Genomic DNA, 144,179 nt, shown 5'->3' with positions numbered 1-144,179 from the left:
GGTGTGAGTCCATAGTAAATTTGATTGCCTGTTGAGTATACAACTGTGGACAAATGTTCTATTCATATCCCCAGCCAATCTCTCAGACTGATGTTACTTCACGGCCTTTTTTTATTTTATTTTTTATTTTTTATTTTTTATTCACCTTTTAAAATAAGAAAACCAGCTGTGTGAGCGTTTTTTGTAGTTGCTTGTATTGCATTGCCTATTTCACACACTTTTATTTATTTCTATCTTTATTTTAAATCAGCTGGTTGAGTGTGACAATTTAATTTATTTATTTATGTATTTACTTATTTTTGTGTGTGGCATTTTGACAGCTTGACTAATTCATGGCTTCTTTTGTTGATATTTGAATATGCTGGAAGAGAATGGCATTTCTGTTTGGTTTGCTGTCATTTTGACTGTTTACTAGGTTGCTATAGGGTGAATAAAAAAATAAATAAAAAAAATGTGCAAAAAAACTTGTACAACATCTATGTGGGAGCTACCACAGATCAGGAAGTAAAGCCTGGAATGTTTGTTGTGAGACCAGTAAGGGTCCTAAGGGGTTTGCTGTTTAGAGCAATATATGGGGATGGGTTGGAGTTAACTGGTTGTTTAGCTGATAAGCCATCATCTGCTGTATTGTCAGTCTTTTTATGTTTTCCTAGCCTGGCAAGCCAGACCTACATCAAGATGTTAGGTCTGGCAACTCACCATAGACACGGCTCAATCCGAGGGGCGGGATAAACGGCTGTCTTTCAAATTCCCTCTGCACGCAATAGGACAGCGCTTCAACCAACCAGAGCGTTTTCCCACCAGCGGAGCTAACGTTAGTTGATAAATTCAACTTTTGAATCTGGCCGGCAAAGCTACGAACACATCTTCCTTTTTAAGAATGACTTAAGTGCCGTTCTTTGCTCTTTTCTCAAAGAAAAACTTAACTCCAAGTCCTCCAGAGTCGCGGCCAAAGCCGATTCGAAAGACTGTTCGCCAGCAGCCATTCTTTGTTTTCAAGTAGCAGGGAACCGTCGCAACTCTGTCGTCATTATGGTAAGCCCGCCCTGCCTACTCTATACACAATGTGATTGGCCTGACCCAATTTAGGTTTTTACAGCTCCGAAAGTCAACGGAGAGTTGCTAGACTACCCTGGCTGCAAAATACATTTTGCTGCCGCTAGGGTGCGTCTAGATTTCTAGGCTACTGTTTTCCCCCTTTTTTTTCTTTTTTTTTTTCTCATTATTTCGCTACTCTGTTCAAGTGCCTTTCTTTTTCTCATTGTAGCAACTCTTTTGATTCTCACTATAACTGAGTTAGATGAAGGGCAATTTGAATTTAATTAGTTGGAATGTCAAGGGGCTAAATCACCAAGTGAAAAGGGGTAAAGTCTTCACCCACCTAAAGCAGCTCAGGGCTGGGATAGTTTTCCTTCAAGAAACCCACTTGCTTGACTCTGACCAATGGCGTTTAGGTAAATGCTGGCGTGGAAAACATTTCCATTCTGATTTCGGGGGTAGGGCTAGGGGCACAGCTATCCTCATTGATAGTAATATTCATTTTGAGTCCTCAAACACTATATCGAACAATAATGGACATTTTATTGTTTCAGGCAAACTTTACAATAAGTCAGTCACCTTGGCCAACGTCTACGCGCCTAACTTTGATGTACAATTCTTTAAGAGATTTTTTTCTCAACTCCCTGATCTCAATTCTCACTCTTATTCTTGGTGGGGATTGTAATTGTTATCTAGACCCAGTATTGGACCGCTCTTCCCCTAACCCTGCCACTCTTAGTAGAGCTGCTGATCATATCAAATCATTTCTTGCTGATTATAGCCTCTCCGATCCGTACAGGTTTTTATACCCCACAGGAAGAGAATATTCATTCTTTTCACATGTCCACCACACCTATACCCAAAGAGATTATTTTTTTGATAATTCATTAAGTCATGCAGTTATGAAAGTATTGTGATCTCAGATCACGCTCCTCTGCTCCTTCAATTGGCTTTCTCTGATGCTGAGTGTACAGGAAGACAGTATCCATTGTTGCTCTCAGATGAGAGTTTTCTTACACACATCTCCACACATATTAAAACTTTGAGTATAAATAAAACACCGGACGAGTCCAATGCAACGATTTATATAATTTGCAGCACACAAAAATAAGTGTTTAAAATAGAAACAAACTGAAATTGCTGACCAGATTCTGAACATAGACAGACTGTCACGGAATGGTGAAGCGAGGATTCAGGTGCAGAAAAATAAGGATCTTTATTAAGTAATAAAAATAAACAAAACAAAACAAAACTACAAACAAAAACTCCCCGTGGGGGAAAAGACAGGCATCTGGCAAAACTGGAAACACGAGGGAGCATAGACAACGAACAAGCACAAAACTGCAAACACAGGGAGACTAAATAGGAAGCAAACAAAAGAGGGTAAAGAGAAAAGCAGGTGAGGCAAATTAATCAATAATCAGGTAACAAGATGGGAGGGGCTAGACAATTGACAGGAGAGCACATGGCACAAGGAAAAACATGACAAGCCATGTGCTCACAACAAACCAGACTATACCCAACGCATGACCGACCGGGAATGCCAGAGCTCTGTCACCAACCCAAGATGTAACCCAAACAGAAGTGACAGAACTACCAAGATTGGTAAACTTCTGGCCAATCAATTGCGCGGATTTAGAGCGAAGCAACTTATCCCTGGAATACGGACAGACAGTGGGTGTACAACATCAAATCAGAAACTAATTAACGAAAAGTTCAAAATATTTAATTCAAATTTGTATAGTTCGGATTGTACAGCCTTTTTCAGTAACCTAAACATGCCTTCCCTTTCTCAAGACCTGAGCCATAGCCTTGAGGCACCTATTACTCAGAAGGAAATTATTGCAGCAATAACATCTATGCAATCAGATAAATCTCCTGGCCCAGACAGACTTTCTTCTGACTTTTTTAAGAAATTCTCAGTTGAATTATCGCCTTTTTTATGTTCAGTATTCTCAGACTCATTTGACTCAGGTAAACTCCCCCCTTTGTTCTATCAGGCCTGTATCTCTTCGTTGTTAAAAAAGGATAAAGATCCTCTAGATTGTGCATCATATAGACCAATTTCACTATTAAATACGGACGTAAAGATACTTGCCAAAATCCTCGCCCACAAATTGGAGGATGTTCTTCCCTTTATCATATCCCCCGACCAAACTGGGTTTATAAAGGGACGCCACTCATTCTATAATGTCCGCCGGTTAATGAACATTTTATATTCCCCCAAGAATACTGAACCAGAATGCCTCGCTTCTATGGATGCTGAAAAAGCATTTGATAGAGTAGAATGGAATTATTTATTTTATTTTTATTACCAAAAATTTGGTTAGGGTCCTGTTTTCACTTCTTGGGTTAAACTATTATATGCATGCCCTTCTGCCTCAGTATTAACAAACAGCCATTACTCGAGTAGTTTTGATTTGCATTGTGGGACCCGGCAGGGTTGTCCTTTGAGCCCACTCATTTTTTATATTGCAATTGAACCACTTGCGATTGCCATTCGCAGTAACGAACGGATACAGGGGATATGGAGAGGAGGAATCGAGCATAAGGTATCATTATACGCTGATGACTTACTTCTGTTTGTCTCAAAGCCAGCCACCTCCTTACCGGAGGCACTTTCTGTGCTGGAGGTCTTTAGTCAGTTTTCAGGCTATAAACTTAACTTGAGTAAGAGCGAACTCTTTCCGATTAATACAGAAGCACTTAAACTCAAGTATACTGCTCTTCCACTCAAGGTGGTGACAGATCATCTGAGTTACCTTGGGGTATGTTTTACCAGGAATTTTAAAAACCTATTCAAATCGAACTTCCTAAAATTATTGGATCAGGCGAAGTTATTTTAATTATATTTGGAATGGTAAACACCCTCGGTTACGGAAAGCTTTTCTTCAAAGACCCAGGGGGACTGGGGGAATGGCCCTCCCTAATTTCCAATACTATTACTGGGCTGCTAATATTCGTTCTTTAACGTACTGGGTGCATTTTCACCTCGACGACTCAGCCCCAGTCTGGGTAACAATGGAGTCCAGCGCTATTAGCCCATTGTCTCTATCTGCCCTCTTATGCGCCGCGCTCCCACTCTCTTCTGCTATTCCCAGCAGTAATCCTGTGATTAAGCACTCCCTTCGAATCTGGACCAAATTTAGGAAGAATTTTGGACTGCAGACTTTTTCACTTCTCAGCCCAATTGCAGCTAATCATTTGTTTGTTCCCTCGATGGTGGATGGTGCATTTAAGATCTGGCATAAAAAAAGGCTTAAAATGCATCAGCGATTTATTTATTAATGACCTATATGCTAGTTTTTCTCAATTGACAAAAAACTGGTTTCGTAAAGACTAATTTTTTCAGATTTCTACAAATCAGGCATTATATACAGAAGTTAATTCCCCAATTCCCTAATAAACCCCCAGCCAATCCTGTCGATATGTTTCTTTCTGTTAACCCCACATTAAAAGGCACAATTTCTGTCTTTTACAACCTTATTTCGAAGTTGCATAGCCCCTCATTAGCAGCTATAAGAACCATGTGGGAGCAGGACCTAGGTTCTGCCTTCACAGATCACATGTGGGATTCAGTCCTGGATCGGATACACTCTACCTCCATGTGCGCCCGACATGCTCTTGTGCAATTCAGAGTAGTACATCGTATCCACATATCTAAAACCAAACTAGCTTGTATGTTCCCTGATGTGGATCCGACCTGTAATAGCTGTAAGAGCGCACCTGCGTCACTCTTTCATATGTACTCGATGTGTCCCACCTTGAACGAGTTCTGGACATCAGTTTTTCCAAATGATTTCTGAAGTTCTTCACCATCATATTGAACCAAACCCTTTTACTGGCATTTTTGGCATGCTCCGAATTTGGGCTTGCCTAAAGTGAAGCTGAAAGTATTGGCCTTTACCTCCTTATTGGCTCGTCGGGCTATCTTACTCAAGTGGAAAGATCCTGCTCCTCCTTCCTACTCACATTGGATTAGGGACATTAGGTTCTGTATGAATTTAGAGAAAATACGTTACACCACCCAGGGATCTGAGAATACATTTTACAAAATTTGGTGCCCCTTCTTGACATTCTTTGAGAAACCAACTACAACAATATCAGAGTAGCTACCCCTTTCCCCTCTTTTATTTTATTTTACTCCTTTTTTTTTTCCTTCTTCTTTTTTTTTTTTCTTGTGTGTATTTAGTTTCTTCCATTTTTAACCCTTTCACCTTTATGTATTATAATTTAGACTGTGATTTAAATCATCTCTTGTAGGATTTCTTAATGCGGGTCTGTTTGTAATTGGGTGGGAGGGTGGGGTATGTTCATATGTGTATTCCAAAAGAAAAAAAAATGGGAAAAAATATGTATATTCCATTGTATAGTTGTCATTCAATAAAAAAAACTTTGAACGAGAATTAGAGTAAAATCAGGAATGCAGTTGCCAAGAAAACAACAGTATCCATTGAAACGTGAAGCAGTAGAGGGAATAAGAGTAACAATTGAAGGATTAGTAAAGGCTGGAGTATTGATTGAAACTACTTGTTATTGTAACACTCCCATCTTGCCAGTTGAAAAAGCCAACAAGTCAAAGTGGAGGTTAGTGCATGACTTAAGAGCAGTTAATGTAGTAGTTGAAGATTGGCCAGCAGAAGTCCCAAATCCACATAGGCTGTTGACAAATGTTCCACCTTATGCTAACTATTTCACTGTGATTGATCTTACCTCTGCTTTTTTCTCAGTCCCTCTAGCGGAAGAAAGCAGACACCTTTTTTCATTCACTTACAATATTGCCTGTCTCAAGTAGACTACTTGGGTTGAATTACTGCACATCAAACAAGGGCAATATCACCCAACCAATTGGAGGTAATCAGCAAAGCACCACAACCGCAAACTGTGGGACAGATGCTGATTGGATAGAGGACTATAATGTTAAAACAGCCCCACTGCGAGCCTTAACCCTTTAAGACCTAAGGGTATTTTTACAATTAATTTTCGTCTGGTTTTATTTACTAAAAAAGCTTGTAAAACATCAACCCTGTTGTGCACAGACAATTGACACACCTCTTTTTTTTCAAGACAAATAGCACTGTCAGCATATTTGTGTTGCATTGATGTCACCTGAATGTAAAATAAGTTATGGGACCATAAAGACAAATGAAAAAATAAAACGAAAATTGAATCACTCAAATATTTATTGAAATCACACCCAAATAAATAAAAGCTATGCATATTTCCTCTGGAAAACAGTTTGTTCATGTCTTTGGATTCCTGGAACTCAGGAACAAACATGAGAACTTATACAGAACCAAAACTATTTACATTTTTCCAAAAAAAGTCCAGGCGTTTTTGGCCTGATATTTACTGGTGCCAAGCCTCAAAACAGTTCCTATCAGCAATCACACAGAGGGACACATCACAGGCTTTGCATTTCCAGGGGGTGGCCTGTTTGACCTGCCTTGTCTGCTTACAGTTCACACATTGCCTTCTACCATAGGAGGCCTTCTTGCTGGTTTCAGTTTGGTCTGATGTTGGCACAGGTACATGGTCACTTTGTTGCTGGGTGGGGGGAACAGCAACTGTAACACCACAGAGTTGGGCTGTCAGCTCCTCCAGAAAAGCCCTGTGGGTCATGGGCTGTTGCTGCTTCTCTGCACAAACGTCCTTGTGAAGTAAGTAGCTGTTGGTCGCAGCAATGTCCAAAAAATGGTAAAACAATGTCCTGTACCATCTCATAGTTTTTTGGTGAACTGAGTAGTATTGGATGAGTTGATCAGAAAGATCAACACCTCCCATATACTTGTTGTACTCAGTGACAGGGGTTGGGCATGGAATAGATTTGGTGTTCCAGCCTCCATCCTGAGTTCTTACCCTTCTCTGAACTGTGTTGCCAGAGAAGGTCGGGTGAATTGTGGAGCAGACAGAGACTTCCCGAGTGTCCATCCACTTTACAAAAACCAGAGGGCCGTCACGGATCCACCTGATGGTGCCCCTAGGATCCTTTTTGGTCATGGCATTTGTGGTTGTGCGGGGGCATCCTCGTCTGTTGTCCCTGTAGGTGCCACATGCTCCAAAGTTCATGCTGTAGAGATCCATGAATAGCTTTGGACTTGTGTAGAAGTTGTCTACATACACATTGTAGCCACTCCCTAGGGATGATTTGTTCATGAGGGACATAACCGAGTCGTATGCCAGTCCTACACCAGAAGCAAACACAGACTTCCCCGTGTATACAGCAAAGTCTAAAGTGTACCCAATGCTGCTGTCTGCCAGCACAAAAAGTTTGAAGCCCCACTTAGTTGGCTTCGCCTTCATATATTGCGTCATGCCAGTGTGAGCCTTTGTTGCCACCATCCTCTCGTCCACTGAAAGGTTCTGCCGTGGGTGATAAAATGCTCTGCACGCATGTTTGATGTCATCTAAAAGGGGCTTCAGACGAAACAGCCGGTCATAAGCTGGTGTCCCTCTCTTCCGGTCGTTGTGGACATCTTCATCAGGGTCGCTCATGTGGATGTTCCAGGAAATGACCTGATACCTGTCACGTGTCATCACTGAGTGGGGAAACTGTTGGCTGAAAATGGCATTTGTCCTCCAGTAGTCTCGGATATTTGTCAGTCTCACCAGTGCAAAAAAGAAAGTTAGTCCTAAATATTTGAAAAATTCTTCAACAGTGAAGTTTGTCCAGGAATATTTTTTGCCATTAGCAATGTTTTTTGCAGCGTTTGTGTTTGTGTTATTACACAAAGTGGTTGCAGCACTGTCACTGACAAAAAGTTTGAAAAGGTCCAATGGTGTGTATATGGATGTGGGGCTGAGCTGATGTCCTGGCTTTCTTGTTGGGACGAACCTTTTGGGCACTGGAGGGATGTCTGGCTGACTCTCACTGTTCCATGATGGAGTTGGGGCTGCTGGCTGTGGTGATCTAGATCTCGACCTAGTGGATTCAGGACTCTGTCTACCCCTCAAGCTGCCGGATCTGGATCTTGACCGCGCTCTCCCTCGTGACCGCGCTCTCCCTCATGACCGTGACTGCAGCCGTCCATGACCTATTCCTGGCAGCTGCTGGGGTGCTGCAGCAGAAGTGGAAGGGCCCTCCACAGCGGAAGAATGGGAGCTTTCCTGTCTGGCTTGGGTGGGTGGGCTGGTGTCTTCTTCATTATCACGACTGTAAAATAAATAAATAAAGCAAAATATTAGATCATACATATCAGATCAATGAGTGTTTTTGTATTTTATTTCTCACATAAGATAACAATGGCTGAGATTGCTACTGTACCCCCAAACCACCACAGCTAAAAGGTGAGCAGTGTTGAAAGCCCTACCCCCACTACAACATCCTTGAGACATTTTCTCCACAGCTAAAAGGTGTGACCTACAACATCCTTTGTGTGTTGTAAACACACTAAACTCCTTTGTGTGTTGTAAACACCTAGGTAAACTCACTAAACCTCAGACAAAAAAATGTCTGAGACAAAGTGTAATCCACAACTCTTACTACTCTGTAACCAACAGAAAAACAAAATACTACGTTTACAGAATTTATTTTTACATATTTAGAAAATGCTACTGTGCACATTTCTATTTTATCATATTACTTTCTTTTTTTTAATACTTTTACAGTAAATAAATAAATGGCACTTACTCTTCAGCGGGGTCTAGACCATCCTGGTAATCTAGTTCCTCATCTGTCAAAAAGCTCTCTTCTCCTGAATATTCATCATCCTGCATGGCATCAAAAAAGGCCAGCGCTTGATTTGCGTCCATATATCTCCGACGATCCATTGTTCTCCATGTTTCTCTGTGTATCCTCAAACTCTCTCCTCAAAACTACTCAAAACTGCCGCGCATCTCTAAGAGAGATGCGCGGCAGTTTTGAGTGGAGAGAGAGAGTCTCTCAAAACTGCCGCGCGTCTCTCTCTCTCCACTCAAAACTGCCGCGCGTTTCTCTCTCTCCACAATAACAGAGCTGTGGTTCTTGCGTAATGACGCACACCAACGTGGATGACGGAACAGCCTGTCATTGGTCAAACCCTCACGCAAAGCATCATGGGATATCCAAAATGGCAGCTAGCATCGAGCTAGCGGCAAAAATGACGGAAAATTTATAAATTATGGACATCAAGTGGATAAATCTTGGATGTAAGCGTTTGGATTTATTGCTGAACAACTCCGAAAAGAGGCACATGTTTCAGGCTGGATAGAAAACCTTCTGTAAAGGCTACAAAGACACCAAAGACACCCCCGTGATGGCTAGCTTGTTAGCTTTCTGCTGGAAAAAACGGTAAGAAAATCGATAAAACTTTCATTAAATAATATAAATATTTATCAGAGGTGCCGTGTGACGTCGTGGACGATGCCGTCGGGCTCCGAGGGTTAATGAAACAAGCAGGACAGCAGAATCTTAGAGCGCACTTGACATGGGATTCTGAGGCACTGTTGCCGTTTGACCCTTTAATAAAAGGAATTGCAATCTGCCCCAGCATTAGCAACCCCTAATTATGATAAGGATTTTCATCTATACGTGGCAAATAGAAAAGAGGGGTTTGTTTCTGCTGTACTTATGCAAGAAACATGTAGCGGTAGGAAAAAACAACCTATCGCATACTATAGTAACAAATTGGATAGTGTTGCTCAAGGCTACCCACCATGTTATCAACAAGGCTTAGCTGCTGTATATTTTGCTTATGATAAAGCTTCTGCTATAACAATGGGCTATCCAGTCATAATTTACACCCATCATAAGATTGCTGAATTACTTGAGCAAGGACGATTTGTAACTCAAGCTAGATGCTTAGCATACTCCACCATACTAACTTATCCTGACATCACAATCAAAAGATGCACCACACAAACCCAGCAAATTTTGTCCTGTTAGAGGGAGAAGGAACACCTCATGAATGTGTTTCTGCCTCTCTGGCTTTTACTTGTCTGAGACCAGATTTGGAATCAACAGCAAATGTTGATGCAGACGTAGTCTACTTTTTAGATGGCCCCTGTCTCAGAGACCACTTAGGCAATCATGCTTGCTTTGCATTTGTGCAAAGGGATGGGGAAAATTTCAATCCTGTTGTGACGTAGCATGGTGAACAACCTTGCTCAGCACAACTGGCCAAACTAAAGGCACTTACTGAAGCTTGTATACTGGCCAAAAACAGATTCGACAACATGTCACAAAGAGGATTTAAAAAGAGTGATGGAACCCCAATCCAACATGGGGACCATATTGCTAAATTGATCACGGCTATGATGTTTCCTACTAAGTTAGCCTTCATCAAATGTCAGGCTCATAAAAAGGTAATGACTTTGTGATTAAAGGCAATAATGCAGCTGACATCCTGGCTAAAAAGGCATCAGGGTGTCAATTGGCAGTCATGGCCCTGTCTGTCCTCATCCAGCCCCTCCCCACTGTAGATAGCATTGCCCAAATGCAATCCAGAGCCTCTCCAGCTGAAATACACCTATGGCAGCAACGAGGGGCAACAAGAGACGCTCTCGTCTAACAATATCTGGAGATCCCATGAAGGCCATATGATAGCCCCAACCCCTTTGCTTAATATTCGAATTCCAGATGCGCATGGTTTTGACCATTGCGCAAGGGGGAGATTCTGAAAAAGATTAAAAGACAAGGATTCTGGTCACCATATCTGCAAGCAATTTCTAAGCGAATGTGAAATCTGTGCACAAAAAAAAACAATTCAGAAAAGGAACAGCGATAGAAACCCCAATACGCTCTATCCCACTTCCAGAAGGACCGTTCAAACACTTGGTGATGGGCTATGTGGACATGATAAAATCAGTAAGGGGAAAAAGATATATGTTGGTTATCATAGACAGATTTAGTAGATGGGTCGAAGCAGAACCCTCAGCAGAACAAGGAGCGCAAACAGTGATTAAGTTCTTAATCAGAGAAGTTATCCCAAGATTTGGTATTCCATCCCAGATTAGTTCTGACAATGGATTTGCATTTATCCAAAATACAGTAAAAGCAGTAATACAACAGTTAAGAATAAAACAAAGAATCGGTTGCATTTACAGGCCGCAAGCGTAAGGCCTGGTTGAATGCGTCAATGGGACGCTTAAGGCTAAAATCAACAAAATCTGTGCAGACACTAAACTCAACTGGGTATATGTGTTACCTCTTGGCCTGATGAGCTATTGTATGTAAACCAACAGAATCACCAACTTGACCCCACGTGAAATGTTAACAGGTAGGCCCATGCCTGTGCCCCACCTGAGAGGTCCATATGAAGGGCCGATTGCCCTTTAGAACAATTGCAGATGGAATTAAGGACATATATGAGACAATTGACTGCTATACATGAAGCTATTCATTCACAGGAACAAATCAGGGGGCCCAGGGAAGAAGAGGAAGCTCCATGTCCAGTAGTCCCTGGGGACCAAGTATATGTAAGAGTCTTTAGGAGGAGGTGGAAAGAGCCCAGAAGAGAAGGACCTTATACTGTAGTAAGAGCAACTCCAACAGCAGTGCAGGAAGAGGGCAGCACAACGTGGTGCCATTTGAACCACTGCACCAGAGACCCAAGACTGAGGCCTAGGAGGCAGGAGGAGGAAATAGATAGCTCAGAGGGAAGCCGTGAGGAAACAGAGCAAAATGCCCAGGAGGATCAAAGAGCTGAAGGAGAAGGTAATGCTGATGAATCTCATTCTAGGGAAACTGAGCACACTGGACCAAGAGATGAAATGCCAATACAGAATGATGCACTCCTTCCAGAGGATCCAGAGCATGAAGGTGAGAGAGCTCGTAACACTGATCCTAGTATTGAAACATCTGCTGCAGCAGTTGCCTCAAACTCAAGGCCTCCAGAGGAACAGTCACCTGAAGCCGGGCCCTCCACCAGAGAACCACACCAGCAGCAGGAGTTTGCTACACTCAACCTTCAGGACAGTGATTTCCCCGACATCGATCTCCCCGACATCGACTTCTCTGATGTCGAATGGGATGAGTTACCATAACATGACTGAACCAACTCAAGGTGACAAAACAAGCAGACACAATGTAAAAAGAACCTTGGAATGGGTTTGGGCCACTGATGAGAACTATACCAAAACTGAATATGACTTTGAATCAGAACTAAGAAAGGAGAAACTATTGGATACAGCTTATCACAATGAATGGTACATGCTCACCCTCACCTTTGAAAAAGTTAACAATAGTGCCAAACCAATATGAGAGCATACACTGTGCCAGATTCTATTCGCAGTATTGTGACAACCAAACTGGTCGAATAACTCCATATTGCCCAGCTGAATGTCTAGCCATGTTGGGGAGCCAATATTACCATACATTTTTGATCAGAAAGGGTGGGGGAGTGAATGCAAAAAGCGTGATGTAAGAATAGACCCAGCCAAACGAGAAACCCCCAAAAACTACGTACTAGATACATAATTCAAATATTAATGTTTTAACAAGACTAAGTGAGTCTAAGCAAGATATGGGGGTGTTCCCAGGCAAGTGTGCCATAATATGGCACCTAGACAAAAAAAAATATTATGACCCAAATGTGTATAAATCTTTCAGCATAATATATGCCACAGCAAATGTAAACAATAACATGACAATAACGACTGTTCAAGAGAATTGTGAAAACGCCACATTGACTTTTTCTCTGATAGAACCCGTTGAAAATCAAGCAATAGCATCGATTCAAGCAACCGATTATTTCTGGTTATGTGGAGGCAAGCGACTGAGGGTTACCATGACGGATTGGAAGGGACTCTATGTTCGAGTAAGACTGGCCAAGGAAGAAGGAATCATATAATCAGAGGTGGGTAGAGTATCCAAAAACTGTACTCAAGTAAAAGTACAAGTACTAATAGAAATATTTACTCAAAGTAAAAGTAAAAGTAATAATTTTAATAGTTACTTGAGTAAGAGTAAAAAGTATCCAATGAAAAAACTACTCAAGTAGCTAGTTACTAGTTACTTCGGATCATATATAGGCCTATATATATATATATATGATATTATTTTGATATTTTTAATTTAAATGACTATTATTATCATAATTAGATATGCTATCTTTGCAACAAAAACAGAAGAGACAAGCATTATTTCTGCCATCTGTAGCCCGGAAATCATTGACTGTCCTTTGGTTTGTATAATAGTAACTTATACAACTACATTTGGATTATTAGACAATGTTGAAATAAAGAGATTCTGCAGAGTTTTGCATTCACATTACTGAACACACATTACCGCGGGATGGCTGGCGTTCATTCCATAAACTGTGGACAATGGTAGCTTATTTAATGTATAAATTGATGTCATACTTTGTAGTAGTGCTATCATGGCGTAATAATCTGTTTGGTTGTAAAATGTATTACCTGAATGAAATCGAATGTATCGTCCTGTGGAATCATTCATTCACAGACAGCTTACGAAGATGTTAAACTAATAAAGATCTTCATCGCTGGCAAAAATATGATGCATTTGCAGATTTGCTTTCATTGACTGTACTGTAGGTCCACGGCCATTTCATCTAACGCTCTTGATGTCCTTAAATCTTCCTGTTACGACTCCGAGTCGAGTGTGAATTGAAAGTGCTTCAGACGATTCAGTGACTGCAGGAAACTGAACAGATCAGAGGTCTTTGTCAGTCTTTGAACAGAATCGACTCAAAAGAGTGATTCATTTGTGAATTGAGCATCGTTCATGCCCAGAAAAAAGATACAGTGCGCTTGGTATAAACTACTCATTTAACAACATGTATTGCATTAAAATAAAGTAACGAGAGTGTAACATGGTGCATTGGCAGGGAATCGGACCCAGGTCTCCCGCGTGGCAGGCGAGAATTCTACCACTGAACCACCAATGCATGGTTGCTCGGTTTTTGGGTCAATTTACTGACATAGCCAAAATCTTTGTTTGCAGTTAACTTTGAATAGTTTATTTATTTTTCTTTTGGATTTTCACTGTAAATATCATTTGCACTCTACTGGAAAATCTTTGTTTTTCACTTTTTGGGAATAAACACTGAACTTTTGACTTCATCAGCTCGTCACTTCTTTTTTACGCCTCCATCGGACGGTATATTCAGAGCAGTGGTGCTGCAACTGCTTGAACATCTTTGGGGCCTCTTTGTGGCAGTTGGTACACCCCTGTCTCTGTTACAGTTGGTGTCAGAAGTTTTGTGTACCGCTGAGGTGACGTGGACATTCTTGTTTTTTATGCAATGCCACCAAAGACAAGGAATCAGCCTGATGAAAGCACAAGGCCGGATGTGGACCAGAGTGAAGTGGAGGAGGATCCAGATGAAGGAGTGAAGTCTACAATGGTTTCTGGGGCTGGAGCTGATACTGCTGTTACTGCACTGGCACAGATGTTCAAGTCCTTTATGGAATATCAAAAAGATCGAGACGATCGACAAGAAAGAGAGATAGTCCGACGAGAACAAAATTTTAAAGTGCTCAGTCACCATGTCACACAGATGCAACTTGAAATGGAATGTATCAGTCATGGAGCAGTTTCTGACAAACCAGCACCAAGGGTGATAGACCGGGAGCCACGGCTTGCGAGACTGGAGGACTCCGATGATATTGAGCACTATTTGCTGACATTTGAGAGACTGGCAGAGGTGTACCAGTGGCCTAAAGAAGACTGGGCCATTCACCTTATACCGTTGCTATGCTGGTGAGAGCCATAGAGGGTGAAGAGGAAGTAGAAGAACAGTATTTACTGACCTGTCGCAGTGAAAGCAAATTGAATTTACAACACCTGAGTGAAGAGCACAGACATCAGTTATGGGAATGTATACCAGATCAGCTGTTCATGGATACCCCTGGCAGAACAGGTTTGGTCGACCATTCTATTATTCTTAAAGACCCTAAACCTGTCCGTCAGTCAGTGTATCGTGTGCCAGAGAAACTTCTATCTGTTATGAAAGAGGAATTACAGACCATGAAACAACTGGGAGTCATTGAGCCATCATCAAGTGAATGGAGCAGTCCCATAGTGCTGGTGCCGAAGAAAGATGGTACCCTGCGGTTCTGCTTAGACTTCAGAAAGCTGAACAGCATTAGTAAATTTGATCCTTATCCAATGCCTCGGGTGGATGAGCTGGTGGAGAGACTGGGAAGGGCGAAGTACCTGAGTACGCTGGATCTCTGCAAGGGATACTGGCAGGTACCGCTGAAGCCAGCATGTAAGGAGCTTACTGCCTTCAGAACCCCCTTTGGCCACTACCAGTTTTGAGTCCTTCCTTTTGGGCTCTATGGGGCCGCGGCCACTTTTCAAAGGATGATGGATAAAATCCTCCATGGTACAGAGGACTATGCTGCAGCTTACCTTGACGACATCATAATCTTCAGCCAAAGCTGGGAAGAGCATCTGCAGCACCTTAAGGAGGTGTTGAATCGCATCAAAGCTGCAGGACTAACCATCCGCCCTGATAAATGTGCCCTCGCCAAACCAGAAACCCAATATCTTGGATTCGTACTGGGTCACGGTGTGATCCGACCGCAGGTGGGGAAGGTGGAGGCCGTTAAAGGAGCAGGAATGCCTGTGACAAAGAAGCAGGTTAGAGCGTTTCTTGGACTTGTTGGCTGGTATATGAAATTTATTCCAAATTTCTCAGCCAGGGCAATAACCCTAACAAATTTGACAAAAAAGAGCCAGCCCAACAGTGTAGTATGGACTGAGGACTGTGAAAAGGCCTTTAAAGACTTAAAGGATGCACTATGTCAGGAACCAGTTCTGCAGAGTCCTGATTTTGGGAAACTGTTCACAGTGCAGACTGATGCCTCACAACATGGCATTGGTGCTGTACTCCTTCAAGAGGAAGAAGGTCAACTCAAGCCAGTTGTATACATCAGTAGGAAACTCCTGCCCAGAGAGGTAAACTATTCCACTGTTGAAAAGGAGTGCCTTGCTGTTAAGTGGGCCCTGGACTCTTTAAGGTATTATTTGATTGGATGAAAATTCCGGTTGGAAACTGACCACCGAGCATTGGCCTGGTTAGGCCGCATGAGAGACACAAATGCCCGCATTACTAGGTGGTTTCTGGCCATGCAGCCGTTTGACTTTGAGGTGCTATACAGATCAGGGTCACAGAATTACACTGCAGACTTTCTCTCGAGGACACCACAGGCGGTGTCTGGAGAGGGAGGGGGAAATGTCACAGTGGGGCTCTGTGACTAGAGACTCTTATTTTGTGAAAGGACTTTTATTATGACACTGGATTGAGAACATGTTATGCATACATACACTTTTCATACTAACATTACACATTATTTGTTTTGCGCAAATTTTAACATCAGTTAACGCAAATATGTGTGTCAATGATTGTGTATTGTTTAAGTGTTCTTCCTGTCCTCATCGTGTCCTTTTTTCTTTAGCTTAACATTTACTGAGGCATTCATTTCACTATGTTGATTTATGTATTGTATCAAGAACTCAGACAAGACCGGTTACCATGTTAAATGTTTATTGTTTTCAATTATCCACTTGCGTAATATAAATTGTCATACTTACGTAGGCCTACAGGAACATTTTCTCATACCAAACAGACGAAACCCGGTCACAGTAACTGCCACCATTTTTTAATTTCTGTTTCCCGCCAATAGAAGGCACAGTTAATTGTTCTCATGTCTGAGGGGGAGACTGATGTTCTGTTTGATTCTTTGTTAAACATTGTTAAACATTTAATTGAGTTTGTTTTGTTTCCAATATTTGTATATTTTAGTATTATTCTAACAGTTTGTCTTTGTTACTGTTAGATCTATTTTTTCTTTTTGTTTTCTTAAATGTCTTTATTACCTTTAATTACTAAATGGTTTAGTCCAAGTGGGAGGGGCTTATCCTTTTTAAGAGGGCCTCTCAGTGTTGAATGGGGCTCGTAGAGAGAGTTGGTTGCTCGGTTTTTGGGTCAATTTATTGACATAGCCAAAATCTTTGTTTGCAGTTAACTTTGAATAGTTTATTTATTTATTTTTCTTTTGGATTTTCACTGTAAATATCATTTGCACTCTACTGGAAAATCTTTGTTTTTCACTTTTTGGGAATAAACACTGAACTTTTGACTTCATCAGCACGTCACTTCTTTTTTACGCCTCCATCGGACGGTATATTCAGAGCAGTGGTGCTGCAACTGCTTGAACATCTTTGGGGCCTCTTTGTGGCAGTTGGTACACCCCTGTCTCTGTTACAGAGAGGAACGTCGCCCAACGTAATTTTTCATTAGAAATGTACTCGAGTTAAAGTAAAAGTACCCACATTTAAACCTTCTCTTAAAAGTAAAATTTTACCAAAACAATACTCAAGTAAATGTAACAAAGTAAATGTACTTTGTTACTACCCACCTCTGCATATAATGGGATCCTAATGCCACAGAAACATTGGATAAACTTAATAGACAGAAACGCAGAGTTAAAAGAGCGTATGCCCCAGACCCTAAAGTAACGATAAACTCCATAGGACAACCAAGAGGGATACTCCATGAATTTAAAGCCAGAGATGAGGTAGCAGCAGGTTTGGAATCCATATTTGTATGGATATTACCAAATAAGAATCAAGAATGGATTAACTACACGTATTATAACCAGCAGAGATTTATTAACTACACAGATCAAGCACTTGAGGCCTTAGGCCATCAGCTAAAATATACTAGTAAGATGACATGGCAAAACATGCAAGCTCTGGATTGGCTACTGGCAGAAAAAGGAGGAGTATGTGTGATGTTTGGAACTGACTGTTGTACCTTTATTCCACATAACACAGCCCCTGGTGGAGCTTTTACTAGAGCCATGAAGAAGCTGAAGGAACTAAGACAAGAGATTTTTGTTTTTTGATTTGGTACAAGGGCTCCTTTCAGAGTATATTCTTACATATATTCTTACATATAATCCTACTGAGTATGTTTTATATAATCACACTAACTGTTCACAAAATATGAATATGTGAATGAGTGGCGACGACACAAGGTTTGAAGCAGGTCATTGCCCGTGGTCGCCGATTGTCGGACCAGCAAGGGCAGAATCAACTGGTGGTTTAAAAACCGCTGTCTGCTCCAACACCAGATAGCGCCCTAGGCAGGACCGGAACACCTCTGGCAACGATGGAGCAACCCAGATAGCACTCCAGGCCACCAGAAGCGCCTGTGCAGTTCCTCTGGCACCATGGTACAACTCTACCCTCAAGTCTGTACATTGAGAAATGTTGATTAAAACTGGGTAACAGATATCTCTCCCTCAAGAATGATAATAGAAAAGGAAGGTGAGATCTTTTACTCCATTCCAGTCAAGGCGGTTGGAGATGTTTAGTCTCACTATTCCTCCAGAGTGTACCTTTGTGACAAAAGCCTATTGATAAGAAAGACGGATGGTCTATTTTTTCTTACTAGAATAAGTCCCATAGAGGGGATGTGTTGGAAATTTTCTTTTGCCTCATGTAAAAGTCTGTATTGCTATGTCTCAGACAGAAACCAGGTTAAACCAGGTTAAACCAGGTCAAAGGGTCTGTGAGGATGGAAAAGTACATAACAAGCCCAGAGAGAAGATGTGTATAGGTGGTTGATACAAGATGGTCCTAAAAACATTTCTGTCAGGACCACAATCGTCAAATACGATTGACAATTATCATACAGTTTGGATTGGCGGCATGGTTCCGTTCTGGGCGAGAGCAGCAATAACCCCCCTTGGGGTTAACAGAACCAATGTGAATGTATGCAAATATATTTAATTCAAGATTTTAAAGTACAACATCATTCGAGAATTTATTCTGATTAAAGGGGAATCAGAATGCCAGATCCTGACTGACGAGAGGAGGAGCTGGGGATGGAGGAGGGTAATTAGCTCCTGAGAAAAGTGATAGCTGCTGATAATACTGAAGGAGCTTATATATGTATACGGTGATAAGCGTCCTATTCCTATAGGTAGATGGATCAGCTGAGTCAGCTGATGCGAGCTAGACTAACGTGATCTGCCAGAACTGACGCTACGCTTGATGTTAATTAAGATGATGGACACTGCAGGTGCAGAGAATCATGTTACCTGGGATATAAAAAAAAAAAAAAGGGTGTTGCCAAAGATTTTTCCACCAATAAAAAGATGTCTCCGGGAAAGATGATTCTAACGTTAATGAAATTGTTAGGTGGAGCAAAAAAGAAAAAAATAGCTGATTGGCTACCTAGTGATAAGAAAAGGTATAAGACCTGAAGCTCGACTATTGCAAGTCAGATGGCCAGCAGGTATCTCACTTTGTTGAATTGTTCAATAAAGTTGATTCTTCTGAGACCTGGAACTTTGACTCTAGAGAAATTTCTTTGAGACCCGATCTGAGGACTTTGAATTTGCCACAAGACAAGTCACAATTTTCAACAGTTAGTAAAAAAAAAACAAAAAAAACAGGCTTGTGTCCTGCACTGGATTGCTTTTTTTTATAGCAATATCTGGGAGTCATGGCAGATTAAAGTGTCCATTTCACTCCACATTATCATCCCAACAGAAAATAAAACACACCAAAAAACAAACAAAAAAAACAACAGGGAGAGAGAAATAAAACAGTTCATTACATATACACAACCTTCTCAAAAGTTCCAAAGTTTGTCAAAGAAAAATATGCCCATCAGGCGATTTGCGAATGTATAGACGTGAATGTGTGTCAATAGCTGCGTGACTTTGCTGATGAGCGTGTGTGTGTTGGGAAAGTCTTCAGGAGAGATTGAGCGTGTCAAAGTACTAACATAACGAAGAAATACCTGAGCTTTTCAGCACTCTTTCGCAGGGAAAATGGCATTGCTCTGCAGCCAGTGTTAGGAGTAAGGTGCTGCATTGATCACCACTCACATTAACCCCACAGATACACTGCGAGCCGCGTCACGTAAGAGCTGGAACTAAGCTTTTTTTCAGGTAAGTCGTGATTCTCTCTTTCCTTCCTCGAAAACCTCTCTCCCTCTCTCCATGTTTTACTTCCCTTTTATAATTCCCACCTGATTGTTCCTTTCCAGATATGGGCATTGAAGGCTGGAAGCTTCACAAAACCTTTCCTCACACCGCCACAGGATAAACAGAGAGACTAATATTAGCGTAGAGATGCCATTCTTCTTATGATGGAACGAGTACATCAGGTGTTATGGGAAGTGTCCTCGGTTCTGGCTGACCTAATTTATGCAGCCTAATAATAATTTTACATTATTTGAATAATAGAAATTGATAATGTGCTATGTGTATGCCAGGTTAAAGAGATGACAGAACATCCATCAGTGTTAGACAGTATTCTAGGTTATTATGTGCAGGGTTTTTTTGGTCTAATAATTAGAATCTTTTTTTTTGTTTTGTTTTTTAATTAATTAGTAGGAAATTACTATTCATCCCATTTTTTATATTAGCTATGCATTCCGTTAATTTTATGAATTGGTAAGTTTTGTTGGGGCGCGAAGAAATATAGAGCTAAGTATCATCACCATAACAGTAAAAGCTAATGACATGCTTCCTAATGATATCTCCCAAGGGTAGCATGTACAGGGTGAAAAGCAACGATCCTAGTACTGAGCCTTGAGGTACTCCATACTGAACTTGTGATCGATATGACATCTCTTCATTTACTGCTAGAAACTGACAACGGTCAGATTAGTATGATTTGAACCATGCCAGTGCAATTCCACTAATGCCAACATCATTTTCCAGTCTATTCAAAAGAATGTTGTGGTCGACAGTATTTTAAATGCAGCACTAAAATCTAGTAACACTAAATTATGTTTTTTTAACAAAGTTCGGGAGGAGCACTTTCAGATAATTAACATGAGTGGAGAGCACTCAGCAATCAATGACAAGAGGTATATATAGATTCAGCAATCTCATCTCAATCCCTTGACAGTTTAGCAGCATCCCTCCACCACCCCTCCTCCACACTTCTAGTCCTAACCACTTACATACGGGGGGAGTACTCTGGGTTCGGGCCCACCTCCGAGCTTTAAACTTTACCCCCTCTAATTGTATGTAAGTGTGAACTCGTGAAAAGAGAGATACAACCATGATCGGATGATGAAAGAAAATAATTTGTAACTCTAATGAGAGAAGTCTCAATACTATGATACGGTCTAAATCCTGACTGGAAATCCTCGCAGCTACTTTTCTTTCTAAAAAGGAACATAGTTTTGTAACTTAGTAACATAGTAACTTAGAGCAGGGCTTGAAGTTAACTTTTTTGACCACCTGCCACAGTGACTTTTTACCAGCCAGTTTTTTTTTTTTTTTTTTGCCTCATAGAGGTGAAAAACAGGAATTGCACAAACATTGGTCTTTAACTTGTAAGAATACACATTTAAGTGCTGTGAAGTTATTAACAAAATCAATATAAGTAATAATAACTCTTAGAATATAATGAAAAAAAAAAAATCTTTTTATTCATTGATTTCCCGTGTCTAATCCACAAAAAAGGAGCAGATGCACTCCTCTTCCTCCACCTCTGCTGCAACTGCATCTTTCATGAGGTCTGGTCTCCTTGACCGTATGCTGCTGGCATGCCACATCTCAACTGCTGGGCTAGGGTGAAAGTCTTTGATTGAGGGGGAGGACAGATGGACAAAGAGCAGGTCAGACAGTGTCTCACACTTGAGACTGGACCGCCAATCAGACTTCACCATCTTCATTACATTAAACCCACGCTCACAGTCTGCTGTTGATCCACAAGGATCCACAAGGTCCAGGAAATCAGGGCATGTCTCCCTCAGCATCCTGTTAACCCTCTGGGGTCTAAGGTGTTTTTGGGGCCCTTGGGATGTTCTGACATGCTCTGACATTTGTGCTTTTTTCAGTTATTTATAAACATGTTAATGGCAAAGGTGTAAAAGATTCACTCTGTATAGCACAAACAGGGCTACCATAATATGTGAGCAACATGAATGTAGATGTTTGTATTTTTAAGAGAATAATGTTTATGCGTGGTTATTGAAAAAAATAAAAATGAAAGTTGCTGAAATAAGACCACAAAAAACATACTAAATATGTGTCAATAAGACTTTTGACTAATGGATGTTGTCGCTTCGAGTTCTGGCTTTAAAATTATGTGAAAATAGTCTTGCTTTATCGTTCACAATAAAACAATACATTGATTTAAATTGTGTAAGACAGGTTTTGCTTGGAAAGCCAATATGCGAGCGGGGCGTAAAGGGGGAGTAGTTTACACCTGAGAATACAATGTCCCACCCATTATGCGTAATGACTCTGCGTAATGTCTGTGGCTCCTTGTAGAGGCAGGACTTGATGATGGTCCACTGGTCTGCAATCAGATCTACATCAACTCCAGAAGAGATCAATATCGGCTTGAGGTGACTTTTGAGCCTGTCCAGCCTGAGTCAGAAATTAAAGTCTGAAATTATATAAAAAGATTATTTTAAAAGTTTGTAGTAGAAGTGTATGTTGTTTTGAGTTTAATATTGTGACAAATTTTAAAGTTGTGTTCTTTAATAATAGAAAATCACACTGCTCTCTGGCATTAGAAAAAAAATTGGACATTAAGTTATTGCAAGTTGCTTTGAGATGCTAACCTACACTGTTTTCTGGATCAGGCCATTGTTGGAAGCTCACTATCTTTGTATTGCTCAGGATTCCAGACCCCGCATCCCCAAATCTGTTGTCCATGCTGTTGGACAGCTTGTCCAGAAGTTTGTCTTTGTTAGCCATCATGTGGCTGGTGTCACTATGTCTCAGGTTAACACCCTGGTAGGTGTTGGAATCCAACACCTTCCTCAGCATCGGTCCAGGTATGTAGTCAAAAATGAATCCTTTTTTCAAAAGGATTTGCACATCAAGACTTTACAGTCCTAATCTGTCCTTTAGAACACAAGAACAAAATGAATTAGACTGGAAATGGAAGAACTGCATTTGACATGTTAAATCAAAATGTTGACAAAGACAAATAATATACAACAATACTTATCAGCTACTACTTACCTGCTCAAGGTGCTAGACAATCCCCTTAAACCCCCTTAGGAAATGGTCCAAGTCCCTCAATAGGTGAGAGACCCACCTTTCCAACACAGACTGTTGGTCTTCATTACATCTTTAAATGCCAACTCAAGGCGGTGTGCCATACAGTGGACTCCTAAAATGTACGTCCTTTCCCCACGAAGCCCTCTGACAATTCCTGTCTTGGATCCTGTCATAACGGCCGCTCCATCTGTCCCACAACCAACTAGCTTTTCCTTCCATTCCTCCTCACCGCCACTGACTGCAGACATCTGGGAGCATATTGCATCTGTTATATGTGCTGCACCTGCCCTTTTCAATGCTTGGATCCCCACAAACTGCACCTTGAATTTTCCTGCTCTGCTCATTCTAGTGTAGACCAACTCTTCTTCCATTACACTGCTGTCTGTGGATCCATCTGCCATTATGGAGATGAACTTGGTGGCAGATATCTCCTCCTTTACCTTCCTCCTTTCAACCTCTGCTATGTAGTGCATGAAGACTTGGGTCTGCTTTGCATTTCTGTACGTCTTCCCTATAGCCATAGGCGCCGATTTATGTTTTCCTCCGTGGGTGCTCATGGGCGCACGCCCTAAAAAAAAAAAAAAAAAAAAAAAGTAGTCAAAAAATGTTTGCATTTCAGAACCTTAGGAAATGGACAGCGGCCGACACGAACACGCACACCTATTTACTTGATAATAAAGCCGTAAAGTAGGCTATCTTTCAACTCAGGACAGCGCCACTTCTCACAAATACAGACAGGATTGGAGATGAAAAGTTTAACTGACACGTAACCGCGATCAGCTTCGTGGGAAATTAAGAATCAATGTCACACAACAGAGTCCTGCACGGGTCCGATTTTGTAAACCCGCAGTTCTTAAAACTGCATCCGACCCGTTTACCGACAGCAGCACTAATTTAAATCCGCACCCGACCCGACATAAAATCAGTTTATACTATCACATTATAGACACACTTACAAAAATGTTATTGTTTATTGCCAGATCATACAGAAGTTATCACACAGCCATTAACACAATGACAACTTCATCCGGTACATGAAGAACATGGCTAACATTACCACAAAACTGAGTAGCCTTATAACATTTTACCAGTCGAACAGACACGGCTGCAATACTATATCTGCCACGCAATTTCGTCTAGCCTACATCTGACAATGTTGGGTTCAAATACACGCCCTGCACACCACACATACTAAACAGTGTTAAATTTGACAAATACTGTTCGATAGAACGGTTTGGTTTGTTACCACAGTAACAGTTATCTGCGTGCTTCCTCAGCGATGAAGTTCCTGTTCCACATTTGCGGCTATCCGAAAATGCATGCAGCAAGCCTTTCATAACATTGTTTTCTTCAGTTTTGTCGACAACTTTACCATCTCCACTAGCTTTTCTTTTCTTCACCTCCTCAGCATCCATCTCGACGACTGCAAGCAGATCGCGCGCGCGGTTATGATGACTTTTTAAAAGTGAAAGTAGAGACTCCTGGGAGGGCGTGTCGCGTGGGCACAAATAAACTGATGTGGATTTTAAATTATTTTATTAACTTGAAATACAGGCATATTTTTGTAGATGTGTTCCTAAAAATGTGCATATATATTTTTTACGTTTGCACGTGATTGTTTTAAGCCCGTGTTTAGACCCGTGTTTCCCCCGTGTCCGACCCAACCCGCACCCGTTTGAGCAAAATTTGTGGGTCACCTGAACCCGTGCAGGACTCGTTCACACAAGTCCACACAGTAAAAAATATATTTGTTGACTCACCATTGCGGTTAATTCTTCAGGAGGAACGTGCGACATAACCAATCACAGTGTGACAGATGCTTCACATAGCACCAACTGCAATGTTTAATTTTAAATGAATGTAACTGGCAGTTTGGCACACGTGGGTGCTCGGTATTTTCCGTGGGTGCCACGTGGGGTCACCTTACAGGCAAAGAAGACCAGCCTGGTTGGCACCGTGGGGAAAACGAAATGTGAGTTGCCCCATTCCGCGAAAGAACAAGCGGAGCTGTTCAGCACAAAGGTGCTGAAATGTGCTGACGCAACGCTCACCATCTACCAGGGAAAGCCGCGGAAGAATGTGTGTATTTTGAGCTCCGTGCACACAAGCGTGGGCATCACCGATGGGCCGAAGGCAAAGCCCGAGTCGGTGACGTACTATAATAACACCAAGTACAGCGTGGACGTCCTAGACCAGATGGCAAGGGCATACTCGGTGAAAGGTGGTACACGTAGATGGCCAGTCGCTGTGTTTTATAACATCCTCGACCTGGCTGGGATCAATGCCCACATCCTCTTCAAGGAGTGCACCAGCAGCAAATTACCTCGGAGGAAGTTCATGCAGCAACTTGCAGAGGAGCTGAGAGCACAGTTCATGGAGGAGAAAAGAGCAGTATGGCAGTTGGCACAAGTTTCCAGTCAGCAGCAGAAGCAACCACCGCAGCAGACACCAAAGCGGAGGCAGTGCCAGGTTCGGAGAAGCTGCAGTCAAAACAAAACCCACGACACCTGCTGCAAATGCCGCAAACTTGTGTGTGGAAATTGTGCGAGGAGAAGAGAGGTCACTTGCCTTGACTGTGAAGCTTAAATAGCCAAGCAATATGGTAAATAGTGTTTCCAGCTTTTTCTATTAGCCTATTTTCTCTGTTATTATATTAAAATAAAATGTTTTATAATCAAATAAGATACTTTTAGTTGTTATTATCTTGTTCTGAGTGTTGAATGGATATGGAATATCTGTTGTGAATATACGATAATTACGGTACGCTACTAATGATATTATTATTTATAAATGTATAATTAAACTTGTTTAAATGTACAGTTTGGTGTTGTTTTGTGTTTAAAAGATATCCTAATACAATAAATGTATTAATCTCTCAATTGGGTATTTATCATTAAAGATATAGAGTTTGGAATCTAGCGGTCAAAATGACCGCTTGCGGCAGTTCTAGTAGTTATGGAATTCTGGCACTTCTAGTGTTAACGCATTATAGTCCTTCATGTCTATTGCGATCTCAAAATGCCGGCCAGTTGATAATACCTAGAATATCAAAATCGACTGCTGGCGGTAGATATTTTTCCTATTTAGCACCAAAACTTTGGAACAATCTTCCTAACATTGTCCAGGAAGCAGACAAACTCTGCCAGTTCAAATCTAGACTAAAAACACATCTCTTTGGCCTAGCATACACATAACACATTATAGACTTCTATAATTCAATGTTTGGCTGCATAGTTTAGGTCAGCCGGAACTGGGAACACTCCCCATAAATCCTGATGTACTAGTTACATCATAAAAAGGATGGTGTCTATGCTAATATTAGTCTCTCTGTTTATCCAAGGTTTACCACAGTCGGCCGGATCCAGGCCGTATCCAGATTTGATGAAGGACCTGCGCCTGGACACGATGATAACGCAGTCCTGAAGTGTCGACCAGTCCCTTCCCTGTTTACTGAAGTCAGATGGATCCCGGCCGTATCCAGATCAGATGGTGGACCTGCACCTGGACCCATATATGATGCATCCTGAAGTGCCAGCCTCATCGACACGACAGCCATCGGCACTGATCCTCAACAAACTCATCTCCATACGGGTGTGATGACTCCGACTTCCAACCAGATGGAACTGGATAAATATTCTGAATGTTCTGATCCAATCTAACTCCTGATCTGTAATGCTGCCTGGATCATAATCATTTACTGTTCGCTCGTTGGCCAGAGGAAAACTGGCCCCCAACTGAGCGTGGGTTCTCCCAAGGTTTTTTTCTCCATTCTGTCACCTGATGGAGTTTTGGTTCCTTGTCACTGTTGCCTAGGCTTTTGGCTTGCTTAGTTGGAGACATTTAATATTCAACAATATTATTGATCTGCCTTACTTAAGGTGGTCGATGACACAATTTTCTTCTAGAAACAAACCTTGTTGTATTATTTTCATGTTATCACTGTGAAGCTGCTTTGATACAATATGTATTACAAAAAGCGCTATATAAATAAAGGTGACTTGACTTTACTTTTCTTTGACTCATCCTCATCTTTTTGTTGGTTGTTCGTTTCAGCTAGCCTCTTTACCCCAGTAATGTGCCACCACATTTTTAGCTAAAATCCAAAGAAATGGCAGACTTCGATGAAATGTAAAAGAACAAAAGTTAATAAAAAAAAAAAAAATTCTCAAATTCTCAATGGCTACCTGCCAATGTGGCAGGTAGATTGACAGTGTTACACGCCAATTGCAAAATTCACCCGCATTCGACGCATGGTCGGGTGTTAATTTCAGGCACTGGTTGTGAGGATACCGCCTTTTCTAGTATATTCGACAGAAAGAAGTAGATTCGAGATTGGCCTGTAATTGATTAATTCTGTTTGATCAAGTTGTGTTTTTTAATAAGCGGTTTAATAATAGCCAGCTTAAAAGTTTTCGGTACGTATCCTAAAGACAAATAGGAATTAATGATATTAAGGAGAGGATCTATGACCTCTGGAAGCATCTCTTTCAATAGCTTAGTCAGTATGGGGCTAACATATATGTTGTTGATTTAGATTATTTAAAGAGTTTAGATAATTCATCCTCTCCTATAGCAATGAATGAATTAAAATTTACCTCAGGGACACTACAATGCATTATCTGATGCAATGCTGTAGTAGACGGTTACATGGTTATAATTTTTTCTCTAATATTATCAATCTTGCAAGCAAAGAAGTTCATAAAGTCATTACTGCTGTGCTGTTTGGAAACACCTGGGGTTGAAGCTTTATTTCTCATTAATTTAGCCACTGTATCAAATAAATACCTAGGGTTGTGTTTGCTATAGACTGCAGCAGCCTACCCCTACCAATGAGGGCGCTTGGCGCCCCCACGCGTCACAGCCCGCCAGAAGGGGCGTGGTTAAGCGTATAAAAGGAAGGCTCGGAGGCTGGTTCACTGATTTTCGTCTCTTCAGCGAAGCTCTCTGCATCGCTGGACTCTGAAAGAAGCCACCGTCGAATCAAGCGACCAGCAAGCCGAGGATAGAGTCTGAGGAAGCCGGTCGTCTTCGCCGCCTTCAGCCATCCGTGCCTGCTTCGCTATCCGGCGATAGTATCCTTTTATTACTGTGCTTCTCTGTGTGCTCGCCGCCGCGACACACTATTCTAAAAGAGCGCGAGGCGTTTGATTCAAAATGCCTCGCATTTCCTGCGGCTCGTGCAGAGCCCCGCTCAGCGACAGGGACCGCCATGTGATCTGCGCTCTCTGCCTGGGACGAGACCACGCAGCCCTCGCTCTCTCTTCGGGGGGCTGCGAATTCTGCGAAGAACTGTCGATGTCCACCCTGCGGGCACGACTCGCCTCGTTCGACGCTCCCGCTGTCTCTCCGCCTGCCTCCACCGGGCCGCGCAAGAAGAAGCGCCGCTCCCAGAGGCCACCGGAGCCCGATGCAGTAGCTGAGTGCTCGCCGGATCCCTTCCCGCGAGCCTCGCTCTCTCCTTCTCCGCCCCCCTTCTCCGACGCGCAGCTGCCTGCTCTCGCCCGCACTGCCGTCGCCTCAGGGGATGAAGCGGATGAGGCTGCTATCGGAGACAGCTGCTCTCTTCTAGCCTCGGACAGCGAAGAGTGGTCCGGATCCCACCGCTCCGCCTCCTCTTCGACACGGGAGTCTAGCAGGTCCCGCGCCAATGTCGACGCGGAGCTTCTCCGCCTCCTCACTAAGGCGGTCGACCAACTGGGCCTCGAGTGGTCTCCACCGAAGGCGCCCGCGCCCAACAGACTCAACGGGTGTTTTCTGCCTAGCCGCCGCCAAGCGCCTGCCTCTAGGTCAGCACCCTTCCTGCCTGAGCTTCACACCGAGCTCTCGAAGTCTTGGAGCGCCCCCTTGTCCAAAGTCTGCCTTGCCGTCCAAAGCCTGCAGGACCACATCAGCTCTCGTCGGCTGCGCCTTCGCTGCCGCCGGCCAGGCTGCTTCCGCCCTGCACTCGATGGCTGTTCTCCAGATCCTTCAAGCCGATCTCCTCCGCGAAATGGATGAGAAAGGCCCGGATCACGCTGTCCTGACGGATCTGCGCAGCGCAACGGACCTCTCGCTTCGCGCTACAAAGTCCGCGGCACAAGCCATCGGGAGATCCATGGCTTCGCTCACCGTCACCGAAAGACATCTTTGGTTGACGCTCGCGGATATGAGCGAATCTGAGCGCTCCGTGTTCCTCAACGCCCCGCTCTCCCCCACCGGTCTCTTCGGCCCAGCGGTAAGCGGGATTGTGGATCGTTTTTCGGAGGTACAAAAGGCGTCGCAGGCTATGAATCTGTTCCTGCCCCGCTGCTCGAGCTCAGCTGCAGGCCGCTCTCAGAATCAGCCTCCTGCACACAGCTCGTCACAGCGCTCTTCTCAGCCTCCGTCTTCGCAGCGATGACAGGGCGGCCGCCCTAGATCGCGCTCGACCAGCCGTCACAGACCGCCTCCCCCTCGGGGACCCCGGCCCAAGATAGTGCTGAAGCCCGAGCCCGCAAAGTCCTCCTAGCAACCGCAGGGAGGAAAAGATGGTTGAGTCCCGCCGCGGCCGGACCGCCATCAAAGCGCCCACCTCTGTCAGTCCCCTTAGAAAAGGCTACTGCAGCAGTGTACACCGCAGCCAACGAGTCAGTTATACAACTCGCTCGCCTGCACTGTAAAAAATAAAATCGTAAAAAAACGGTCAATGACTGTCAGCTACGGCTGCCAAACAAAAACCGTAAAAATAAAGTAAAATATCCTAATTTAAATGAAGTGTAAAAAACTTTTACAGAAATTTTCCTTCAATGTTTTACAGAAAAACACTGTTATTTTACAGCTATTTCCTGAATTATTACGATCAAACACCTTCATTGTAAACAAACCCCATAAAAAAAACAGTCAAATGACTGTCAGCAATGGCTGCCATACAAAACCCGTAAAATTAATATAAAATATCCTAATTTTAAATAAGTGCAAAATACTTTTAACAGAAACACAGTTATTTCACATTTATTTTCTGAAATTTTTACTGAAAAACATGCAGTTAACTACATGCATGACTTGCTGTGACTATATGTCACTGCATCAGCAACTACACAGTTACTGTCAGTTAAATAAAGCAACATGCAGCATATCATCAGTGTTTCTCTGCTCATCCTGGACTGAAGCTCAGGCTCTACTCTTCAACACAATGGTGACACACGAAACACACCATACAGAAACACTTTAAACCCCAACAGAACATTAAACACTACCAGATCTCTCAGGATCTCAGCATCTTCACTTATTACAATCCAGACTTTATTTCTTTCATACTAACATTCTTATTGAGAATTAACAGAGGTTTAGAAGTTGAAGTTTTATTGAAAATAATAAAGTTTGGTGTCACCATGATGGAGATCAGTGTTTGCTTTAGTTGGGCTCTTGACCTTTTAGTTATTAACATTAATTTTTCTCTGGCTGCTTTAACTGTGTCTCTAATGCATATTAGTTATGGTAGGAATCCAATAAAAACTCAGATAAGATGATGTTGGTCACTTTTTAGTGATAATAGACATCATGTGGTAGTTGCCTGCTTCATTGGTGCCATCTGAAGTGTAATATCTGATTAAATCATCAAATATTAGTTGTTAATTTTGTTTGACAAAACTGCTATACAAGATCCTGCAGTGCCGTGATTTTAGTACTCAGATTTTATGAAGTCATTATACAGAAAATGTTTTGACAGATTCATGTAGTCTCACTCAGACATCAAGAATCAGCGTATGAATCACAACAATGGTGACAATGAAAAAAAAATCTGAATTACTATATAGTCACAAAAATGCTTTGATGGTTGTCACCATTGTTGAGATTCATATGTTGATTCTTGATGTCTCTATTCTACTAAAAAAAATGAACCAGCTCAAAACTTTATCTGTATAATATATATATATTTTTTTTTTTCAGATTGTTATAATACTGATGCCACAATATTTCAAGGTGCATGTAAAAAATTATGACCTTTGTATAAAGCTAAATTCCATCTACATATTAAATAATCTAGGCTATGTAAGGAATATGACTTAGCTCAAATGATTATAGGGAATCAAAATTATGAATCGGGTTGATTCATCTATATTCTTACAATACTAATAAATTATTGAAGCTGAAATTTAGACCCATTCGTATACATCAATATTCAATTACAATGAATTATAATTTAATCATTAATATACCAAAAGGTCCCTCTTTCAGATCAATTAATCAGAATAATTTTAAGGGAAATTAATGTATTAATTAAACAGTTGTTTGTCCCGCAAACTGGTCGTAAAATTAATTCCATCAACTTCTCAACAAAATGATCTCTTTCTTATAATTCAAAGAAAGCTATTTTCTGGCCATGAAAACAACTCTCCTGTTCTTATAAAATTAGGTTACTTAAAAGTAACAAATCAGCTCTGTAGCTTAAGATCAACAAATCATTGACTTCGTAAATGAGCATTGAGACAATCAGGAATATATGGAATTTAATAATTGAACTAATGAATACATAACTACGATTCACACAGAGTAAATAGGTATGTATATACAGAACACGTAACAAATACAAGACTAAACGCATAACGAAAATGAGGGAGAGGATGAAAGAGAGTTCTGACAATGAGAGAGATGAGAGAAAGTGAAACTAAACATGTGCGATCAAAGAAAGATCACAGTTAGGCAAAATCACAGGCAGTGTAACCTTGAGAGACAACAAGAAATCACATCAATCAAATCAAAAATCATTACTTGCGTATGGTTCTCTTTGTATTTGCTGAAGAAGAGCTCTTTTTAGGGCCCTTTCACACCTACCTTGTTTGGTCCGGACTTTCGGACTTTTCAGTTTGGTCCGAATCAAAATTACAGGTGTGACACCTCCCCCGGACCACGGTCCGGACCAAACAGACTAAATTTGGTCCGACGAAAAGAGGTGGTCTCGGTCCGGATCAAACTGTTCAAAGGTTTGGTTCGTTTCTAGTGTGAGCGCACACACACACGCACACATTTGTCCTGCGTCCTACCGGCGATGATTTGTTTGCACAACGAGGACGTTCATTTGGCGAATTTGAACTAGCGTCGAGTATAGTTGGTGCTGGAGGGAGTAATGCCGTAATAATAACAGCATAGTGTCAACGATAATATGCGTCTGTTCATTCATTCTTGTCAAAGTTACCCGCCGAATTGACAACACGCTGACGTCAGACGCACGTCCGTTTACAAACCAATCAATGTCAATATGCAGCCATGTAGATGATGACGACAGGACGCAAGTACGTCATGAAAAGTTCTTTAGTGCGCTCGCATAATTGCAATGTGAAACCAAACCAAAACTAACCAAATGTATACAATGTATCAAAACATTAACTTTGGTTCGGACCTTGGTGCGGACTTTCAGGTGTGAAAGGGCCCTTAGAGTGGGGCGTGTTTCCTCGTGTCTTTTGGGCGAGCCCGACTCACGCGAAGTTTAAAGGTTCACCGAACGTGAAGTTGCCAGAAACATGATTCAGAGTTCATCTCCCTTTGTGGAGGGAGAAACGAATATGAAAATAAAACTTAGTAAAGAAAATAAAACGGAGATGATGACTCCTATAGGAGCCATGGAGCCAGGAATTCTTTCAGTGCTTGTGCACGTCCTTGAGGATGAGGAGTGCGCGCCGCGGGAGATTCAAGTCTCTTTAAAGTTGAAGCTTCACTGAACGAATGGTAGAGTCTAAACAAAGACGAAAATAAAGAAAAGACTTAAGAAAATAAAAGAGAAAACGGAGAATGAATGCTCCCTTAAAAGGGAGCCATATGGATCTTCTCGCTGACGAAGAGGGTTCGTAAAAGTGCTTTTTGAAGAACTTTCTGAGTTGGTCTTTTATGGAAAAAGATGGGTTCACGCCTCTGTGCATACGCCGACCAATAACCTTCAGAGATTTCAGAGCGGGAAAATTTATTTTGTCTCGTAAGCCACGCCTACTCGAATGAGTAATGAGGGATATCAAATTTGAGACGATTTGCTCAAGACATATGCAATGTATAAAACAATGTACATTACTGCATTCTGCTATTGAAATTCGACTCTGTTAGATTGAGAGAATTACAGAGATATGAAACTTGTCATAGGAAGATTGTAGGGACACCAAGTCACATAAGATATGCATAATTACAAACATTTTAAAGTTTTGATTAATACACGATAACATTGCAGATACACAAATTTGATATGGGAAAATCAAATCCTTGTTTATACATTTCTTAAGTGGTTACATAAATGTAGGATTAACACTTTATTCCCACTCCTCTCCTGGAATCTCAGTTTGCTTGACATTCCGTTAGGGCAATAAAAACAAAGTGGGGGGGGGGGGGAGCCAATTGCCAGAGAATGTTAGTGAACATTCTCTAATTAAAACACTATTGATTAAAGAATACATTTCGAAACCACACCTCTATTATAAAGCAAACTAATCACACATACATTTCGGAAGGTATACATTCTAGAGCCATATTTCTATATGAAGTTGCACCCAAAGGATGTTTGGTGTGTGTGTGTGTGTGTGTCACATAGAATGTTTCATTATCTCTCTGTGGTCCAGAGAGGGGAAGGGGGTTTGGAATGCAGAACTTTGCAAAGTTAAGGGAAGGTGTTGCCTGGTTATCCTCCAATGTGCAATAAAGTGTCGCGAAAGACCATTTGTTGCCGACTAGCTGGAGCCAAAGCATGATTTGCACTCACGAGTTCAAAGTGCACCAGCTTTTGTATTCAAAAAGCAATGTTTTTAGCAACACAGAGTATTTGAATGTGTTAATTCAAACCAACGACTAATGATTCAATAGCCAATGTTGTTACACTATTATATTCTGAGATTTGACTGTTATATCAGTGAATCAGATCATCATATGATGACTATAACATCACCAATGAATGACCAAAATCATCTGATATTTTCTCCTGCATTTATTGCTATAACAAATGTGTATCAATTACACAGTTAAAGCAGCCAGAGAAAAACAATGTTAAAAACTCAAGGGTCATGACCCCAACTAAAGCAGACACTGATCTCAATCATGGTGACATCAAATTTATTTTAAAGTTTTTTACACTTTATTTAAATTAGCATATTTTACTTTAATTTTATGGTTTTTGATTGGCAGCCGCAGCTGCCAGTCATTTGACCCTTTTTTTACGATTTTTTTACAATTAAGGTATTTGACCATAATAATGCAGGAAATACCTGTGAAATAACAGTGTTTTTTCGGTTTATTTAAATTAGAATATTTGACTTTAATTTTATGGTTTTTGTTTGGCAGCCGCAGCTGCCAGTCATTTGACCCTTTTTTTACGATTTTTTTTTACAATGAAGGTATTTGATTGTGATTATTCAAGAAATACCTGTAAAATAACAGTGTTTTTCAGTTTATTTAATTTAGGATGTTTTACAGTTTTTTGGGGGGCTAACAGTCATTTGACCATTTTATCATTTAACTGTTTTGTTACTGTTTAATTACAGATCATATTTGTAATTTTACATACATTTTTATGTAATTTAAGAAAACAGAAAAAATACTGTATTAAAAATACGATCAATTTTCTGTATAAAAAATGTGAATTACTAAAATTTGTCATTAATGTCACAATACCTAAAATAACAGCTGAATTTTTATTTTACAGATATTATTTGTAATTTTACAGTGTTTTGACTACAATTTAAAATTAAAGAAAATGATCGTCAAAAAATCACAGTTATTTTCTGTAAAATTAGGATTTTTTTTTACAGTGTGCACACAAACGCCGTTTTTACGGCGACCCAGAGAAATCTCAAAAAGAGTGTAATGTCTGGTTATCCGGCTCACGCCGAGGGTGTTATGAGTGTAGAAAATGTGCCCACATCCCTGTGTTCACCCCTACACACAAGCACGATCCTCCCGGTATCTCCCACAGAGCGCATTCTCATAAAGCGGGCACGCGCCGCTCGAGTGCTAAGTGTAGGAAATGTGCCCACGATCCCGTGCCCACACCTACCCACTGCCCGCTCTGTCACACAGTTGTCCCGGGGTTCAGATCCTCTAAAGCTCCCAAACACTGGCCGTGTTGCGTATGTAAGCCCTGTGCCCACTCACGAGCGCGCGCACTTACCAATAAACACGTTAACCCCATCGCCGCTCTTGCGCCACGGGTTTCTCGCCACAAAATGTTCTCCGTCCATAGCGACGGAGCCGTTGTGTGCTGTCCAGCCAGCCACCGCTGTCAGCGAGCCTCCGTATTCGTGCGCCGCCCCATCCTCTCTGATACAGGTTCCCCATCCCGCGCAGTGCGGCGATCTGAACCCAGAGACCATTCGACCCCTAGCTATGCGTGCGAAAGCATGGGAAGCGATTCCGGGCGTGTCAGAATGGGTGCTGAATACTATAAAGCAGGGCTATTCGCTACAATTCGCTCGCCGTCCCCCGCGCTTTCGAGCACGGACCGAGACGAGAGTGAATACAGAAGTAGCGCACCTAGTTCAGGCAGAAATAGCAAAGCTGCTGTGCAAGGGGGCTATAGAAAAGGTGCATCCTTCTCTGTGCGAGACGGGCTTTTACAGCCGTTATTTCCTCGTACCCAAGAAGGACGGAGCTCTAAGACCTATTTTAGATCTGAGATATTTGAACAAAGCTCTCATGAGACGGCCGTTCAAAATGATCGCAACCAGACAAATCCTCGCGCAAATTCGCCCGAGGGACTGGTTTATCTCTCTCGATCTGAAAGACGCATATTTTCAGATCCAGATTATACCCCATCACAGGCCATTCTTGAGATTCGCCTTCGACGGTCAGGTATATCAATACACCGTTCTGCCGTTAGGCCTGTCTTTAGCACCCCGTACATTCACGAAGTGCGGTGTCAGATCCAAAATTCTCTGCGCCCTGGCGGAAAGCCTCCTTGTTTGGGCTCAGCACTCACTGCGCTCGCTGAGAGCCGCGCATGTGCCCGGTCACCTGAACGATGGTCCAGACAGACTGTCCAGAGACAATGTTCCCCCGGGGGAATGGTCTTTGCATCCCCAGACAGTCCAGTTATTGTGGCGCCTTTTCGGCAAAGCGAAAGTCGACCTTTTTGCGTCAAAAGACAACGCTCACTGCCCAAGGTTCTTTTCGAAGAACGAGGATGCGCTGGCCCAAACCTGGCCCAGCGGCCCGCTGTACGCTTTCCCCCCGGTCTCACTGTTGCCACAGGTCATCGGGAGAATCAGGGAAGCGCCCCACTCTGTGCTCCTCATAGCCCCGCACTGGGAGAATCAAACGTGGTTCCCGGAGTTAATGCAGCTGGCAGACACAGCCCCATGGCCGATCCCGGTGAGGAGAGACCTTCTCTCGCAAGCCCGCGGCTCGATCTGGCATCCTCATCCAGAGCGCTGGTCTCTGCATGCATGGATAATCAACGAATACCCGTTGACCTGCCAAAAGGGGTTGTGAACACGATCACACAGTCTAGAGCTCCCTCTACGAGACGGCTCTACGCGTCAAAATGGTCTGTGTTCGATAAGTGGTGCACCGCCAAAGATTTGGACCCACATACGTGTGGGGTCTCGCGGGTGCTTTGCTTCCTTCAAGAGCTGTTGGACATGGGCAGGTCCCCCTCCACGCTCAAAGTGTATGTTGCGGCCATCTCAGCGTTCGCCGACTCGGCGCATGGCCACGCATTAGGAAGGAACGAGTTCATCATCCGCTTCCTTAGAGGAGCCAGGAGGATGAATCCCCCGTCGGTTCCTATTTGGGATCTTTCCCTGGTCCTAGAGGCCTTGAAAGCGCATCCCTTTGAACCGATAGAAACTGTGGATTTCAAATATCTCACGCTCAAAACCGTTTTTCTGATAGCTCTGTCATCAGTCAAACGTGTGGGTGACCTACACGCGTTATCAGTTAACGCCGCGTGCCTCGAGTTCGGACCTAATGACTCGAAAGTCATTCTCAAACCGAGGCACGGTTATGTCCCCAAAGTGATGGGCACTCCCTTCAGAGCGCAAGTCATTTCTCTCTCAGCTTTGCCGGCATCCGGCAGCGAGGTCGATAATAACCTCCTCTGCCCTGTCAGAGTACTGAGAAATCCGGGCCTCCGAGCCTTCCTTTTATACGCTTAACCTCGCCCCTTCTGGCGGGCTGTGACGCGTGAGGGCGCCAAGCGCCCCCATTGGGCGTGACGTCACGCCAGGCTCAGTGGTAGGTTGCTGCAGTTGCCGCAGGGCAGCCAATGAGCATGCTAGATAGCCTGCTCTAGGTCTGCCTGCTGCTGCACTGCGTTGACAAGATTATAAAAATTAAGGATAATTTTTTGGCTTCATATCTCGAGAAAAGATGACTTTACCCGTAGCGTAAGCAACTTACGCAATACTCGTTCCCTCTTCTAGAGAGAACAGAGGTTACGTTAGGTAACCGTTTACGTTTTCTTCCAGCTCTCTTGAGCAGAGATGTATAAAGTACTAGAGACCCAGACTTGAGTAAAAGTACAAGTGCTCTATTAAAAAAGTGACTTGAGTAGTACTTCTACTTAAGTGTTGTGCTTAAAGAACACTTCAACTTCTAAAGTATTCAACATTTTTTGTACTTAAGTATTGCAAGTAGTTTATTTTAAAATTTACTACTCAAGTACTGAAAGTAAAAGTACAAGTATTGTGTTATGAAGTTATTAAAGAAAACAGTCAAAAGTTTGAACATCATATTGTTTATATTATTTCAAATGTTTAGGACACTCACAATTAATTTGGCTGAAGCAGCAGTACAAGGACAGGAATGTACAAGAACACCTTAAAACACTGAGCTTAACTCTTTGTAAACAAAAACAGATCAAATATGTCTCTTCCCCGTTTAAAGCATCCCTCTCTTTTCTTCCCTGCTTGTGCCTTTTTTCTCCACAGCTTATTGGGTATTTATCAGCATGTAACAGCAATCTCTGGAAGCTTTTATTTATGTCAGGGAGTTCCTGGAAAAGGCTCTTCTTCATGTGTTCCATATATGCACTAAATGTAACATAACAGCACAGGAGTTTTTTTTTTTCTGAATGGGAGCGGCTGACGCTTATAATTCATATTAAAGGTATCGACAATTTTTTTTCTATTACATAACTCCTGACACAAATTAAGACATAACTGTCCCTATAAATTTCTCAGAATAAAATAGTGCTCAAATACTGAAACTTGAGTCTTATATTATTTTAATGATGTATAGTTTGTCAACATTACATCTAATAGTAACTTTAAACTATTTAAACAAAAAACGATTCAGTTCGTCGGCGTCCTCATGACGGCTAACAGTTACGCACTTCATTCTATATTCATGAATTGTCTTTCACTCCGACAAATCAAAACATGGACTCTGTTCTCCTTCCTCACCCTCGCCGCCACGATCACTCGAAGTTGAAGGTGGTGTTTCTGGTTCTTCCATCTCAAAACAAATTAAAGCTCAAATGTTCTCAATGAAGGCAGGCAGCAGAGCGGAAGGCAGGCAGCAGAGCGAAAGGCAGAACGAGAGCACGCGCGGTCTTCTTGATCGCTGGGCCAGCTTCATCAAACCTGGTGACAGAGCCATCTACCGCTCTGGCAGTGATAATGTGGGTTTGGAATGATTCGTAAAAAAAAAAATAGTAACGATGCAGCACATAAAAAAATGTATCTGAGTAAAAGTATTAAACTCATCGAAAATATGTACTGAAGTAAAAGTGGAAGTAGGAGAAAAAAATTATACTCTAGTAAAGAACAGATACAGCATTTTAGTACTTAAGTACAGTAGTGAAGTAGTTCTACTTCGTTACTATACATCTCTGCTCTTGAGGGCCTGAGTGTGCTACTTGTATCACTGCGTTGGACTATTTTCTTTAATCTTCTTTAAGCGCAATGAAGCAACTGTGTCTAAAGTGCTGGAAAAGAGATTGCCAGTAGTTTCGGTTGCAACATCATGTTCTTCTAAGCTACCTGGGATACTGAGGAGATGAAACTGATCAGGAAGATTATTTATAAAGCAATCTTTAGTGGTAGGAGTGATAGTTCTACCATATTTGTAACAGGGAGTCGGCTTTGCAGCCTTGGCTATGAAGTATACACAAGACTAGATAATGATCTGAGATGTCATCGCTCTGCTGCAGAATTTCAACGGCATCAACATTGATTTCATGTGACAATATTAGATCTAAAATATAGTTACGACAATGAGTGGGTCCTGACACATGTTGTTTAACTCCAATAGAGTTTAGAATGTCTCTAAATGCCAATCCCAATATGTCTCTTTCATTATCTACATGGATATTAAAATCACCAACACTTAGGACTTTATCTGCAGCCAGTACTAACTCTGATAGAAAATCAGCAAATTCTTTGATAAAGTCTGTATGGTGCCCTGGTTGCCTGTATACAGTAGCCAGCACAAATGTCAAACGGGATTTATCATTTACAATAGTGTTACATCAAGCACCAACACTTTGAGTATAAAGAATTATATTTGAAACCAGACATCTCAGTAATACTGAAGAAATTGCTATAAATTGCAGCAGCATCTCCCCCTTTGCCTTTCAGATGAGGCTCATGTTTATAACAATAATCTTGGGGGTAGACTCATTTAAAGTAATGTAATCTGGTTTCTGTCAAAGCACAGCACATCTAGGTTATAATCTGTAATCATATCATTAACAATAAGTGTTTTTGAAGTAAGGGATCGAATATTCAGCAACCCGAGCTTTACCAATTGGTCATCTGTATTATATCTGTTTTTTTTTATTTTGTGCTTTTTTAATAACTGTTATAAAATTGTGTGCCCTTTCATCATGATTTTTTTTCACACACGCAAGTCATTTCCCATATAGCTGTGCTTGTTTTTCTCCACACTCTCCTCTGTCTCACGTGAAATGAAATCATTTACTCTTAAATCAACATCCCATGTCCATTTGTTTATTGTTTATTTGGTAATCAGCCGATCGTCCTGGGATCGGGATCATACTGTTGGCTAAAGCTCGGATGATTGTACATTATCCCTTCGAAAGTCCTCAAGCACAACAACAGCAGTTCATTTCATGATTTTGTTTTGATGGGGTTGTGTTATATTTCAGTCACACGAGTAATGAGATTATGATCAGGGAATAAAAACTATTAAAAACGCAATTCAGAAGCTAAAATGAAAGGCATAGTGGGACGGTGGCATCCATAAAATCTCTTTATTTTGTTTCTATTTTTGAGAAATAATGGCATAAACAGAATAAAAGCTCTCTGTTTATGCTTTCAAACATCAAAGGGTATCACACATATTAGTGCAATCTGTCACTTCGGCGTTAAAGAATTCATAGCTTGTTTTTGTACTGGCTGTTTGTGGTGTTCCCGCCGTGAGGAAACATTTGTTTACTGAGGCGTTTGGATCCATCCCTCAGGGCCGAAGCCAACGTGGATCTGTGAATTTACGCACTGCCATTGCATCGGGTTGCTGTTTAAAACAAACGGCCTTTAAAATACATCTGAGTTCCAACCATTCACAATTTAATAGGTGCTTAGCCATCTGTAGACATATTAGCTGCTCTCACATGGTTTCTGTGGTATTTTCATGCACTGTGTGTGTGTGTGTGTGTGTGTGTGTGTGTGTGCAAGTTTATATATTACGTTGTGGGGACCAAATCCCCCCGGATAGTAAAACCAGAGATCACCTACATTGTGGGGACCAGCCAGCGGTCACCATGAGGGAAATGGATTCATAAACATACTAAATTATGTTTTTTTGAAAATGCAGAAAGTTTTCTGTGATGGGTAGGTTTAGGGGTAGGGTTAGTGTAAGGGGATGGAATATACAGTTTGTACAGTATACAAATAATTATGCCTATGGAGAATCCCTACAAAGATAGCGAAACCGAGTATGTGTGTGTGTGTGTGTGTGTGTGTGTGTGTGTGTGTGTGTGTTTATGCTTACTATGTAGTGAGCAAAGTATATGGCAGCTGTAATGCTTATGGCCGAGTGCATTAACTTTAATAACCCTTAAATTAATGATAATAGTGCTAGGATAAATTTAGTTAATAAAGTTTACTCAAGTGCTATTTAGGTTTATTTAAACTCTAAAAGCATGTAAGTGGCAATTTTGTTCATTAAAGACAACATACATTCATTTAAACAGTGGTGGCCCATCAGGGCCAGTAAGGCCTTCTCTTGGATCAGAATCACTGACTTGCGCCTTAATATATTTTTTTACATGAAGGAGTATTAAATTATTCCCAATAGCCCATTCTCTTAATTTCATAGCTTTTTTCTTGGTTGTGCTGCTTCCACTGTGTATGTTTATGTTAGAGCTTTTATCCAATCATATTTCAGCAATCATGTAGGCTATTGCCAGGGTCATAGAAATCTGCCTTGAGGGCTTCAGAATCAATAGTGTGGGCAGACTGGGCACCCGTCTTTTAAAAATAATTGGCAATGAAACTGTTGCTTTAACCAATCAGATAATCAGTCAGATTTAATCAGCCAATCAGATTTCGATTTGACTACACCTGGGCCATCTAGCAGGTGTACAATAATGTCTGCATTTTCACGTCCTTTGATTGGATGGTCAGAGCACGTACTATTACTAGTCAGAGCTAGTAAAACGCATCTGTAGCGAACTGCATAAACTAAAAATATATTCATGTAGATATAATCATTTTTCAACCCACAATTTAATGTTTCTCTACCTCCTCATCCCCCATCAAACCTACCGGAAAAAAATCCCGCAATCAACCTTACCCAGCTTAACGCAGTCACAGAACTCTATTCGATCTGTCCCGGGTAAAAACAGAACTGACTGTCCAGTGTCCACTGCTTCTGTTGAGCGGACATTCTCAGCCCTAAAGCGAATTAAAACTTAAGGCGGGCATACACTGTGCGATGTCTGTGCGATTTCAGCAAGGAACCTACTCACACTAAACGAGTATATCGCATGCGATGTAAAGCCAAAGCTCAGGATTTATGTGCTCACACTATACGGTCCGAACGTCGAGCTGCAACTTGACTGCTCACACTATACATGTGAAATATGCGCGAATCAGCACGATAAATCCTCGTGCCGGGTTACGCCTATGGACGATATCAGCCTATCCAGAGATATTGTCAAAACAAGCATCAGCTATCAATATCAAGAAGATTTAGCATTTCCAATTTATATATTAAATTATTAGTAGACTAGTATTATTGTATTATTATTATTATTATTATTATTATTAGGGAAGGCCTAGGCTACTTTTATTATTAAAGTGATAGGCTATTATAATTAAATTGCCACGCAACAATTTCATAGCGCATCACCGCATAACCAACGCGCTGTGAGGATAATAAAATATTACATACCCAGACAGCAAGCCAACATTGAATAAACATTGTTTTTCCATCTGAATCATCATTATGGTTGATATTGAATTTTCAATGCAAAATAAATGTTGAATCACCATTACCATATCGATGAAAACCTGATGTTATTATGTTGATGGCAACAATATTGAAACAACATTGATCTATAGTTATCTTTATGATTGATTAAGCATTGATATTTGGTTTACCGGGCGATCGCTGAATGTGTTGAAAAGTCATTGATTTATAGTTGACCGGGAAACGACGCTGTTGTTGAAAAGTCATCGATATATAGTTGACCGGCAAATATGATTGAAAAAGCATCGATATATAGTTGACCGGGAAATATGATTGAAAAACCATCGATTTTTGGTTGACCGGGAGATCAACGGGTGGTATACCAACGTACTGCATCGGACACAGCTCATTTCTGGACCTTGGCACAAGCGTACAGGTAAGCTTGCTTAATGTTCGATATTATGAATTGTAGCCTAATCAAATACTGTTAGGCTGATCGTTAACATGGTTAGTGTAGTAACCGGCGCAGTGCTGCAGTCACTGAAATAGATTTTTGTTTTACCAATGTGTCAAAATCTGCCAAAAGTACTTCGTGGTTCTCTTCTAGGTTATAAAGTTAGTAAAACCACCGAGTCCTACCTATTTTTGTGATAGCTAGCTCAAAATACATGTGTGTACCCATGGCTAGTATCGTGAAATCTATTAAAAGCACCGCTATTTCTTTCTTCTGACCGCCGGGGAACACAGGCGGAACCAATAACGCTAGCATAGTGCTCCACCTAGCGCTACCCACAGAAGTGACCACGGCGGGCCAGAATTACACAGAAGACATTACCTTTACTTTATTCAATGCAGAACTGTCTTGAGTGTAACTGGAAATGCCGATTAGACCATCTCGTCGTAATACAAATATGAATAATCCTCGAGCAGGGCTGCGATATGCGTGCTATACAGTTTTGTAAATCCGTGTTTGTTTTCAGAAATGATAACAGTGGTTTTATACGAGTGCTCGCGATATCACGATTTTTTATGATCTTCTCCAACATCTGCTTTTGAGGAAAACATTTCATTGGCATTCTGTTCTGACATTCACCTTTTCTGAGCGCGTGCACTTTACAACGCCTGACAACCAGGGCTTGGGGGGGCTAGCCCCACATACTTGAAACATCTCGCGGCACGATCAGCGGTGGTTTCTTCATTAGGGCGATCGGGCGACGCACCACCACCACCAAAGTGTGACTAACGTGCTTTCGTCATCATACGTAAACTTCACTTGTGCAGCGATTGGTGGAAACAAATATACCTCTAATAATATTTAGCCATAAGCTTAAGTGACATCCAATAATTTCCTCAGTGCATGACTTACATTTCACGGACATATTCTCCATCTGTAAATGTTAGAAAGTCAATATTTCCAGTTTTCTGTCATGAGTGAAGTGAACGAGCGCCGCCGCGTGCATGCGCGCCGAAGGAGCACAATATAGGAGCGCAATTATTCTGACTATTATATACATTAGCACTAAATTATAAATATATTTAGCTAAAATATTTGTTGTTGAATATTTGTTGTTGTTGGTGAACAAATGTGCTAGAGAATTTCAAACCTACATGTGTATTTTTATGAAATTAGCTTTGTTTTTAAGTTTAGTAAATTTAACTACTTAACTAATTTAACTTAACTACTTCTTTAAAAAGCATTATTTTGTTTTTACCACTGTTTATTTAATTTGTATATTATGTTTATTTGAAACTTTCTTTGTTATATTTTTAATAACAGATTAGTTACCTGAGTACATATGTATAAAGTACAGTCACACTGTGTGATTGTGATTGTGAATTTTAATTTCTGTTTTTAACACTGACTTTTGTCTTTTCTTTTCTTTTACAGATCACTCTATTGCATACCAAGTAAGCAAAACAACATTTTTTATTTCATTTTATTTCATTTCTCCAAACAACTTGCACCACTTGCACAATGACATCACGCTGGTCAAAGAGGCGGAAAATTAAATCAATGCTTAGAGCCACAGAGTCAGAAATCCTGCAGCAGTATGAGAAAACCTATACTGGTTCCGACATGCAAGGCAACTCTGTTGCAGAACTGGAACATGTTGAATTCCCAAGTGTAGCATTGGAGTCAGGTGTTTCAGAATCAAGCTCAGTTGTGGAGCAACCAAGTATAGGGGAACTTGAGCAGAGGTCAGCATTCAGTGAGTCCCATCTCTCATTGGACACAGTTTACGACTGTCCATCCTCTAGGCCTGTTGATTCAGAATCAGATGATTCTGATGCTGAAGCTCCAACATCAGAGTTAGTGACGAGTCTAAGATTTTGGGCCTCTTCCTTTTCTGTCTCATTAGCAGCATTGACTGCACTCTTGGGCATTTTGCGAGTGTTTCATCCAGAATTGCCAAGAGATGCTCGGACAATTCTCAAGACACAAGGTGAAATAAAAACTGAGAAAATGGAGGGTGGGGAATATTATCACTTTGGCCTAGCTACTGGACTGATGTCAAAACTGAAATCTTTGAAGCTGCCCGCTAATTTGACCACAATTAAGATGCAGTTCAGTATAGATGGTTTACCACTATTCCGAAGCAGCAGAACTCAGTTCTGGCCCATTCTAGCTACCATTAATGTTGATTACAGAAAATCACCATTCCTTGTCGGCCTCTTCTGTGGCTTTACCAAACCAAAGAGTGTCTTTGAGTTCTTGGGCCCATTTATTGAGGACCTTAGTGGCATTCTAAAAAATGGCATTGTTCACAATGGGCAGCAGATTATGGCAGAAGTGTGCTCATTTATATGCGACGCCCCAGCACGAGCTTTTATTAAAAATGTAAAAAGCCACAATGGTTATTCAGGCTGCGACAAGTGTTTTCAAGTGGGTGAATGGCACAACAAGATGACATATCCGGAAACAAATGTTAGATTGAGGACAGACACAGACTTCAACTCTATGACTGATGATGAACACCACTTAAAACAAACACTGTCCCCGCTAGCTGGTCTGGTCAAAATGGTGACAATGTTCCCATTAGATTACATGCACTTATGCTGTCTTGGGGTAACCAGGAAGTTGCTATATATTTGGATGAGGGGCAAATCACTGGCAACTAGGTTGTCAAGTAAATCAATCGAAGAGATATCCGTTAAATTTAAGGGACTAGGACCTTACACTCCTTCTGAGTTCAATCGAAAACCCAGGCACCTCTCTGAAATAGATCGGTGGAAGGCTACAGAGCTTCGATATTTCATGCTTTATGCCGGCCCAGTAGTCCTGAAAAATACCATTGCCCTTGAAATTTATGAAAACTTTATGTTACTTTCTGTGGCCATGCATCTGCTGTTGTCTCCTGGAACATCAGAGGAAATGATTGATTGCGCTCAGGGATTGTTGACTTCATTCGTAACTCACTTTGGGCAGCTATATGGGAAAGGTGAAATCACCTACAATGTCCATCAGCTGACACACTTGGCATCAGAATACCGCCTGTTTGGTCCCTTGGACAACATATCTGCATTTCCTTATGAGAATTATTTAGCGCAACTGAAGCACCTATTGCGCAAGCCTCACTTGCCTTTACAGCAAGTAGTAAAAAGGCTCTCAGAATCACCTGCACCGACCTTGGACACAGTGAAGAAAGGACAAAAATTCATGCATCCTCATTATGATGGTCCGTTGATTTCTTCATTAAGTTATGGGGACCAGTACCGTAAGCTTGTTACGGAAAAGTACACGTTATCATCTAGGTCTGGGGATAACTGTTTTCAAATTGTAGATGACATTGCCATTGTTGAAAACATTGTCAGGGTAGGTCAGGAAACTTACATAATTTTTCGAAAGTTTACCAAGAAAGAGTCCTACGGCCAGTATCCCTTTCCATCTGAAAGTATTGGGGTATATACAGTTTGGGGTTTGAGCAAGAATGTCGGTGTGACGAGGCTTCAGCACATCGGCAAAAAGTACATAATTTATCCTGACAAAACACAGTTCATCGCCATTCCCATCATTCATACCAATTAAAATTTCCAAAATGTCCAAATCAGTTCAGATAATCCGTTTATGTAGTCAGTTTATAAGTAAAGTTTGTCATGCTTTGTTTTCTATAGAGTCTTTGAAATCCCCTGCGTAAAAAAAAAATGAGCAAGTGGTGCGTTGTGCAGTTCAGCAGTGGTGCAACTGAAATTGTGCCAAACACATGGGTTGAGGGGGATAAAGTCTTCTGGCCCCCATACCCTCCTAAGGACTCTATTAGGCTGAATGCAGCCATCCTGAACCGGGAACAGCCTGGACAGGGATGGCACACATATCAACCAATTCGTCTCCTCATAACTCGTGGTGGGTGTTCTGGTATAAGAATCGTGGTATAAGAATCTGAACATACCCCTGTCTGACAATATTTCTCCTGACTCTGACTGTACTTGACTGTTATTCCATGTTTGTAGATAGTCATGATGAGGCAGCGAGGAGCCTGGACCGTTATGTCAATAAAGAGTGTGACACCACCGACATCCAGTCTGAGGAGGAGAGCCACCATGGCCTAAAAAGAAAAAGAAGGTAATAATGAATGTCCAATTTCCAGTTGCACACATTTGGCAGATGCCTTTGTCCAAAGCAAACATATAAAAGGTTTCAACCATTTGTTGTTGACGTGTAATTTAACAGTTTAACAATTTGTTGACATGCACAAGATGACAATTTAAGTGCTTTGCTCCCTTGTTTACTTTTAGACCGAATCCAGTTTATGATTCAGAGGAGGAGCCCCAGAATGTGCGCAGATTCGCCCAAGCCCCCAAAGTGCTATTTCCAGGTATAGTTAGCCACATTGTGGTGTGTGTGTTTTTGTGTACATAAAGAAAGCTTTTGCAAAAAATAGAGAATCTAATTGTGCATTACACACATCTGCCCCTAACCACCTCCCCACATTTTTTTTTTCTTTACACAAAGCAGCAACCCAACTAGACAGTCAGGACAGCCAACCATTACCACCTCCACGAATATATCAGACCCTCCAACGCCCCAATTCCCCCAATGTCCCAGCATCGTTCCCTGGAGATGAATTGGCGTTCTCTCCCATGAATTTTCTCCTCCAGAGGCCATCTCCTGAAGGTATGCTTTTAAAAAGAAGTAATTAAATTCAGTCAATTCAAACATTCAAACCAAATGCAGTAAAATGGTTTAATTTCTCTTTTCATAGTGGTTACAGATTCTTCAGAAACTGCCAGGCTGGCATTAAAAGGTAAGTACAGTTAAATCCTAGGGGCCCAGCCTTATCTTTCCTCAATGAATCATTGAAGGATTTACCACTTATCAACTGTTAGCTTAAAGGTTGTATCAGTGATTTTAGGCCCAAACATAAATGATCACATTTTCATCTAATCTTTCCCAACGATCCGCTAGCTGCCTGCCCCATAAGCAGGCCGTCAAAAAAGCGCGTCTCTGTAGGCAGCCTAGGCTCTGAGATCTGCACACAAAAACAGTTGGTTTCACCAACACTCAAAACCAAAATAAATAGCGTTCCGACCAATCACCGACAGTGGGTGGGTGTTGTGAGGTTTTGCGCTTGTGCATGGCTGCATGCGAAGTCGCATGTCGCACTTCGCATGCAGCCGTGCATGAGTGCAAAACCTCACAACACCCACCCCCTTGTTGGTTTTGAGTGTTGGTGAAACCAACTGTTTTTGTGTGCAGATCTCAGAGCCTAGGCTGCCTACAGAGACGCGCTTTTTTGACGACCTGCTTATGGCAGCTAGCGGATCGTTAGGAAAGATTAGATGAATGTGATCATTTATGTTTGGGCCTGGAATTGCTGATACAACCTTTAAACCAATGGAAAGAGACATTGCTAAAATAAACAACTGTTAAAAAGTTTGTTACCACCATTCATTTTTCTATTTGGATTCATTATAACCAGCCTCATGAAATAATGGCTTTACAGCAGTCCAAGAGTTGTCCCATACGAAAAAATGTGTGGTGATCCCAAACCTTTGAACATTAGTGTATGACAATGATAAAAGAATATTAAAAAAAACACTGAAATGTGTCTTCTGAAATTTGTTTGTACAATTTTCTTTGTCAATAGATGTGGCTATGCAAAAACTACTAACTGCAGTGACGGAATTGTCCAAGGAGGTGAAGGACCTGCGGGAGGAGTTCAGGCAATTCCGCCAGTCCTGCAGGTGTGGACAGTCGGTGTCTGTGGGACGGCCACTGGCGGAGCCCTTGGAGCTGCCCTTCCACACCATGGAGGCCCTGGACCGTGCAGAAGAGACACTGCTAAATGTCACAAACCGCCAGGCAATGGTAGTTTAATAGTTAAATCTTTCTTCTGTCAGAAAACTTCACTGATATGCACAACTTCCTTAAACTGCCTGACAGTTATGACAGTAGACTCATGGGTTAATTTGTATTGAACCTTAGTCTCAGTCATTAAACGTTTCACATTTCAATATCTCCTAAAAACTGCTGTTGTTGCAGTACACCTTTATCAATCCAAGTTGGTCAACCCAGACTGAAAAAAATAATTCTGCACAGACCGAATTGGCTGAAAATGATGTTCGATCTTGAAGCACTGTACAGAGGGGTATTTCACAAAAGCAGAGTCAAGAAATCCTAGACCCTGAGCTGTTTTTACTCTGGAGTTACATAAGGTCACTGTAGCTTTGCACTGTCGGTGCCCACACCATTCATTTCCTATGGCTGTGCTACATGATTAGAGGAAAGGGAAAGTCACACAAGCAGATTGTGCATTAGCCTACATCTGGGATATTATGTGCTGTTGACTGTAATAGCAATACATATTTGCCGTGATCAAAGAAATACTTTTTGTCTCCTATTGCCGTATTTTTGCATGCTTTACCCATCTAGCTACAGTCTGTTTACGATGGGAGAGTACGCTGTGGCAGGGGAGGGGCAGACATTAAGGGACAAATACATTGTGTTTACTGCTAAAATATACGAGATTGGTGAGGAATATGGCGGCGCTCTCCTGAAAGTAACGTCGTTGGATCTAGGAATATGTTGGCATGATCAAATGTGAATCCAGTGTGCAAGTGTTAACACTGCAAATTTGTTATACTTTTCCAGACTGCTCGTCTCGCCAGTATTGGAGGGACTACCCTAGAGGTGAGGGTCCGCCGTATGATGGCACACCTGTTGTCAAATGAACTGGCTTCAGGACTGAACTGGGCTGGAAAAAAGAACAAGGAGCCTACAAAACAAAAACGTCCCTATAAAGAGTTGGCACTCTGTCGATCCATGTTTGGTAAGTCCTGCTCCATTTTCAATCACTATTATATTATCAATCCTGGGCTGCAAGTCAAAGTCACCCCAACTCCCCCCATGCAGCACCAGGAATTTTAGCACAAAGTTAACACAATAATATAATAGAAACCTCAGCATTCAGTGACTTGTAACAGTGATCTATAATTGTTAAAGGATTAGTTCACCTCAAAATGAAAATTTCCTGATAATTTACAATGCCATCCAAGATGGTCATGTCTGTCTTTCTTCAGTGTAAAAGAAATTAAGTTTTGATGAAAACATGTCAGGATTTTTCTCCACACAATGAACTTCAAATCAATGCACTTTGAAGTGCTTCAAATGAATCAAATGAATCTACATGATCCCAGCTGATGATCAGTCTTATCTAGCGAAAGTCATTTTCTAAAAAAAATAAACATTTATATACTTGTTAACCAAAATTGTTCATCTTGTGCTCGTCTGCGACGTGCCAGGCATTACATCATCACGTTGGAGACGTCACGCATCACGTCATCTAAGGTATTTGTATGTGTACTCCCGTTCAAAAAGCCAGGGAAGGGCAAAAAATTCCATCTCAAATTCAAAATCGTCCGACATATTTGTTTTAATTTATTATTATTATTATTATTATTTAAAATAAAATCTTTCATGACGTTTCCAACGTGATGACGTCGCAGACCAGCACAAAACTAACAAATGTGGTTAAAAAGTATATAAATGTTTATTTTTTTGTTTCGCTGAATAAGATCCTATTCCTCAGCTGTGATCGTGCAAAGCCCTTTGAAACTGCGTTGATTCGGACTTCAACATTTTGGTTGCCGTTGAAGTCCATTGTGTTGTGAAAAATCCTGAAATGTTTTCCTCAAAAAAAAATTCATTTCTTTTCCACTGAATAAAGAAAGACATGAACATCTTGGATGGCATTAATGGCATCTTGGAGTAAAGTATTAGGAAATGTTCTTTTTGAGGTGAACTAATCCTTTAACATTTACAAAATTAGAAGAAAACATGTTTCTACATTGATACGCTAGTTTACTCAAATGTTTTTCTTCAAATAATTTGAGTATTGAATTCTCAAAATTTCAACTAGCCCACATCTCACAATCCATAGTATATTGTTTATAGAATTGTTATTTCCCTGTCGACTGGTGATATATAACGGATTGCACTTTATGGACTTTTTATTGCACTTATATTGTAAGATTCTCTGATGTTATTTCGTTGTTATTTATAACAATGACAAAAAATAAAGAAAAAATAAAGAACAAACAATATTTACAAGACGCTTTTATCGAAAAAAGGAACAAAGCAATTCGTCATATGTCAGTCATAATACAGGTTAGACAATAATAATACAGGGTTTTATTTGATTATCACAAATCAACACAAGATTTTGACGCATATCCAATGGTTTGTGCGGAGTGGAGCGCGCACTGCGTGGCACGGAGGCGCGGGCGCGAACACTTGTATTTTCCTATCAACAGTGGAAACAACTTAAAATGCTCATAATTTATGGTCATATAGAAAATAATAATACATAATTTGCAACTACTTTTATTTGAGTAAACTCACAATAACAAGAAAACGTTTTGATTTCGTAAAATAAAAGAAAACAATCAGGCGCGTTTTCATGATCTCCGTGAACTGGAGCGCATCTCAAAAATGAACTGAAACAAAATAAAGATTAAAATGTCCAATTTTAAACGAACAAATTCGAATCGAAAGCAAATACTGTCTGATAATCCGCATGAACGGTGCATTTCTATCTAAAGCCGCATCCACTTTATACAGCGGAGATGGAGATATGTTTGCAGCCGACACTGATTAGAAAATACTAGTTTATTAATACAAACAATTAAAATGCCTCGTTATTTTTTCAGACACATTTATTATCATTAGCCTATAAACCACCTATAGCCTAAATCAGCTCTCTGTATGGTTCCAGAGATGGCTCTTCTCATTCAGCACTGCGGGAAAATAATTTGGCCTTAGAAAACCAGTAAAATCTAAAAAGAAAATCCATATTAATTTGTGAATATTTTAAATGTTTAATAAAGGGGCTAAACGTCATAAACAAAAAGTCAAATAATAGTTTACAAACTATTTAAAAAAAAGTTTACAGTCGGTTTTTTTTTTTTCACCAGGTGACTTATATATAAAAAATATAGCCTATTTTTCAATTCTATTCTTCTATTTAAAGGATCTACAGAAACAGTGTTTGCGCGATCGAGTTGTCTGTTTTCTAGTTTACCAAAGTGCTGTAGCCTAGGCCTTTTAAAACTATAAAAAATTAAAAACACAATAACAACCCTAACAATAAGCTATAAAAATGCAATAGCCTACAAGTTTGTTTCTTCATATTTCTATCTTTGTGGGGGCATTTGGCCCTCAAAATGTGGGTTAAACAACACATTCCACACACTCATTCTTTATTATTTTTTCCCAATGATCTTCAGTTGTATTTTATTAGCAATTAAGTGATTTTACCTTGCTTATGTATAGCTTTTATTCCAAATGTTCATGTTAAAATATTTGTTTACCATTGTTTCTTGTCAACATATCCTGATATTCATTCATGCACTGTAACTAAAAGAGATAATCGATCAGTTCATGTCCTGCTTGGACAGTAAAGAGTCATAAAACGGTGTGTCTATTAATTATTTGAATTTCTTAAACATTTCCAAAACTGTAAAAGTAAAACTGTAAAACTGTAAAAGGTTATATAAAAATAAAACATTCATAAATTATTTCATGAAAAACATTAGCCTACTGAACTCATTTATAGTTAGGTAAAAACGCAAATAATAATAATTCATTATTAATATCAGGCTAGTCTAGGCTACATATTTAGAAGACGCTTTTATCCTAAATGGGAACAAAGCAATTCGTCAAATGTCAGTCATAATATAAGATTATCACATATATATAAACACAAGATTTTGACGCATATCCAGTGTTTGTGCGAAGTGTGGAGCGCGCTTGCTGCATGCCACGGAGGCGCGGGCGCGAACACTTTCCTATCAACAGTGGGAGCAACTTAAAATAGCCTGTAATAGCTGTAAACTCACAATAACAAGAAAACATTGTGCTTTTGTAAAATAAAATAAAACAATCAGCCGCATGATCTCCGTGAACTGGAGCGCGTCTCAAAAATGAACTGAAACAGTGTAGGCCCTACTGTCTCACAGTCAGACTTGAGGAATATACATAGCTTGAAATGGCTACTTTTAAATGAACAAGTTCAAATCGAAAGTGTCTTTCTCTCTAAGGCGCATCCGCAGCGGAGGAGATATGTTTGCAGACACGAATAAAAAATAAAAAAAACACTTTAAACAATTAAAATGCCTCTTTATTTTTTTCAGACACATTTATTATAATTAGCCTATTTTTGCTGGTGCTTTGCAGCAAGATTTATGCGTGCGCTTGAGCTATAGCCTACCATGCATGCATGCACCCAGTATTTAATTAATATAAACGTGCGATTAGTCGACTAATTGCTTAAATAAATTACTACTAGTTGACTACAAAAATCTTTAGTCTATGGCAACTCTAATCAATACATTTATTTGATATTTTTTACTTATTTATTGGATAGTAATTATCCAGTTATTTACATTACATTAGTTGAGTTAACATATATAGCCTAATTAGTAAATGAACGAAAAAAAGAGATTAAATTAATATGCTAACCATGTATTTCTGCATTGCTTGTTCCTACACGAAAAGGACTGTTTTAAAGGTGGCAATATACGTGAAGATTATACTGTATCTTGAAGATTGTTGTATTGTATCTTCTGTTATAAAGATGAAGAACGACATTTCGTTAATTAAAAATAATAAGCACATAATATTGTAAAAAAAAAAAAAAAAAAAGAAAAGAAAGTTATGTTCTGTTATGCGTTTTGACTACTTTTTGTATTTTGTATACCCTAATTTTATCTCTAGGTAATGAAGATATATAACTTTTTTTAAAGGGCCTCGTTTTTCCTGGACCCGCTACAATTGAGAATCACTTTAAGCATGCACACTTAGACAATTTGAAGTATTCCACTTAATAGTCTAGATGGGATGTACCCAAAAAGTTTATCTTGATTGCCTACTTACAAAAAAACTAGGGGAAAATGGTCCAACGACTGAGCAAGATAGGCAATTTGGCGGCCATTTTGATATGCAAATTAGAAGGTAAAAAACTCAAAATTTCGCTTGGGAACCAGTTTTTTTGGACTCAGCACTCTTGAAATATGTAAGGTAGGCCGGTTCCCGACCCATAAATGCTCCTCACTTCTTATAGAAGCAAGGCCATTTTTCTAAAATCCGTCTAGTCTATAATACACAATACAATAATTAACAACGTACCGCTTGCTGTTCTAGTGAGAACGGGCCGAAAAAAATATTCCTCCAATTTATACCCACCCCACACACCAAAATTCTCTCTCTACACAACTTTAATAGTTGGGAATGCATTGCTGTACTATTTACTACATCTCACAATCCATAGTATATTGTTTATAGAATTGTTAACAGCTGCCAATATTATAGGCAACGTGCTATTTGCTGACAGGAATTGGAGTATGCGTTGCCTACCTGACCATCTGGGTTTTTATTATTATTTAGAAAATTTGGGAACTAGACCACAGCAAAATGTTCTATCTTACAGTCCAAGTGATGTTAGCAATATAATTTGTATATATATAACAGTAACTTACCTTTGGTTGGTAGCCAGAGAGGTGTGTCAATCATGAGGTGATGTCAGCTGTCGACCGGTTGGGTTGCCGGATGCCATCAAGGTTTTCCAGCCCAAAACCGCGAGAATGCACACAAAAACTGCACACCATTCTTTTGGCTTGCTTGTCGTTTTAAACGCATTGAAATCATTAACCAGATTTAAAATTAGCCATTTGTAATCATTCAAACAGTCAGGAATGTTAATATAAAGATGCACCAACTTCTCTGCTACCGTCTCGCCTCGCCTCGTCTCTTGTCACGGCCTTGACGGTCTTTCCCAGCAAACACGTGACGTAACGGCGACCACCAAAAGTGACGTCAGTATTGGTCGTGGGTTCGTCACGTCACCAAAAGACTATAGGCTTGTTTGAGATGCGCCTTGCCTCGCCTGAAATGTAGCCGAGAGTAGGCGGCTGCAGTGAGGGGAGGAGTGAAAAAAGCGCAGGCAAGCCGGACACTTCTCTCTTCTCGCAGTGGATCAGACACCTGTGAGATCAAAGATGGATATCGCGGGATTCACGCTCGTGCACAGTGTTGCTAATAAACTGGATGTAATTCGAGTTCTGTTGCTTTTATATGAAAATAAATAAAATGAACAAGACACCCAAAGTACTTGTTATTTAATTCAATTCGAAATACATGGTTATCAATATTTTTTTCTTTAATACAGACATCCCAGCTAACACACGACGTCGCAGTTACGTAATTTATTCGTACTTTTTGGTAATTTCATGACTTACCAACTGACAACGTAACTACAACGTCGTATGCTCGGAATTTCATTACCATCATATTACCAAACCACAACGTCGTCAGTACGTCGTCCTAACGTTATAAGATAACCAACTACGTTCCAGATACGTACTCTATTCGTAATAACTTGGTAATTTCATGACTTACTGGCAACGGAACTGCAACGTAACAGGACCGTAATTTCATTACCATTATATTACCAACCCACAACGTCGTCAGTACGTCCTCCTAAGGTTATAAGATAACCAACTACGTTCCAGATACGTACTCTATTCGTAATAACTTGGTAATTTCATGACTTACTGGCAACGGAACTGCAACGTCACGGGCCCGTAATTTCATTACCATCTTATCAGACTGCATTTCTATGAAATATTTTATTTGTTTCAATTGTTTGTTTAGTATTCTGTACGTTGAAATACGTTCATTCTATTCAAGTAAGGTTATAATTCTAGATGTTTATGTTTGTAAATGTTGCGTGGCTTTGACGTTTTAATGGGCGTGCGCGTGAACCTTCGAGTCGCCCTCAAACACTGGAGCGGAGATGAGTTGCCATGGAAACGGCGCGTCACCGACCGCCCCACTGACTGCAACTGACAAAGCGGCAGAACTCCGTCTCTCGCTGTTGTTTTCACTGCTTTCAGGTGAGTTTAGTCTCTAAAATCACACAAATAATACACACAACTGTTCTTGACACTTCTCGTACTTGTAAGTGACACGCTTCTGTTGAATATTTGCTTTATAGAAATGGTTTAGTGTCTTCGGAAAAAGTCCGTTAGCATCTCAACCGTTTTCAGAAGAGATAACGATATGCTAACTTCATAGCTTCATTAGCTTGAGCTTTTGATATGAAAGTTTAGGATTTTAATCACATTTTATGGGTAGATGAGAGGTTTTGATAGTTTTGTAAAAAATAAGTTAGTTTGGAAGTGAGCTAATTTATTAAATGTACTCGATGACGTCACTTAACGTTACAACTTACATGGAGTGTGAAAATTGGCTGAAACTTAGCTCAATGGTAAACACAAATTGATAAAACTAGTTCTGATATTTCAGGAGCAACAAAATAATCCTTCTACAACAGAGGGGAAGCTTCACGACTTCAACATTTCTGAAGGAAGCTGCTGCCAGAGAAGTTGGAAACAGGTGAAGTGAGGAAGCTCATTAAATAACTTCATATCCATTTTCTCACAATATTTTGTCACCTACTGTATATCACCATGCATCTGTTATTTTAAATTCTCATATTTACATTTACATTTATTTGTTTAATTTATTTTAAGAAAGTTTTGACAACCAAACTTAAGTGACACTGTATGAGCAACATGAATAAGTGAATAAGTAAAACTAAAACCATAGATGAAACATTTAAGATTATTATCAGTGTTGAAAACAGCAGTGCTGCTTCATATTGTTGTGTTTTTCAGGGTTATTTGATGAATGAAAGAAAAAAAAAGCATAATTTATTTGAAACAGAAATCTTTACTCTCTCTTCTGGTCAATTTAATGCATCCTTGCTGAATAAAATATGATTTTTTTTTTTTTACTCTATTGAACCCAAACTTTTGAACAGTAGTGTATATGTTGGGTCTATTTAAGGGGTTAGTTCACCCAAAAATTAAAATTCTGTCAGTAATTACTCACCCTCATGTTGTTCCAACCGCGTAAGACCTTCGTTCATCTTCGGAACACAAATTAAGATATTTTTGATGAAATCTGAGCCATGTTTCACTCCTCCATAGGCTTCCAGTGTGACCGAAACTTGCTGGCCCAGAAAAGTTATTAAAGAGATCGTTAATATAGTCCAAGTGACTCCAGTGGCTCAATCTTAAGTATATCAAGCGACGAGAATACTTTTTGTGCGCAAAAACAAACAAAAATAACGACTTTATTCCACTATTCATTTCCTTCTCTCTGGATGTCTAGTTGGTTCGCGTAGTGTTTTTGCGCAGCGCGTCTGTGTTACACGTCACCACGTAGGCTCACTATTGGCCGACGCCGGTCATGTGTGTGTTGCGTGATGACGTGCAACACAGACGCGCAGCGCAAAAACACTACGAGGCCCAGAGAGAAGGAAATGAAAAGTGGAATAAAGTCGTTATTTTTGTTTGTTTTTGTGCACAAAAAGTATTCTCGTCGCATGATAAACTTAATGTAGTGCCACTGTAGTTACTTGGACTATTTTAACGATGTTTTAATAACTATTCTGGGCCGGTGAGTTTCGGTCACACTGGAAGCCTATGGAGGAGTCAAAATTCTGTCAGATTTCATCAAAAATATCTTAATTTGGGTTCCGAAGATGAACGAAAGACTTACATGGTTGGAACAACATGAGGGTGAGTAATTACTGACAGAATTTTCATTTTTGGGTGAACTAACCCTTTAACAATGAATCCTGGAGAGAGAAAAAAGAAAATGGATTAAACTTTTACATTGGTTTACACAAAAAGATTAATCAGCACAACTGTTTTCAACATTGGTAATACTCAGAAATGTTTAGGACGTTTGCATTGTAAGAATGTATAGTATTCAAATATTAAAATGCTGACTCGTTAGGCCATGTGTTCTTTATAAAATCAGATGATTTCCTATTAATTCAATAGAATGTAAGGGAATAACTCTAGAATAACCTTCCTGATAATGTTTGGGGCCCAGAAACACTATCCTAATTTAAATCTAGATTAAAGACACATCTCTTTAGCCAAGCATTCAATTAACACATCTCATAATCTTGCACTATACGTGATGAAATAGTAAAAAGTGCACATGACCATCTTTTGCCTGAAATAATATGAACAGCAGCAATGCTAATCTTTCTCCTGTTGTCTCCTTGTTTCTATCTCAGGATGCTCAGCATATTTTACTAGAGATTACAGCAGCTCCAGTTCAGATCCAGCCTCACTTGGGAAGACTTCTAATGACATCAACACTCTTGAAGACAATGTGTTTAAACAATTTTCAGATGTTAAATGATATTTTAAAGTGTTTAAACTAATTTAAGTTTTTATGTCAGGTGGTACAGCAAAAATATTATGTATTGTAGTTGTACCACCTGACATGGAAAGTGTACCACCAACCTACCCATACTTGAAATTAGCAGTTTTTATCAGTATTTGAGAGAGCTCCACAAACTTTTTCACTCTGCCAAAGAGATCAGTTAGGCTCCTCTGGATGATGCATTATCATGTTTACTGTTATTACCTTGTAAATTCATAATAACATTTGAGAATATACAAATGGCTGGACAAAAGTTTCTCAATTATCTCAACAGCTTTAAAACTACTGATATGTATAAAAAACAATTATATGAAAGGCTTCAAACCTAAAATGATGGCATAGTTTTTATTTTGTTATTATTAAGACACCATTTTAAATTGTTTTCTTAATCTGTTTATTTGTTCGGACAGTTGCACCATCACCTGACATTTTAGGAGTTTAATGCTGCCTTCAGGAATAATCATAAATAGGCCTAGTTTCCTAGTTAAAAAAAAAGAAAGGGACATTGTAATTATGACTTCAGAAGAAGAAAAACAAAATATGTATTATTAAATGTACAAAAAAAAAATTTCAAACTAAGGTTTTATAGAATATAGTGATACATGTCATTAAGTTATAAAATTATTTTAAAAGGAAATAATGCACTTGCCACAACATAACTTTGTGACAATGTTTAGAAAAATATACAAGCGATTTTTAAACAAAACTGTCTGCTTATACAGATTCTATCTTTCAGTGCTAATTGCTTTGTATATTTAAATGTTAAATGGGAAAACACTCAACTGTTCTTTTTTCTTGCATTTTTCTTTTCTTATTCTTGCTTTGTTATTAGGGCCACCAAAATGAAGACGTGTAGGAGTAGTTTGATGTTCAAGCTTTTGAGGAAAATCTTGTTAATTTAAATGTATAACCTGTTTGCAAACTGTTTTTGCTGTTTGTGCTTTGTTCTATAGTAAATGAACTAAATCAACCAAATTCTGAGTCTGTATATCGTTCATATGTCGTTGAAAAAGTCTCTAAAATAGTTTTGGGCCAATGAGGACAAGTTAAATTAGACCACTGCATGTCCGCCCATATTATTAAAAACTAAAATGACCAACTGGTTACCAATACACGACTGTCGATCCACAACGTTGCCACGACGTCGCCGTTACCTACTGACAACGTTACAAAGTTACGTTGTAGCAACGTATTTTGGGAATTTCACTTTTCCGGTTGCCACGACGTAACTAATTACGTCGCCACGACGAAAGTTTGGTCACCAGATTACGTTGCAGTTACGTAACAGTCACGTATTTGTGTTAGCTGGGATATGTGTTTTTATTTATTTTATTTTTTTATAAAAATTAAATTGCATAACCCAAAGAGATCGCACTGTCAGATAGTTTGGGAATATTCACACATAACATATACACATAAAACATGATATTAGAGTTTTAAAATCAAACATTTTAAAAGAGAACAATACATCACAGTTGTTTAAGCCAATGAGCATTAAGCAGTGTCGTCAGCAAGTCGTTTCCCATCATGCTTTTGATCAGCGCAGTCGGTGGAGAGCAACTGCGCTCGACTGCAGAATCCGACACCTCTGCCTAGCGCTCGCGAGAGATTTTTGACATACGTCAGCATGACATCAGAGCAAGGCGGACCGCACTCGGACACATTTCTAACCGGCATGCATCTCGCGCTGATCACCGGTGATCGGTTCTGCGCAGATTTTGCTCATCTCAAACAAGCCTTATGCCACGACGTTGTGGCAACGTCATCACAAAGTAGTCTCGTGACCACAGCTCTTGGTCGCTTCCTTACCTTCCCACAACGTTGTCTAAAGACCAGCTGATGACCAATTATTTTGGTCATTTTCTAACCTCCTCACCACGTCTTAGCCACGTCATTTCTTGACTTTAAGCAGATGTACATTTTAATAGAAGAATTTGTTTTCAGATGTTTTATATGTACAGGTGCTGGTCATATAATTTGAATATCATCAAAAAGTTGATTTATATCAGTAATTTCATTCAAAAAGTGAAACTATAATTTAATTATATATATATACACACACACATATACATATATATATATATATATATATATATATATATATTTATTATTATTATTATTATTATTTAAAAAAATTACCCTATTCACCTGTAGTGTCTCACTTAAGACTCATTCAAGTCATACAGATTTCAACAATTTCACTTCGGTACAGTAGGGGGCAGTATATGCAACTCTCAAACGCTTTCAGCCTCCCCATATCCACAAAAGGAGAGCTTCCGCTGCTGGTTGTGTTGAATCGAAGCATAGACAGTATAGAATCGAAGAAAGAAGAAATACACATGCCTTCACGACGAAACACAGGTAAGTGTAAATACAACCCGCCATAAGGGTCCCACACATTTTCTAAAGTATTTTCCGAATTTTACATTTTAACCAAGATCTCTGTTTCAAATGTAGGTTAAAATGGTCGGCAAACGCGCCCGCGCGTTTTGCTAGATTTTCTTCACATTGTAGCACAATAAACTTAAATTTCTCCGTCATTTATGGTCATACAGAAAAAAGAAATATAAAAAAGAATATGTGAGATGTCTCCTTTTGTATGTGTCCACTTACAATCAAATCAAAACATTGTGCTTTTGTAAAATAAAGAAAATAAACAGGGTGTGCGTTCTGCCTCTCCGTCGCGGTGAACTTTTTTTTTCTTGAGCACGTCTATAAACTGAAACAAAACTCAGCGAATACTTGTCACACATTTATGAGCCATATACCTTTATAAACATTTAAGTGTGTACTTTTAAATTATCGGATTCAAACTGAAAACAAATATTCTCTGTTTAAGTAATTTGTATAAAACCAACAAGATGTCCAGCTTCTCAAACGCTTGCTCATTTTTAATTTGACCACGCGCGCAAAAGAGATTGGTATGCAAATCGTAAATTTTTTCGCAAATTTACTGCTGTAGTCTCTTACTGTGGTAATTTATTTCATTATCCTGGTAAATAGAATAGCTTATTTCAGCTTTATTATTTAATTGTTGTTTTGTATTATTATATATTGTTTTTCTCCCTTCCCAATTCCTAGAAACCCTGTTTTTGTCAGGAAATGTTGTATTCACACAATCGTGGTGTGGGAAACTATTAAACTCACATCTATTTTCTTCCATTGCAGCTTTCGGTAATTGCAGATTTCCGTGATTTCCGATTTCAGTGAAGATTGACAGTGTTTTTCAGGTAAGCATGTTTTAAAAAAGTGATAGTATTAAATGCACTATACAAATATTGTTATTGGGGGACTGTAAACTATTCTGTTTTTAGAACTTGACAATCCCCTAACTTACACCTTTTCAGAAATATATCAATTGGCTATCATATCCTTACACAACACATGGTCTCAAGTGGATAATTGCTTTTGCTTATTTTATTCACAAACCATACTTTTTCACAATGTTAGGGCGTTGTAGTTACATGGAGTTTTAGGTTCTCTAGCTAAACTGGCATCACAAAACTTGATTGTATTTTAGGATGAAGCCAAGTCGGAGAATCTATTTACAGTCCTGGAGAGCTACCAGACGCACTCTCCAAAAACTCCACGCAAGCCAGGCAGAAAATGCCCGTGCGAGCCAGACAGGGAATATCTGAATGTCACGAAGAGGGGAACAACCTGATCCTGATACTTGGATTTCCAGGAAAGTCAAGGTGTTTAGTGGTGTTACAGGTACAGTTGTATTAATTTCTTGTCCTGTTTTTGCTGTGCATGCTTAAGTAATTTTTTTGAAAACTGCTAAGAAAGCAAAATACATTGCATCATGTAGAATACTTGTGAAATGTTTCAACTAATCCTATATTGTTTGTACTTTCCCTAATGTTCACATTTCTTTGTTGCTGACTTTAACCAGGCACTTCGGTGGTTGAGAAAGGCCGAAACAATGTCAAACGTGGAAAGTGCCGAGGATGGGGCTGTTCTCTCAAAAAGGACATCAAAAAGGCCAGCAAAATTTGCTTACAGCAGCGATGAGAGTATTTACATCTTCATGTAGTTATTTATTACATGCTGTATCCCTGACTGGTTTGTTGACTGGAGTTTATTGTATGCTTTTTAGATGAAGACTCTGCGGAACAGGTCCTCCATACTAATAAGAAATCCAGAGGTATGATATTAAATAATTGTTCAATATTTCTCAAGCATGCCATGCTTCACAAGACTGTCCTCTATAAGAAAATCGCTAGCATTACATTTTTGGAAATCATTAGACAGGGTCCCGTAAATGAATGATTAACCAAAGTATCTTGGTAATATGTATCATCTAGATTTGTCCCATGGACCACCAGAGGTGCCTTTCCGCAGACAAACACTATGAACAGCAAGTTAAAAATTGTTGCATAAGCTTTGTCAAGTTGTGCAGATCTATATTAAAATATACCTTATGTTGACATTTTTTATTTATTTACACAGACCTTGATCCAGTTAGTCCTATTCAGCCTGAGATGTCTGATGGTATGATTATATTTTTAGTGTTGGTTTAATGACTTTGAAAATCTTGTTTATTTGTAAGTGTTACAGTTATCAACATGGTGACACACAAGAAATGTAGCCTGGTGATTTGAACTTTGGTAGTTCTTGTTTTATAACATGCTGAACCTAAGTGTTGAGTTTAATCGCTTGCATTTTGTATTGCATATGTGCACACAGAAACTGCCAGCTGCTCCTCAAGTGTGTCAGACTCTATCTCCGCCTTAACCCAAACGGTTACAGTAATGCAAGGTATGTTCATTTTTATTGTTCAATTGGTCTTGGTCTTGTCTTGGTCTCGGACCTCTCGGTCTTGTCTAGGTCTCGCTGTCTCAGACCGACATAGTGGTCGGGGATTTAGCAATACAATAGGCTACTACAATATCCACGACGACACAACGTTCGATAATGCAACATTATTATCCGCAACGGAACGGATTGAAGCGCGCGTCCGAGTGAAGACAGTGCGGCGTGTGCGCCCAATATACGAGAAAACACTTTATCCGAGCCACTGATCGCAGCAGCAACGAGCACTTTGATCACTTGATTTAAAAAACACATATCAGTGACATGATGGGTTTTAACTTCATTCAGGAGATTTTGGGTAACTGCACAACTGACAGATGACTTTGAGCGCAGCCGCCAACGGTGTGTGTGTGTAACCATAGCGACAAAACGACCAACTTTCGGATCCTGCACTTAAGCCTATAATTTCGTTTTTAAACATTTTATTATGTATTTAAAAGTTGCAGAATGGATTAATTTGGAGACTCCGAAATCGGCAGAGATAGGCAGGCATTTGCTTAGATGAATTTGTGTCTTTGATATCTCTCTCTCTGTGTGTGTGTGTGCGTGTGCATGTGTGTGTGTGTGTTGTTTGATTACAGTATTGTATTTAAGATGGTGTTAGACTAAATAAATGGTCTTTTAAATATCATCTGCATATCTCCGTTGTGTTGACTAAACATTAGGCCTAATCCAAGTTTATAATTGCGTATCTTTAATTTGATGTTACGATTTCATCTACACATTAAGTATAATTTCAATTGGTTACATATTTCTCATTCTTTAGACAGTTGTTGGAGGAGCAAGATGGTGTTGGAGGTGTTTGATGTTTTGTCAGATGAACCAGTCAGTACCAGTCATGTCAGTCCTCAACAGTACACAAAAGTTAAGGGAGTCTCAATCCTCCAATAGTGCAGTAACAGCCGTCATGCAATTGCTACACATAGTTGATCTCACCCTGCAAAAACATTTACAGTGAGCTCACAGTCACACACATGACATGGTCTGTCTTTGTATTGTTCTGCCTGTGTAGTTGAAGTAATACCATATAATATGTATTGAATGTAAACTGCGGCTGAACCCTAGTATGCTGCTGTTCTTGAATTCATATTGTTTAGCTTCAACACTAGTCTATTTTTTTCCCTCCGGTCTTGACTTGGTCTGTCTTGGTCTTGGTCTTGGTCTTGTCTTGGTCTCGATACCCTCTGGTCTTGGTAGTGTCTTGGTCTCGGTTTAGGCGGTCTTGACTACAAGTCTACCTGTCAGTGAGCGGATGTTGAGCAGAGCGAAGTTGAGTGCGGTGTTGTCACAGCTGGTAGTGGTGCTAGCCGACCGAGCTAGGCGGGCTAACGCGCTGTGGTCGACAGCCCGGTTGATGGAACGTGGAGGGCGATGAGAGCTGGACCAGATGGATTTTATTATTGATGAGTTGTTGTGGTGGAAATTCCGGCGGGACCCTCTGTGGATATATCTCGGGCGAGGCTAGAAGGCGATGTCCGGATGAAGGTGGAAAGCTTCTGGCGCAGGTCCAGGCAGGTGACAGCGCAGCCGGAGCAGATCAGTGGCCGAATACTGAAGCAAACCCGTCACTAGCAGGTGAACAGGCAGTAGAAATAGCCAGACACAGACAAGCAGAATGTATGTCCTACCAGCCCACATTGTAGTTTTAAGCAGCATCGATGGCCAGTAAAAATGGCAGATGAGGCACAGACCAGACCAGACCAGAACAGAACAGGTGAGCTAACGGCGAGCAGCGGCAGCGAGTTGCGCCAGCGTTCACTCGTCCGAAAGGAAGGATCATGGATCAAGGATTCTTTGATACCAATCTTTCATTTGAAAGTCACGCGTCTAGTATCTGTAAAACCGCATTTTTCCATCTTAAAAATATATCTAAATTACGCCATATGCTCTCATTGACAAATGCGGAACAATTAGTTCATGCGTTCACGACCTCAAGGCTAGATTATTGTAATGCTCTACTGGGTGGTTGCCCTAGTTCAGCTAGTTCAAGCTAGTTCAAAACGCAGCAGCTCGAGTTCTTACCAGAACCAGGAAGTATGACCATATTAGCCCGGTTCTGTCAACACTGCACTGGCTGCCTATTAAACATCGCATAAATTTTAAAATATTGCTGATTACTTACAAAGCACTAAATGGTTTAGCTCTGCAGTACTTGAGTGAGCTCTTAACGCATTATAGTCCTTCACGTCTATTGCGATCTCAAAATTCCGGCCAGTTAATAATACCTAGAATATCAAAATCGACTGCTGGCGGTAGATCCTTCTCCTATTTAGCACCAAAACTTTGGAACAGTCTTCCTACCATTATCCGGGAAGCAGACACACTCTGTCAGTTCAAAGCTAGATTAAAGACACATCTTTTTGACCTAGCATACACATAATACATTATAGACTTCTATAATTCAATGTTAGGCTGCATAGATTAGGTCAGCCAGAACCGGGAACACTTCCCATAAATCCTGATGTACTCGTTACATCATAAGAAGAATGGCATCTACGCTAATTTTAGTGTCTTTGTTTATCCCGAGGTTTTCCCTGCAGCCTGCCGGATCCAGGCCGTATCCAGATCTGACGAAGGACCTTCGCCTGAACCCGATGACAACGCAATGCTGAAGTGCCAACTAGTCTCCCCTATGGAGGATCCCTTTACCACTCTACAGATAAAGCATTGTCGGGAAAACTCGTTTTGTATACCTACCCCGAAGTGACAAAATAAAATAAAATTCTGTATCAAAATGTATAAGGAAAGACCAGTACTTTGTTTAGGCTTGGTTTGTAGGGAATTACAAACCTGCGGACATATATTCAAACGCACATAACTGTAGAACCAATTCTTAATGCGCATGTGAACGCCATCAGTGTTTATCACAGGTTTGCGTTTAAAGTCTGTGTAGAGAGAATGGTGTCGTCTTAGCGACACCTAATTTAATAACAAATGTTCTGGTCTGTGGGATGGGGGGCTTCTATGATATTAGACTGCGTAGCCATATAGGTGATAGGTGCGTGATATATTCGACATATGGGGAGAGAGTTGTGGAAGGCCTATACTTAATGTTAAACATAAATATATAGCAGCAAAGACAACGTCGGCAGTAGGCTATTGACGGCAAAATAGGCTACAGAATATTTCGTTCTGTATTGACAGGTGCAATATTTGAAAATCGATAATTTTCTTTTTTTTAATTACATTTATATCTGCATTTAGGTCAAAACTTAAACTTTCAAACATCAACATGTCATTTATTAATATGTTTTCATGTTAAACATCTTTTCCTATTCTATTTTGCCTGGAAACGCTTCCAACACGCTTGCGTGTCGCGTGAAAAATAGGCGTCGGTTCTATTTCTAGCATGCACGTTTTCGAGCTGCGCCTGAGATGCGTGTCATGCAGGCAGTGTGCAAGCTCTAACCTGTTAACATGGGAGCCGAAATAAAAACGGACACGCCACGCAGCCAGTGTGTCGCCGGCCTCAACCTCCGCAGACAGTTTTTAATGTTTATCAGACAATAACTACTAAAGATTTTGCTTTAGTATAATTTTCGGGACAATTAGAGCCAGATTCGGAATTCGGGACAACAGTTTAGATTTCGGGACTGTCCCGAATTTTTCGGGACGTCTGGTCACCCTAATCTAGACCAATCAGACACACACAAATTATTCATTATATTTGGTGAATAATCCAGCAATCCCACTCTCCCAACAAAGGTCTATGAAACTTCTCCCAAACCTAACATCACAAATGAAGCTAACGCACTGGCAGAAACCGGTGTCCTGTTACATGTTCTTAAACATCTAATGAAATTTCTTATTCAAATGCCCTGCTAGAACACAATGGGTCGTAAAATGTCCCTCCAAAGGGAAATCATCTTATTGGCTCACACACCTCCAGAGGGTGTGACATCTTCACGCTTTAAAAATCACTGATCACAAGATCAACGCTGTCTCTTACTCTCTTAATCTCTTCTGGAATCCTGATGTGAAGATGATGCTGAACTAGAAGTTTCTAAGGACCCCCAAGCTTGTGCCAGGCTGTGGCCTTTTCTTTCCATTCACCAAAGATCATCTGACTACCACTGGTTCTCTCTCATCAAGACCACATCAGCAAAGATCAACTGGAGCCTCACAAATTGCATCAGGACAGTTTAATTCAAATGGGAGAGACATGCAAGTATCAAACTTAGTCTCATTATTTGATACATTAAGTATCCTTACCCCTTTAAAGAAGGGCGTGTCAGAACTAAACTGATGGTTTGCTCAAGGCTGTTGATCTGCTGAATTTCAAACAATGCTATAACTTCTTGCTTTCCTGTATTCTGCTTCAGCTGTCTATCCCTTGGTAAACTGTATGTATGTGTATGTTAGAGTAGTTTACGTGTTTAGTCTAGTTAATAAAGTCTTGTTCATGTCACACGTAAAGTTGTCCATGTCTCAAGCTCATATCTGGAGTCTCTAATCATAGATCTTGACTACTGGCTCTTAGTAGTACTGTAAAGTAAGAAAGACATTTTCCATGCCCCAGAAATGTAAATTTTTTAGAACAATTAACACTGAGTGTTCATTTAAGTGCAATAAACATGTACATAAGCGCCACTGAAATTAATTTTAAAGCTATACATATTATAGATATTTACACAGTTGCACTTGCTAATGTTCACAACTAGTTGTCGCAGTGTATAGTTGTCATTTTCCTTTTGTAAGTATTTTTCTAGATGTTGTTTTATTTCTCAATGACATGCAAGCAAACAACTAAATAAAGGATTTCAAAAAAAAAAAAAAGGCATTCACTTCCTTCCTGTCACATGAGGATGTCAACTTCCTACCCCTACTTCCAGGAACAGGAAGCATGGCGAAGGCAAACCCTCCTAAAGAAAGGTCATTTTCATGTTACTAATAAGTATTTTTTGTTGACACATAAAAAAAAAAAAAAAAATCACTTTAACCAGTAGATGTCTGCAGAACTCTAAAAGTACTAACAGTTTAAAACTAAAAGACTAAAAGTTTTTCCAGTTAGATTCATATCTACATATTTATGAAATCACAATTATAACAATAAAAGTTACTTTTTGTCTAAGTTTAGCAATTTTTGTACTGAAAAAAATCTGTTTTTCAATAATGTTACATTATGATTAGAATCAATCAGGATGTTACAAAGAGAAAAGTTGGGAGTTTCTAGAGTTTATCATTTATTTCAAACATCTGTTTTTCATATAATTCTACAAATTTAAAGTGTGCCACTTCATTTCTGTCTGTGTGTTCTGTGTTGTTTCTGATTTAGAGGATGAATTTTGTCCAATGACACAAATCATTTGATTCTAATCATATAACATTATTGAAAAACAGATTTTTTTTTTTTTTTTTTTGTACAAACAGTGCCTAAACTTTGACAAAAAGTAACTTTTGTTATAATTGTGATTTCATAATATGTAGATATGAATACAACTAGAAAAACTTGTGAAAAGATGTCTTTCAGTCAAAAGGCAAATAGTGGAGCTCTGCAGCCATCTACTAGTTAAAGTGATAATTGGTTACTTTTAAAACTGCATTTTCCAAAAGATGGGCAAAAATCTTACACTAAACCATGTCAAATTATCCATGTTAAATTATCCATGTTATCCCCATGAATGAAAGTTAGAAATGTGGGTCAAAAAGACCCTGAACAGCACACAATGGTTAAGGCAAATGGATTTGTTGTGTTTTCATATTCAAGAGATTATAAGCTAGATGCAGTTTTTTGGGTTCGCCAATGTTCTTCGACTTTTATACATAATAAATTTGTTTATGAATAAATCAGAATCAGAATGAGCTTTATTCGCCAAGTGTGCACAAACACACAAGGAATTTTTTGTGGTTTTTACAGGAGCTCTTGGTACATACATACATGACATTAGAACAGGTATTTAAATGAGAACATAAATAAATAGAATAAAGATTGATCTGTTGAAAGCAGTTATTTTGAGAGATGCCAAATGTTCTCCTCCTATTCATATTTGACATTGAGGGGGTGCATACAACATATTTGCCCACCGGCAACTAGTTTCCGCACAAATACAATTTTCAAGAAAGAAAGAAAAAACCTGGGGAAAATAAATGCAGCACATGTTCACATATGTTACGACCCAATAGATTTAATTTGTCTAAGGATATTAAAGGAACATAACATTTACTTTGTCACTAAATATATCGTCAGGAAGTACAATGTAAACAGTGATAAATAGTAAGAAAGTGCTCTCCAACCCCGAAATAAGAGCACAAGGGCACGGGAAGATGCCACGTTCAAATTAAACACAAAGGTTAGGAAACAAAACCAAAACAAATTAACAACAAATGAGGGTAACAAAAATAACAAATTGGGCTACATAACAGAACTCTAAGAGGGACGCGCGTACATGCAAACAAAGCCCCCTCCTCGAAGACAGAAGTTTTTATAGCCTTTTATAGCCAACTTCCGCGGAGCGTCATGGAGACGCAAACAAATCCCAGATGACTGACAGGATCTGAAGCCAATCAGAATCTGATGAAAAACACAGATCATGATGAACACACAAACACTATTAACACTATTAACATGACTGCATGAAACCATTTAGAAAAATTTGGGCACAAATGGGTTAAGTGCTGTTAACACTCATTTAACACTAAGAGCTATAGCATTCATAGCACCAGTACTTTCATAGTGCATTTAGGCACTATTAACCTTCATGCAAGAACTATAAACTGCTACTGATATATTTAATAGTTAATGCTGTAAAAAAAAAAAAAAAAAAAAAAAAAGTTATATCTTGCATCACAATTATAAGGGTTTCACGAATTCACACTTACAAATAAGTCGGATAGATTAAATTGGTAAACGTATTTGGCGTGCTGTCCGGGGAGAGGGCTCTGATCTTGGTAATTGGCCCGAACACAAAGTATTCCCCCAAAAATGCAAAATTAGCTTATTCGGACAGCAGCCAGGACCTGTACCCCCCAAAAAATAGAAATAATAGGGCTGATGTTTGCGGTGTCCGACTGGAGTTCAATACTCGCTGTGATCGGAGGGGTAAGCCTCTGCTGGCGATGAGGTGGACAATTTATATTGGGAGGGCTTTTTGCGGGGTCTGACGGGAGTTCAATACTCACTGCGATCGGACGGGTAAGCCTCCGCTGGCAATGAGGTGGACGATTTATATTGGAAGGGTTTTTTGCGGCGTCTGACGGGAGTTCAATACTCCCTGCGATCGGACAGGTAAGCCTCCGCTGGCGATGAGGTGGACGATTTATATTGGAAGGGCTTTTGCGGCGTCCGACGGGAGTTCAATACTCACTGCGATCGGACGGGTAAGACCCCGCTGAAGTAGACATGAAGATGTTTAGCTATTGCCGATTGGGAGGGCTCTCGCACCATCCGACGGGAGTTCAATACTCACTGCAATCGAATGGGTAAGCTCCGCCGGCAATCAAACGAGTTAGAGTTGGTTTAGCTGATAAGGGTTTGGTGCGCTTTTTTGATGTGGAAGCGGTTAGATCTAATGTAGCTTTTGAAAGCTTCGGATGACCAATGACCAAGAGCTTGAATCTGTTGCTGTGAGTCCTTTTTGGGCAGCTGTGGTTGCAGCGCCTATGCGAAAAGAGTGGCCTGAAAGGTGTTCAGCTGGGATGCCAGATTGTGTTAGGACTAATTTGAGATGTTTTTGAAACCAAAAGCGCGTGACTGGTTGGTTTGAATCATTTATAAAAAGTGGGTCTGAAGGGTCTTTACTTGTTGAATTTCTGAAATGAAGGTAGGATTGGACGGTTTGGTAAGGCTGGATGGGTCATTGAAGGTTGAAAATATAAATGAAATGGCCTTTTTTGGACTGGTCTGCCTTGCTGTGTTTGATAAAGTAGGAGAGTTTCGTCATCTACTAAGGATAAATCTGAAATGGTGTGATGAATTTTGGGGTTAAAATTAGAGGTAATAGCGAGTTCGGAGCATCTGAGAAACCCGAAAAAAGCCAAAATGAACATTGCATCCAGTGTGCAAGATGTGTTAATAGAATGGTAGCCTAGATGCAGGGTACGGATGCATTTGGTGAGTAGGTCCAGCGTTATGGGCTGTCTGGCGTCTGGGCGGGTAGGATGGGTCTTTTGAATGCCTTTAATAAGCAGTGATGTCTGTGAGTTTGTTAAAGCAGGAGAGGGTGAGCCTAAAATTAATTTGTGGAAAAATTGGATTCCACTTAAATAGCCTTTAATGGAACCAACTTGGAGGTTTTTTGCTGTGTTGAGGTAGGAGACAAACGATGTAATTGTGAGCAGAGAGAAATACGGCAAGGGTAGGTTAAAAATTAAATGAAAGGTTTTAAAACATCTGGGGGACAGAGTTCTGGGGGAAAAGGCTTGGAAAATAGAATCAAGAGAGGCGTCGAGAAGTGGTCTCAAGGAGTGGTTTACAGGAAGATCAATTCTGAATAGTGAGGTACTGGTGTTGGGTTGGGGTCTGCTTCTGGAGCCAGCTGTCTGAATTTCTGATAGAATCTGCGCTCGGATGTTGCTGGTGACAGGGGGCGGTTCCAGAGCGATGGTGTTTGGAGGTATGGGCATCTGAGTTGCTGTAAACAGAGAAAATTGTGATTTTGCCTGAGGAAGCGTGTTTTGGGGGAGACAATCCGGGGCCGAAGTGGGAAACGGAGGTGGTCTTGGGTTTGCGATGGCCCCTGGAGCTTGGAAAGCGACCGGGAAGGAGAGAGAAAGCTGAGGTGGAAAATAAGGCGACTGGGCCTGCGCCGCTAGCGGAGGCATCCTCACACTAGGGTCTGCTGTAGGCCACGGCTGGGAAAAAGAGTTAGTGGTAGCCGGAGGAGAAGGACAAGGGAGAGCCTCACGTCAGGAGCCGCGGGCCACAAACGATGGAGAGAATTTGGGATGGTAACAACAGGTTGCGCCTGCCCCGCTAGCAGAGGCAACCTCACACTAGAGGGAAGATGGTCGCTGTTAGTGACCGGTAATGAGTGATGCAGAGCAGAAGGCGGAGAGGGTAGCGGTCTAGCGGCGGCGGAATCTGGGGCCCGTCTCGCTGAAGGCACGCTGCCCCTACCTGATGATCGACGGTGGTCCGTTCTCGCTGTGGAGGAATACTGGATTTGGGAGGTACGTGGTGTTTTACCTTTGTTGGTTTTGTTTGTCGCTTTATTGGAGACCTTAGAGGGAGATGAGGGTTTAAAGGGGGTGCACGTTGACTGTAGGTTAGTGTATAATTGGTATAATTGGGCTTTATTCATCCGTCTAGGGTAATGGACGTCCGCGTTGGTCAAAGCTTGCCTTAAACCTAACACTGTCCATTTCCTGATTGCAGGAATGGTTGGCTGGGCCAGTGAGTAGGAGGATGATGAGGAAGAAGGTGTGCATCTCGTTGGTGGAGGTGAGCGCTGTCTTTGTCATTCTGGAGTATGGATAGTGGTGCGGATTGGCTGGCGACCGCACACTGAAGCTGGAGACTCAGCGATGGCAGCTGGTGGTGTAATGGCAGTCTTTGGGGTGTCTGGAATTGGTGCAGAGTCCTGAGAGTAGAGAGATTCGTCATCGGACGGGAAGCGTTCAATCTCCGACATGGCAGCTGTTAGGCAAAACCTGTTCTGAAGACTGTAGAATATCCTTAGGTAAGTTTGACTGTGATTATATATGGTTTGCCTTCCTGCTGATTGGGTAGATATGTTGATTACTGATTGTAGACAGCTGGTGATACTAGAGTATTTGTTGATTACTGATTGTAGACAGCTGATGATACTAGAGTATTTGTGATTACTGATTGTAGACAGCAGGTGGCAATAGAGTAGCTTATTTTGACGTGTTCCTACCGAACTACTTAATAAAACATCATATTGTGATTAACAAAACATTGTAGTAACTAAACAGAGTTTTATTAGGTTTAGTGACAACATGTTACAATGTTTACATGGTACAATTTCTGGTAAGCTATGTTTTTTTTTTTTTATTGCTTGACACAAATTTCACAATTTCAATTCAATTCATTTCTTGTGATTTGATTTAATATTGACTCATTTGGATAAATATTAGGTACACAAGATAGGCGTTAATTTTTCTCAAAAAAAAAAATAAAATAAAAAAACTCACCTAATGCTGTAAACATACAGAGAGCCCTATCAGCTGGTATTATTATTTAAGTTTAAAAATAACTAAATATAATGCGTTTTTTTTTATTATAATAACAACTTTATTTAATGATACAAGTAAAAATATAAATATGTAATATATACACATATTTAGCAAAATACTCTCTATAGCTCTTTTTTTCTAGCCAACTGCCTATATTATGGTCATTAAATGGCTTTCCTGAGGTAAATGTTGTGACATAATTGTTCTCCAGCTGTTTTATTGATCCCTTTCCAGGGTTGAAAAACACTGATTGATCGATATTATGTACGAGAAATATACATTTTGGTAAGTTGTACTGTCTCTTTCAACATTGTTCATTCGTGTTTATTTAGAGATGATCGGTTCATGTGCTGCTAGGGATCTGTCACATCACATTTACACGGTATTTATTGTTTGAATTTCGTAATAAAATTGACAGAATCTGAGAGCTGAATATTTTTTTTATTTATTTTTTATAGATCATAAGTAACCTGCTCTGTCTAGTCTGTCGGTCTCCGTGTCCTCTTTGCTTCGCGATTTTTCTGTGCGTGAGAAAATTGATGTGTGGCGTGAGTGCGTGTGAAAAGTGTCAACTGCTTGAGAGTTGGCATTTATGTGAACGTTCATAGCGCTTAAATGAACATATGTCTCTTACACGAATTCCATTAAAAAAGAATGTTTAATCGTAATTAAATTCTGAATAAATATTCTGCTTCATAATTTGTAATAAAAGCAGCAGCACTTATCTCTCCTTTGCAATTGTGAGGGTTTTCGCGGACTTTTATTGTGAAATGCGCCAGAAGGAAATGTGTGTGACACGATGAATGAAGCCGGAAAAGAAGGGAAGTGTGTATGATAATGGAGGACACAAGTGGCGTTCTACCGTGTCTGCCGAAACATTCCTATTGGTTTGATTTCTGGATATTTCTGGTGTTTGATGTAATGTTTTTCTTAATCATGTACTTCGTCATTCCCTAAGTGGTGAGTGATGAGATTCATAGCGCAATTTTTTTTCTTTTATTTCTACAAACCTAAAGTTAACAGTCACGTGATCATAACACGTGTTATATATATATATATATATATATATATATATATATATATATACAGCTGTATGTAATATCATACAATAAATGCACAAAAACCTTTGCTGATGTATATAAACTTTTGTACACAATTTCATATGAACCGCATCATTGAAGGCATACTTACTATATTTACACACTGTTTATGACGTATACAAAGCTGAAATAATGTAAAGCTTTATAATATATTTTACTGATGTATTAAGTTTAAATCCATTTAAAAGTTAATGTCAATAATGTCCAGCCCATAATCATACTCAAATCAAAATACATTGTTTTCATGACAATTACATTTCAAGCGCTAAACTAGGAAATGAGTATATCATTTATTTCGTTTTCTTTATCATCAATATTTTTACACTGTAATTTTGCTTTTGAAATCTAGTTTAAAGCAGCTGTGTGTGACAATTTTTATGGTTGAGATTATATACGGTTATGTGATTTGTAGATGTGGTTTTATACTGTATTTCTCTGTTATACAGCTGTAAACCTGTTCACCTCTGGTCCAGTTCACCAGGAGAGCCTGAAACACAGCTAAAATGGTCAGTACGGTTGATTTCAAACATCACTTTTGTGTGAGTGGTAATCTTATACTGCAGTGAGTGATTTTATACTGAAGTTAGTTCAGACTAGTGTTGTCATGATACCAATTATGACTTTAATATGATACCTAAATAAAATATCTCAATACTACTACTGAACCGATACCACAACAAAAAACTAAAACAGGAAAAGTAATTGAATAATATGACCCACATTTACTAATAAAAATAAATAAATAAATAAATAACAGAAATTTCTCACTTATTCAGCATGTGCCTGCTCTGTTTTTGAGCATTTCCTCCACTTGAGCATTTCTTCCAAAAAAAAAAAAGAAGAAAAAAATCTCATGCCAGTGCGACCACACAGGCCAATGTTGAGCAACTACTAGTCTATGATACAGCCGAGCCTACCGTTATGCCTATAGATCTTTGCTACATTGGCAACTTAGCTAAAAGCTAAAAGGATAAAGCCAAATTAAACAGTTATTATTGACCTCAATTGCCCTGTCAAAAAGTTCACTTATCACAAAATATTTCACATTTTCTCATTTGACTTATATTTGAGGGCATGAGCTAAGGGTGGGAAATACAACAAAAATATTTTTTCTCAATGTGAGCAATTTCATTTCAGGATCATATATGTCATGATATAGTTATTTATGTTATTTTATTTTATCTTTGTTATTAATAATAAAATCAAAGATGCACGTAACAACCAATAGGACAAATACAATAAGCAAAGACGCAAATGAAATCAACAGTGCTTTAAGTTTTTCAGGTACCATAGGTCTATTTAACAGTGACATTCAAAGCATCAGCTAAAATGATTAAATCAAAAGAAAAGCAAGTGATTTTTCTCTTTTTCTTTTGTTGTTTGATTATAGATACAGACAGTAGCGGGAACAGTTTATTAGGTTACTGTCACTTTAATGCACGGGTCCTATTGACACAGATCACAGATTTTCTCCCAACTGTTTACATTCACTTAAAGGAATAGCTCACCCCAAGATGAAAATTAGCCCATGATTTGCTCACCCCGAAGCCACCCTAGGTGTATGACATTCTTCTTTCAGATGGATACAATTGGAGTTATATTAAAAATTGTCCTGGTTCTTCCAAGCTTTATAATGGCAGTGAATGGTCGTTTCTGTTTTGAAGTCCATAAAAGTGCGTCTGTCTATCATAAAAGTGCTCCACACGTCTCCGAGGGGTTAATGCAGGCCTTCTGAAGCGAAGCCATGCGTTTGTGTAAGGAAAATACTTGTGCTGGGCGGTATGACCAAAAATCCATATCACGGTATTTTTCAAAATTATTCCGGTGACGGTATTTTTTTTTTTCAAGCATGACTGGGTGTTAACCACATTTTCTACTGATTGAGACAGGAAATACTGCAGTAGATTGAGACAGGAAATACTGCGGTAGATTGACTTAGAATGCCCTGATATTTTACTGTCATGAGTAGGGATGTTAATGATTAATCGAAAAGCAGGTTCGTGCTGCTCAACCGCAAAACATTTAAAGCGAGCGTGCCGGAGTTATATTTGAGACCCTTTTACACCTTCATCATGACTATAAGTTTGCATGTGCATTCGCAGCCTTTTTGTTTTGTGCAAATGTAAGTTGTTATATTGTTTATTTTGTGTAGGCCTATCTACTGTATACAGTGGGGAGAACAAGTATTTGATACACTGCCGATTTTGCAGGTTTTCCTACTTACAAAGCATGTAGAGGTCTGTAATTTTTATCATAGGTACACTTCAACTGTGAGAGACGGAATCTAAAACAAAAATCCAGAAAATCACATTGTATGATTTTTAAATAATTAATTTGCATTTTATTGCATGACATAAGTATTTGATCACCTACCAACCAGTAAGAATTCCGGCTCTCACAGACCTGTTAGTTTTTTTTTAAGAAGCCCTCCTGTTCTCCACTCATTACCTGTATAAAAGACACCTGTCCACACACTCAATCAAACAGACTCCAACCTCTCCACAATGGCCAAGACCAGAGAGCTGTGTAAGGACATCAGGGATAAAATTGTAGACCTGCACAAGGCTGGGATGGGCTACAGGACAATAGGCAAGCAACTTGGTGAGAAGGCAATTAGAAAATGGAAGAAGTTCAAGATGACGGTCAATCTCCCTCGGTCTGGGGCACCATGCAAGATCTCACCTCGTGGGGCATCAATGATCATGAGGAAGGTGAGGGATCAGCCCAGAACTACACGGCAGGACCTGGTCAATGACCTGAAGAGAGCTGGGACCACAGTCTCAAAGAAAACCATTAGTAACGCACTACGCCATCATGGATTAAAATCCTGCAGCGCAGGCAAGGTCCCCCTGCTCAAGCCAGTGCATGTCCAGGCCCGTCTGAAGTTTGCCAATGACCATGTGGATGATCCAGAGGAGGAATGGGAGAAGGTCATGTGGTCTGATGAGACAAAAATAGAGCTTTTTGGTCTAAACTCCACTCGCCGTGTTTGGAGGAAGAAGGATGAGTACAACCCCAAGAACACCATCCCAACCATGAAGCATGGAGGTGGAAACATCATTCTTTGGGGATGCTTTTCTGCAAAGGGGACAGGACGACTGCACCGTATTGAGGGGAGGATGGATGGGGCCATGTATCGCGAGATCTTGGCCAACAACCTCCTTCCCTCAGTAAGAGCATTGAAGATGGGTCATGGCTGGGTCTTCCAGCATGACAACGACCCGAAACGCACAGCCAGGGCAACTAAGGAGTGGCTCCGTAAGAAGCATATCAAGGTCCTGGAGTGGCCTAGCCAGTCTCCAGACCTGAACCCAATAGAAAATCTTTGGAGGGAGCTGAAAGTCCGTATTGCCCAGCGACAGCCCCGAAACCTGAAGGATCTGGAGAAGGTCTGTATGGAGGAGTGGGCCGAAATCCCTGCTGCAGTGTGTGCAAACCTGGTCAAGAACTACAGGAAACGTATGATCTCTGTAATTGCAAACAAAGGTTTCTGTACTAAATATTAAGTTCTGCTTTTCTGATGTATCAAATACTTATGTCATGCAATAAAATGCAAATTAATTACTTAAAAATCATACAATGTGATTTTCTGGATTTTTGTTTTAGATTCTGTCACTCACAGTTGAAGAGTACCTATGATAAAAATTACAGACTTCTACATGCTTTGTAAGTAGGAAAACCTGCAAAATCGGCAGTGTATCAAACACTTGTTCTCCCCACAGTATCTGATTTATCTCATTGAGGATGCATTTGGTTAAGAATTAACGCTAAAGTAAAGCGTGCGGTGATCATCTTCAGCGCGCGCAGCTCAAACGGCAATGCACGACTAATAATGATTATGATTGGGACTGTCATATTACATAACATTATAAAGAGAACAATATTGTAATAAAACATTGTGAATTATTTGGGTTTAGTTGCCGTGTTTCATCGCGTTGCTCCACAGCATGAATAATTCTGAATGGCACATAACTTAGTTAAAGTTCTTTTGCATTCGCGTCATTTTGTGCAGATATAATTTGTAATATTATGTTTATTTTGTATATATCTGATTAATCTCATATAGGATGCGTTTCTTCGAGTTAAATAACGTGCTAGCAAAGTGCTCCAGTTTACCGGTGTTCATTCAGCGCACAGCTTAAACAGCAATGCACGACAAATAATAACTATGATTGGGATATTACATAACATGAGAACACTATTTTATTAAATCGTTATGAATTCATTGGGTTTAGTTGCTGTTAGGGCTGGGTGAAAAAAATCGATTCACCTAGCTATCGGATTTTTTTTTTTTTTTTTTTTTTTTTTCAGAATTTATATTAATTCAAATTCAATTGCTTTATTTTTGTCCTTGCTTGTAGATGAGGTTGACAGAAGTTAACCACTTTCGTTCCAACAGAGGTTGAAATGTGTCGTTATCTATGAGTGTTGAGTGACGTAATATCCCAAGTGGACGCGTGGAAGAGACGTGAGACTGAAAGCACTGAAAAGCCCTTGCTCTACTCGTATGCTAAGAGAGAGATAAAACAATAGAGCTGCACGATTCACGACTTTTTTCAATTCGTCTGTCTATTAAACTTTGACAAAATCATATCGCAACATTCAAAGCTGTGTTGGCGCTGCCGCTGACCCAGAGAGAGTTGTCATGAAACAGCTTCACAAACAGTCTTTTCAACCTCATAATATCATTATTTCTGTGATGCAATTGTTAAAATGATCATAGAAGTACTTGGATAAAAGTTCAAATATGAACACTGATGTCTACGGTAGCGATCAAAATCAGCTTTTGATAGAAACTTGGTGCTTAAAATAATGCATTTATCGATTACATTGTTTCGGCTCTAAGTGGCGACAAGTGACTGTTAATTTTTATTTGTTATTGAATCATTTATTCAAGAGAATGTAGTTGTAGCTCTCTTCACAACACAGACACAGGTCGGTTCTTTGAAACGGGCGTTTATTGCTGTGGGCACGTCTGATCTCTCTGATACATCAACGCTTTGTTCACGCCTTCACGCCGTGAGAACTACATTTATGAATTAACACAGTATAAATATATATCAGTGCATTATACAGTATAGCTTTAGCAAATGAAAATACAAACAACATCTAGCTTAATAAAGACGATGTGATAAAATACCTCGTTGGCCGCTTGTCGTGAAAAGAGGTTATTAAATCCTTTAAAGTCTCTTGAAAGTCCATTTGACTGTCTGCATTGACTTCAGACATCGACATTTGCAACTTTTAATGCAGTTTAACAAAGTCTCATAGCCATCTGCTCCGCTGGAACCCAAAACAGTGCGTTGACTAAACAGTTGTAGCGGTAACACAAACAGAGAACATTAGTTCCGGGACAAATCGTAAACGCATAAAATGGACAATGTGCAATGTCTAAGCACGTCTTATTCAGCTGCCTATTTACCCTTTTGCTCTTAAACATGCATTACATTATTAACTTTACATTAAGTTAATTTTTATTTATTACATGAAATTATGACAGCAATTATGAACTGTGCATCATGAACACACAAGTATTTATGCAACAACACTTACAGTAGTATTGTATGATGCTTCTGAAATAAAAGTCAGAAAGATGTGATGATTTGATTTTGTAAATATGACTCATCTTATAGTCAAGTCAAGTCATCTTCATTTATATAGCGCTTTTAACAATGTAGATTGTTCCAAAGCGGCTTTACAGAGATGCAAGGATAGTTTAAAGTAACAGAGATTGTTTTGGCTTTATAGCAGTTCTTGAATAAAGTTGTTTTCCAGTTAAAGTTAATTTGATTGATTCACTTCCGTCGCAACGATCATTAGTTATTGACTTAGGGGCCGCTAACACGACACCGTTTTAACAGGAAACTCTACACAGACTTTAAACGCGAAACCTGTGAGAACGCTGATGGCGTGCACATGCATATTACGAGTTCAGTCTATTGGTATGCGCGTTTTAATATATGTGTGCAAGGTTTATAATTCCCTACAAACCAAGCCTTAACCCCCTGGGGTCGGCGGTATCACCGGCGATACCAGCTCGCTTTTTTTCTTATCAGTTCAAAAGAGATTCATTTTGCTCTGTTGACTTTGATATTACAAACAAATTTCATACATCAATCGATCCTGTTAAGTGTGTATTATTTTTGTGTATACTCACAATAAAAACAAAGTGTTGTGCTTTTTGCCAAATAAAGAAAAATAAACGTGATGCGAGTTCTGCCTCCTCTCTGTCAGTTAAGTCCATTCTGAAACGCGTCCGAAAATGAACTGTAACTCAGCGAATACTCAGTCAAACAGGCATACAGACGCACAGGCATGAAGCTTGAATTCTCTTCTTTTAAATGAAGTAATTTATATAAAAAACAAATATTCTCAGCTTGTGAAATCTGTATTAAAAGAGAGCGATTCCAGTCGAGCTCATTCAAATGTAATGTGACCACGCCGCGGAGAGCGCGCGCTATTCAAACGCAAATTCTGAGAACCATTTCAGACCTGTGAAACGCCCACATCAGCTGTAAACACAGCGCGCCGCGAGTGAGGCATAATATAGCCTACCTAATAATCCTGGAGAAAAGTTTCCTCAGAACAGTGCTGATGTGAGGAGTAATAGATCCCGCTGAGGAGTGATCCTTTCTCAAGTGTTAATGTGGAATAACGTTATGGAATAACGTTAGTGTAGGCCTATGTAAACCGTAAAAAGATGAATCGCGTTTCTATAATATGAATCGCGTTTCTGTGAGATGAATGAAGGGTACATATTTGTAAAGACTGTTTAGCCTAAATATGAATCGCGTGTCTGTGTGTGAAAGAATAAACCGCTTTAATCAACTAAAATGCTTTGCTATACTGAGATGAGTAAAAACCGACTGAAATATGTTGAAATAAAATGTCTTTGTATAAGCAACGTATTAAACTGCAAATTAACATTTATATGCCCTAATATTTCATTAAAAACAACGTTACAGTCAGGCGAAATATGAAAGACAACATTTTGTTGACTAGATTTGGGTACAGTTTTTACTGTAGAATATACTGCCACATCAAATAAGCTTTTATTTAGCAATTTCTGCTCATATGTTATTTATATACAGTGAGGAAAATAAGTATTTGAACACCCTGCTATTTTGCAAGTTCTCCCACTTGAAAATCATGGAGGGGTCTGAAATTGTCATCGTAGGTGCATGTCCACTGTGAGAGACATAATCTAAAAAAAAAAATCCAGAAATCACAATATATGATTTTTTAACTATTTATTTGTATAATACAGCTGCAAATAAGTATTTGAACACCTGTCTATCAGCTAGAATTCTGACCCTCAAAGACCTGTTAGTCTGCCTTTAAAATGTCCACCTCCACTCCATTTATTATCCTAAATTAGATGCACCTGTTTGAGGTCGTTAGCTGCATAAAGACACCTGTCCACCCCATACAATCAGTAAGAATCCAACTACTAACATGGCCAAGACCAAAGAGCTGTCCAAAGACACTAGAGACAAAATTGTACACCTCCACAAGGCTGGAAAGGGCTACGGGGAAATTGCCAAGCAGCTTGGTGAAAAAAGGTCCACTGTTGGAGCAATCATTAGAAAATGGAAGAAGCTAAACATGACTGTCAATCTCCCTCGGACTGGGGCTCCATGCAAGATCTCACCTCGTGGGGTCTCAATGATCCTAAGAAAGGTGAGAAATCAGCCCAGAACTACACGGGAGGAGCTGGTCAATGACCTGAAAAGAGCTGGGACCACCGTTTCCAAGGTTACTGTTGGTAATACACTAAGACGTCATGGTTTGAAATCATGCATGGCACGGAAGGTTCCCCTGCTTAAACCAGCACATGTCAAGGCCCGTCTTAAGTTTGCCAATGACCATTTGGATGATCCAGAGGAGTCATGGGAGAAAGTCATGGTCAGATGAGACCAAAATAGAACTTTTTGGTCATAATTCCACTAAACGTGTTTGGAGGAAGAAGAATGATGAGTACCATCCCAAGAACACCATCCCTACTGTGAAGCATGGGGGTGGTAGCATCATGCTTTGGGGGTGTTTTTCTGCACATGGGACAGGGCGACTGCACTGTATTAAGGAGAGGATGACCGGAGCCATGTATTGCGAGATTTTGGGGAACAACCTCCTTCCCTCAGTTAGAGCATTGAAGATGGGTCGAGGCTGGGTCTTCCAACATGACAATGACCCGAAGCACACAGCCAGGATAACCAAGGAGTGGCTCTGTAAGAAGCATATTAAGGTTCTGGTGTGGCCTAGCCAGTCTCCAGACCTAAACCCAATAGAGAATCTTTGGAGGGAGCTCAAACTCCGTGTTTCTTAGCGACAGCCCAGAAACCTGACTGATCTAGAGAAGATCTGTGTGGAGGAGTGGGCCAGAATCCCTCCTGCAGTGTGTGCAAACCTGGTGAAAAACTACAGGAAACGTTTGACCTCTGTAATTGCAAACAAAGGCTACTGTACCAAATATTAACATTGATTTTCTCAGGTGTTCAAATACTTATTTGCAGCTGTATCATACAAATAAATAGTTAAAAAATCATACATTGTGATTTCTGGATTTTTTTTTTTAGATTATGTCTCTCACAGTGGACATGCACCTACGATGACAATTTCAGACCCCTCCATGGTTTCTAAGTGGGAGAACTTGCAAAATAGCATGGTGTTCAAATACTTATTTTCCTCACTGTATATATATATATAGTCAAACTAATGAATACATATGATAAAATGTAGGTCTATAATCATTTTTTTTACAAAGAAAGAGTACACTTGAAATATTGTTGAAATTGTAATTATTGTTGTAATTGTAACCTTTTTAATAAAATAGCCAAACATATTTACAAGATAGATGTAAGCAAAATCTTAAATGGTCAATATAAGTCTTCTTCTAAATATATCTTTTGTCCTTGCATTTATTCTTGTGGCTCAGTCAGTGTCACACCTGAATGCAAGTCATTACGCATAATGGGTGGGACATTGTATTCTCAGGTGTAAACTACTCCCCCTTTACGCCCCCCTTGCATATTGGCTTTCCAAGCAAAACCTGTCTTACACAATTTAAATCAATGTATTGTTTTATGTGAACGATAAAGCAAGACTATTTTCACATAATTTTGAAGCCAGAACTCGAAGCGACAACATCCATTAGTCAAAAGTCTTGAGGACACATATTTAGTATGTTTTTTGTGGTCTTATTTCAGCAACTTTCATTTTTATTTTTTTCAATAACCACGCATAAACATTATTCTCTTAAAAATACAAACATGTACATACATGTTGCTCACATATTATGGTAGCCCTGTTTGTGCTATATAGAGTGAATTTACACCTTTGCCATTAACATGTTTATAAATAACTGAAAAAAGCACAAATGTCAGGGCATGTCAGAACATCCCAAGGGCCCCAAAAACACCTTAGACCCCAGAGGGTTAAAAAACTACTTGTCTGGCCTTAACATTTTTGATACAGAATTTTATCACTTCGGGGTAGATAAGCGAACCGAATTTTCCCGACAACGCTTTATCTGTAGAGTGGTAAAGGGATCCTCCATAAGGAGAAACCAGTTGGCACTTTAGCACCCCGCTATGACATCGGGTCCAGGCGCAGGTCCTTCATCAGATCTGGATACAGCCTGGATCCGGCAGGCTGCGGGAAAACCTCGGGATAAACAAAAACACTAAAATTAGCGTAGATGCCATTCTTCTTATGATGTAACGAGTACATCAGGATTAATGGGAAGTGTTCCCGGTTCCGGCTGATCTGATCTATGCAGCCTAACACTGAATTATAGAAGTCTATAATGTGTTATGTGTATGCTAGGTCAAAGAGATGTGTTTTTAGTCTAGCTTTGAACTGACAGAGTGTGTCTGCTTCCCGGACAATGGTAGGAAGACTGTTCCAAAGTTTTGGTGCTAAATAGGAGAAGGATCTACCGCCAGCAGTCGATTTTGATATTCTAGGTATAATCAACTGGCTGGAATTTTGAGATTGCAATAGATGTGAAGGACTATAATGTGTTAAGAGCTTGCTCAAGTACTGCAGAGCTAAACCATTTAGTGCTTTGTAAGTAATCAGCAATATTTAAAAATGTATACAATGTTTAATAGGGAGCCAATGCAGTTTTGACAGAACTGGGCTAATATGGTCATGCTTCCTGGTTCTGGTAAGAACTCGAGCTGCTGCGTTTTGGACCAGCTGTAGTTTGTTTATTAAGCGTGCAGGGCAACCACCCAGTAGAGCATTACAATAATCTAGCCTTGAGGTCATGAACGCATGAACTAATTGTTCCGCATTTGTCAATGAGAGCATATGGCGTAATTTAGATATATTTTTAAGATGGAAAAATGCGATTTTACAGATACTAGACACGTGACTTTCAAATGAAAGATTGGTATCAAAGAGCACACCCAGGTTCCTAACCGACGACGAAGACTTGACAGAGCAGCCATCAAGTGTTATACAGTATTCTAGGTTATTACGTGAGGACGTTTTTTTGTCCAATAATTAGAATTTCAGTTTTTTTTCAGAATTTAGTAGTAGTTAATTACTAGTCATCCAATTTTTTATATAGCTATGCATTCCATTAATTTTGTGAGTTGGTAGTTTTCGTTAGATTGTGAAGAAATATAGAGCTGAGTATCATCAGCATAATAGTGAAAGCTAATTCCATGCTTCCTAATGATATCTCCTAATGGTAGCATGTACAGAGTGAACAGCAGTGGTCCTAGTACTGAGCCTTGTGGTACGCCATACTGAACTTGTGATCGATAAGACATCTCTTCATTTACTGCTACAAACTGATAACGGTCAGATAAGTATGATTTAAACCATGCTAATGCAATTCCACTAATGCCAACATAATTTTCAAGTCTATTTAAAAGAATGTTGTGGTCAATAGTGTCAAATGCAGCACTAAGATCGAGTAACACCAATAGAGAGATACAACCACGATCGGATGATAAGAGCAAATCATTTGTGACTCTAATGAGAGCTGTCTCGGCACTATGGTACGGTCTAAGTCCTGACTGAAAATCCTCGCAGATATCATTTCTTTCTAAAAAGGAACATAGTTGTGAAGATACTGCCGTTTCTAGTATCTTTGACAGAAAGGGTAGATTCGAGATCGGCCTGTAATTGACTAATTTTGTAGGATCAAGTTGCGTTTTTTTTAACAAGCGGTTTAATCATAGCCAGTTTAAATGTTTTTGGTACGTATCCTAGAGACAAAAATGAATTAATGATAGTAAGAAGAGGATCTATGACCTCTGGAAGCATCTCTTTCAGTAGCTTAGTCGGTATAGGGTCTAACATGTTGTCGGTTTAGATGATTTAATGAGTTTAGCGAATTCTTCCTCTCCTATAGCAATAAATGAATCAAATTTTTCCTCAGGGAGACTTAAATGCACTCTCTGATGCGATACTGTAGTAGATGGTTGCATAGTTATAATTTTGTCCCTGATATTATCAATCTTATAAGTGAAGAAGTTCATAAAGTCATTACTGCTGTGTTGCTTGGAAATTTCTGGGTTTGAAGCTTTCTTTTTCATTAGTTTAGCCACTGTTTCAAATAAATACCTAGGGTTTTGTTTATTTTCTTTTAATAGGGTTGAAAAATAAGCAGATCTAGCAGCTTTTAAGGCCTCTCTGCCTCAATCGAGCTCTCTTTCCATGAAATGCGAAATACCTCTAGTTTTGTTTTCTTCCAGTTGCGCTCCATTTTTCTGGCTGCTCTCTTAAGTGCCTGAGTGTGCTCATTGTACCCACGGCGTTGGACTATTTTCTTTAATCTTCTTTAAGTGCAACGGAGCAACTGTGTCTAAAGTGCTGAAAAAGAGAGAGTTAAAAGTTTCTGTTGCAATATTGAGTTCTTCTAAGCTATCTGGGATGCTGAGATGATGAAACTGATTATACATCATGTACAGTCTTTATAAATGTATGATTTAACTTTTCGATGGTCCAGTGTTAAAAAAATTGCAATATATTGCAATATCAAATCGCAATACTTGTAGAATCGCAATTCTTAAAAATATATATACATATATATTGCAATACGTATCGTATCGGCACCCAAGTATCGTGATGGTATCGAATCGGGAGATAAGTGTATCATCCCAGCCCTAGTTGCTGTGTTTCAGCGAGTTGTCAGCATCTGAGGCGGCGTTGGTGACACGTTGTATTTATATACGCTGTTATATTTAAACGCGGTCTTTCACAAAGTCTTCGCTGTCTTTTTTCACCGTGGAACCATTTAAGCCCACCTTATGTGTTTCAATGAGGAATCCCTCTAATTGCAAACTTTGATACATTTTCTGAAAGGGTTTAATGATAACATGTCTTTGTGTGCTTTTACCTTACTAACCTTTTAACCTTACCTTACTTAAACACAAATTACACACATTCAGTCAAATAGAGCCCGTTTTGTCCTAAAGTCCTTTATGTATAACCGGGCAAAATTCGGGAGCCAAGTTGAGTTAAGGCTTGAGATTCTGGGCATGGAGAGGTCCCAGAGGGACCCTACATTCCCCACAGTCCTGAGCCCCTGGGACCGTCCGGCTCCAAGATACCGCCACTTCCTGTCCAGCTTTGTCCGGGCAAAACTCGGGACCCAAGTCGAGTTGGGGCTCTGGACTCCGGGCATGGAGGGGTCACCTAGCGGGCCCCCTATGCCGGGTTATTGAGCCCTAACTCGGCTTTCTTCCCAAGATATGGTCACTTCCTGTGGAACTTTGATCGGGCATAACTCCAGAGTCAAGCCGACCTAAGGCTCCAGACTCCCGGTGTGGGGGGCCCACTAGGAGACCCCCCGAAACCCCTGAGTCTGGAGCCCCAACTCTGCTTCCTTCCCAAGATACACCTGGTTTAACTTCCACCTTTGACCAGGCATAACTCGGGAGCCAAGCCGGCTTAAGGCTCCAGACTCCCGGTGTGGGGGGCCCACTAGGAGGCCCCCCTAAGTCCAGAGTATGGAGCCCCAACTCGGCTTGGCTCCCAATATACACCCGGTCAAACTTTCAGCTTGACTACAGCTACAACTCCAGTCAAGCCGACTTAAGGCTCCAGGCTCCAGGCCACTGGCCACTAACACCTACCCATCCCACCCAGGGCTCTAATCAAACATTAGCAAAAGGAAAAAAATGTTAAGACTTCCCTGTCACTGAATAATTGTTGGTCCAATTAAATGTTTTAAATTGTAGTAGCAAGTATAATTTCTGTTCTCAATACACTTCATGACCATCTTGAAACTTGTGACGTTGATTCTTCTCTTGGGAATGATGTTTGTTTCGGTCTTCAGCACCGACTGATTCGGCTCCGTTCGCTCTCCCTTGCATCTGCGTTTGAATTATCCATACCAACGGTTTTCCTCAGGGGTGTATGTTGTGCATGCATAAACAGATAAAGAAACAAAGTTAAATACTTTAACAAAGATAAATTGTATCAATAATTAGGGCCCGAGCACCGATGGTGTGAGGACCCTCTTGGAATTGCTCTGTTTATTATTATTATTATTAGGGCCCAAGCCCTGAAAGGGCGAAGAGCCCTATTGTTTTCGGTAGGATTATTTATTATTAGGGCCCAAGCCCTGAAAGGGCGAAGGCCCTATTGTTTTCGGTAGGATTATTTATTAGGGCCCAAGCCCTGAAAGGGCGAAGGCCCTATTGTTTTCGGTAGGATTATTATTATTATTATTATTATTATTATTTTTCTTACGACTATTCAGGCATTTTTGGGGCTCTTAACATGCTCAAAAACTCTTGAAACTTTGCACACGAGTCAGAACCCGCGGCCATCAGGGCCGGGCTGAAGCTGGTACCCGGGCGTGGCAGGGAGGCTCAACAGCGCCCCCTGGAACGGGGTCCGAAAACTTGGTCCATAAATCAAACACGCTTGCATGTAATAATATGAAACTCGGAACACATATAGATCTCATCGGGCCGCACAACTTTCATGCTCTAAGTTTTACGCCAGCCCAACAGGAAGTCGACTATTTAGGGTTGTTTGGAAACGCATGCTTAGGAATTTGAAACACTTCTCTTAGGGAATTCACCCGGTCAGCACCAAACTCGGTGTGCATGAAGTCAAGACATTGAGGATGAAAAATTGCCAGGGGATTTTTGATATCTCGAACGGTTTGGCTGTGGCGAGGAAACGAATTTATGGCGAATAATGGGACACAGGAAGTGTATTATAACTTATGCATACATTGACTGATCTTGATAAAACTTCAGCAGAGTGTTCTTGCTCAGAGGCTGATCACATTGATGTGACTATTGTGAGTCAAAGTTATAGCGCCACCAACTGGCAGCAGGAAGTGTGTCACTTTCAAAATGCTTTGAAATCACCCTCTTATTTTAACCCGATTTGCTTCAAACTTTATGTGAATAATGTGGACACACGGCAGATGTAGACCTGTGAAAGGTTTATTGATATCTTAGATACTGTTGCCGTGGCAACGCATCAAACTTTAATATTCTTTTTTGATGCTTTTGAGACTCTTAACATGCTTGAAATTGCATGAAACTCGACAGACACATCACATTTATTAGCCAGTAGACATGTGCAAAGTTTCAGAAACGGGCGTGGTGAGGGGCTCAGTAGCGCCACCTTTAGTCAAAAATGGGGGCTTAGTTTTACATAGAGTCACTAAACTCACTATGTATATTGTTCTCATTAAACCGGACAACTTTCTAATTCACACTTATTAGCTGAGAGCAACAGGAAGTCAGATATTTTGGTTTGAATGTGATTTTTTGGAGAATTTTCTCTCTCTCTCTCTCTCTGTCTCTGTGTGTGTGAGGGGTGGGAGGGAATTTCCAATTGATTTCAGTGTGTTTCAAGGTTTCAGGGGCTTTTGGGGCCCTTAACGTGCTCGAAAACTCTTGAAACTTTGCACAGAGGTCAGAACCTGCGGCCATCAGGGCCGGGCTGAAGCTGGTACCCGGGCGTGGCAGGGGGGCTCAACAGCGCCCCCTGGAACGGGATCCAAACACTTGTCCATAAATCAAACACACTTGCATGTAATGATATGAAACTCGGTACACATATAGATCACATCGGGCTGAACAACTTTCGTGCTCTAAGTTTTACACCAGCCCAACAGGAAGTCGGCAATTATGGGTTGTTTGGAGAACGCTTGCTGTGGAATTTGAAACACTTCTCCTAGAGAATTAATTAAATCGCCACCAAACTCGGTGTGCATGAAGTCAAGACATTGAGGATGCTAAATTGCGGACGGATTTTTGATATCTCGAACGCTTTGGTCGTGGTGAGGAAATGCATTTATTGCGAGAAAAGAGAAACACGAAGTGGTATAACTTTAGCATACATTAACTGATCTTGATGAAACTTCAGCAGTGTGTTCGTGGTAAGAGGCCGATCAGATGGATGTAACTATTGTGAGTCAAAGTTATAGCGCCACCAACTGGCAGCAGGAAGTGTGTCACTTTCAAAATGTTTTTGACAAAAGTGGGGGGGTTAGGTTTACCCACAATTACAAAAATCAGTAAGTATATTGGTCTCATCGAGCTGGACAACTTTCTAATTTGCAGTCATTAGCTTGGACCAACAGGAAGTCAGATATTTTGGTTTGAATGTGGATTTATTTGCAAATTCAGCCTCTGCTTTTTACCCACTCCTGCTAAGTGTTTTTTTTTTTATTCACACCAAACTTTTTCAACATGATGAAAATACATTAAATATGCTAAATTGAGAACGGATATTGAATATCTCAAACGGTTTTGACATGGCGAGGGATTAAAGTAATGTCAAAAAAGGAATCAGAAAACATCTCATATATTCTTAAAATTTAATTATACACCATTTATTTTTATATAAAATTATACAAATATTAGAACTAAACCTATTTTATTCTGTTTTTGCAATTCAAGAAGTATGAAAAAGTTAAAAACAGGCTATTTAGTGCTATTTGTTTCAACAAAAAAGCAAACATAGGGCTATACTGCCCTCTTGTGTCCAAAAGGATATCAAAATAGTATATAAAACGTTTTACTAGGTAGGCCTATTGTATTTAAATATAAATTTATTAGGTATATGACTGTGAGGATATTTTCCCATCGGTTAAGCGACGTGTGACACGAGCGGGTGCTTTTAAATCGCTAATATAAAAGTGAAAGTAAAAAAACGGACGTCCGCACGGACATTGATAATGGTGCACGTTGGAAAGAATGATACTTTTAAACATAACACTAAACCGCCATTAGGTGTCGCCAGGCGACCATCTTAATGAGCGAGTCATTGATTCATTCGTTGAAACGATTCATTCCAATGACTGAGTCATTCATGATTGAGACAGATGTTTATGGATTGACCATTGAATCTTTGAGTCAAGCGATTCGTTTCAAAATGCTGAATCATTCAGTAATGAGAAAACAAGTTGCTGTGATCTTTGTTTAACTATTTTTGCTGCTGAAACAGAACAAAAACAGTCAATATTGCATCTAAAATGTAAGTGACTTAATTGTAACTGTTTATTAACCTGTTGTATGAAATCAATGTCACAGTTTCAATTGTGATTGTATTCAGGAAATAGTTGCCTACTCGTCAAGTGAGGTTGCTTAACTCTATCATATGTTATAAAATATATAAAAACTCCATATTTGTAATTTTTATAGTCAGTATGTTGTTAACTGGGTTGCTTTTTTGTGTGCTGCGCTCATTTATTTACAATTCTCCTGGAGAAGCAGCATGAGCCTCAGCAGTGCAACCTTGTTACCATTGATCAGTAATACATTTATTATTAACTGCTGATTGCAACTTAAAATGAATGTAATGAAATTAGAATAATCTCTCGTTTTAGTGATTAAGTTATTAATAACTTATTAATAAATTGATAAGTTATTTTTTTGTTATTGACGTTCTAATCAGGCTATACTTTGGTCGGGCAAGTAAAATTCTCTTTCAGGTAGGCCTATTGTATTTATATATAAATATATTAGGGATGTGACTGTGATAAAAATTTTCCCACCGGTTAATCGACATGTGACACCGCTGAGGGCTTTTAAATCGCTAACTATAGTATACTATATACTAGTAAAATACAGACGTCCGCACAGACATTGATAATGGTGCGGAGTAGAGCGAGCATTTTCAATGTATTCCTATGGATGTAGGAATTAACTAAAACATTTTATTTATGTTTTTGTGTCCACTGTTCAACCGCAACCGCGTCACACACACATTCCAGAATTGCAATCTTGACATTCATTATAGCCCTAATACAATATAATAATAAAAATAGTCAACCTAACATAAACGAATTACACTGCTCTGTTTAAATAGTCAGTAGTACAATCTGTACCATTCACAGTAAGCAGAGCTCCACTGTGATGTTTCCAAGCACATTTTTGCGCGCGTGAAGAGGATGATTTTTTCCATCGATATTGGAACACGAGTGAAGTATAAAGCCTATAATAAAGAATAGTTTAGCATCCAAATACATCGCAAAAAAAATATATAAATATACATCGCAAAATAAAATATATATATGTGTGTGTGTGTGTGTATATATATATATATATATATATATATATATATATATATATATATATAAATATAGCTGCGAGCAGCGATGGAGGGCCAAAGCCGGTGGCACCGCCATCCCCGGTGCCTTTAGGTAACTAAAGGCACCGGGGTGGCGGTGCCACCGGCTTGGGCCCGCAATCGCTGCTCGCAGCTATATTTAGGGCCCAAGCCCAAAGGGCGAAGGCCCTATTGTTTTCGTTAGGATTATTATTATTATTATTATTATTATTGTTCTTCAAGGGTTCGGGGGCTTTTGGGGCCTTTAACGTGCTCAAAAACTCATGAAACTTTGCACGCAGGTCAGAACCCGCGGCCATCAGGGCCGGGCTGAAGCTGGTACCCGGGCGTGGCAGGGGGGCTCGACAGCGCCCCCTGGAACGGGATCCGAACACGTGTCCATAAATCAAACACGCTTGCATGTAATAATATGAAACTCGGTACACATATAGATCTCATCGGGCCGAACAACTTTCGTGCTCTAAGTTTTACGCCAGCCAAACAGGAAGTCGGCTATTTAGGGTTGTTTGGAAACGCATGCTGTGGAATTTAATGTACTCCTCCAAGGGAATTCATCGATTCGCCTCCAAACTCGGTGTGCATGAAGTCAAGACATTGAGGGTGCTAAATTGCGGACGGATTTTTGATATCTCGAACGGTTTGGCTGTGGCGAGGACACGAATTTATGGCGAATAATGGAAACAGGAAGTGTGTTATAACTTCTGCATACATTAACTGATCTTGATTAAACTTCAGCAGTGTGTTCGTTGTAAGAGGCCGATCACATGGATGTGACTATTGTGAGTCAAAGTTATAGCGCCACCAACTGGCAGCAGGAAGTGTGTCCCTTTCAAAATGCTTTGAAATCACCCTCTTATTTTTACCCGATTTGCTTCAAACTTTATGTGTATAATGTAAACACACGGCAGATGTAGACCTGTGAAAGGATTTTTGATATCTTTAATACTGTTGCCATGGCAACGCTTCAAACTTTAATATTCTTTTTTGATGCTTTTGAGACTCTTAACATACTTGAAATTGGATGAAACTCGACAGACACATTACATTTATTAGCCCGTAGACATGTGCAAAGTTTCAGAAACGGGCGTGGTGAGGGGCTCAGTAGCGCCACCTTTAGTCATAAGTGGGGGGGTTAGTTTTATCAACAGCAACAAAACTTGGTATGTGTATTGTTCTCATCAGGACGGACAACTTTCTAATTTACATGAACGATCTCTGACCAACAGGAAGAGAGATATTTTGGTTTGAATGTGGATTTTCTGAAGAATTTTCTCTCCCTCTCTCTGTGTCTCTGTGTGTGAGAGGGGAGGGGGGAATTTGACTATTGCTTTTATATAGTTAATCAAGGTTTCAGGGGCTTTTGGGGTCCTTAACGTGCTCAAAAACTCTTGAAACTTTGCACCCAAGTCAGAACCCCCTGCCATCAGGGACGGGCTGAAGCTGGTACCCGGGCGTGGCAGGGGGGCTCAACAGCGCCCCCTTGAACGGGGTCCCAAAACTTGGTCCATAGATCAAACACGCTTGCATTAATTAATATGAAACTCGGTACACATATAGATCTCATCGGGCCGAACAACTTTCCCCCGGTCAAGTTTTACGCCAGCCCAACAGGAAGTCGGCTATTATGGGTTGTTTGGAAAACGCTTGCTGTGGAATGCGAAGTACTCCTCCTAGAGAATTCATCCAATCCCCACCAAACTCGGTGTGCATGAAGTCAAGACATTGAGGATTCTAAATTGCGGACGGATTTTTGATATCTCGAACGGTTTGGCCGTGGCGAGGAAACGAATTTATGGCGAGAAAAGAGAATCACGAAGTGGTATAACTTCTGCATACATTAACTGATCTTGATGAAACTTCACCAGTGTGTTCGTGGTAAGAGGCCGATCAGATGGATGTAGCTATTGTGAGTCAAAGTTATAGCGCCACCAACTGGCAGCAGGAAGTGTGTCACTTTCAAAATGCTTTTGACAAAAGTGGGGGGGTTAGTTTTACCCACAGTTACAAAAATCAGTACGTACATTGGTCTCATCGAGCCGGACAACTTTCTAATATACCATTATTAGCTTCGACCAATAGGAAGTCAGATATTTTGGTTTGAATGTGGATTTATTTGCAAATTCAGCCTCTGCTTTTTACCCACTCCTGCTAAGTGTTTTTTTTTTTATTCACACCAAACTTTTTTAACACGATGAAAATACATTAAAGATGCTAAATTGTGAACGGATATTAAATATTTCAAACGGTTTTGACATGGCGAGGGATTAAAATAATGTCAAAAAAGGAATCAGAAAACATCTCATATCTTCTTAAAATGTAATTATACACCATTTATTTTTATATAAAATTATACAAATATCAGAACTAAACCGAAACAGAACTAGTTTTGGGTTTATTCAGTTTTTTTCAATTCAAGAAATATGTACAATTTTAAAATCAGCCAGAATGCGCTATTTAGTAAAAAAAAAAGTCATACATAGGGCTATACTGCCCTCTTGTGTTCAAAATCAGGTAGGCCCATTGCATATTGTATTTATATATTAATATAATAGCGATGTGACTGAGAATTTTTTTCCCACTGGTTAATCGATGTGTGACACCGCGGCGGGGGCTTTTAAATCGCTAACTTAAAGGGATACTCCACTTTAAATTGAAAATTCTGTCATCATATACTCACCCTCATGTTGTTTCAATCCTTTATTAATTTCTTTCTTCTGCTGAACAGAAATGAAGATATTTAGAAGAATGTCAGTAACCAGACAGTTTCTGGTCTCATTGACTTCCATAGTATACATTTTTTTCCTACTATGGAAGTCAATGGGATCAGAAACTGTCTGGTTACTGACATTCTCCTAAATATCTTCCTTTCTGTTCAGCAGAAGAAAGAAATTCATAAAGGATTAAAACAACATGAGGGTGAGTATATGATGAGCGAAAGTGAAATACGGACGTCCAGTAGGAATTAACTAAAAAACATTCACTCTGTTTTGCTCATTCCTCGCTGTAGACGTGTTATTGCCCATGCAGCCGTGAGCATTTTAGTTTCATTTAAAAAATAGCGCCATTTCGGGGGTGGGATTTGCTTGAATGTTTTTTTACAAAAGCACAATGTTGTGTTTTATTGCGAGTGTACATAAATATAAGTAAACACAGTGCAGTTTAAATGATGTCCTGTATGAACAAACCGACGGAGTAGCCTATGTTTTTATGTTTCCACTGTTCGATCGCGCCCACGCCTCACACACACACACACACACACACACACTGTGCATTGCAGCATTGCAGCCGGTTCATTACAGCCGTAATAAAATATAATAATAAATATAAATAGTCAACCTATTTGCAGCAAATTATAGTATATTTTAGATCAATATATTTGTTTTCCTTACAATTTTAATTAACACTAACTTTATTCTCATCTGAATTATAAATAATTTATTTCTGTATAAAATAATACTACCATTAAAAAATACATTTGATTGTCTTTTTTAATCAATGGAGAATGTGTGACTTAAAAATAAACAGATTAGTGCTTGGTTTGAGGACAAGAAATGAAAACCAATGCAATATGATGAATGTCCAAAAACCTTCGCTCTTCTCTGCCCATTCCTCGCCTCGCCATATATATATATATATATATATATATATATATATATATATATATATATATATTTATTTATTTATTTATTTATTTATTTATTTTTTGTTACATATATATAATGTATATATTATATATTTTTTTGTTATATATATATATATATATATATATATATATATATATATATATATAAATATAGCTGCGAGCGGCGATGGAGGGCCCAAGCCGGTGACACCGCCACCCCGGTGGCTTTAGTGTAACTAAAGGCACCAGGATGGCGGTGCCACCGGCTTGGGCCCGCCATCGCTGCTCGCAGCTATATTTATTATTATTTTTCTTACGACTATTTAGGCATTTTTGGGGCCCTTAACATGCTCAAAAACTCTTGAAACTTTGCACACGAGTCAGAACCCGCGGCCATCAGGGCCGGGCTGAAGCTGGTACCCGGGCGTGGCAGGGGGGCTCGACAGCGCCCCCTGGAACAGGGTCCGAAAACTTGGTCCATAAATCAAACACGCTTGCATGTAATAATATGAAACTCGGTACACATATAGATCTCATCGGGCCGCACAACTTTCATGCTCTAAGTTTTACGCCAGCCCAACAGGAAGTCGACTATTTAGGGTTGTTTGGAAACGCATGCTTAGGAATTTGAAACACTTCTCTTAGGGAATTCACCCGGTCAGCACCAAACTCGGTGTGCATGAAGTCAAGACATTGAGGATGAAAAATTGCCAGGGGATTTTTGATATCTCGAACGGTTTGGCTGTGGCGAGGAAACGAATTTATGGCGAATAATGGGACACAGGAAGTGTATTATAACTTCTGCATACATTGACGGATCTTGATAAAACTTCAGCAGTGTGTTCGTGGTCAGAGGCCGATCACATGGATGTGACTATTGTGAGTCAAAGTTATAGCGCCACCAACTGGCAGCAGGAAGTGTGTCACTTTCAAAATGCTTTGAAATCACCCTCTTATTTTTACCCGATTTGCTTCAAACTTTATGTGTATAATGTAAACACACGGCAGATGTAGACCTGTGAAAGGATTTTTGATATCTTTAATACTGTTGCCATGGCAACGCATCAAACATCAATATTCTTTTTTGATGCTTTTGAGACTCTTAGCATGCTTGAAATTGCATGAAACTCGACAGACACATCACATTTATTACCTAGTAGACATGTGCAAAGTTTCAGAAACGGGCGTGGTGAGGGGCTCAGTAGCGCCACCTTTAGTCATAAGTGGGGGGGTTAGTTTTATCAACAGCAACAAAACTTGGTATGTGTATTGTTCTCATCAAGACGGACAACTTTCTAATTTACACTAACTATCTCTGACCAACAGGAAGAGAGATATTTTGGTTTGAATGTGGATTTTCTGAAGAATTTTCTCTCCCTCTCTCTGTGTCTCTGTGTGTGTGAGGGGAGGGGGGGATTTGACTATTGCTTTTATATTGTTAATCAAGGTTTCAGGGGCTTTTGGGGTCCTTAACGTGCTCAAAAACTCTTGAAACCTTGCACACAAGTCAGAACCCCCTGCCATCAGGGACGGGCTGAAGCTGGTACCCGGGCGTGGCAGGGGGGCTCAACAGCGCCCCCTTGAACGGGGTCCCAAAACTTGGTCCATAGATCAAACACGCTTGCATGAATTAATATGAAACTCGGTACACATATAGATCTCATCGGGCCGAACAACTTTCCCCTGGTTAAGTTTTACGCCAGCCCAACAGGAAGTCGGCTATTATGGGTTGTTTGGAGAACGCTTGCTGTGGAATGTGAAATACTCCTTGTAGAAAATTCATCCAATCCCCACCATACTCGGTGTGCATGAAGTCAAGACATTGAGGATGTTAAATTGCGGACGGATTTTTGATATCTCGAACGGTTTGGCTGTGGCGAGGAATCGAATTTATGGCGAGAAAAGAGAAACACGGAAGTGGAATAACTTCTGCATACATTAACTGATCTTGATGAAACTTCAGCAGTGTGTTCGTGGTAAGAGGCCGATCAGATGGATGTAGCTATTGTGAGTCAAAGTTATAGCGCCACCAACTGGCAGCAGGAAGTGTGTCACTTTCAACATGCTTTTGACAAAAGTGGGGGGGTTAGTTTTAACTACAGTAAAGAAAAAATAGTTTGTATATTGTTCTCATCAAGCCGGACAACTTTCTAATTTACATTCAATAGCTCTGGCCATCAGGAAGTCAGATATTTTGGTCTGAATGTGAATTTTTTTGCAAAATCAGCCTCTGAATTTTTTGCCACTCCTCTTAAACTATTTTTTAACATTACTTTTTCAACATGATGAAACTACATTAAATATGCTAAATTGTGAATGGATAATAAATATCTCAAACGGTTTTGCTATGGCGAGGGATTAAAGTAATGTCCAAAAAGGAAACACAAAAAATCTTCTAAAAATGTAATTATATACCATTTATTTCTATATAAAAGTATACAAATATCACAACTAAACCCATTTTATTCTGTTTTTGCAATTCAAGAAGAATGAAAAAGTTAAAAACAGGCTATTTAGTGCTATTTGGTTCAACAAAAAAGCAAACATAGGGCTATACTGCCCTCTTGTGTCCAAAAGGACATCAAAATAGTATATAAAACTTTTTACTAGGTAAGCCTATTGTATTTAAATATACATTTATTAGGTATATGACTGTGAGGATATTTTCCCATCGGTTAATCGACGTGTGACACGAGCGGGTGCTTTTAAATCGCTAATATAAAAGTGAAAGTAAAAAAACGGACGTCCGCACGGACATTGATAATGGTGCACGTTGGAAAGAATGATACTTTTAAACATAACACTAAACCGCCATTAGGTGTCGCCAGGCGACCATCTTAATGAGCGAGTCATTGATTCATTCGTTCAAACGATTCGTTCCAATGACTGAGTCATTCATGATTGAGACAGATGTTTATGGATTGACCATTGAATCTTTGAGTCAAGCGATTCGTTTCAAAATGCTGAATCATTCAGTAATGAGAAAACAAGTTGCTGTGATCTTTGTTTAACTATTTTTGCTGCTGAAACAGAACAAAAACAGTCAATATTGCATCTAAAATGTAAGTGACTTAATTGTAACTGTTTATTAACCTGTTGTATGAAATCAATGTCACAGTTTCAATCGTGATTGTATTCAGGAAATAGTTGCCTACTCGTCAAGTGAGGTTGCTTAACTCTATCATATGTTATAAAATATATAAAAACTCCATATTTGTAATTTTTATAGTCAGTATGTTGTTAACTGGGTTGCTTTTTTGTGTGCTGATCTCATTTGTTTACAATTCTCCTGGAGAAGCAGCATGAGCCTCAGCAGTGCAACCTTGTTACCATTGATCAGTAATACATTTATTATTAACTGATGATTGCAACTTAAAATGAATGTAATGAAATTAGAATAATCTCTCGTTTTAGTGATTCCCAAGTTATTTTTTTGTTATTGACGTTCTAATCAGGCTATACTCTGGTCGGGCAAGTAAAATTCTCTTTCAGGTAGCCCTATTGTATTTATATATAAATATATTAGGGATGTGACTGTGATAAAATTTTCCCACCGGTTAATCGATGTGTGACACCGCTGAGCGCTTTTAAATCGCTAACTATAGTATACTATATACTAGTAAAATACAGACGTCCGCACAGACATTGATAATGGTGCGGAGTAGAGCGAGCATTTTCAATTTATTCCTATGGATGTAGGAATTAACTAAAACATTTTATTTATGTTTTTGTGTCCACTGTTCAACCGCAACCGCGTCACACACACACACACACATTCCAGAATTGCAATCTTGACATCGCAGCCTGTTCATTATAGCCCTAATACAATATAATAATAAAAATAGTCAACCTAACATAAACGAATTACACTGCTCTGTTTAAATAGTCAGTAGTACAATCTGTACCATTCACAGTAAGCAGAGCTCCACTGTGATGTTTCCAAGAACATTTTTGCGCGTGTGAAGAGGATGATTTTTTCCATCGATATTGGAACACGAGTGAAGTACAAAGCCTATAATAAAGAATAGTTTAGCATCCAAATACATCGCAAATATTGAAACATTTTGATTCTAATGAGAGGGTTACGTGAGACCAACACTGCTTACTTTCGTTTTTATTTTTACATTAAATTTAAAGGATTTGTTGTGGAATATTTTGGGTGTATCATAAAATCAGAATAAGGTAAGACAAGTAAAATTTTCTGTCTTATATTTATATATATACGTATATATATATATATATATGTGTGTGTGTGTATATATATATATATATATATATATATATATATATAAATATAGCTGCGAGCAGCGATGGAGGGCCAAAGCCGGTGGCACCGCCATCCCCGGTGCCTTTAGGTAACTAAAGGCACCGGGGTGGCGGTGCCACCGGCTTGGGCCCGCAATCGCTGCTCGCAGCTATATTTTATTATTATTATTATTATTTTGTCAACCTTTTGGGCACTTTTGGGGCCCTTAACATGCTCAAAAACTCTTGAAATTTTGCACACACATCAGAACCTGCGGCCATCAGGGCCGGACTGAAGCTGGTACCCGGGCGTGGCACGGAGGCTCGACAGCGCCCCCTGGAATGGTGTCCGAAAACTTGGTCTATAAATCAAACACGCTTGCATATAATAATATGAAACTCAGTACACATATAGATCTCATCGGGCCGAACAACTTTCGTGCTCTAAGTTTTACACCAGCCCAACAGGAAGTCAACTATTATGGGTTGTTTGAAAAACGCATCCTCTGGAATTTGAAATACTCCTCCTAGAATATTCGTCCAATCACAACCAAACTCGGTGTGCATGAAGTCAAGACATTGAGGATGCTAAATTGCGGACGGATTTTTGATATCTCGAACGGTTTGGCTGTGGCGAGGAAACGAATTTATGGCGAATAATGGTACACAGGAAGTGTGTTATAACTTCTGCATACATTAACTGATCTTGATGAAACTTTCGCAGTGTGTTTGTTGTAAGAGGCCGATCACAAGGATGTGACTATTGTGAGTCAAAGTTATAGCGCCACCAACTGGCAGCAGGAAGTGTGTCCCTTTCAAAATGCTTTGAAGTCACCCTCTTAATTTTACCCGATTTGCTTCAAACTTTATGTGTATAATGTAAACACACGGCAGATGTAGACCTGTGAAAGGATTATTGATATCTTAGATACTGTTGCCGTGGCAACGCATCAAATTTTAATATTCTTTTCGGATGCGTTTGAGACTCTTAACATGCTTGAAATTGGATGAAACTCGACAGACACATAACACTTATTAGCCAGTAGACATGTGAAAAGTTTCAGAAACGGGCGTGGCAGGGGGGCTCAACAGCGCCCTCTTGAACAGGGTCTGAAAACTTGGTCCATATATCAAATACGCTTGCATGAATTAATATGAAACTTGGTACACATATAGATTTCATGGGGCCGAACAACTTTCCCTCTGTCAAGTTTCACGCCAGCCCAACAGGAAGTCGGCTATTATGGGTTGTTTGGAAAACGCTTGCTGTGGAATGTGATGTACTCCTCCTAGAGAATTCATTCAATCACCTCCAAACTCAGTCAGCATGAAGTCAAGACATTGAGGATGCTAAATTGCGAACAGATTTTTGATATCTCGAACGGTTTGGCTGTGGCGAGGAATCGAATTTATGGCGAGAAAAGAGAAACACGAAGTGGAATAACTTCTGCATACATTAACTGATCTTGATGAAACTTCAGCAGTGTGTTCGTGGTAAAAGGCCGATCAGATCGATGTAGCTATTGTGAGTCAAAGTTATAGCGCCACCAACTGGCAGCAGGAAGTGTGTCACTTTCAACATGCTTTTGACAAAAGTGGGGGGGTTAGTTTTAACTACAGTAAAGAAAAAATAGTTTGTATATTGTTCTCATCAAGCCGGACAACTTTCTAATTTACATTCAATAGCTCTGGCCATCAGGAAGTCAGATATTTTGGTCTGAATGTGATTTTTTTTGCTAAATCAGCCTCTGAATTTTTAGCCACTCCTCTTAAACTATTTATTTTATTCGTACCAAACTTTTTCAACATGATGAAACTACATTAAATATGCTAAATTGTGAATGGATAATAAATATCTTAAACGGTTTTGCTATGGCGAGGGATTAAAGTAATGTCCAAAAAGGAAACACTAAAAATCTTCTAAAAATGTAATTATATACCATTTATTTCTATATAAAAGAATGCAAATATCACAACTAAACCCATTTTATTCTGTTTTTGCAATTCAAGAAGAATGAAAAAGTTAAAACAGGCTATTTAGTGCTATTTGGTTCAACAAAAAAGCAAACATAGGGCTATACTGCCCTCTTGTGTCCAAAAGGACATCAAAATAGTATATAAAACTTTTTACCAGGTAGGCCAATATTGTATTTAAATATACATTTATTAGGTATGTGTCTGAGGATATTTTCCCACCGGTTAATCGACGTGTGACACGAGTGGGTGCTTTTAAATCGCTAATATAATAGTGAAAGAAAAATAATGATAATGTTGCACACACAAATCACACACATGTGGGAAAGAATAAACAACACTAAACCGCCATTAGGTGTCGCCAGGCATCCATCTTAATAAGCGAGTCATTGATTCATTCGTTCAAACGATTCGTTCGAATGAGTCGATCATGATTAAGACAGATGTTTATGGATTGATCATTCAATCTTTGAGTCAACCGATTCGTTAAAAATGCTGAATCGTTCAGTTATGAGAAAACACGTGATAAGTGATGGTTCTGCCGTGATCTTTGTTGAACTATTTTCGCTGCTGAAACAGAACAAAAACAGTCAACATTGCATCTAAAATGTAAGTGACTTAATTGTAACTGTTTATTTGTATGAAATCTAGGGGTGGGAGAAAAAAATTATTCTTAGATGCATCGCGATGCGGACGTGGACGATTCTGAATCGATTCACAAATGTCAAAAAATCGATTCTCTAAAAAAATATTTTTCTAATAACGTAATATTGACGGAAGGCAAAAGGCGGAACTCTAAGCGGACGTGCGTGCAGTCTGTGGCGCGCACATAACAGAGAAGTTTCTTCTGCTCACCAAGGCTGCATATATTTGATTAAAAATACAAACAAAAACAGTAATATTGTAAAATATTATTCCAATTTAAAACAGCTGCTTTCTATTTTAATATATTTTAAACTGTTATTTATTCCTGTGATCAAAGCTGAGTTTTCAGCATCATTACTCCAGTCGTCACTGTCACATGATCCTTCAGAAATTATTCTAATATGATGATTGATACTCAAGAAACATTCATTATTATTTTAAATGTCGAAAACAGTTGTGTACAGTCTTTGATGAATAGAAAGTTCAAAAGAACAGCATTTATCTGAAATCTAAAGCTTTTGTAACGTTAAACACTACCGCTCAAAAGTTTTGGGTTAGTAATAATTAAAATGTTATTTTTGGGGTAAATAAATAAAATAAATCAGTACTTTTATTTATGAAGGATGTGATCAACAGTTACAGTAAAGACATTTATAATGTTAAAAAAATATATATTTGAAATATATGCTGTTCTTTTGAACTAACATTCATCAAAGCATTTTGAAAAAAAAAATCTGTACACAACTGTTTTCAACATTGAAAATAATAATGAATATTTATTGAGCATCAATCATCATATTAGTATGATTTCTGAAGGATCATGTGACACTGAAGACTGGAGTAATGATGCTGAAAACTCAACTTTGATCACAGAAATGAATTACTATGTAAAATATTTAAAAATTGAAAACAGCTGTTTTAAATTGGAATAATATTTCACAATATTACTGTTTTTGTTTGTATTTTTAATCAATAAATGCAGCCTTGGTGAGCAGAAGAGACTTCTCCTAAAAACATTAAAAATCTTACTGACCCCAAACTTTTGAACAATAATATATATATATATATGTATGTGTGTGTATGTATGTATAAGGCACCGGGGTTGCGGTGCCACCGGCTTGGGCCCGTAATCGCTGCTCGCAGCTATATTTATTATTATTTATTATTTTTCTGTCAACCTTTCGGGCACTTTTGGGGCTCTTATCATGCTCGAAAACTCTTGAAACTTTGCACACAGGTCAGAACCCGCGGCCATCAGGGCCGGGCTGAAGCTGGTACCCGGGCGTGGCAGGGGGGCTCAACAGCGCCCCCTTGAACAGGGTCCGAAAACTTGGTCCATAAATCAAACACGCTTGCATATAATAATATGAAACTCGGTACACATATAGATCTCATCGGGCCAAACAACTTTCGTACTTTTACTTTTTACGCCAGCCCAACAGGAAGTCGGCTATTATGGGTTGTTTGGAAAACGCATGCTGTGGAATTTGATGTACTCCTCCTAGGAAATTCATCCATTCGCCTCAAAACTCGGTGTGCATGAAGTCAAGACATTGAGGATGATAAATTGCGGACGGATTTTTGATATCTCGAACGGTTTGGCTGTGGCGAGGAAACGAATTTATGGCGAATAATGGGACACAGGAAGTGTATTATAACTTCTGCATACATTGACTGATCTTGATAAAACTTCAGCAGTGTGTTCATGGTCAGAGGCCGATCACATTGATGTGACTATTGTGAGTCAAAGTTATAGCGCCACCAACTGGCAGCAGGAAGTGTGTCACTTTCAAAATGCTTTGAAATCACCCTCTTATTTTTACCCGATTTGCTTCAAACTTTATGTGTATAATGTAAACACACGGCAGATGTAGACCTGTGAAAGGATTTTTGATATCTTTAATACTGTTGCCATGGCAACGCTTCAAACTTTAATATTCTTTTTTGATGCTTTTGAGACTCTTATCATACTTGAAATTGGATGAAACTCGACAGACACATCACATTTATTAGCCCGTAGACATGTGCAAAGTTTCAGAAACGGGCGTGGTGAGGGGCTCAGTAGCGCCACCTTTAGTCATAAGTGGGGCGGTTAGTTTTATCAACAGCAACAAAACTTGGTATGTGTATTGTTCTCATCAAGACGGACAACTTTCTAATTGACATTAACCATCTCCGACCAACAGGAAGAGAGATATTTTGGTTTGAATGTGGATTTTCTGAAGAATTTTCTCTCCCTCTCTCTGTGTCTGTGTGTGTGTGAGGGGAGGGGGGATTTGACTATTGCTTTTATATTGTTAATCAAGGTTTCAGGGGCTTTTGGGGTCCTTAACGTGCTCAAAAACTCTTGAAACTTTGCACACAGGTCAGAACCCACGGCCATCAGGGCCGGGCTGAAGCTGGTACCCGGGCGTGGCTGGGGGGCTCAACAGCGCCCCCTTGAACGGGGTTCTAAAACTTGATCCATATATCAAACACGCTCGCATGAATTAATATGAAACTCGGTACACATATAGATCTCATCGGGCCGAACAACTTTGCCCCGGTCAAGTTTTACGCCAGCCCAACAGGAAGTCGGCTATTATGGGTTGTTTGGAAAACGCTTGCTGTGGAATGTGAAATACTCCTCCTAGAAAATTCACCGTGTCCCCTTCAAACTCGGTGTGCATGAAGTCAAGACATTGAGGATGCTAAATTGCGGACGGATTTTTGATATCTCGAACGGTTTGGCTGTGGCGAGGAATCGAATTTATGGCGAGAAAAGAGAAACACGGAAGTGGAATAACTTCTGCATACATTAACTGATCTTGATGAAACTTCAGCAGTGTGTTCGTGGTAAGAGGCCGATCAGATGGATGTAGCTATTGTGAGTCAAAGTTATAGCGCCACCAACTGGCAGCAGGAAGTGTGTCACTTTCAACATGCTTTTGACAAAAGTGGGGGGGTTAGTTTTAACTACAGTTAAAAACAAAATAGTTTGAATATTGTTCTCATCAAGCCGGACAACTTTCTAATTTACATTCAATAGCTCTGGCCATTAGGAAGTCAGATATTTTGGTCTGAATGTGAATTTTTTTGCAAAATCAGCCTCTGAATTTTTAGCCACTCCTCTTAAACTATTTATTTTATTCGTACCAAACTTTTTCAACATGATGAAACTACATTAAATATGCTAAATTGTGAATGGATAATAAATATCTCAAACGGTTTTGCTATGGCGAGGGATTAAAGTAAAAATCTTCTAAAAATGTAATTATATACCATTTATTTCTATATAAAAGTATACAAATATCACAACTAAACCCATTTTATTCTGTTTTTGCAATTCAAGAAGAATGAAAAAGTTAAAAACAGGCTATTTAGTGCTATTTGGTTCAACAAAAAAGCAAACATAGGGCTATACTGCCCTCTTGTGTCCAAAAGGACATCAAAATAGTATATAAAACTTTTTACCAGGTAGGCCAATATTGTATTTAAATATACATTTATTAGGTATGTGTCTGAGGATATTTTCCCACCGGTTAATCGACGTGTGACACGAGTGGGTGCTTTTAAATCGCTAATATAAAAGTGAAAGTAAAAAAACGGACGTCCGCACGGACATTGATAATGGTGCACGTTGGAAAGAATGATACTTTTAAACATAACACTAAACCGCCATTAGGTGTCGCCAGGCGACCATCTTAATGAGCGAGTCATTGATTCATTCGTTCAAATGATTCGTTCCAATGACTGAGTCATTCATGATTGAGACAGATGTTTATGGATTGACCATTGAATCTTTGAGTCAAGCGATTCGTTTCAAAATGCTGAATCATTCAGTAATGAGAAAACAAGTTGCTGTGATCTTTGTTTAACTATTTTTGCTGCTGAAACAGAACAAAAACAGTCAATATTGCATCTAAAATGTAAGTGACTTAATTGTAACTGTTTATTAACCTGTTGTATGAAATCAATGTCACAGTTTCAATTGTGATTGTATTCAGGAAATAGTTGCCTACTCGTCAAGTGAGGTTGCTTAACTCTATCATATGTTATAAAATATATAAAAACTCCATATTTGTAATTTTTATAGTCAGTATGTTGTTAACTGGGTTGCTTTTTTGTGTGCTGCGCTCATTTGTTTACAATTCTCCTGGAGAAGCAGCATGAGCCTCAGCAGTGCAACCTTGTTACCATTGATCAGTAATACATTTATTATTAACTGATGATTGCAACTTAAAATGAATGTAATGAAATTAGAATAATCTCTCGTTTTAGTGATTCCCAAGTTATTTTTTTGTTATTGACGTTCTAATCAGGCTATACTCTGGTCGGGCAAGTAAAATTCTCTTTCAGGTAGGCCTATTGTATTTATATATAAATATATTAGGGATGTGACTGTGATAACATTTTCCCACCGGTTAATCGACGTGTGACACCACTAAGCGCTTTTAAATCGCTAACTATAGTATACTATATACTAGTAAAATACAGACGTCCGCACAGACATTGATAATGGTGCGGAGTAGAGCGAGCATTTTCAATTTATTCCTATGGATGTAGGAATTAACTAAAACATTTTATTTATGTTTTTGTGTCCACTGTTCAACCGCAACCGCGTCACACACACACACACATTCCAGAATTGCAATCTTGACATCGCAGCCTGTTCATTATGGCCCTAATACAATATAATAATAAAAATAGTCAACCTAACATAAACGAATTACACTGCTCTGTTTAAATAGTCAGTAGTACAATCTGTACCATTCACAGTAAGCAGAGCTCCACTGTGATGTTTCCAAGAACATTTTTGCGCGTGTGAAGAGGATGATTTTTTCCATCGATATTGGAACACGAGTGAAGTACAAAGCCTATAATAAAGAATAGTTTAGCATCCAAATACATCGCAAATATTGAAACATTTTGATTCTAATGAGAGGGTTACGTGAGACCAACACTGCTTACTTTCGTTTTTATTTTTACATTAAATTTAAAGGATTTGTTGTGGAATATTTTGGGTGTATCATAAAATCAGAATAAGGTAAGACAAGTAAAATTTTCTGTCTTATATTTATATATATATATACGTATATATATATAAGTATATATATATATATATATGTGTGTGTGTGCGTGTGTATATATATATATATATATATATATATATATATATATAGATAGCTAGATAGATAGATATAGATATAGATAGATAGATATTTATATACATATATATATATATATATATATACTTATATATATATACGTATATATATATATAAATATAAGACAGAAAATTTTACTTGTCTTACCTTATTCTGTGTGTGTGTGTGTGTGTGTGTGTATATATATATATATATAAATATAGCTGCGAGCAGCGATGGAGGGCCAAAGCCGGTGGCACCGCCATCCCCGGTGCCTTTAGGTAACTAAAGGCACCGGGGTGGCGGTGCCACCGGCTTGGGCCCGCAATCGCTGCTCGCAGCTATATTTATTATTATTATTAGGGCCCAAGCCCTGAAAGGGCGAAGGCCCTATTGTTTCCGGTAGGATTATTTATTAGGGCCCAAGCCCTGAAAGGGCGAAGGCCCTATTGTTTTCGGTAGGATTATTTATTATTATTAGGGCCCAAGCCCTGAAAGGGCGAAGGCCCTATTGTTTCCGGTAGGATTATTTATTATTATTATTATTATTATTATTATTATTATTTTGTCAACCTTTCGGGCACTTTTGGGGCTCTTAACATGCTCGAAAACTCTTGAAATTTTGCACACACGTCAGAACCCACGGCCATCAGGTCCGGACTGAAGCTGGTACCCGGGCGTGGCAGGGGGGCTCGACAGCGCCCCCTGGAACGGGATCCGAACACGTGTCCATAAATCAAACACGCTTGCATGTAATAATATGAAACTCGGTACACATATAGATCTCATCGGGCCGAACAACTTTCGTGCTCTAAGTTTTACGCCAGCCAAACAGGAAGTTGGCTATTTAGCGTTGTTTGGAAACGCATGCTGTGGAATTTAATGTACTCCTCCTAGGGAATTCATCGATTCGCCTCCAAACTCGGTGTGCATGAAGTCAAGACATTGAGGATGCTAAATTGCGGACGGATTTTTGATATCTCGAACGGTTTGGCCGTGGCGAGGAAACAAATTTATGGCGAAAAAATGAAACAGGAAGTGTGTTATAACTTCTGCATACATTAACTGATCTTGATGAAACTTCAGCAGTGTGTTCGTGGTAAGAGGCCGATCACATGGATGTGACTATTGTGAGTCAAAGTTATAGCGCCACCAACTGGCAGCAGGAATATGTCACTTTCAAAATGCTTTGAAATCAGTGTCTTATTTTTACCCGATTTGCTTCAAACTTTATGTGTACAATGTAGACACACGGCAGATGTAAACCTGTGAAAGGATTATTGATATCTTAGATACTGTTGCCGTGGCAACGCATCAAACTTTAATATTCTTTTTTGATGCTTTTGAGACTCTTAACATACTTGAAATTGCATGAAACTCGACAGACACATCACATTTATTAGCCAGTAGACATGTGCAAAGTTTCAGAAACGGGCGTGGTGAGGGGCTCAGTAGCGCCACCTTTAGTCAAAAATGGGGGCTTAGTTTTACATAGAGTCACTAAACTCGCTATGTATATTGTTCTCATTAAACCGGACAACTGTCTAATTCACACTTATTAGCTGAGAGCAACAGGAAGTCAGATATTTTGGTTTGAATGTGATTTTTTGGAGAATTTTCTCTCTCTCTCTCTCTGTCTCTGTGTGTGTGAGGGGTGGGAGGGAATTTCCAATTGATTTCAGTGTGTTTCAAGGTTTCAGGGGCTTTTGGGACCCTTAACGTGCTCGAAAACTCTTGAAACTTTGCACACAGGTCAGAACCTGCGGCCATCAGGGCCGGGCTGAAGCTGGTACCCGGGCGTGGCAGCGGGGCTCAACAGCGCCCCCTGGAACGGGATCCGAACACTTGTCCATAAATCAAACACACTTGCATGTAATGATATGAAACTCGGTACACATATAGATCTCATCGGGCCGAACAACTTTCGTGCTCTAAGTTTTACGCCAGCCAAACAGGAAGTTGGCTATTTAGCGTTGTTTGGAAACGCATGCTGTGGAATTTAATGTACTCCTCCTAGGGAATTCATCGATTCGCCTTCAAACTCGGTGTGCATGAAGTTAAGACATTGAGGATGCTAAATTGCGGACGGATTTTTGATATCTCGAACGGTTTGGCCGTGGCGAGGAAACAAATTTATGGCGAAAAAATGAAACAGGAAGTGTGTTATAACTTCTGCATACATTAACTGATCTTGATGAAACTTCAGCAGTGTGTTCGTTGTAAGAGGCCGATCGCACAGATGTGACTATTGTGAGTCAAAGTTATAGCGCCACCAACAGGCAGCAGGAAGTACATCACTTTCAAAATGCTTTGAAATCAGTGTCTTATTTTTACCCGATTTGCTTCAAACTTTATGTGTACAATGTAGACACACGGCAGATGTAAACCTGTGAAAGGATTATTGATATCTTAGATACTGTTGCCGTGGCAACGCATCAAACTTTAATATTCTTTTTTGATGCTTTTGAGACTCTTAACATACTTGAAATTGCATGAAACTCAACAGACACATCACATTTATTAGCCAGTAGACATGTGCAAAGTTTCAGAAACGGGGGTGGTGGAATGGCTCAGTAGCGCCACCTTTACTCAAAAATGGGGGTTTAGTTTTTCCTAGAATCACAAAACTTGGTATGTGCATTGTTCTCATCAAGACGGACAACTTTCTAATTTACATGAACCATCTCTGACCAACAGGAAGAGAGATATTTTGGTTTGAATGTGGATTTTCTGAAGAATTTTCTCTCCCTCTCTCTGTGTCTGTGTGTGTGTGTGAGGGGAGGGGGGGATTTGACTATTGCTTTTATATTGTTAATCAAGGTTTCAGGGGCTTTTGGGGTCCTTAACGTGCTCAAAAACTCTTGAAACTTTGCACACAGGTCAGAACCCACGGCCATCAGGGCCGGGCTGAAGCTGGTACCCGGGCGTGGCTGGGGGTAAAAGAAAAATAATGATAATGTTGCACACACAAACCACACACATGTGGGAAAGAATGATGCTTTTAAACAACACTAAACCGCCATTAGGTGTCGCCAGGCATCCATCTTAATAAGCGAGTCATTGATTCATTCGTTCAAACGATTCGTTCGAATGAGTCGATCATGATTAAGACAGATGTTTATGGATTGATCATTCAATCTTTGAGTTAACCGATTCGTTAAAAATGCTGAATCGTTCAGTTATGAGAAAACACGTGATGCGTGATGGTTCTGCCGTGATCTTTGTTTAACTATTTTCGCTGCTGAAACAGAACAAAAACAGTCAACATTGCATCTAAAATGTAAGTGACTTAATTGTAACTGTTTATTAACCTGTTGTATGAAATCTAGGGGTGGGAGAAAAAATTGATTCTTAGATGCATCGCGATGCGGACGTGGACGATTCTGAATCGATTCACAAATGTCAAAAAATCGATTCTCTAAAAAAATATTTTTCTAATAACGTAATATTGACGGAAGGCAAAAGGCGGAACTCTAAGCGGACGTGCGTGCAGTCTGTGGCGCGCACATAACAGAGAAGTTTCTTCTGCTCACCAAGGCTGCATTTATTTGATTAAAAATACAAACAAAAACAGTAATATTGTAAAATAGTATTCCAATTTAAAACAGCTGCTTTCTATTTTAATATATTTTAAACTGTTATTTATTCCTGTGATCAAAGCTGAGTTTTCAGCATCATTACTCCAGTCGTCACTGTCACATGATCCTTCAGAAATTATTCTAATATGATGATTGATACTCAAGAAACATTCATTATTATTTTAAATGTCGAAAACAGTTGTGTAGCCTACAGTCTTTGATGAATAGAAAGTTCAAAAGAACAGCATTTATCTGAAATCTAAAGCTTTTGTAACGTTAAACACTACCGCTCAAAAGTTTGTGGTTAGTAATAATTAAAATTTTATTTTTGGGGGAAAGAAATAAAATAAATCAGTACTTTTATTTATGAAGGATGAGTTAAACTGATCAACAGTTACAGTAAAGACATTTATAATGTTAAAAATATATATATTTGAAATATATGCTGTTCTTTTGAACTTTACATTCATCAAAGCATTTTGAAAAAAAAAAAATCTGTATCAACTGTTTTCAACATTGAAAATAATAATGAATATTTATTGAGCATCAATCATCATATTAGTATGATTTCTGAAGGATCATGTGACACTGAAGACTGGAGTAATGATGCTGAAAACTCAACTTTGATCACAGAAATTAATTACTATGTAAAATATTTTAAAATTGAAAACAGCTGTTTTAAATTGGAATAATATTTCACAATATTACTGTTTTTGTTTGTATTTTTAATCAATAAATGCAGCCTTGGTGAGCAGAAGAGACTTCTCCTAAAAACATTAAAAATCTTACTGACCCCAAACTTTTGAACAATAATATATATATATATATATATATATATATATATATATACATATATATGTATGTGTGTGTATGTATGTATGTATGTATGTATATATATATATATATATATATATATATATATATATATATATATATATATATATATATATAAATATAGCTGCGAGCAGCGATGGAGGGCCAAAGCCGGCGGTACCGCCACCCCGGTGCCTTTAGGTAACTAAAGGCACCGGGGTTGCGGTGCCACCGGCTTGGGCCCGTAATCGCTGCTCGCAGCTATATTTATTTATTATTTTTCTGTCAACCTTTCGGGCACTTTTGGGGCTCTTATCATGCTCGAAAACTCTTGAAACTTTGCACACAGGTCAGAACCCGCGGCCATCAGGGCCGGGCTGAAGCTGGTACCCGGGCGTGGCAGGGGGGCTCAACAGCGCCCCCTTGAACAGGGTCCGAAAACTTGGTCCATAAATCAAACACGCTTGCATGTAATAATATGAAACTCGGTACACATATAGATCTCATCGGGCCGAACAACTTTCGTACTCTTACTTTTTACGGCAGCCCAACAGGAAGTTGGCTCTTTAGGGTTGTTTGGAAACGCATGCTGTGGAATTTAATGTACTCCTCCTAGGGAATTCATCGATTCGCCTCCAAACTCGGTGTGCATGAAGTCAAGACATTGAGGATGCTAAATTGCGGACGGATTTTTGATATCTCGAACGGTTTGGCCGTGGCGAGGAAACAAATTTATGGCGAAAAAATGAAACAGGAAGTGTGTTATAACTTCTGCATACATTAACTGATCTTGATGAAACTTCAGCTGTGTGTTCGTTGTAAGAGGCCGATCGCACAGATGTGACTATTGTGAGTCAAAGTTATAGCGCCACCAACAGGCAGCAGGAAGTACATCACTTTCAAAATGCTTTGAAATCAGTGTTTTATTTTTACCCGATTTGCTTCAAACTTTATGTGTACAGTGTAGACACACGGCAGATGTAAACCTGTGAAAGGATTATTGATATCTTAGATACTGTTGCCGTGGCAACGCATCAAACTTTAATATTCTTTTTTGATGCTTTTGAGACTCTTAACATACTTGAAATTGCATGAAACTCAACAGACACATCACATTTATTAGCCAGTAGACATGTGCAAAGTTTCAGAAACGGGCGTGGTGGAATGGCTCAGTAGCGCCACCTTTAGTCAAAAATGGGGGCTTAGTTTTTCCTAGAATCACAAAACTTGGTATGTGTATTGTCCTCATCAAGACGGACAACTTTCTAATTTACATGAACCATCTCCGACCAACAGGAAGAGAGATATTTTGGTTTGAATGTGGATTTTCTGAAGAATTTTCTCTCCCTCTCTCTGTGTCTGTGTGTGTGTGAGGGGAGGGGGGGATTTGACTATTGCTTTTATATTGTTAATCAAGGTTTCAGGGGCTTTTGGGGTCCTTAACGTGCTCAAAAACTCTTGAAACTTTGCACACAGGTCAGAACCCACGGCCATCAGGGCCGGGCTGAAGCTGGTACCCGGGCGTGGCTGGGGGGCTCAACAGCGCCCCCTTGAACGGGGTTCTAAAACTTGATCCATATATCAAACACGCTCGCATGAATTAATATGAAACTCGGTACACATATAGATCTCATCGGGCCGAACAACTTTACCCCAGTCAAGTTTTACGCCAGCCCAACAGGAAGTCGGCTATTATGGGTTGTTTGGAAAACGCTTGCTGTGGAATGTGACATACTCCTCCTAGAAAATTCACCGTGTCCCCTTCAAACTCGGTGTGCATGTAGTCAAGACTTTAAGGATGCTAAATTGCGGACGGATTTTTGATATCTCGAACGGTTTGGCTGTGGCGAGGAATCGAATTTATGGCGAGAAAAGAGAAACACGGAAGTGGAATAACTTCTGCATACATTAACTGATCTTGATGAAACTTCAGCAGTGTGTTCGTGGTAAGAGGCCGATCAGATGGATGTAGCTATTGTGAGTCAAAGTTATAGCGCCACCAACTGGCAGCAGGAAGTGTGTCACTTTCAACATGCTTTTGACAAAAGTGGGGGGGTTAGTTTTAACTACAGTTAAAAACAAAATAGTTTGAATATTGTTCTCATCAAGCCGGACAACTTTCTAATTTACATTCAATAGCTCTGGCCATTAGGAAGTCAGATATTTCGTCTGAATGTGAATTTTTTTGCAAAATCAGCCTCTGAATTTTTAGCCACTCCTCTTAAACTATTTATTTTATTCGTACCAAACTTTTTCAACATGATGAAACTACATTAAATATGCTAAATTGTGAATGGATAATAAATATCTCAAACGGTTTTGCTATGGCGAGGGATTAAAGTAATGTCCAAAAAGGAAACACTAAAAATCTTCTAAAAATGTAATTATATACCATTTATTTCTATATAAAAGTATACAAATATCACAACTAAACCCATTTTATTCTGTTTTTGCAATTCAAGAAGAATGAAAAAGTTAAAAACAGGCTATTTAGTGCTATTTGGTTCAACAAAAAAGCAAACATAGGGCTATACTGCCCTCTTGTGTCCAAAAGGACATCAAAATAGTATATAAAACTTTTTACCAGGTAGGCCAATATTGTATTTAAATATACATTTATTAGGTATGTGTCTGGGGATATTTTCCCACCGGTTAATCGACGTGTGACACGAGTGGGTGCTTTTAAATCGCTAATATAATAGTGAAAGAAAAATAATGATAATGTTGCACACACAAATCACACACATGTGGGAAAGAATGATGCTTTTAAACAACACTAAACCGCCATTAGGTGTCGCCAGGCATCCATCTTAATAAGCGAGTCATTGATTCATTCGTTCAAACGATTCGTTCGAATGAGTCGATCATGATTAAGACAGATGTTTATGGATTGATCATTCAATCTTTGAGTCAACCGATTCGTTAAAAATGCTGAATCGTTCAGTTATGAGAAAACACGTGATGCGTGATGGTTCTGCCGTGATCTTTGTTTAACTATTTTCGCTGCTGAAACAGAACAAAAACAGTCAACATTGCATCTAAAATGTAAGTGACTTAATTGTAACTGTTTATTAACCTGTTGTATGAAATCTAGGGGTGGGAGAAAAAATTGATTCTTAGATGCATCGCGATGCGGACGTGGACGATTCTGAATCGATTCACAAATGTCAAAAAATCGATTCTCTAAAAAAATATTTTTCTAATAACGTAATATTGACGGAAGGCAAAAGGCGGAACTCTAAGCGGACGTGCGTGCAGTCTGTGGCGCGCACATAACAGAGAAGTTTCTTCTGCTCACCAAGGCTGCATTTATTTGATTAAAAATACAAACAAAAACAGTAATATTGTAAAATATTATTCCAATTTAAAACAGCTGCTTTCTATTTTAATATATTTTAAACTGTTATTTATTCCTGTGATCAAAGCTGAGTTTTCAGCATCAGTACTCCAGTCGTCACTGTCACATGATCCTTCAGAAATTATTCTAATATGATGATTGATACTCAAGAAACATTCATTATTATTTTAAATGTCGAAAACAGTTGTGTACAGACTTTGATGAATAGAAAGTTCAAAAGAACAGCATTTATCTGAAATCTAAAGCTTTTGTAACGTTAAACACTACCGCTCAAAAGTTTTGGGTTAGTAATAATTAAAATTTTATTTTTGGGGGAAAGAAATAAAATAAATCAGTACTTTTATTTATGAAGGATGAGTTAAACTGATCAACAGTTACAGTAAAGACATTTATAATGTTAAAAATATATATATTTGAAATATATGCTGTTCTTTTGAACTTTACATTCATCAAAGCATTTTGAAAAAAAAAAAATCTGTACACAACTGTTTTCAACATTGAAAATAATAATGAATATTTATTGAGCATCAATCATCATATTAGTATGATTTCTGAAGGATCATGTGACACTGAAGACTGGAGTAATGATGCTGAAAACTCAACTTTGATCACAGAAATGAATTACTATGTAAAATATTTTAAAATTGAAAACAGCTGTTTTAAATTGGAATAATATTTCACAATATTACTGTTTTTGTTTGTATTTTTAATCAATAAATGCAGCCTTGGTGAGCAGAAGAGACTTCTCCTAAAAACATTAAAAATCTTCCTGACCCCAAACTTTTGAACGGTATATATATATATATATATATATATATATATATATATATATATACACATATATAAATACATATATATATATATATATATATGTTTTTATATATATATATATATATATATAAATATAGCTGCGAGCAGCGATGGAGGACCAAAGCCGGCGGTACCGCCACCCCGGTGCCTTTAGGTAACTAAAGGCACCGGGGTTGCGGTGCCACCGGCTTGGGCCCGTAATCGCTGCTCGCAGCTATATTTATTATTATTATTATTATTTTGTCAACCTTTCGGGCACTTTTGGGGCCCTTAACATGCTCGAAAACTCTTGAAACTTTGCACACAGGTCAGAACCCGCGGCCATCAGGGCCGGGCTGAAGCTGGTACCCGGGCGTGGCAGGGGGGCTCGACAGCGCCCCCTGGAACGGGATCCGAACACGTGTCCATAAATCAAACACGCTTGCATGTAATAATATGAAACTCGATACACATGTAGATCTCATCGGGCCGAACAACTTTCGTGCTCTAAGTTTTATGCCAGCCCAACAGGAAGTCGGCTATTATGGGTTGTTTGGAAACGCATGGTCTGGTATTTGAAACACTTCTCCTAGGGAATTCACCCGATCGCCACCAAACTCGGTGGGAATGAAGTCAAGACATTGAGGATGCTAAATTGCGGACGGATTTTTGATATCTCGAACGGTTTGGCTGTGGCGAGGACACGAATTTATGGCGAATAATGGAAACAGGAAGTGTGTTATAACTTCTGCATACATTAACTAATCTTGATTAAACTTCAGCAGTGTGTTCGTTGTAAGAGGCCGATCACATGGATGTGACTATTGTGAGTCAAAGTTATAGCGCCACCAACTGGCAGCAGGAAGTGTGTCCCTTTCAAAATGCTTTGAAATCACCCTCTTATTTTTACCCGATTTGCTTCAAACTTTATGTGTATAATGTAAACACACGGCAGATGTAGACCTGTGAAAGGATTTTTGATATCTTTAATACTGTTGCCATGGCAACGCTTCAAACTTTAATATTCTTTTTTGATGCTTTTGAGACTCTTAACATACTTGAAATTGGATGAAACTCGACAGACACATCACATTTATTAGCCCGTAGACATGTGCAAAGTTTCAGAAACGGGCGTGGTGAGGGGCTCAGTAGCGCCACCTTTAGTCATAAGTGGGGGGGTTAGTTTTATCAACAGCAACAAAACTTGGTATGTGTATTGTTCTCATCAAGACGGACAACTTTCTAATTTACATGAACTATCTCTGACCAACAGGAAGAGAGATATTTTGGTTTGAATGTGGATTTTCTGAAGAATTTTCTCTCCCTCTCTCTGTGTCTCTGTGTGTGTGAGGGGAGGGGGGGATTTGACTATTGCATTTATATTGTTAATCAAGGTTTCAGGGGCTTTTGGGGTCCTTAACGTGCTCAAAAACTCTTGAAACTTTGCACACAAGTCAGAACCCCCTGCCATCAGGGACGGGCTAAAGCTGGTACCCGGGCGTGGCTGGGGGGCTCAACAGCGCCCCCTTGAACGGGGTTCTAAAACTTGATCCATATATCAAACACGCTCGCATGAATTAATATGAAACTCGGTACACATATAGATCTCATCGGGCCGAACAACTTTACCCCGGTCAAGTTTTACGCCAGCCCAACAGGAAGTCGGCTATTATGGGTTGTTTGGAAAACGCTTGCTGTGGAATGTGAAATACTCCTCCTAGAAAATTCACCGTGTCCCCTTCAAACTCGGTGTGCATGTAGTCAAGACTTTGAGGATGCTAAATTGCGGACGGATTTTTGATATCTCGAACGGTTTGGCTGTGGCGAGGAATCGAATTTATGGCGAGAAAAGAGAAACACGGAAGTGGAATAACTTCTGCATACATTAACTGATCTTGATGAAACTTCAGCAGTGTGTTCGTGGTAAGAGGCCGATCAGATGGATGTAGCTATTGTGAGTCAAAGTTATAGCGCCACCAACTGGCAGCAGGAAGTGTGTCACTTTCAACATGCTTTTGACAAAAGTGGGGGGGTTACTTTTTAACTACAGTAAAGAAAAAATAGTTTGTATATTGTTCTCATCAAGCCGGACAACTTTCTAATTTACATTCAATAGCTCTGGCCATCAGGAAGTCAGATATTTTGGTCTGAATGTGATTTTTTTTGCAAAATCAGCCTCTGAATTTTTAGCCACTCCTCTTAAACTATTTATTTTATTCGTACCAAATTTTTTCAACATGATGAAACTACATTAAATATGCTAAATTGTGAATGGATAATAAATATCTCAAACGGTTTTGCTATGGCGAGGGATTCAGGTAAAAATCTTCTAAAAATGTAATTATATACCATTTATTTCTATATAAAAGTATACAAATATCACAACTAAACCCATTTTATTCTGTTTTTGCAATTCAAGAAGAATGAAAAAGTTAAAAACAGGCTATTTAGTGCTATTTGGTTCAACAAAAAAGCAAACATAGGGCTATACTGCCCTCTTGTGTCCAAAAGGACATCAAAATAGTATATAAAACTTTTTACCAGGTAGGCCAATATTGTATTTAAATATACATTTATTAGGTATGTGTCTGAGGATATTTTCCCACCGGTTAATCGACGTGTGACACGAGTGGGTGCTTTTAAATCGCTAATATAATAGTGAAAGAAAAATAATGATAATGTTGCACACACAAATCACACACATGTGGGAAAGAATGATGCTTTTAAACAACACTAAACCGCCATTAGGTGTCGCCAGGCATCCATCTTAATAAGCGAGTCATTGATTCATTCGTTCAAACGATTCGTTCGAATGAGTCGATCATGATTAAGACAGATGTTTATGGATTGATCATTCAATCTTTGAGTCAACCGATTCGTTAAAAATGCTGAATCGTTCAGTTATGAGAAAACACGTGATGCGTGATGGTTCTGCCGTGATCTTTGTTTAACTATTTTCGCTGCTGAAACAGAACAAAAACAGTCAACATTGCATCTAAAATGTAAGTGACTTAATTGTAACTGTTTATTAACCTGTTGTATGAAATCTAGGGGTGGGAGAAAAAATTGATTCTTAGATGCATCGCGATGCAGACGTGGACGATTCTGAATCGATTCACAAATGTCAAAAAATCGATTCTCTAAAAAAATATTTTTCTAATAACGTAATATTGACGGAAGGCAAAAGGCGGAACTCTAAGCGGACGTGCGTGCAGTCTGTGGCACGCACATAACAGAGAAGTTTCTTCTGCTCACCAAGGCTGCATTTATTTGATTAAAAATACAAACAAAAACAGTAATATTGTAAAATAGTATTCCAATTTAAAACAGCTGCTTTCTATTTTAATATATTTTAAACTGTTATTTATTCCTGTGATCAAAGCTGAGTTTTCAGCATCATTACTCCAGTCGTCACTGTCACATGATCCTTCAGAAATTATTCTAATATGATGATTGATACTCAAGAAACATTCATTATTATTTTAAATGTCGAAAACAGTTGTATACAGTCTTTGATGAATAGAAAGTTCAAAAGAACAGCATTTATCTGAAATCTAAAGCTTTTGTAACGTTAAACACTACCGCTCAAAAGTTTGTGGTTAGTAATAATTAAAATTTTATTTTTGGGGGAAAGAAATCAAATAAATCAGTACTTTTATTTATGAAGGATGAGTTAAACTGATCAACAGTTACAGTAAAGACATTTATAGGGCCCTATTTTAACGATCTGAAACGCAAGTGTCAAAGCGCAAAGCGCAAGTAACTTTGTGGGCGGGTCTTGGCGCTGTTGCTATTTTCCCGGCGGGATAAATGACTCTTGCGCCTGGCGCAAATCTAAAACGGGTTGGTCTGAAGTAGCTTCATTATTCATAGGTGTGGTTTGGGCGTAACGTGAAATAAACCAATCAGAGCATCATCTCACATTCCCTTTAAGAGCAGACGCACTTTTTCCTTGGCGTATTGCTATTATAACGGCGGATTTGCCAGGCGCGCGCCAGGAGCGGTTCACAGCCGAGGAGAGCAACGCTCTCGTCACGGCCGTAAAAGAGAGAGAAGTGACATTGGGGATGGAGAAACACACCCAAATTAGCTTCAGGCGTATGATAATTTGGGTAAATGTGTAAGCTAGATGTATGCTTTTATAATAAATTGTCTATCTGTAACACAATTGTCAGTTTTAAGACAAATTTGAAAACATACTTTTATTCTCTTGCTTTTAATTCTCTTTAATTTATTATGTCTTTTTGCTTTATTTTTTGTTTTGAAATGTTGATACAGATATATACAGTATATATATATATTTTTTTATGTGTGTCTTACACACATTTTTATGTAATTGTAAGGCATATTGTTTCTGCCTTTCCTGCTCTAACTTGTAAAGCACTTTGGGTCAACATGTCGTTCGTTTAAATGTGCTATACAAATAAAATGACTTGACTTGACTTGACTTATCTATCTATCTATCTATCTATCTATCTATCTATCTATCTATCTATCTATCTATCTATCTATCTATCTATCTATCTATCTATCGTTTGTAATAATATGATTTGCAAAAATGAAAACTGCTGCTTCTGTGTAGATTAGAGAATCACAGTGTATGAGCGTTGTGCACGCTATACATTATGGTCAAGCATGCGCCCTTAAAATAGCATAATGAACAACGCGCAACGCGCCACTGACTTTAGACTAGGTTTTTTCTGGCCAGTGGCGCAATTGTTTTATGGAACAGTAAAATAGCACCAGGGATTGTTTGCGCCGGAACACGCCTCCTTTTTTGCGCTGAACCGCCCAGGGAGCGCAAATTCATTCCCTAGTTTAGCGACGTGCTTCTTTGGAGGGAAAAGCGCGCTTTGCGCGGGTGCAAAATAGGAATGAAACATGCGTCGGTGTACAAAGTCAATTGCGCTGGGTGCAAGATAGGGCCCATAATGTTAAATATATATATATATATTTGAAATATATGCTGTTCTTTTGAACTTTACATTCATCAAAGCATTTTGAAAAAAAAAAAAATCTGTACACAACTGTTTTCAACATTGAAAATAATAATGAATATTTATTGAGCATCAATCATCATATTAGTATGATTTCTGAAGGATCATGTGACACTGAAGACTGGAGTAATGATGCTGAAAACTCAACTTTGATCACAGAAATGAATTACTATGTAAAATATTTTAAAATTGAAAACAGCTGTTTTAAATTGGAATAATATTTCACAATATTACTGTTTTTGTTTGTATTTTTAATCAATAAATGCAGCCTTGGTGAGCAGAAGAGACTTCTCCTAAAAACATTAAAAATCTTACTGACCCCAAACTTTTGAACAATAATATATATATATATATATATATATATATATTATATATATGTATGTGTGTGTATGTATGTATGTATATATATATATATATATATATATATATATATATATATATATATATATATATATATATATAAATATAGCTGCGAGCAGCGATGGAGGGCCAAAGCCGGCGGTACCGCCACCCCGGTGCCTTTAGGTAACTAAAGGCACCGGGGTTGCGGTGCCACCGGCTTGGGCCCGTAATCGCTGCTCGCAGCTATATTTATTATTATTATTCTTCTCCGCATTTAATTGCATTTTTGAGGGCCTAAACATGCTCGAAAACTCACGAAACTTTGCACACGCGTCAGAACTGGCGAAAATTTACATCTGATATAGGTTTCAGAATTGGGCGGGTCAAAATGGCTCGATAGCGCCACCTATAAAAGTTCAACGGAGTGCGCCTCCCGCTGTGTTCCACGTACGTGTACGAAATTCGGTACATATGTGTAAGGACCTAATACCTACAAAAAAGTCTCTTGGAGCATAGCTCTAAACACAACAGGAAGTCAGCCATTTTCAACTTCCTCTCTGATTTTTGTGCACTTTTTGCCATTTTCAGGCCTCGTACTTTAACGAACTCCTCCTACAGTTTTAATCTGATCATCTTCAAATTTGGTGAGTGTAATCTTAAGGCCTTTGCGACGTTAAATTGCGAAGATCTTGAGTTTTCGTCGAAGGGCGGGTCCTCGGCGGCCTGACAAATTTTGATGTTTCGCCATGAAACAGGAAGTTGCTGTAACTCAGGCATGGAATGTCCAATCTGCCCCAAACTTCACACTTTTGATAAGCGTTCTGTCCTGAACACATGACCATGCTCATATTCAGTTACAGTCATAGCGCCACCTGCTGGCAACAGGAAGTGACATGTTTAACACTGTTGTGAACTCCTGATAACATATAAAAAAGTGCCAGCAAGTGCTAAACATGCTAACAACATACTAGACACATACTAAAACATGTTAGCAAACACTTAGCTAAGTGCTAAAGCATGCTATTACTGCAATTAAATAGGAATTTGCTGTAACTCAGGCACGGAATGTCCAATCTGCCCCAAACTTCACACGTTTGATAAGAGTCATGGCCTGAACACATCTACATGAGAATATTCAGTTATAGTAATAGCGCCACCTACTGGTAACAGGAAGTGTCATGTTTAACACGTTGATGCCGTTCTAGCAACATGTTAAAAATGCCATTGACTTCTAAACATGCTAGAAACATGTTAAAACATGCTAGCAAAACTTAGCTGAGTGCTAAAGCATGCTAATTCAATGAAACAGGATGTTGTTGTTACTCAAGAAGGCAATGTCCAATCTGCCCCAAACTTCACACTTTTGATAAGCGTTCTGTCCTGAACACATGACCATGCTCATATTCAGTTACAGTCATAGCGCCACCTGCTGGCAACAGGAAGTGGCATGTTTAACACTGTTGTGAACTCCTGATAACATATAAAAAAGTGCCAGCAAGTGCTAAACATGCTAACAACATACTAGACACATGCTAAAACATGCTAGCAAACACTTAGCTTAGTGCTAAAGCATGCTATTACTGCAATTAAATAGGAATTTGCTGTAACTCAGGCACGGAATGTCCAATCTGCCCCAAACTTCACACGTTTGATAAGAGTCATGGCCTGAACACATCTACATGAGAATATTCAGTTATAGTAATAGCGCCACCTACTGGTAACAGGAAGTGTCATGTTTAACACGTTGATGCCGTTCTAGCAACATGTTAAAAATGCCATTGACTTCTAAACATGCTAGAAACATGTTAAAACATGCTAGCAAAACTTAGCTGAGTGCTAAAGCATGCTAATTCAATGAAACAGGATGTTGTTGTTACTCAAGAAGGCAATGTCCAATCTGCCCCAAACTTCACACTTTTGATAAGCGTTCTGTCCTGAACACATGACCATGCTCATATTCAGTTACAGTCATAGCGCCACCTGCTGGCAACAGGAAGTGACATGTTTAACACTGTTGTGAACTCCTGATAACATATAAAAAAGTGCCAGCAAGTGCTAAACATGCTAACAACATACTAGAAACATACTAGAAACATGCTAGCAAACACTTAGCTAAGTGCTAAAGCATGCTATTACTGCAATTAAATAGGAATTTGCTGTAACTCAGGCATGGAATGTCCAATCTGCCCCAAACTTCACACGTTTGATAAGAATCATGGCCTGAACACATGTCTATGCTCAAATTCAGTTATAGTAATAGCGCCACCTACTGGCAACAGGAAGTGACATGTTTAACACGTTGATGCCGTTCTAGTAGCATGTTAAAAATACCATTGAGTTCTAAACATGCTAGAAACATGTTAAAACATGCTAGCAATACTTAGCTAAGTGCTAAAGCATGCTAATTCAATGAAACAGGATGTTGTTGTTACTCAAGAAGGCAATGTCCAATTTGCCCCAAACTTCACACTTTTGATAAGCGTTCTGTCCTGAACACATGACCATGCTCATATTCAGTTACAGTCATAGCGCCACCTGCTGGCAACAGGAAGTGACATGTTAAACACTGTTGTGGACTCCTAATAACATATAAAAAAGTGCCAGCATGTGCTAAACATGCTAACAACATACTAGAAACATGCTAAAACATGCTAGCAAACACTTAGCTTAGTGCTAAAGAATGATATTACTGCAATTAAATATGAATTTGCTGTAACTCAGGCATGGAATGTCCAATCTGCCCCAAACTTCACACTTTTGATAAGCGTTCTGTCCTGAACACATCTACATGAGAATGTTCAGTTATAGTAATAGTGCCACCTACTGGCAACAGGAAGTGACATGTTTAACACGTTGATGCCGTTCTAGCAACATGTTAAAAATGCCACTGAGTTCTAAACATGCTAGAAACATGTTAAAACATGCTAACAATGCTTAGTTAAGTGCTAAAGAATGCTAATTCAATGAAACATGACTTTGTTGTTACTCAAGAAGGCAATGTCCAATCTGCCCCAAACTTCACATGTTTGATAAAAGTCCTGCACTGAACACATCTACATAGCGATATTCAGATAGTCATGAAGCATGCTATTAACACCATTATACAAAACATTTTGTAACTGACTTTGACATACTCTTACTATATATACCTCCTTAAATGTACATTGCCCAACCATGCTCTGTCTTCCTAAAGCCAGCGAGTGTTGATGGCACGGGTGCGAGGGCCCTTTCATCGCTGCTTGCAGCTTTTTATTAGGGCCCGAGCACCGATGGTGTGAGGACCCTCTTGGAATTGCTCTGTTTATTATTATTAGGGCCCGAGCACCGATGGTGTGAGGACCCTCTTGGAATTGCTCTGTTTATTATTATTATTATTATTATTCTTCTCCGCATTGAATCGCATTTTTGAGGGCCTAAACATGCTCGAAAACTCACGAAACTTTGCACACGCGTCAGAACTGGCGAAAATTTACATCTGATATAGGTTTCAGAATTGGGCGGGGCAAAATGGCTCGACAGCGCCACCTATAAAAGTTCAACGGAGTGCGCCTCCCGCTATGTTCGACGTACGTGTACGAAATTCGGTACATACATGTAAGGACCTAATACCTACAAAAAAGTCTCTTGGAGCGTAGCCCTAAACACAACAGGAAGTCAGCCATTTTCAACTTTCTCTCAGATTTTTGTGCAGTTTTTGCCATTTTCATGCCTCGTACTTTAACGAACTCCTCCTACAGTTTTAATCTGATCATCTTCAAATTTGGTGAGTGTAATCTTAAGGCCTTTGCGACGTTAAATTGCGAAGATCTTGAGTTTTCGTCAAAGGGCGGGTCCTCGGCGGCCTGACAAATTTTGATGTTTCGCCATGAAACAGGAAGTTGCTGTAACTCAGGCATGGAATGTCCAATCTGCCCCAAACTTCACACTTTTGATAAGCGTTCTGTCCTGAACACATGACCATGCTCATATTCAGTTACAGTCATAGCGCCACCTGCTGGCAACAGGAAGTGACATGTTTAACACTGTTGTGAACTCCTGATAACATATAAAAAAGTCCCAGCAAGTGCTAAACATGCTAACAACATACTTGAGACATGCTAAAACATGCTAGCAAACACTTAGCTAAGTGCTAAAGCATGCTATTACTGCAATTAAATAGGAATTTGCTGTAACTCAGGCACGGAATGTCCAATCTGCCCCAAACTTCACACGTTTGATAAGAGTCATGGCCTGAACACATCTACATGAGAATATTCAGTTATAGTAATAGCGCCACCTACTGGTAACAGGAAGTGTCATGTTTAACACGTTGATGCCGTTCTAGCAACATGTTAAAAATGCCATTGACTTCTAAACATGCTAGAAACATGTTAAAACATGCTAGCAAAACTTAGCTGAGTGCTAAAGCATGCTAATTCAATGAAACAGGATGTTGTTGTTACTCAAGAAGGCAATGTCCAATCTGCCCCAAACTTCACACTTTTGATAAGCGTTCTGTCCTGAACACATGACCATGCTCATATTCAGTTACAGTCATAGCGCCACCTGCTGGCAACAGGAAGTGACATGTTAAACACTGTTGTGGACTCCTAATAACATATTAAAAAGTGCCAGCATGTGCTAAAAATGCTAACAACATACTAGAAACATGCTAAAACATGCTAGCAAACACTTAGCTTAGTGCTAAAGCATGCTATTACTGCAATTAAATAGGAATTTGCTGTAACACAGGCACGGAATGTCCAGTCTGCCCCAAACTTCACACGTTTGATAAGAGTCATGGCCTGAACACATCTACATGAGAATATTCAGTTATAGTAATAGCGCCACCTACCGGTAACAGGAAGTGTCATGTTTAACACGTTGATGCCGTTCTAGCAACATGTTAAAAATGCCATTGACTTCTAAACATGCTAGAAACATGTTAAAACATGCTAGCAATACTAAGCTAAGTGCTAAAGCATGCTAATTCAATGAAACATGACGTTGTTGTTACTCAAGAAGGCAATGTCCAATTTGCACCAAACTTCACACGTTTGATAAGCGTTCTGTCATGAACACACATCCATGCTCATATTCAGTTATAGTCATAACGCCACCTACTGGCAACAGGAAGTGACATGTTAAACACTGTTGTGGTCTCCTAATAACATATAAAAAAGTGCCAGCAGGTGCTAAACAGGCTAGCAACATACTAGAAACATGCTAGCTAAAACATGCTATCAATCACTTAGCTAAGTGCTAAATCATGATATTACTGCAATTAAATGGGAATTTGTTGTAACACAGGCATGGGATGTTCAATCTGCCCCAAACTTAATATGTAACATGCAAGAAACATGCTAGCAACACTTAGCTAAGTTCTAAAGCATGCTATAAAAGCTCAAGGAAGTTGTTGTAACTTAAGCATAAAATGTCCAATCTACCCCAAACTTCACACGTTTGATAAGAGTTATCTTTTGAACACATGTCCATGCTCATATTCAGTTATAGTCATAGCGCCGCCTGCTGGCAAAAGGAAGGGACGTTTAACACTGTTCTGGACTCCTAATAACATATAAAAAAATGCCAGTAGGTGCTAAATATCCTACCAACATACTAGAGAAATGCTAAAACATACTAGCAAACACTTAGCTAAGTGCTAAAGCATGATATTACTGCAATTAAATATGAATTTGCTGTAACTCAGGCATGCAATGTCCAATCTACCCCAAAATTAATATGTAAAATGCTAGAAACATCATAAAACATGCTAGAAATGCTAAAGGAAGTTGTTGTAACTCAAGCATACAATGTCCAATCTGCCCCAAACTTCACATGTTTGATAAAAGTCCTGCACTGAACACATCTACATAGCGATATTCAGATATAGACATAGCCCCAACTACTGGCAACATAAAATGACATGGTTAACACAGTAATGCAGTACTAACCACATAATTATTGTGTACTAAGCATGCTAGAAACATACTAAACATGCTAGCAACACTTAGCTGAGTCATGAAGCATGCTATTAACACCATTATACAAAACATTTTGTAACTGACTTTGACATACTCTTACTATATATACATCCTTAAATGTGCATTGCCCAACCATGCTCTGTCTTCCTAAAGCCACCGAGTGTTGATGGCACGGGTGCGAGGGCCCTTTCATCGCTGCTTGCAGCTTTAATTAGGGCCCAAGCCCTGAAAGGGCGAAGGCCCTATTGTTTCCGGTAGGATTATTTATTATTATTATTATTATTTTGTCAACCTTTTGGGCACTTTTGGGGCCCTTAACATGCTCAAAAACTCTTGAAATTTTGCACACACATCAGAACCTGCGGCCATCAGGGCCGGACTGAAGCTGGTACCCGGGCGTGGCACGGGGGCTCGACAGCGCCCCCTGGAATGGTGTCCGAAAACTTGGTCTATAAATCAAACACGCTTGCATATAATAATATGAAACTCAGTACACATATAGATCTCATCGGGCCGAACAACTTTCGTGCTCTAAGTTTTACACCAGCCCAACAGGAAGTCAACTATTATGGGTTGTTTGAAAAACGCATCCTCTGGAATTTGAAATACTCCTCCTAGAATATTCGTCCAATCACAACCAAACTCGGTGTGCATGAAGTCAAGACATTGAGGATGCTAAATTGCGGACGGATTTTTGATATCTCGAACGGTTTGGCTGTGGCGAGGAAACGAATTTATGGCGAATAATGGTACACAGGAAGTGTGTTATAACTTCTGCATACATTAACTGATCTTGATGAAACTTTCGCAGTGTGTTTGTTGTAAGAGGCCGATCACAAGGATGTGACTATTGTGAGTCAAAGTTATAGCGCCACCAACTGGCAGCAGGAAGTGTGTCCCTTTCAAAATGCTTTGAAGTCACCCTCTTAATTTTACCCGATTTGCTTCAAACTTTATGTGTATAATGTAAACACACGGCAGATGTAGACCTGTGAAAGGATTATTGATATCTTAGATACTGTTGCCGTGGCAACGCATCAAATTTTAATATTCTTTTCGGATGCGTTTGAGACTCTTAACATGCTTGAAATTGGATGAAACTCGACAGACACATAACACTTATTAGCCAGTAGACATGTGAAAAGTTTCAGAAACGGGCGTGGCAGGGGGGCTCAACAGCGCCCTCTTGAACAGGGTCTGAAAACTTGGTCCATATATCAAATACGCTTGCATGAATTAATATGAAACTTGGTACACATATAGATTTCATGGGGCCGAACAACTTTCCCTCTGTCAAGTTTCACGCCAGCCCAACAGGAAGTCGGCTATTATGGGTTGTTTGGAAAACGCTTGCTGTGGAATGTGATGTACTCCTCCTAGAGAATTCATTCAATCACCTCCAAACTCAGTCAGCATGAAGTCAAGACATTGAGGATGCTAAATTGCGAACAGATTTTTGATATCTCGAACGGTTTGGCTGTGGCGAGGAATCGAATTTATGGCGAGAAAAGAGAAACACGAAGTGGAATAACTTCTGCATACATTAACTGATCTTGATGAAACTTCAGCAGTGTGTTCGTGGTAAGAGGCCGATCAGATCGATGTAGCTATTGTGAGTCAAAGTTATAGCGCCACCAACTGGCAGCAGGAAGTGTGTCACTTTCAACATGCTTTTGACAAAAGTGGGGGGGTTAGTTTTAACTACAGTAAAGAAAAAATAGTTTGTATATTGTTCTCATCAAGCCGGACAACTTTCTAATTTACATTCAATAGCTCTGGCCATCAGGAAGTCAGATATTTTGGTCTGAATGTGATTTTTTTTGCTAAATCAGCCTCTGAATTTTTAGCCACTCCTCTTAAACTATTTATTTTATTCGTACCAAACTTTTTCAACATGATGAAACTACATTAAATATGCTAAATTGTGAATGGATAATAAATATCTTAAACGGTTTTGCTATGGCGAGGGATTAAAGTAATGTCCAAAAAGGAAACACTAAAAATCTTCTAAAAATGTAATTATATACCATTTATTTCTATATAAAAGAATGCAAATATCACAACTAAACCCATTTTATTCTGTTTTTGCAATTCAAGAAGAATGAAAAAGTTAAAACAGGCTATTTAGTGCTATTTGGTTCAACAAAAAAGCAAACATAGGGCTATACTGCCCTCTTGTGTCCAAAAGGACATCAAAATAGTATATAAAACTTTTTACCAGGTAGGCCAATATTGTATTTAAATATACATTTATTAGGTATGTGTCTGAGGATATTTTCCCACCGGTTAATCGACGTGTGACACGAGTGGGTGCTTTTAAATCGCTAATATAATAGTGAAAGAAAAATAATGATAATGTTGCACACACAAATCACACACATGTGGGAAAGAATGATGCTTTTAAACAACACTAAACCGCCATTAGGTGTCGCCAGGCATCCATCTTAATAAGCGAGTCATTGATTCATTCGTTCAAACGATTCGTTCGAATGAGTCGATCATGATTAAGACAGATGTTTATGGATTGATCATTCAATCTTTGAGTCAACCGATTCGTTAAAAATGCTGAATCGTTCAGTTATGAGAAAACACGTGATAAGTGATGGTTCTGCCGTGATCTTTGTTGAACTATTTTCGCTGCTGAAACAGAACAAAAACAGTCAACATTGCATCTAAAATGTAAGTGACTTAATTGTAACTGTTTATTTGTATGAAATCTAGGGGTGGGAGAAAAAAATTATTCTTAGATGCATCGCGATGCGGACGTGGACGATTCTGAATCGATTCACAAATGTCAAAAAATCGATTCTCTAAAAAAATATTTTTCTAATAACGTAATATTGACGGAAGGCAAAAGGCGGAACTCTAAGCGGACGTGCGTGCAGTCTGTGGCGCGCACATAACAGAGAAGTTTCTTCTGCTCACCAAGGCTGCATATATTTGATTAAAAATACAAACAAAAACAGTAATATTGTAAAATATTATTCCAATTTAAAACAGCTGCTTTCTATTTTAATATATTTTAAACTGTTATTTATTCCTGTGATCAAAGCTGAGTTTTCAGCATCATTACTCCAGTCGTCACTGTCACATGATCCTTCAGAAATTATTCTAATATGATGATTGATACTCAAGAAACATTCATTATTATTTTAAATGTCGAAAACAGTTGTGTACAGTCTTTGATGAATAGAAAGTTCAAAAGAACAGCATTTATCTGAAATCTAAAGCTTTTGTAACGTTAAACACTACCGCTCAAAAGTTTTGGGTTAGTAATAATTAAAATGTTATTTTTGGGGTAAATAAATAAAATAAATCAGTACTTCTATTTATGAAGGATGTGATCAACAGTTACAGTAAAGACATTTATAATGTTAAAAAAATATATATTTGAAATATATGCTGTTCTTTTGAACTAACATTCATCAAAGCATTTTGAAAAAAAAAATCTGTACACAACTGTTTTCAACATTGAAAATAATAATGAATATTTATTGAGCATCAATCATCATATTAGTATGATTTCTGAAGGATCATGTGACACTGAAGACTGGAGTAATGATGCTGAAAACTCAACTTTGATCACAGAAATGAATTACTATGTAAAATATTTAAAAATTGAAAACAGCTGTTTTAAATTGGAATAATATTTCACAATATTACTGTTTTTGTTTGTATTTTTAATCAATAAATGCAGCCTTGGTGAGCAGAAGAGACTTCTCCTAAAAACATTAAAAATCTTACTGACCCCAAACTTTTGAACAATAATATATATATATATATATATATATATATATATATACATATATATGTATGTGTGTGTATGTATGTATATATATATATATATATATATATATATATATAAATATAGCTGCGAGCAGCGATGGAGGGCCCAAGCCGGCGGTACCGCCACCCCGGTGCCTTTAGGTAACTAAAGGCACCGGGGTTGCGGTGCCACCGGCTTGGGCCCGTAATCGCTGCTCGCAGCTATATTTATATTTATTATTATTATTATTCTTCTCCGCATTTAATTGCATTTTTGAGGGCCTAAACATGCTCGAAAACTCACGAAACTTTGCACACGCGTCAGAACTGGCGAAAATTTACATCTGATATAGGTTTCAGAATTGGGCGGGGCAAAATGGCTCGATAGCGCCACCTATAAAAGTTCAACAGAGTGCGCCTCCCGCTGTGTTCCACGTACGTATACGAAATTCGGTACATATGTGTAATGACCTAATACCTACAAAAAAGTCTCTTGGAGCATAGCTCTAAACACAACAGGAAGTCAGCCATTTTCAACTTCCTCTCTGATTTTTGTGCACTTTTTGCCATTTTCAGGCCTCGTACTTTAACGAACTCCTCCTACAGTTTTAATCTGATCATCTTCAAATTTGGTGAGTGTAATCTTAAGGCCTTTGCGACGTTAAATTGCGAAGATCTTGAGTTTTCGTCGAAGGGCGGGCCCTCGGCGGCCTGACAAATTTTGATGTTTCGCCATGAAACAGGAAGTTGCTGTAACTCAGGCATGGAATGTCCAATCTGCCCCAAACTTCACAATTTTGATAAGCGTTCTGTCCTGAACACATGACCATGCTCATATTCAGTTACAGTCATAGCGCCACCTGCTGGCAACAGGAAGTGACATGTTTAACACTCTTGTGGACTCCTGATAACATATAAAAAAGTGCCAGCAAGTGCTAAACATGCTAACAACTTACTAGAAACATGCTAAAACATGCTAGCAAACACTTAGCTAAGTGCTAAAGCATGCTATTACTGCAATTAAATAGGAATTTGCTGTAACTCAGGCACGTAATGTCCAATCTGCCCCAAACTTCACACGTTTGATAAGAGTCATGGCCTGAACACATCTACATGAGAATATTCAGTTATAGTAATAGCGCCACCTACTGGTAACAGGAAGTGTCATGTTTAACACGTTGATGCCGTTCTAGCAACATGTTAAAAATGCCATTGACTTCTAAAAATGCTAGAAACATGTTAAAACATGCTAGCAATACTTAGCTAAGTGCTAAAGCATGCTAATTCAATGAAACAGGATGTTGTTGTTACTCAAGAAGGCAATGTCCAATCTGCGCCAAACTTCACACTTTTGATAAGCGTTCTGTCCTGAACACATGACCATGCTCATATTCAGTTACAGTCATAGCGCCACCTGCTGGCAACAGGAAGTGACATGTTAAACACTGTTGTGGACTCCTGATAACATATAAAAAAGTGCCAGCAAGTGCTAAACATGCTAACAACATACTAGAAACATGTTAGCAAACACTTAGCTAAGTGCTAAAGCATGCTATTGCTGCAAATAAATAGGAAGTTGCTGTAACTAAGGCATGGAATGTCCAATCTGCCCCAAACTTCACACTTTTGATAAGCGTTCTGTCCTGAACACATGACCATGCTCATATTCAGTTATAGTCATAGCGCCACCTGCTGGCAACAGGAAGTGACATGTTTAACACTCTTGTGGACTCCTGATAACATATAAAAAAGTGCCAGCAAGTGCTAAACATGCTAACAACATACTAGAAACATGCTAAAACATGCTAGCAAACACTTAGCTAAGTGCTAAAGCATGCTATTACTGCAATTAAATAGAAATTTGTTGTAACTCAGGCACAGAATGTCCAATCTGCCCCAGACTTCACACGTTTGATAAGAGTCATGGCCTGAACACATCTACATGAGAATATTCAGTTATAGTAATAGCGCCACCTACTGGTAACAGGAAGTGTCATGTTTAACACGTTGATGCCGTTCTAGCAACATGTTAAAAATGCCACTGACTTCTAAAAATGCTAGAAACATGTTAAAACATGCTAGCAATACTTAGCTAATTCAATGAAACAGGATGTTGTTGTTACTCAAGAAGGCAATGTCCAATCTGCGCCAAACTTCACACTTTTGATAAGCGTTCTGTCCTGAACACATGACCATGCTCATTCAGTTACAGTCATAGCACCGCCTGCTGGCAACAGGAAGTGACATGTTAAACACTGTTGTGGACTCCTGATAACATATAAAAAAGTGCCAGCAAGTGCTAAACATGCTAACAACATACTAGAAACATATTAGCAAACACTTAGCTAAGTGCTAAAGCATGCTATTGCTGCAATTAAATATGAATTTGCTGTAACACAGGCATGGAATGTCCAATCTGCCCCAAACTTAATATGTAACATGCAATAAACATGCTAGCAACACATAGCTAAGTTCTAAAGCATGCTAGAAATGCTAAAGGAAGTTGTTGTAACTTAGGCATACAATGTCCAATCTACCCCAAACTTCACACGTTTGATAATAGTTATCTCCTGAACACAAGTCCATGCTCATATTCAGATATAGTCATAGCGCCGCCTGCTGGCAACAGGAAGTGACGTTTAACACTATTCTGGACTCCTAATAACATATAAAAAAGTGTCACCAACTGCTAAACATGTTAGCAACATACTAGAAACATGCAATCAAATACTTAGCTAAGTGTTAAAGCATCCTATTACTGCAATTAAATATGAATTTGCTGTAACTCAGGCATTCAATGTCCAATCTACCCCAAAATTAAAGGGTTAGTTCACCCAAAAATGAAAATTCTGTCAGTAATTACTCACCCTCATGTTGTTCCAACCATGTAAGTCTTTCGTTCATCTTCGGAACACAAATTAAGATATTTTTGATGAAATCTGACAGAATTTTGACTCCTCCATAGGCTTCCAGTGTGACCGAAACTCACCGGCCCAGAATAGTTATTAAAACATCGTTAAAATAGTCCAAGTAACTACAGTGGCACTACATTAAGTTTATCATGCGACGAGAATACTTTTTGTGCGCAAAAACAAACAAAAATAACGACTTTATTCCACTTTTCATTTCCTTCTCTCTGGGCCTCGTAGTGTGTTTGCGCTGCGCGTCTGTGTTGCACGTCATCACGCAACACACACATGACCGGCGTCGGCCAATAGTGAGCCTACGTGGTGACGTGTGACACAGACGCGCTGCGCAAAAACACTACGCAAACCAACTAGACATCCAGAGAGAAGGAAATGAATAGTGGAATAAAGTCGTTATTTTTGTTTGTTTTTGCGCACAAAAAGTATTCTCGTCGCTTGATATACTTAAGATTGAGCCACTGGAGTCACTTGGACTATATTAACGATCTCTTTAATAACTTTTCTGGGCCAGCAAGTTTCGGTCACACTGGAAGCCTATGGAGGAGTGAAACATGGCTCAGATTTCATCAAAAATATCTTAATTTGTGTTCCGAAGATGAACGAAGGTCTTACGCGGTTGGAACAACATGAGGGTGAGTAATTACTGACAGAATTTAAATTTTTGGGTGAACTAACCCTTTAATATGTAATATGCTAGAAACATCATAAAACATGCTAGAAATGCTAAAGGAAGTTGTTGTAACTCAAGCATACAATGTCCAATCTGCCCCAAACTCCACATGTTTGATAAAAGTCCTGCACTGAACACATCTACATAGCGATATTCAGATATAGACATAGCCCCACCTACTGGCAACAGAAACTGACATGGTTAACACAGTAATGCAGTACTAACCACATAACTATTGTGTACTAAGCATGCTAAAAACATACTAAACCTGCTAGCAACTACTATATATACCTCCTTAAATGCACATTGTCCAACCATGCTCTGTCTTCCTAAAGCCACCGGGTGGCGGCGGCACGGGTGCGAGGGCCCTTTCATCGCTGCTTGCAGCTTTAATTAATTATATTATATTTCATTTATACAGTGAAGAATTTATTAATTTTACATTAGATTTTTTTTAATGTCTGTACCTGAATACAGTTAGATTTACCTGAAAAACATAAAGCACTACTTATTTTATTTCTATCTTTGTTCTGTTGTATTTATCTATGCTTGCAATTTGATTATTATTTTCTATGCAGATGCAATTCCTACAAAACCACCCCAATCAATCATTCTAGAATTATTAATTCTTTACAAATACAACTATTCAAATCATCTGGTGAAATTGTTTTCGTATCACAAAATATATATAGCAGAAAAACAAAATTTTGCAATGTCAGTTTGTTTTACAATATCGTGTAGCCCTAATATTATTAATTAAATGACAATGCATAGTGTAGTCTACATTCACACATTTAAGGTGCAGTCTGTAAGAATGACAGCTAGTTGTCAAAATAGGTACTGTAGTCCAAATTCTAAATATCGGAGATCGTCGTTTCCCCCACCCGCCAGTTTTAGGACACACAACAGGAACAAGCACAATTCACAATGAAAGCCGATGAGACTTACACTGTAAGTTGATGAGTTGATTTATCTCCGTTTTAATATGCTCTCGTTCATAGATTTTTTTTTAGATGGATACCAAGGCATTTTTGGTTGGGTAGAATCTGCAATCTCTGACCCAGTTTGTTTGCTGGCTGCAATACGCTGTGTTTCTGGAACTGGAATCCCGGGGTATACTATTGGGTGAACTGGCAGTGGCCGAGATTACACTGGAAATCCAAAGTTGAATTTGCTCAGCGAGTTTACTCTGGCGTCACGTAATGATGCTCATTAAATATGCCCTTGTATCCGAGCTGCACCAATCACATTGGGTTATCCGATATAGGCGGGCCAGAGGCGAGCTAAACAGATGACAACAGCGCTGTGACGTCGAAGTCATTTGTAAACATTGCAAGATGGCTATGGATGAACACCAGTTGTTTGAAACGGCTTTGGCCGCTACAATGAACGAGTTAGACTTGGCTTTTTATCTAAAAGAGGAACAGAAGACGGCGCTCGAATCGTTCCTTTGCAAGAAGGGCGTTTTTGCTGTTTTGCCGACAGGATATGGCAAGAGTCTAATCTACCAGTTAGCTTCGCTGGTAGCTAAGCATATGGGGTTTATTGTTGTGATTGGTCGTAGTGTTATCCAATTGCGTGCAGTGAGATTTTCAAATGCATGCTTGGTGCTGCCCCTCGAGCTGGCCGATTTTCATTAATCGATGCCAGACCATTAATCTTTCAGATTTAGGTCTGGATTTCCAGGCTAGGGCGAGATCACACAGACCAAAACAAAATCAGACATTCCAAGACAGAATGCACATTTCAAAGTAAAATAACTGCCTGTAGAAGTGTTTTTCAGATAAACGAGTATGTGAACTCAGCATGTTTCCTAAATATCTGCAAACATATTATGGTATTTTATGCTTTAGTAGAGTGAAAAAGTTACATACAGCACCTTTAAGTCTCTACTGTTTTTGCTCTGTAATGCATGGAAGTCGAGTGTGTTTCGTGTTGTATTTAATGTTTCTATCATAGATGCTGCCACAGTGCTAGTATTGATGTTTTTTTCATTTGTTTTGTTTCTGTCAGGACTGGAACGGTAGCGACCGCTGGACTCAGTATCTTCCCGAACTGAAACAAACATTTCCCATTTTACTCACCTGCTTTTCTGCAAACAGATTGAAATGGATTTAATAACCTAAAATTGTGAGGAATCACTTGAAATATCAAGATACACATTCATCTGGATGTTTTATACACATTGGCCTGTAACATAATATGAATATTAGCCATTAGAGTGTATGTATGTATGTATGTATGTATGTATGTATGTGAAATTGAATAATTAAATTTGGTTACTTTTAAATGTGTTTGTGTTTACTTTTACTAACAGATTAAAACAGACCACAGCAACAATATAAGGAACAGGCCTGGACTGGCCAACGGGAGCGCCGGAAGAATTCCCGGTGGCCTGGCAACTGATTTGGCCCGCTGCCTTTAAAAAAAAAAAAAGAACAAAACCGTCTGATCTCCGTCCTGCTAAACCTATTTATGAGCAAACATGAAACATTTCTTTGCACGTGTCTCGCTCATTTATTTGGCGAGATGATGGACCCTATATAAACAACCCTATATATATATATATCGTCGCTGCCCGATGAAACTCACGTATGTCCAAAACGGTTACTTTTCAGGAAGTGAAAAAAACACCGTAATTTCAAAAGCAGTTGAACGTAGCATTGTCATACTTGGTACGGCATCTTTAAATGTAACCATATTCTTGCCAGTGTAATGATATAATCCACATTTGACCAAAATCGAGTTTAAATGGACATACGTGCATATTTTACAATAACGGTGGTCGATACGCGTTCTTCCGATCATTAATTAGAATGGCCAAGTCGCGTTTCATATTGACAGATGAATAGGCTACGCTCAGTTTATTAAATAGCCTACGTCTCAGTTTATTAAATGTCTCTTGCAAACTATGAAGGGACAATGAATCAATACACTCATTGCTGACCCCAGGGCCGGTGCGTCCATATAGGCGAACTAGGCAATTGCCTAGAGCGGCACTTTTGTAAGGGCAGCAAAATGTGTGCCAACCGGGAATGAACAATTCACAAAATAGGCTAGGCTATATGATCATATAATCATACATAATCAGAGAGCCATTTTTTTTTTTTCGTTTTGAATTATTTCGTTTAAAGACTTTTCAAGCTTTGTGTATTTGATGTCTTTCTCATGTCTGTGTGAGGCATACACTGAGTTTCGTTAGGATGAGATGCGCTCCAGTTAACGTGCAATGCAAGTGACCGCGCGGGCGCTTCCATGATTATATTGTCTGCTATATATTTGCTTCTTATTTATTAAATCCACTCCAGGCAATTGGTTGATGAAAAATTGATTAAAATTAAGATACAATTTATACAAAACGAAATTCACTTTAAAGAAAGGCTTTCTACAAAACAAAACTTAATGAAGTGGTCAAAATCATGTCTGACCCGTCTCAAATTGTGCATCCTATTACTGTTCACTTTTCATACTTTCAACAGTATAGTAGACCTACAGACTCGATTTGAAGCCTTTCAACTTGAGTGTGCAAAATGCAGAATTAAATGAATGTGCAGCAATTTGTACAAATAAAGTTCACGGATAATTGTGCGTGCATTTATTAATCATTATGATACTAAAATCATAACAAAGTAGGCTATGCTATGTACAAGAAAATACAGCCATTTCTGTTTTTTTCTTTTAAACAAAAAAAACAAGCTGCACCCTTTTTTTTACATTTCATCTTTCATTCCGAAATAGAATAATGAATTAACGAAAAAGTACACGGACCCAACATGTAGGCTATTAGCCTTTTTATCCGTTATCAATCTAAATTAATCTCGTTTTTAATTTAACTTAATTTCGTTTTTCTTTATTTAAATGTCATTTTTCTTTATTTAAATTTCGTTTTTTCTTTATTTAAATTTCATTTTTTCTTTTTTTAAAATTCGTTATTCTTTATTTAAATCTACCCTTTACTGTGTCAGTAATTTATTAGTCAGAAAAATATTAGACTACCTTAAAAGTATTGCTTAAGTTAACAGAACCGTGCGTGAACATCTCCACAATAAACAGTGACAACTACTTCGTCTAGAGACCATTTACCGGTAAATAACAGTTGTGAATATATTGCGAATATATAATAAACTTGAACAGTTGTCAAAAACAAACGTTTGCTGATACTTTACCTCACAGAGTTATTCGGCTATCCAATGCTGAGCTTACAGAGATGCTTAGATCGGCGAGATGCCTCCACAGGGCCGGAGATACGCGGCGTGATTGACAGCTTTGACACCAAATGGATATACGTGAAAATCAGATGACATGATTTCACAACTTTTCATTGGTCATTTAGACATGTGAAGCATACTGTATACGGAAATGAACCTGGACATTCTATCCGTCGAAAAATCTCAAAATCTGCAAAATGGACATACGCGGTTTTCATCGGACAGCGACGATATATATATATATATATATATATAATTTTTTTTTTTTTTTTTTTTATATGTTATTGCCTGCCCAAAGTACTAAAGTGATAATTTCCGAATTTGGCATGAATTAAATCATGAATTGGTTAGTCTTGACTTGGCAACGCTACAATTCAGCTCACGTCCACTGCCGCGCCTCTAGCCAATTTTCCACTACAAAAAAAATTTAGGTTGAGATTACATGATAATTTTACATTACATGTATGAATTAGCTTACTCAAATAATATTTCAAGTTAAGAGCAATTAAAATAAATGAGTACAAAATAAAAATATGCAAGTTCTGTTCGCTTAAACTTTGAATTTCTTAACTTAAAAATTGTGATGGAATTGATTACCTACATTATTTTGAGTTTTGCCAACTTATTCAGGTTTACAGTGAAATTTCTTAGTGAAATATCTGGATGCATTACAGTAATGAACATCTGAGGGATGAATTGTGCTTAATAGTCATGGAAATAATGCCACGATGCAAAAGATTTTGAATAAAACAGCTTGAGTTTCACATAAAAGGAAACGGCGTGTTTCACATGAAAGCGCGACGCCCGCCGTCTCAGGACGTGTTTTGCTGGCTGTGAAGTGTATATTTTCTGAGCAGCAGCAGGTGGGACCTGCATTCAGAAAGGCTACTGAAACACTTCTTGTCCGCAGAGATCGACAAGGCCGAATTATATTCGGCCAGTTTTTCTTAGGCTGCTTGATCTAACGGTGGCTGTTGTTGTGACCTATTGTCTTGTCTGGAGTCTCGGGGCATCAATTATTCTTCGCCTTTTCTATTGGCTCCAAGAACAAAACAAAGCCTAAAGCAAAATGAGGGCCGGAGACGCAGGGTGGGAAATTAATGAAGGGCCCGTGAAGCAGTCCATCATGTGTTATGCTGGGCTTTGTGTTTCTGTCGCACAGGGTCCATCTCGCCAAATAAATCAGCAAGACACGTGCAAAGAAATGTTTCATGTTTGCTCATAAATAGGTTTTGCAGGACAGAGATCAGGCTGTTTTGTTCTGTCAACTTTTTTTACTGACCTTTTATTGGTGCGTGGCTGCTGACGGTGCAGCAAACCCAGCTTGTTTTTAAATGTTTCAAAATGTATCTTTTGTTTTATAATATTAACATTTAATTGCATAGACCTACAGCATCTAACAAAAGTGAGTACACCCCTCACATTTCAGCAAACATTTTAGTATATCTTCTCAAGGGACAATACTATAGAAATGGAACTTGAATATATTTTAGAGTAGTCAATGTGCTGCTTGTATAGCAGTATACAGTACTGTGCAAAAGTCTTAGGCATGTTAATATCCTTTCATATAAAGTATCCTTTCTCCAAGAAACCTTCCTGCAAAGCTACCTGCAAAGCTACCTGAAAACCTATGCGCAAGTGTACCTGGACAAAAGCCGTTTTAAACGCAATGGGTTGTTACACCATATATTGATTTGAATTAGTTAATAGAAGTTAAATCATAAATAAATGATTAATATGCCTAAGACTTTTGCACAGTACTGTATATTTACTGTCCTCTGAAAATAACTCAACATACAGCCATTGTTGTCAAAATAGCTGGCAACAAAAGTGAGTACGCCCTAAGTGATAATAGCTGTACGTCGTTTAACCATGCAAAGCCATGTTTTTGTCTGCTTGACAGGACCATACAGATTTGTGTATCTTGGATTAGAGCAGAGTTAAAATTTGTGCCTTGAGTACAATTCTCTCATACTGACCACTGGATGTTCAACATGGCACTTCATGTCAAAGAACTCTCTAAGGATTCGAGAATTATAATTGTTGCTCTCCACACAGATGGCCTAGGCTATTAAGAAGATTGGTAACACCCTGAAACTGAGTTACAGTACAGGCCAGGGTCATACGGAGGTTTTCCAAGACAGGTTCCACTCTGAACCGGTCTCGCAAGGGTCAATCAAAGAAGTTGAGTCCTCATGTTGTGCGTCAGGTGCAGAAGCTGGCTTCAAAAAACAGACGCATGAGTGCTGCCAGCATTGATTTAGAGGTTGCAGAAGCGGAAGGTCAGCTTGTCAGTGCTCAGACCATACACCGCACACTGCAACAAGTCGGTTTGCATGGCCGTTGCCCCAGAAGGAAGCCTCTTCTGAAGCTGGCTCACAAGAAAGCCCGCAAACAGTTTGCTGAAAGCAACCTGTCCAAGAGCATGAATTACTGGAACCATGTCCTGTGGTCTGATGAGACTAAGATAAACTTGTTTGGCTCAGATGGTGTCCTGCATGTGTGGTGACGCCCTGGTGAGGAGTACCAAGAAAACTGTGTCTTGCTCATGTTCTGGGGCCACATTTACACATAGCCAGGTATTTAGAGAAATTAATATTTCCCCCCCTCCGTTTTCAATAATAACATTGTGCACGCAACATCGTTTTCAAAAAAGCTGTCATTTACATCAACCCGCATAAATATGCCGCCGAGCGCCATACAAACTGTAAACATAGAGCGCTCACATGACGTTAAGCATTTTCTGGCGCATAATGTTACAGTGAGGAAAATAAGTATTTGAACACCCTGCTATTTTGCAAGTTCTCCCACTTAGAAATCGTGGAGGGGTCTGAAATTGTCATCGTAGGTGCATGTCCACTGTGAGAGACATAATAAAAAAAAAAAAATCCAGAAATCACAATGTATGATTTTTTTTTACTTTATTTGTATGATACAGCTGCAAATAAGTATTTGAACACCTGAGAAAATCAATGTTAATATTTGGTACAGTAGCCTTTGTTTGCAATTACAGAGGTCAAACGTTTCCTGTAGTTTTTCACCAGGTTTGCACACACTGCAGGAGGGGTGTTCAAATACTTATTTTCCTCACTGTATGTTTGAGAACCTAAAACCCTGTTTCTCCCAGTTGACACGGCAACACATAACTGCCGTTATCAGAAAACTACACTTTGGCCGGAGTTATTAGAAATAATAGTTTTCTGTGATAAAAAGGGGTTTTCGTGTAAATGAGAGGCCAAACCGCAGGGAAATATCTGTGTCTTCCCTTCGTGTAAAAGGGGCCTGGAGCTGCATGAGTGCTGCTGGTACTGGGGAGCTGAGCTTTATTGAGGAAAACATGGATTCCAACATGTACTGTGACATTCTGAAGCAGAACATGATGCCCTCCCTTCAGAAACAGGGCCGAACGAGATGTGTCTAATGTCACGAGGTGACAAAGTTGAGGCGGAACTAAGTCCCGCTGAAGTTATGTTCCCCCCGGGACGATGCCATTGTAACACCGGGCCGGTTCCGGCTGTGTATCTGTCTCCATAACAATGGCGGTTAATGACAGATAAACATCAGGTGTGGGGGATTTACGCTGGGATCTGTGATGGGGCTGTGTAGGCAAATGGAGTGTATAAAAGGAAAAGTGAAGAGATAGTGAGTGTGGTTCTCCCCCGAGAGAAGTCGTTTCTGTGGTGGTGTTGCTGATTCGCGGAGGCATCTGGAGAGTGTTGCGAGGGCTCGGCTGTATTAAGGATGCAACGGCGATTGTGTGAACACGAGTTGAAGACGTCAAAGGCTGGAAAGCGAGTGAGTTATGGAGATTGAGTGAAGACTGGAGAATGCTATCATCATTGGGAGGGAGATAAGTAGTATGATATCGGATCTTATTGAATGCATGCACCTGCACCGAGCTGGATATGAAGTTGTGAAGTGTATTTGATCACGAGTGTAATTGTCACTTGAGAGTGGTTGGACTGAGTTATCATTGAACTCTTGTTTCTCTTCTTCTGAGTGTGAGCGAGTGTTGAGGAAGCTTTGTCCTCCGTGCCAGTAAGGAGGCACCCGAATCCCCTCACTATTTGATGAGAACTGATTCAGTACGACAGTGGAAGGATCGATCATTGGGTGAGTGCTGGCCTTATTGCACTGAGAGAGAGAGTGGATATGCAGTGCCTGAATTGATGTGTTACACAGTATTGGCTTGAAGTGAGGTTGCAGTGTGTGGGGATCATATATACTGACCGCCGTGTACTCCCCATTTCTTATTTTCATCCGCTGTCACTGAAGAGGGACTTCAGGTGTTGAATGTGAACATTTCATCTTTGCATGTTGGGAAGAATGTGCGTACTTGTATAACTTACTCTGTCTGCTCAAATAGAAGATACTCTCCGTCAATGTCCCTTAACGTGATGTCTGCTGGAAGGAGAGACTCACATTAGAAATACTCCCTCGTCTGTCTGCTTTACATAAACACACTCCAGCCGTAAGCTCTTGTCTCTGCACTGAGGAAAAGTATGCATGTACCTGTATAACTTACTCTGTCTGTTTAATAGATAAGTCTTCTGCAAATGTCCCCTTATGTGATGCCTGCCTGAAGGAGAGACTCACATTGGACACACCTCCGTCTGCTTTACAGAAACACACTCCAGCCGTAAGCTTTTGTCTCTGTCCTGAGGAAAAGTATGCATGTACTTGTATAACTCACTCTGCCTGTTCAATAGAGAAGTCCTCTGCAAATGTCTTCGTATGTGATGCCTGCCTGAAGGAGAGACATACATTAGACATACTTCCGTCTGCTTTACAGAAGCACACCCCAGCCGTAAGCTTTTGTCTCTGTACTGAAGAGAAGCACGCACGTTCTTGAGTTACTTACTTGTCTGTTTCGCAGAAGAATTCCTCCGCTAAAGCCCCTCCGGTGGATGTCTGCTTGAAGAAAGAGACTCACGTTGGAAGCATTCACGTGATCCGCTTGGCAGAGGCTCGCCCCCTCCCTTGTCCCGCTTCGCGTCTTAAGAAGGTATATGTACCTAGATATTCACCTGTCTGGTAGAAGATTCTCTTTCTGGTCATCAGCTCCCGTATCGGCCACGCCCTGAGTGTTCAACGATTTGAGAAGGTCTGCTTACCGGGATACTCACCTGTCTGCCCAAGGGAAGATCCTCCTCGCCCCCCTCCCTTGCCCCCCCTCCCTTGCCCCCCCTCCCTTGCCCCGCTTCGCGTCTTAAGAAGGTATATGTACCTAGATATTCACCTGTCTGGTAGAAGATTCTCTTTCTGGTCATCAGCTCCCGTATCGGCCACGGCCTGAGTGTTCGGCGATTCGAGAAGGTCTGCTTACCGGGATACTCACCTGTCTGCCCAAGGGAAGATCCTCCTCGCCCCCCTCCCTTGTCCCGCTTCGCGTCTTAAGAAGGTATATGTACCTAGATATTCACCTGTCTGGTAGAAGATTCTCTTTCTGGTCATCAGCTCCCGTATCGGCCACGCCCTGATTGTTCAACGGTTCGAGGAAGTCTGCTTACCTGAATACTCACCTG

The 144,179-nt window shown here is 39.5% G+C and overlaps 3 long non-coding RNA genes across 4 annotated transcripts; all 3 read left to right on the top strand.

Moving 5' to 3' along the window:
• The first annotated feature begins 54,949 nt into the window (after positions 1-54,949).
• Positions 54,950-59,329, top strand: LOC311288636. Its single transcript, XR_014626962.1, has 3 exons — positions 54,950-55,668; positions 56,081-56,170; positions 57,870-59,329. It is a non-coding gene; the product is annotated as an uncharacterized lncRNA (long non-coding RNA).
• Positions 59,330-60,342: 1,013 nt separating this feature from the next.
• Positions 60,343-62,036, top strand: LOC311288505. 2 transcript variants are annotated; one of them, XR_014626942.1, is made up of 4 exons: positions 60,343-60,382; positions 61,206-61,251; positions 61,542-61,735; positions 61,917-62,036. It is a non-coding gene; the product is annotated as an uncharacterized lncRNA (long non-coding RNA). The 2 variants fall into 2 exon arrangements; XR_014626943.1 differs by lacking the exon at positions 60,343-60,382 and having other exon boundaries at positions 61,187-61,251.
• An 11,696-nt stretch (positions 62,037-73,732) lies between these two features.
• On the top strand, positions 73,733-136,895 carry LOC311287783. The gene is made up of 3 exons (XR_014626793.1): positions 73,733-73,930; positions 74,517-74,576; positions 136,460-136,895. It is a non-coding gene; the product is annotated as an uncharacterized lncRNA (long non-coding RNA).
• The last annotated feature ends 7,284 nt before the right edge of the window (positions 136,896-144,179 follow it).

The sequence above is a fragment of the Rutilus rutilus genome (assembly GCF_951802725.1).
Source record: "Rutilus rutilus genome assembly, chromosome: 3".
NCBI classification, from domain to species: Eukaryota; Metazoa; Chordata; class Actinopteri; order Cypriniformes; family Leuciscidae; genus Rutilus; species Rutilus rutilus.
Note: the sequence above shows the minus strand (reverse complement) of the source record. Positions and strands in the feature narration are given on the sequence as shown.